The sequence below is a fragment of the Nycticebus coucang genome, chromosome 4 (assembly GCF_027406575.1).
Source record: "Nycticebus coucang isolate mNycCou1 chromosome 4, mNycCou1.pri, whole genome shotgun sequence".
Taxonomy (NCBI): domain Eukaryota; kingdom Metazoa; phylum Chordata; class Mammalia; order Primates; family Lorisidae; genus Nycticebus; species Nycticebus coucang.
Window position 1 is genome coordinate 29475204 of NC_069783.1, and position 144179 is coordinate 29619382.

Below are 144179 nucleotides of genomic sequence, written 5' to 3' on the forward strand. Positions count from 1 at the left end.
GACTTGAATCTACTCAGGCCCAGGCTTTAAGTGTTACTCATTTGATTAACATTCAAAGTCCTTAACTGGCTCCACAGGCCAGCCTTTTAATCAGAGTCACTGAGTTTCTGTCCCTGACATGCTCTAACTCCTTTTGTCTTTGTCTTTTGATCTCCTTCGCTTAGACTGCTTCTGCCTGAATAGAACCAATTCGTTGGAAGTTAAGAAACTTATCAAAGTTTTAAAGTGTAGCAAGCCACCTCTCACTCCTGGACAGTGCCAAAGATTGGGGCCACCCCTCAGCCATTTGCCAAATGCCTGGCTTTAACAGGGTGGTCAATGCCACAGCAGGAAAGATCTCAGGAGGTGAGCACCCTCTTGCTTTTATTGGTGGCAGAGAGGACAGGGATCTGTGACATTCAGAGATGGTAACTGTTATGGACTAAATGTTTGTCTCCATAAAATTCATATATTGAAATCCTACCCCCCAATGTGATGGCATTAGAAGGTGGCATTAGAAGTCGCCTTTGGGAGCTGACTAGGTCATAAGGGTAGAGCCCTTAGGAATGGGCTATGCCTTAGAAGAGCACTCTAGCCCCTCTCTTCCCTCTTTTTACCATGTCAGAACACAGCCTCTTATTAGCACAGGTGAGGACACTGAGGCCCTGAAAGAAGTGAATTTCATAAAGACCCCAGCTTCTGAGCCAAGGTTAAAAGTTAAAAGCCCAGCTGTCTTGCAACACTCTTTTATTTGCACCACTAAAAAAAAAAATCAGTAAGCAAATAAGGTATTCGTTTCCACAGTTCTCAGAAAAAAGGCAGGGTTACAGAAAGAATCATGCAACTTGCAAGTTCCAGTGAGCTTGGCGTTGACAACATTTCTTACATTTCTTACCATTCCCTTAGTGAGGTAGTTATTTGTGTTACAGTTACAGCCCAGCAAAAGCAGTGGCCCTGCTGCTCCTTCCAGGAGAAAGGACTCCCTGAGGCCGCCAGTCATCCAGCTGGTAGCACGGACACTAGCAGCCACTAGATTCATTCATTTGCTTTGGTTCTGACCTGCAGCAAGATGTTGAACAAAATAGTGGTGGTAAAGAGAAAGAGCCTGAGCTCTGGAATCAAATTGACTCAGGTTTTTCACAGTCTCTCACTGGCTTCTCCTTACATTGGGGAAGCTGCAATGATTCGGCACCTGGAAAGATCAAATGGCCTGGCCGGTGCTAGTAAGTACTTGGTACACAGTCAGGCCTCAGTGAACTCTGGCTTCACTTCCGCTTCCTTTTGGAAAAGGGGTCACCTGGTTTAAGGATCACTTTTGACCAGAGCCTCATTGAGAGTTAAAGTGCTACTAATTTGAGCTGTCTGAGCTTCTTCATGAATGCTCTGAAGCACTTCCCAGGCCCAACCATGACTTGCATGGAGGGATGGCCCTCCTGTAGTTCCCCAAATAAGTTGGGCAACACTGCTACCTGAGGTCAGGAAGAAAACCCCGTTGGGGTGTCAAGCTCTTTGTCTTACCTGCCCTCTGGGGCCAGTCTTGGAGGAAGAGAAAGAACCCTGGGGTGACAGTTGGGAAGGAGAGTTCCTCAGTTAGGAGACAAATTTAGGGCAAGGCTTAGATATGATAGATCTCTCCCCTGTGATATTTTAAATTCTAACATCAAGTAAAAATAGAATTTCCTGTTGATCTGATAAGAAATTCCTGTTTTTCCAGAGAGCAGGGCAGCCTATATTGGGGGCACAGGCAGTGGGGGTTACCAACTATTTCCGAGATGGATAGTTAAAGAAAGAAGGGGTCAGATGGGTCTCATTCACATGTATTTATTTTTAAAGTGTAAAGACAGCTCATACCAAGAAGAATCACAGGGTGTGATTAATAATTTCCCACATACATTGAAGGCCTCAGCTGGCTGGGGATGAGCTCTCTTTGCTGCACCCCAGAGCCTGGATTTTTTTTGTTGCCAGATGGAGTTTGGTTCAGAATTGCCAGGCCTGAGCTCTTGGTCCTCATACATCCTGCGTGGTGTGTGAGGAAAGCATTTTGCAGGGGCAGGCAGGTGCCAGGACCTAAATCTCATCCCAAATCCCCTGTCACTCCAACTTGTGCTCTGCTTTTAGGGTGACCCCAGAGTTGTGGGCTCAGCAGTGCCAGCCTGTGCTTGCTTCTGTGGGAGCAGCTCAAACAGAAGCCCCTTCCTTCTGTTCATAGCTCCCTGATTTCCATCTGGGGAATTCACCTCATCCCCTAGGGTACAGCCTAGTGGAATTGTCAGTCAAGGACTCTGCCCCCAAGTGGTCCATCAATCTGACCCTCTCCCAAGATTGTGAACTTTGAGTGGAGTGACACAAAGAGAAAAAAATGACTGTTTCTTACCAGTCAGCCCCTGGCCCCCCAGAGCCACAGACCCTGTCTGTCTCCTGCCTGATTATTCATTTCTCCTTCAGTTCTGTGAGCTTCTCATTCTCTTTAACACTTTCAAATAATGCACTGTGACTAACACAAAAGTCTGCTGATGGTGAGACACAAGCGTCACCTTGTGTGTCTTCTAACAGGGGAATAGCACAAAGGTGTGACCCTCAACTCTTGGAGAAGCAGGTCCCCCTACAACAGCTCCTACCACCTTTTGGAAACTCTGTGAGGCAGGCATGCACCTGTTGTGAGTTGAGGACGCTGACAGTCACAGGTCTACTCAACTGCTGGACAGCCTGGGAGCAGCAGACACTCCACTTCAGCGTCAGTCTGTCTCCTGATTCCCGCAGAGGGTCTCCTCCCGAGACCACACTGTCTCTAACAGGCCACTTGAGCTGAATTAGCTATTTGTCCAGGATGGAGGGATTCCAGTCTTTAGCCTCTTCTGACCATGAATGTCCATGGCTCACCAGTAACTAAAATTGGGACTCTAACTTCATAAATATATTTCAGAAAGTCTGGCTGCCACATCATTCAAGCAGAGGATACATAAAGACACTTAATTTGAAGTCATCATTAAAATGTCATCAAGACTGTACACACATGCGCATGCTGACTGTTCACAATAGCCAAAAGGTGAAGGCAGCCCAGACGCCCTTCGACAGATAAGTGATGAACAAAGGTGGTGCATCCGCACAGTGGAGTGTGATTCAGCAGTAAAAGGGAATGGAGGACTATTGTCTATTACAGGTGGGAATGAACCTCGAAAACATGCTGCTACGTGAGAGAAGCTGGACACAAAAGATCATGCATTTTATGAGTTCATTCATACGTAGTACTCGGAATAGAGAAATCTGAAGAGGCAGAAGGCAGAGTGGTGGTCAGCAGGGGCTGCAGGGCGGCGGGCTGGGGCGGAGGGTGGGGAAACTGCTTAACAAGTAGGGGTTTTGCTGTATGATAGAAACGTTTTGGACCTAGATAGAGGTGGTGGTTGCCCAACATTATGAAGGTACTAAATGCCACTGAATTGCTTGCTTTAATGGTTAATTTTAGATTAAGTGAATTTCACCCCCAGTAAGTCATATAATGCTGATAAATAATAAAGATGATCTAAACAAAAATATGAAAGCTGTCACCGGGGCCCCTCCCTTTATTTTTATTCCCGTTAGTCTCCCTGACCCTTTCTCTTCCACACTGAAGCACTCGAATCACCTGTCTGGAGGTTTCTTTCTCAGCAATGCTCAACGTCATCTCAGTGACGACAGGCGAAGGCTCAGCTTGGTGTTCAAGTTCTTCTGTACTGAAACTGCCAGGCACAGTTTCTCTGTACTGAAACAGCCAGGCACAGCCTCTGCTTTAGCCAGGCTCCTCTCTCACTATCGCTGGAGATGTGAGGCTTCAGGGGAGAAGTGATCTTCACCAACCACATCCTCTACGAAAGGGGATGAGGAGGAGGAAGGGGAGGAGAGTGGCGACGATGGCGATGTTATCAACGCTTACTCCCACTATTAACTGCTAATTCATCAAAGCCTCCCTTGCCCCAGTCCTTCTAGGACACCCTTCTAGGTGTTTCTCTCAGGGTGGGGAGGTTTTCCTGAGCTCCCTGCTGCGGCGGGCTGGGCTCTAGTGTTAACTCTATTCTGGTGACGACTTCTTCCACTTTTCCCTGGTATCAGGCACACTGCAGCATTCTCTCACCCTGCATTCCTACCAGTGATAACCTCGACCCCCTTTGCTCTGCACTTCCCCTTCACCTCTCTCCTAGTTGATATGCAGGGTTTATGTGGGTTTGGTATCTGTGTGACCCACTGAGGATGGACAATGCCACTGGAGCCAAGGTATCAGCACAGTCATCATGTGGGGGGAACCCACGCCAAGGATGGTGCTGTGAGCCTCAACAGACTTGGCAGGGAGGGGGGGCATCCTAAGAAGAAGATAAGACAAGATATCCCAAGAACAAGCATCTCTGACTTGAGGGCAAAGGTCCCAGCGGCGGGCTGACTTCCCCTCTCCCCCCACCCCTCCTCGTAGCTTAATTAGAGTAATAAGAGGGGCTGAATGGGAGAAAGTTGTTAAATATCAAATGGTGAAGGATTTGTCTGTTTGGGGTTTTGGCTAATTGGGTGATTGTTTTTCCTCCTGATCTCCATGCCTTTGTCAAACACACATGGTTGAGCTGGGCTCTAAACTGCCTCACCTGTGGTCAATGGGCATCATGGAATCAGTGTGAACAAAGATTCTGAGAACCAAGGCATTCCATTAATACCTTAGTTTGTGTATTTTAGTTAATACTTAAGATAATCACAGCTAGAGAGAACTATAACTGCCTCTGTATTAGACATGAGAAAATTGAGCTTCAGTGGTGTTGGGACTGAATTTTGAAGTCCCAAATTCTCCCTCCATCCTATCCTCATTTCTCCCCTCCTCTCCTTTCTCATCCATTCCTGGACACTTTTCTAAGAATCAGCTGCCTTAGACTAGCTCCCTGACGTTTGGGGTCTCTTATCTGAACTTCTAGGGCGCATACCAGCTCTGTTACTCACCTCAATCCTAATGTCATAATCTTCTAATATATTCTAATCTTCCAGCACGTTACAACTTGTTTCAAGTGTGCACATCCTGTGTCCTTAATGAAAGCGCTGATTCTTGGAAGGAGCTCAACTGCTCTGCTCCCCTTTCCCTGGTCCAGCCTAGCGAAATGCTGAACAAGCAAGAGGTTAACAGTGTCACCACCTGTCGTGGGATCTGCAAATTGAAAAGGTCCTTTAAGACCCAGAGCCCCTTATAGAAGAAACCCCTCAGTGATCAATCACATAAGCAAAAGAACAAAGATATGTATTTTCTCAGGTGAGTGCAAGATCTCTAGTTCTTTCTGTCCTTAAACAGCAATCTATATGATTTCTTATACGAGAGAAGAGAGTGAATTCCATTCCTTCCAGAGTTTGGGGGTCTCACAGTTCTAGAGTTGACAGTCACTGCTATTGTAACTCAATCATGGGACACACTGACACTGCTCTTAAAAAGTTGTACAGATTCAAAATCCCTTATTCTAAACTCTTGGGACCAGATGTGTTTTGGAAATCAGAATTGTTCATATTTTAGAAAGGTGATATGGATCATGTACAGTATATCATGGAACAACCCTGGCAGGCCCAGAGCAGCACCTCATTAATATTTATCCAGTAAAACACATGCATATTCATACTAACTGAGACAAATACAAGCTAAATATATCTGCATGCCACTTCAGGACAGGTCTTACCTCCAAATGAGTTTAGACACCAACTGTACAATTTTCAGAGTTCTTTTTGACTTAGGATTGTAGGAAATAGACTGTAGAGCTGTAATAGATATAATGATTATTGAGTGCTTATATTGTGTCTGACACTCTGCATAGAATCCACCAATGGCACTATGAGGTAGGTTTTCATTTTACTTCTATTTCACAGATAAGGAAACTAAGGCTTAAGGAGGTTAATGAACATTGAAGCAGGACTCTCTGGGTATTTACAGATGTCATCCCCTCCTCATCTCTGAAGTTTCCCCTGGGGCCATCTAGGATGGTGGACCCAAAAGTGGCAAGAGACTGACACCCATGGGACCTCTGTGCTACAGGACCAGGCAGATCACACCCCTGGGCATGGGGCGGCCAAGTCCTAGGTCTGGTAAGCAAGAGACAAGAGAAAATCAGCCACCTTCCTGAACTAATTGATGGTAGGTTCAAGGATCAACCTCACCCTTGAACATGAATGAGACAAGCTTGACACAGGCTCACGGTGGCCTTGACAGGCAGGTTATGGAGTCAAATCTAATAACTCACTGGGGAATGCTGGGCAAGCTTCCTTCCTCGCCAAGCTTCAGTTCCCTTTTCTGTAAAATCAGGTTGCACGATGCTTCTTCACAAGACTATTTAAAGATTCAGTGAAACAATTCATATAAACACAGTTCCTGACAGAGTGAGCCCTCGGTATTAGCTTTCAGAAAAAGCATGTCATGAATGAAAACAGGATAGTAAACAGAGATAACCCAAGCGGAACGGAATGGGAAGGCGGGTCCTTCTAAAAGCACTTTGTTTCCACAGCTTTTTGCTGCTCAGCCATACTAGACTGATGTCTTGGAGATCTGCTGTAAACAGAAGCAACACCATTAGGAGTGAAGGGCTGCTCACACTGGCAGGCCTGGAAGGTGGGAGTAGAGAGCCAGATGGCTGGAAGATGGGGGAAACTTAACACAGACCTTGGACTTGGTCTCAGGTCTCTGAGCAGCTCCCATACAAATAGGTCAATACTCCTGTCAGCTTATTCTCCCCCACACTCCCTGGGAAATGACCCCATGATTTTCCTGCCCTACTCCTGAAGGGATCTGAAGTACCATCCAGTTCTTACAGATAAGCGGTCTGCCTTTCCTCCACTAAAATCCCATCTGGGGCAGCCAAGATTTGCCTGAGGAGATGTTCACAGGACCACACTTCTTCACTGAAGTCTCCCACGGCCACCTCAAGCGTTAGCCCAAATTCCACATGACACTCAAGGAGACACGGTGGTGGTAAAGCCTTCCTTTGCTCCATAAACTCATGACCAGGCACAAGCACTAGCTACAGAGTAACAAAGAACAAAAGTTCCATGAAAACAGGGCATTGGATGGATTCACCATGGTGTCCCCAGGGAAGACACAAAATGCAAATAGTAAGTCCTTAGTAAATGTTTGTTGAGTGAATAAATGTAGGGCACACTCTTTCATTTTATTTTTTATTTTCCATATTTTTTATTTTATTTTTTAACTAAATCACAACTGTGTACATTAATGCATGTATGGGGTACAATGTGATGATTTTATATACAATTTGGAATGCTTACATCAAACTGGTTAACATCGCCTTCACCTCACTTAATTGTTGTGTTAAGACATTTATACTCTATTCTTAATAGATTTGACATGTACCCTTGCATTTATGCACAATAAGTGAGGTCCCACCAATTACCCTCCTTCCACCTGGCCTCCCCCTCTCCTCCCTTCACCCTCCTCTCCTTTCCTTCTTTCTGGGCTATAGTTGTGTTTTATCTTTTGTATGAAAGTGTGGGTGATTATATATTGGTTTCATAATAGTACTGAGTACATTGGATACTTTTTCTTCCACTCTTGAGGTATTTTACTAAGAAGAATATGTTCCAGCTCCACCCATGTAAACATAAAAGAGGTAAAGGCTCCATCTTGTTTTATGGCTGCATAATATTCCATAGTATACATATACTACAATTTGTTAATCCATTCGTGGGTCAATGGGCACTTGGGGTGTTTCCATGAGTTGGAAATTATGAATTGGGCTGCAATAAACATTCTGGTGCAAATATCTTTGTTGTAAAATGATTCTGGGTCATCTGGATATATACCTAGTAGAGAAATTGCTTTAGTTCCCTAAGTGTTCTCCAAACTTCTTTCCAAAAGGAACGTCCCACCAGCAGTGCAGAAGTGTTCCCTTCTCTCCACATCCACGCCAACATCTGTAGGTTTGGGATTTTGTGATGTGGGCTAATCTTATTGGAGTTAGATGATAGCCCAAAGTGGTTTTGGTTTGCATTCCTCTGATGATTAAAGATGATGAGCATTTTTCATGTGTCTGTAAGCCAAGTGCCTGTCTTCTTCAGAGAAGCTCTGTTCAAGTCTCTTGCCTACAATGAAATGGGATCACTTGTTTTTCTCTTATTAGTTTGAGTTCTATGCGTATTCTGGTTATCAAACCTTTGTCAGAAACATAACCAATATCTTCTGCCATTCGGAGGGTATCTGCTTGCATTACTTACTGTGTTCTTGGCTGTGCAGAAGATTTTCTATTTTACTAGATCCAAGTAATATATTTTTGGTGTTGCTTCAATTGCCAAGGGGGTCCTCCTCATAAAATATTCTCCCTGGCCAATTCCTTCAAGTGTTTTCCCTGCACTCTCTCCAAGTATCTTTATAGTTTCATGTCTTAAGTTTAATCTTTTATCCAGTGAGAATCAATTTTTGTTAATGGTGAAAGGTGGGGGTCCAGTTTCAGTCTTCTACAGGTCACCAGCCAGTTCACCCAGCACCATTTGTTAAATAAGGAATCTTTCCCCACAGTTTATATTTTTGATAGGTTTATCAAAGATCCAGTGATAGTAAGTGGCTGGGCACACTCTTTTAGACTTGGTGGTGTAGGGCTCAGCTTCCCCCAGGGTGTCCCTAGGCTCCTCCTAGCCAGCATGGAGCTCCTCTGACCTCTGAGTGCAACACCCCAACCCTGAGGCCAGAAAAGAAAAGGGAGCCAGAGGACTCTGCCCCTACCGGCTGGTTGCTGTCAGTCTGGGCTTGTCTGTCCCCAGCTTAAAGCTGACGGCATCTGCTCTTGCTCCACAGAGAGGCCTGCCACCTGCCATTAGGAGCCTTCCAGACCCAAACTTGGCTGCTCTGAGCAGCAACAAGTAAATCAGCAGGCAGTGAGGTCTGCTTTCTGTTCTTCTCACACCTGTCTGCCAACAGCAGGATTACTGGGTAAGAGAAGAACTTGGCTGTGTCCAGACTGGGAAGCACCCGACAAAACTATCCAGTGGGGAGGGAGGGGTCAGTCGTGTGCAAGCCAACCAGTGTCTAAGACTGACAGCGACCAGGTGGCATTTCTTTGGAGGTTGGGCTGTGGGTGGGGCTGGAAGGAAGGGCAGCTCCTGTGTGGAGTCAGTGCCACGGACTACTGACGCAGCCAGGAACACTGCTTACTTAGTGTCTGCTGGGTGCTCCTATCTGGCAGGGACCATGCTGGTATGTCTGCCTCTTAGTTCCCTCCTTTTTTTTTTTTTAAAGTAGAGTCTTGTTCTTTGCCCTGGTTGAGTGCAGTGGCTCAACACAGCTCACAGCAATCTCTAACTCCTGGGCTCAAGCGATCCTCTTGCTTCAGCCTCGTGAGTAGTTGAGACTACAGGTGCCCGCCACTACACTTGGCTACTTTTTCTATTTTTTCAGTAGAGACAGAGTCTTGCTCTTGCTCAGGCTGGTCTCAAACTCTTGGCCTTGAATCATCCTCCCACCTCAGCCTCCCAAAGTGCTAGGTTATAGGCGTGGGCCACCATGCCCCGCCTTAGTTCCCTCCTTAAGTGGCCCAGAGTTTCCCAGTTTCCTCAGGTGGAAGAAAGTGCAGCCATGCCCTCAAGAGATATTTGGGGGACCATTGCAGGGGAAAGTGACAATGCCCTAGATTCAAAGCCAGTGCATAAGCGAGGCTCTGCAGTGACTCCCCTCATCCTGGCCCAGCTCAGTGATCTGGTCCAGATGGCCTCCTGGATGTGGAGCACCAGGCCGGGAGAGCAGGAAGGAGAAGCCTCCAGATACACCAGGAAAGGCCAGGGTGTCATTTTCTCTCTCAGGACCCCTGTGTTCTTTCATAAAGAGAGACAACCTGGAATTCCTCCCCAGATGATTATCCAGAAAAAGGAAAAAAAATAACCACAGGGCCCCCAATGGCCCTGCTCTGTTTCAGGTTCCACAAACACCCAGGGATTAAAAATACTTGGAACCATGAAAGTGCACCTTGCTCACCAGAGCGTGGTACATGGGGTCCAGTGCTGAGACAGGCAAGGCAGCCCTCGGGGTGGGGTCACCTGCAGTGGAGCCTGGAAAGCCTCTACTCCACGGGTTTGGAATTTTGTCAGGGAGTGCTGGGAGCAGAGGTGTCCCTGGAACTTGGAAGGCCCTAGAAGAAAATTATGTACGAGGCTTGTTGATTCTACTTAGAATGAAATCCAATTAAGGCCTGTTGCTTTTTTCCTTATAACTAAGACACCTGATAGAGAAGCCTGTTGCTATCACTGTGGTACAGAGCTGTGTTTTCTTCTCAGATGGCTCTCTCACAACTCAAGCTGCCCGGCCCTTGTGCTCAGGGGCAGAAAGCAAAGTTTCAACCCTGTGGAACACAGCAGGGCTGTGGTCCAAGTTGTACTTCACTGCTGGGGAGCTGAGAGAGAGACAGACAGACAGACGGAGAGGCACAGGTAGGCAGCCCTGGGAGCAGGCAGGAAAAGGTGTGAGCCACAGGAGAGGCTGCAGCTGAATGTCACTGGAGCAGGGAGGACACCCTGCCCTTCTTCTGAGTGCAGAGTACTCTGAGTACGCAAGTCCTACTTAGGACAGTCCACTGTGCCCCAAATGTAGAAGTAAACAGTAAGTGCCAGTGGTTAAAGCTAATGCTTCTCCAGTCTTGAGTGGTGTGTTCAGAGTCTCACCTGTTCATTCCATGTCCCTCTTTAAGGTACTAAGTCCCCCATGTGTAGAACACATGGGTCTGGAGAGAGGAGGAGCTGGTGCTTACCAGCACATCAGTGACCTCCCCAGGGAGCGTGTGCTTTCCATCCCTGAAGCTCTGTGCTCTCTGTGTTTAGAGAACTTGCTCCCGAAAGGAGAAACCCTCCTGGGAGTCCTGGAAAGAGTCCTATTGATCTATAAGCTACAGCTGCCACCTGGCCGCCTTGGGTTCCTTGTACCAATGGGGCAGTAAACAAGAAGTGACTCACCCCCTGGCAGGTAACTGACCCTGATGGATGAGCAGCAGAGTGCTGCTACTCAGCCGGGCAGGGGGGCCACCTTTGGCACTGGGGAGTTCACTGGGTGTCCCTCAATACCTGCTCGATTCTGACAGTCAATGGACAATGAAGCCATCGTGGGGAGATGCCTCCTCCAGAACCTGTAAGAAGATATGGATCTGGGTGGCACAAATGTGGACCCTCGCAGATTCTGTGATAAGCTGCCCAGATGCCCCTTTGGGGCTGAAAGCCTTTTCCCCAGCTACTATCTGCAGCCGGGTGACTGTCCTCTTCAGAACCGGCTTGGCAGAAGAGAATCGCCTCACCTAGAGTCCTCCTCCCTTCTCAAGACAACTGGCATCCCACGACTTGTTGACACCAGGGTTTAAGAGCCTTGTACTCTTGCCACAACTCAGGATGGGCATGGGCAGCACCCTCCTGCTCCTCCTTTCCTAGGAGAGAACAGGAAGGGAGTGCAGCCTGGAAGCAAAGGGAAGACAGAGGAGCGGAGGGGAGCAGGCCCATGCGCCCCGGGTTTAAGTCAGTAAGTTCTCAGCTCACAGGGGAAGGGGCAGCTGTTTAAAATTGCTTTGGGGAAGGGACAGAGAGAGAAGGGAGTTTCCAGCATTCCTTGGTGTTTCCAAAGGGCCTTTTCCATTGCCATGGCTGGTACAAGCTCCCCCCAGACCAGGGGATCTAGCCACCATGGCTCAGAATCCCACTGCCCAGTGGGAAGACGCACTCACCCTCCTCTGGGGAGAGGTGAGGGGCTGGACTGGCATTGCACTTTCCCAGGTCCCTGGCCCAGCTGCCTTTGTGTTTCTCATGCACCCTGGCATTCTGGGTGTAAACCAGTGACAGAGCTGTTTTTCATGCATCTCGCCTTGGTAGGGTTGTGACCCAAATCTATGCACGGGCTCCACTGACTGCCAGCTGCTGATGGGATGACTTTCAAGCCAGCGAATGTCACATTGCTACACATACAGTTGCAGCCATGCAGCTACTGCTGGCAGGTGCAGGCAAGCAGCCCAGATGCCACTCTGCGTGTTCCAGGGCAGATGAGTTTCTGGATCAGGGGTGTTATCTGATGACAGCACAGAGACTTGAGTTGGTTAACCTAGATTCAGTTCTGACTCAGCGCCTCACCCAGCCAGTGCATGACTTGAGTGAGAGAATAATTTGGGAAATAGAATTAATGGGCACATCATGGAATCTCTGTGAATTAAAGCAGTTTATTAAAAACAAAAGTATCTGTGAGGGACGATGGCCTACAGTGTGGGATGACATGAAGGAAAAGAACACAGGGTCTGACTTGGTCTCAGCACTGCTGGTCACGACTGCTGCGACCTTGCACAGGTGCTGACACTTTCATTTTAATATAGACTTTTGTCTTAGAGCAGTTTAGGTTCACAGCAAAACTGAACAGAAAGTACACCGATTTCTCATGTACCACCCCACATCAACACCCCACACCAAAGTGGCACATGATTACAATGGATGGATCCACACACACACATCATCATCGCAAGAGTCACGGTTTATGTGAGGGTTCACTCTGGGTGTGAGCAAATGTGCAGGGACGTGTATCCCACGGAGTAGTTTCGCTGCCCTGAAAGTCCTCTGTGCTCCCCTTTCATCCTTTGCTTCCCCAGATCCCTGACACCCCCTGATCTTTCTACTATCCTCATAGTTTTGCCTTTCTCCAGAATTTCCAGCTGGACCCCCAACATGTAGATTTTCAGATCGGCCGCTTTCACTTAGAAATATACATTTAACATTCCTCCAAGTCTTTTCTTGGCTTACTAGCTCATCTCTTTTTAGTGCTGAATAATATTCCGTTGTCCGGATGAACCACAGCTTATTCATCCATCCACACGCTGAAAGGTGTCTCGGCTGCTCCCAAGCTTTGGCAATCACAAATCAAGCTGCCGTAAACATTCACGGGCTGGTTTTTGTGAGGACATGAGTCTTCAGGCCATTGGGGTAAATAAAAGGAGCATGATTACAGGATCATATTGACTTTTCTTTGCTTTATTTTCTTCACTGGGAAAGTGGAGATAGTAATAGTTTTCTGTAGGGTTATTGTGAATTTTTAGTAAGTTGATGCAGGGAAGTGTTCAGCACTGTGCCCAGCACACAGGCTGTACCCACTTAATGGAGGCCGTTATTGTCATCCTATTCGAGGGTAAGGACACCACCAATGTGGGGGACACAAATCTGAGTATTGGCTGAAGATATGACATGTGGGGATGTCATAGTCATGGGTCATTTATCCAGGCTCCAAGAAGGCCCAGGACCACAGGAAATGCTAGAAGACTGTCAGGGCAACACTGCCACCAATGAGGTAGAATGTGGTGTCTCCCCCTTTCCTGCAACCCCAAGTCCTACTGGTCTGAGCAGCCTGACAGGGGAAGGGAGGACAAACCCATTGTCCCCCACTTGACTCATCTGGAGCTAAGTCCTGCCCATAACCAGAAGCTCAGAGGTCAGGAAACAAAGCTTCTTTTTCTCTTCACTTACTTCCTGTGACTTCGTCATTGTCCCTAGAATTACCAGGTCAACAGGAGGCTTTCCTACCTTAGCGCTCTTTCTTCTCCTTCTTCTCCTCCTATTCTCTCTCTCTCTTTTTTTCTTTCTTTCTTTCTTTTTTTTTTGCTTCTCTGGAGACAAGGGATGCTTGGATCTAAGACTGAATATAAGTCTAAGGGGTGGCAACTGTGGCTCAGTGAGTAGGGTGCTGGCCCCAAATTATCAAGGGTAGCTGGTTCGAACCAGGCCCCGGCTAAACTGCAACAACAAGATAGCTGGGTGTTGTGGCAGGCGTCTGTAGTCCCAGCTACTCGGGAGGCTGAGGCAAGAGAATCGCCTCCAAGAGCTGGAGGTTGCTGTGAGCTGTGATGTCACAGCACTCTACCGAAGTGAAAGTGAAAAAAAAAGAATGAAAGTGAAAAAAAAAAGACAGGAAGAAAAAAAGAAAAGAAAAAGAAATGAATATAAGTGTAAGCTGGTGACATTCCTTTGGTGCTTCTTTGGAGAGGCTGAGTGAGGAATGGACCTGCATGAGCTGCATGGTGTGGATTTCAGAAAGTCACGCGTTCTTTTCTGCAGAAGGAACTGAACACACATTCTCTGAGCCTCCAGCAATGCTCCGTGTTATCTGGAAATAGTAGTGCTGGTTGTGTTTTTGTTGTTTCCATTTCCTCCTTCCTTCTTTAGGCTGCTATGGAATTATTAAATGGTCTGAGCTGAATCAGGCCTGAGCCTGCCCTCACTCAGCCACTGCGAGTGACTCCTTAGTTTGGCCGTCTGACGACCAGGTATCATTATCACCGCCAGGTGCGCTCTGCTTCCGTCCCCTTCTCGTCTATAAAAGCTGGTAGAGAAGCAAGAACTGCTTTGCCCTTTGCTCTTGGAGCAAGGCCTTTCTCTCAGGAAGCAAAGCCCTTATGAAACGGTGTTTCTACCTGCCATCCTAGAGCCTGGCGTAGGCCCCACTCCAGTGACCTTAGCAGAGTGCCCTCTGGAATGTCATCTCTTCAGGGAGGATATTGGACTGATGGCCTCTTTGATGTTTTCTAGACCCATTTTTAAAAAAAATACTTTTCCAAGTGACTGTAGCATTATCCAGGAAAAGTTTCTGTGATGACAGGAATCTTCACTGAAGGCTACCCTGTCCAATAATGGCAACCACTAGCTACATGTGGCCTTTGCACACTTGAAATGTGGCTAGTGCAGCAGAACAACATTTGTATTTTATTTCGTTTAACATTTTTTTTTTGTTTGTTTGGTTGAGACAGAGTCTCACTATGTGGCCCTCGGTACAGTGTTGTAGCATCACAGCTCACAGCAACCTCAAGCTCTTGGGCTTAAGTGATTCTTTTGCCTCAGCCTCCCAAGTAGCTGGGACTATAGGCACCTACTACAATGCCAAGCTATTTTTCTTTTTTGTAGTAGTCATTGTTGTTTAGCAGGCCCAGGCTGGGTTTGAACCTGCCAACCTCAGTGCATGTGGCTGGCACCGTAACCACTGTGCTACAGGCACTGAGCCTATTTCGTTTAATTTTCAAATTTCAGAATATTAGGGGGGTACAGACATTTTGGTTACAAAATTTGTTTCTGTACAGATTAAGTAAAAGTTATAAGTATGCCCTTCACTCAGAGTTTCCTTTAATTTTAATTAATTTAGATTTAAGTAGCCACAGGGGTTAGTGGCTACCATGTTAGACAACATAGGGCTAGGCTTTTGGATTCGGCCTCTTTAAAACTGTCTGTTCCACTGATTCTATATGAAAATTATATCTCAAATCCACCCATGTTTCTTCATTTCCACGGTTTCCTCCCCAGGCTGAGCCACCAACATCTCTTGTCAAGGAAATGACAATGTCCCCAGGCTGAGCCACCAACATCTATTGTCAAGGAAATGACAATGTTTCCTCCTTGGTTTCCCTCCTCCAACTTTATCCCCTCTGATCCTTTTGCTACAGTGCAGAGTGATCTACTTAAAATAAAACTGACCAAGTTACTCTTCTTAAAACCTTTCAACAAATTCCCCATTGTAATAAAATTGAAAACCCCTCAGAGGCTTACAAGCATGTGCACACTCCGAGCCCTGCGCCCTTAAGCATGTGCACACTCCGAGCCCTGCGCCCTTAAGCATGTGCACACTCCGAGCCCTGCGCCCTTAAGCACCTGCACACTCAGTCTTGTGCCCTTCAGGCCTTATCCTGCCTCAGTCTCCCCCTTGAACTCACTACATGAAGGTATCAAACCCTTCTTCAGTTCAGGTCCCTTGCTTAAACTTTCCACCTGCTCTAGAGCTGTGCTGCCCAATATGGCAGCCACTAGGTACATGTGGCTCTTTAAGTAAATATATATTTAAATTAACTGGAATTAAATCAAATCGAAAATGTAGTTCCTCGGTCACACTAGACACATTTTAAATGCCTGATGGTCACAGGTGATTGGTGGCTACCACATTGGACAGCACCACATAACATATTTTCATTGCCATAGCATGTTGTTTTGGACAGCATAGTTCTGGAATGTTCTCCCCACACCTGAGCTTGGATAACTCCTACCCTTCCTTCAAGTCTCACATCCTCACAGTAGGCTTTTCTGACCCTCCAGTCTAAATTAAGATTCCCTGCTTTCTTTCTGATAGAGCCTATAATTTTTCTTTTTAGTTCTTAAGTCTGTTTGCAAAGTTATATTTATACGTTATTTTTTAACGTTTGTGTTTTCTATTAGGATCTAGGACAGAATCTCTTGTTTACTTGTCAGTCCCCAGGCCTCGTGTCAGTGCCTGGCACTTAGTAGGAGCTCACTCAGGTTGGGTGAGTGGATGAAACAGTGAGTTCCTACAGCGGTGGATACGTGGCTGAGCTGCATTTACTTGCCTTGAGAATTACCAGGTAAGAGTGATGGCTCAGGGACCTTATAGTCCTGGAACGAAATGCTGTCTTCCACACATATTTTAGCCTGGTTGGTTTAGGTTTGGGAGCCACTTTCTCTTTGCACGTGAGAAAGGGCATCCTGTCACTCATGTCAGGAGTGGATGGGCTAACGCATGCCACACCTTGGCACACAATCAGTGGAGCTGTATGTGCATTCTGTCTGCTCTGTCACCTCTTCATGTCCTTCCATCCTTCTCCTGAGTCCCTCCTTCCATGCTGCCTCTCTGGCCCTGGCCTCTGAGTCTCTCATGGCTCAGGCCCATCCCCCTCTAAGAGGTCTTTATGATACAATTGAAGAACCAAACCAAACTTTCTCCCACATGGAGGGCTCGCCCCATGTTTGGGTGCTTCTTCAGTGTTCTCCCTGACTCTGGCTGTATAAATCAGAGACCCAGACAAGCTCCAGCTCTGAAAATACTCTGAGAATAACAGGTGCTCACAGCACCTGGCATGGAGTGGTCCCATTTTCCTTAGGCATTTGCCATCAATTTGTATCTGTGGACCAGCTAAATCAGCATCCCCTCCAGTGCTTGTTCAAAATATGGATTCCTAGACCCTACTCCAGACCCATTTACATCAGACTCTCTCCAGGAGTGTCCTGGAAACTTTATTTTCAATAACCAGCTCAGGTGATTCTGTTGCTATCATCAAGGCTTCTCAGGATGCAACATTTGGCACCATGGAGCCCTGGGAGAATTCTTCTGATGAGTCACTTACTGATCATCTCTTAATTTGAATGCAAGCACTTTTTACATCAAAAGATCATTTGCTAAATACCTACCTTGTGATTTATTAACTTTATGGGTATCATTTGTAATTCATAAACCCAACATTTACCAGAAGGGAAGGCACTTTCATGGTGGACATGTCTGCAGAAGTCACTGGAAGTCCACATTCACACTTAGACTCACTGTGATCAGAGGGCCATCACTGCTATCTTCAGTTGGCTATAATATTAAATTGCTGCTCTTCCTGGTTTTTTGTTTGTTTGTTTTTTGACAGAGTCTTACTCTGTTGCCCAGGCTAGTGTGCCATGGCCTCAGACTAGCTCACAGCAACCTCAAACTCCTGTGTTCTAGCAATCCTCCCACATCAGCCTCTCGAGGACTACAGGCACCCACTACAACACCCATTATTTGTTCTATTTTTAGTAGAGATGGTCTCTTGCTGTGCTCAGGCTGACCTCTAACTCCTGAGCTCAAGGGATGCTCCTGCCCTGGCCTCCCAGAGTGCTATGATTATAGGTGTGAGCCACCATACCCAGCCTCTTCTTGTCATCAAGAACTTCCGGTGGATTCATCGCTTCCGGTTAGGCTCTCTGTGGGTGGCATGGTGGCCCCTGCAGCTGTAAGGATGCAGATGCCCCAGCACAGACTGCAGCCTACACATTCCTAGTAACTAGACTTCAAGATTGCAGCTTGCAGTTCAAACATAAATAACCTCAAAGCTAAAGCAGATGTGCATATATAATGCCCCCAAATTTACTTTAGATTGATATTTTATCCCAGTAATCAGCTTTGTTTTCCCTGTGAAGGCATGAAAGGTGGAGGGGACACGGTGCCTGCTGGGACACCAAAGCAGCCTGGAGGTCGGCTCTGAGCATAGGTATGACCTCAGGAAAAAAATAAAAATCTTCCCGTCACTCTCTAGTCCAGCACCTTTGGTCAGAACTGCCCCTCCCTTAGGCCCCTGCCTAGCTGCCCCCTAGATTTCTCCCCATTGAACGCTGCCCTCAGATTCCACCCTGGAAAGGCACAGCCCAGCTGCACTGGGCTGAGGTTTCTCTGGCCCTCAGATCTAAGCAGTTGGTAGCATCTCCAGCCCCATCTTCTTTCCCTTCCCTTCAGGGCCCCTTGACTCGCCACCAGCCCACAGGGGAGTTCCATCAGCAGAGCAGCAGCCCAGTGCGGGCAGTAGGTCTCCCTGACCAGCTCCTCGCCACGCACAGGACAGCAGGGATGGGCCGTGCAGCCGAGGGACCCTTGTAAGTTGAGCCCTCCCTCATCCCGGGCAGCACGTGAACCCCGCACAGCCGCTCCTGTGTGCTTCTTCCTGTTTTCACTCTGCCCAAGCCCATTTATGTTGAGGTGCATAAAAACAATAAGATCTGCTGGTTTGGAAATAGGACATATTCAAGTTGGAAAAATATCGACAACTGTTTCCACATAGTGACCTATATGGCTCTTGGGTGCACCTCTGAATGAGTTTTGGTAACTCATTCCCCATCAACACACCAATGTTCCCATCGTCCCAGAAAGCTCTCTGATGCCCTTTCCCAGCCAATTCTCCCTCTCTGGAGGAAACCTCTTAGAAAGAGTTTCATTTTAAGGTATTTCCGTTTGTTTAGGCAGCTGGACAGAAGCAGGGAAGGAGCATGGAAGCAGGAGCCGGATGAAGTGAAAGCAGCACACTGTCACCATCCCTGCTGGAGCGGAGCAACAGCTTGCTCTGCCTCCCTTCATCCCTAATGAAGCAGCATGGCTTTTACTGCTTTCTTTCCTTTCTTTCTGAAGGAAATAACTTCCCAGGGAGGTTCCAGAAAGCTCCAGCCTGGGCCTGCCAGCCCCCACACATCCCTGGAGTTATTCTCCCAGAGCTTCGACGGCACTCAGCACCCCTCAACCAGCGCTCTGACGCCGCCTCCTCCAAGAAGCCTTCCTCTCAAGCACCGGCGCCTTTTCTTTGCATACCAAAATGGCCTAGCTGGAGCCCTCAGGTACAGAGAGACCAAGTTAACGAAGGTAGTCCACAGACACCTTCGAAGACACTAGGAAAGTGGCCTCTCACCCTGACAGCTGTCACTACCTCCAGATTCCCCTCTGCATTCCTGCTCAGGGTCTGAAGATATCCTGTTTAACATGTCCATAAAAACAACCCTTGTTATGTCATCTCTGCATTGTGTATGATAGCGAAACAACTTGGGAACGAGCCAAGCATCAACACTGGGGCATTCGTTAAATAAACTATGGTGTCACCCATACAATAGAAAATGACATGTCCATTAAAAATAACATTGAGGGAGAATATTAATAGACACAGAAAGCTGTCTGTTAAAGGCACTCACAGAACACCACCGTGTTGATAGTTGTTCTCGCTAAGCATCCGGATTACGGGTGATTATTAAATTCTTCTAACTTGCCAGTATTTTTTGCAAAGAGTACACAAATTAAATAACAGTTAATTGAAAGTGCTCAGCTCTACACTGTTAGGTCCCGAGGAACACAGCACACACAAGAAGTGTAGAATGTTACAACAGCAATCTCACTTGCAGAACTGAGGGGAGGCATTGAACTTCCTGCATGCCTTGAGGCAGGTGCCTCTGGGCACCTTACTGGTTCAGAAAGTCTAACTCTGACAAAGAGCTGGCCCATGTACGTCATCGTGTGAAGGAACGTGACTGGCTGGCTGTTCTCACTGCTCCGTACAAGTGGTTTCCCACCTCTGTGGTTTTGTCCTTTCTATTCCCTCTGCCTGAAGAACCCTCTGGCATGGTTCAGCAGACATAAAGTCTACCCATCCTTGACAAGCAGCATAGTAGCCCCTCAAAGATGCCCTGGATCTCATAAATATGTCACATTGCATAGCAAAAGGGACTTTGCAGATGTAGTTAAGGTTGCAGAGGAGCCTTAAATAGGAAGAGGAGCCAAGAATTTCCAGGTGGACCCAACTAATCACACGAGCTCTTAAAAAGCACAGAAATTTCTTCAGCTGGAATCAGAAGAAAAGTGACGTAAGTCAGATTGAAGCATGAGAGGGGTTTGATCTGCGTTGCTGGAGGGACCACACGGGGGAGGAGAATGAGCGTGAGGAGCGTGAGGAGGAGGAGGGGGCAACCCTAAGCTGACAGCTGGCAAGGAACCAGACTTAGCCAACAACCTCCACGAGTTTAGAAGTAGATTCATCCCCGGACCCCTAAACACAGCCCTACCCAAGGTTGATTTTGACCTTGTGAAACTCTAAGCAGAGGACCCAGTAGGGCCACACGAACCCCACACATTTGACCTACAGAACTGTGGGATAATAAATAGGCGTTATTTTAATCTTTTACACTTTGGTACTTCGTTACAGCAGCGATAGAAGACAATGCTCCATCCTTTGGTGCAAACACAAATGCCGCGTGTATGAAACCGCCTCTGCTTCCCTCCGTACGTGAGTGCTCCCTTGTCTGAATTCTCCAGGCTCTCTGCCTTGATTCTCTTCAGCCATCACTAAGGTCCACCTGGCCTTAGGGTTGTTTGTGCACATATTTCTCCTGCTAGGTAGACCGTGTGATACTCAGGGGACTATCAGAGGCTCGGTCACCTTTCTCTTCTTTTCAGGGCATAGCACAGCACCTCACATGTAGCCAGTGCTAAATTTTTGTTGAAAGAATGGGTCGCTGCCTGAATGGATGGCTATTGTTTTATAGAACAAATTGCTGTGGCAATTAGGAATTGAACTATGGCCCCTAGAAATGTTTTCAAATATAGATTGATGATGGATTCTGACAGTGCAAGAAAACCTATAGTGTACTAAAGTAGGATATCTGAGGTTGTTTAAATTCTTGGAATCTGACTGCTGAGGCAGTCATCCCTAAGATGCAAATGAATACACAAAATAAATAGGATTGCAAGTTGGGATCTAAAAGAGTTTAGAATATAACTTCTTAAAAGATTCAATTTCTGGGCATGGTTCATTCCTATAATCCTAGCACTCTGGAGGCCAAGGCAAAAAGATCAGTTGAGCTCAGAAATTCAAGACCAGCCTGAGCAAAAGCAAGACACCATCTCAAAAAAAAAAAAAAAACAGAAAAAATATTACCCAGGTGTTGTGACAAGTGCCTGTAGTCCCAGCTACTCGGGAGGCTGAGGTAGGAGGATCGCTTGAACCCAGGAATTTGAGGTTTCTGTGAACTAGGCTGAGGCCATGGCCTTCTAGCCTGGGCAACAAAGTAAGACTCTGTTTCAAAAAAATAACAAAAAATAAAAGATTCAACTTCTGGCAAAGTGAAGGTTTAAGGGAATAAACATTCTTCTCCTACTGCAAATGGATAGAAATGTTGTAGAAAATATAATATAATTTTTTTTTTTTTTGGCTGGGGCTAAGTTTGAACCCGCCACCTCTGGCGTATGGGACCGGCGCCCTTGAGCCACAGGCACCGCCCAAAAAAATATAATATAATTTTTAACAGCCTACTGAGCTTAAAAGAAAAACAGGGAAACTAAACTGTCAGGTTCCAGAAAAAAAGGGGAAACTCAAAATCAGAAAGTCAAGAGCAAGAACTGAATCGATGTCTCAGCACCCAGGGGGACCAGAACACAGGTCTTTGTGGCATGGCTGAGGAATTTAACACCTACAAGTAAGGGTGAGCTGTTCTCAGGATGATGGGGGCAGACGGCTAGTATCTTATATAAAATTAGTACCTATGGCATAATAGGGAACATGTATTTGGTCTTTATCACCAGTTCCTAACACAGAGCACCTAAATTCCTTGGAACTTTCTGGGTGATAAAATCACTTTTGTTCTAAGAAGGCAACTCTTGGTGGGCACCTAGTTAGCTTCAGAATGGGAACTAATTACCAGAAGGACTAAGCCTTGATCAGAAGCCTAGAACTTTCAGCATCATCCCACCCTCACAGAGAGGGCAGAGGAACTGAAGATTTTGTTCACAATTGATCTTGCCTGTGTGAGGAAACCTCCATAAAAAAAACACTAAGCAACAGAGTTTGGGGAGCTTCTGGGTTGGTGACCAAATCCATGCGTCAGGGGAGGGGTGCATCTCAACTCCCTGGAACAGAGCTCCTATACGTAGGACCCATCAGGCCTCAAACTCTTCATGTGGCTGTTCATTTACATCTTTCAAAATAAACAGGTAAATGTGAGTAAAGTGTATTCCTGAGTTCTGTGAGCTGTTCTGGCAAATTATTAAAGCTGAGGAAGGAGTCTTGGAAACCCCAATTTATAGTCAGTTAGTTGGAAGTACAGAAGGCCTGAGACTTTTGACTGCATCTGAAGTGCAGGCAGTCTTGTGGGACTGGGCCCCAAATCTTGGGTCTTCACCAACTCCAGGTAAAGTCAGAACTGAACTAAATTGTTGAACACTCTGAGATCCGGAGAATCAGAGAATCAATTGTTGGTGTTAGAAAACACCTCAGAGTTCCCAAGAAGAAGGGAAAGAAGGAACTCTACCTACTGGTCCACAGAAACAGCAAGGAAGAATTTTATCTACTCAGAGTTCTTAGAAGGAAAAGAAAAAAAAGTTTATGGGAAGAAAAACTCCACCCATGGGGTCTATATTTACCAAGCACACATGGCAGAAGCTAAGCTATAAACTGATGAAAAGGCGATACCGAGAAGACGTATCTGCTCTCCAGGGATAGCTCCCCAATCCAGGGAGCAAAAGTTCCCCACAGAAAATACTATATCCATGGAAGATAGGCTTAAAGTAAAAATTGCAAAGCATACGAAGAAATAACGCACATTGGCTGGCGTGCTGCCTCACACCTGTAATCCCAGCACTCTGGGAGGCTAAGGCCGGTGGATTGCCTGAGCTCACGAGTTCGAAACCAGCCTGAGTAAGAGCGAGACCCCATCTCTACAAATAGCCAGGCATTGTGACAGGCGCCTGTAGTCTCAGCTACTTGGGAGACTGAGATTAAGAGAATGGCTTGAGCCTAAGAGTTTGAGGTTGTTGTGAGCTGTGACGCCATGACACTCTACTGAGGATGACAAACGAACTCTGTCTCAAAAAAAAAAAAAAAAAAGAAAAAGAAACAACAAACATTGAAGGAGAGAATTAGTCTATGAGAACCTGTAAAATCTGGGAAAAGAAAAGAATTATGCATAAAATATAATGAGAACTTTTGTGTGTTCTTACTATATGTTAGGCACCATTTTCCAGACTTGAAAACAAGTTCTCAGATTGAAGAAACAGAATGAATTCCAAGAAAAGTAAATAAAAAGTTAACTCTTACCTAGACAATGGAATGCCTATTTTATAGAATATATACCTTAATAGAATAAAAGCAACTGAGTGAGAAGATATATCTGACAAAGAATGACAATTAAACTGACATCAGAGAAATATATTCCAAGGGCTGGGGGAATATATCTACCCAGATAGATCAAGATCAGCTAATTCAGTGTCCATCTAAATCATCATTTAGAGATGAGGGCAAAATAAAGACATTTTTATCAAAAAAAAAAAAGAGACAGTTTACTATACTTCAACTCTGGCTGAAAAACTGCTTCAGAACATGTTTCTAAAAGAAGGAAACTGAACCCAGAAGGAAGGAAGGAGCGGGATATAAAAGCAATAGTGAGAAAAACAAAGGTAAGTATAGAGTAAAATTTAATATTTGACTGCACAAGAATAAAAACTGCAATGGCTACTCATCAGGTTAAAATGAGAGGAAACTAAAATACTTGATTATAGAAACATAGCAGAAGAGGAGGAAAATCAAAGTTCATGCATTCTAAACTTCCCACACTGCTGACAGCATAGAAATATTAATTAAACATGGGCTTTGCTGAATCAAGTGTGTATGCTAAAAATTTAAATACAGTTAGAAGAAAAACACCAAAGGAGAAGATAGAAATACGTTAAAATATATCATTAATCACAATTAATGCAAACACGTCGTTTTGTCAGTATGTGTGTATGTTTAAATGCCCTGGCATTTATACTATTCATATATACTATTCATAAGAGACCAAACCCTACACACTAATCATATATACTATTTATAAGAGACCCAATTAAAACATTAAGTGGACAGTTGCAAATAAAGGAATGGAGAAGACACACTCAGAAATTTCAATCTGGGTATGTGCTGTTAGAGGAAAACCCTCATTCATTGCAGAAGGAAGTGTGTGTCCAACGCTGTTTACCACAGTGCTGTTTTTAACAATGGGAGATTGGAAACAGTATAAGCATCCAATAGCACAGGGATGAAAAAATAAACACTGGCATATACATACAGTGAAGCACTACATAACAGATACATGGCTCTCCCAGATCAGACAGACCAAGGTGGATAAACATTAAAAGCATAATGCTGAGTAGAGAAAACAAGTTGCAGGAGAGTATCATGATATAACACGGATGTAGGCTTTTTCCCAAAGGAAACTTTTCATTGAAGAATAATATTAACACAGACATAAAAATATACAAAACATAATGACTAGTTTGATGAATTTTTGAAAAGTGACACACCCTGGAAACCAGCACCCAGATAAATACATTGAATACATTGAAGCTCCAAGAAGCTCCCTTGCTCTCTCCTAGCACCACATCCCTCCAAAGATAACCACTTCTGCCCTGGCCAGGCATGGTGGCTCACGCCTATAATCCTAGCACTTTGGGAGACTGAGGGGGGAGGATCGCTTGAGGCCAGGTGCTCAAGAGCAGCCGGAGCAACACAGTGAGACCCCATCTCTACTAAAAATAGAAAAATCCATGGGGTAGGGTGGCAGGCTCCTGTAGTCCCAACTACTTGGGAGGCTGAGGCAAAAGGATCACTTTGGGCCCAGGAATTTGAAGTTGCTGGGAGCTGTGATGATACCATTGCACTTTAGCCTGGGTGATAGAGGGAGACTCCAGGCCTAAATAAATAAACACATACATATATATGCACACACATACATATATATACACATATAAATAAAACATGACTGATTGGTTATACACCAACCTCAAAATAGTTATTACCTCAAGGCAGAGAGGAAAATCTGGGAGTGGGAGGATAAAATGGAGAATACAACTATACTTGTAACATTAATTTTTTTTACATGGAAAAGAAATATGAGCAAACAAACATTTTTAGAACTGAGTGGGATATATGCACAGGATGTCTCCATATTGCCTCTGTTTGTTACCTGTTTGTAATCATTTGTTTTTTATTTACGAAAAAAAGTTCTTAAAGGAAAAATTAGCCTTTCCACAAGAAAGGATAAAACTTCACAGTGTCTCTGGTGAAACACAATTTGAAACACAATATTCAAAACAAGACTAACAGATCAGACATCCCACTATTGAGTATAATTATCCCAACACAGAGAAAGGGTTTAAGGAACGAGGGCACAAAATAAATATGTGATCAGGTGAGAAATTAAATACAGGGGTGTCCAACCTGTGGGCCATGGGCCACATGCTGATTTTGTGAGGACTTTCTTGCTCATCGGTGGTGTTGGATATTATGGAAAGTGTCCACAGACCTTTTCTTTTGCTCATCAGCTTTTTTTAGTGTTCGTGTATTTAATGTGTGGCCCAAGACAACTCTAAGCTGGGACAATGAGACTCTGTCCCCAAAGATATGTGTGTATATATATAAACATGACTGGGGAGAATCCAACATCCGACAGAGAAAAAGAAGGTTGGACAGAGAAAAAAAAAGGTTGGATGCCCCTGGTTAGAAGCAAATATAGGAAGGTTGAGTATCACCATTATAATTCTTTTTGCAAGGAAGGTAATTTACTATGCTGGAGTGGGTACCTCATGAGTGTCCATTTAGAAATAAGAATTTCTTGATATATTCTTGTACTAGGAGATTTATGTTATGTAGCGAGATTGTTATCACACATTTGCTTCACAGGTCTGATACTCTGATAACATAACGAGACAACAGAATCAGCAGAAAGGGTAAGTCAGGAAACTTGGGTGTTACTTCTGTCACTGCCGCCTCCAGAATCCTCAGTCGCCTCCCCTCTGCTGTCAAGGTGGTAGGCTAGATCCAGCTTTCTCAACCTCAGCGCCACTGATATTTTAGGCTGAATAATTCTTTGTTGCAAGGGGCTGCCCTGTGCATTGATGTTTAGTGGCCTGGACCCTACCTGCCTCATTCCAGGAGCTACCACCCCTCCCCTAATTGTCTAAAGACCATTTTAGACATTGGCAAATGTTCCCTAAGGAGCAAACCTACCCCCAGCGAAGGACCCAGACTGGGCTAGTCCCTGCAAGGATCGTTCTTTTCCAGCTCTAAAATGTTACGCTTCAGTTAATACCATTTGAGCAATCCATAGGATTGTCTCAGCACCCAGGTAAACATTAACATACGAAAAGCCAATAACAGCCAGGCAGACATGTGGGGTCACACACGTAGGTGTGGCTGCTCAGTCGCTCTCTCAAAAAAAGAGGCGCATTCAACAGAGTAGTAGGGGAAACTGATGATGCTTTAACCAGGGACCTTATTTATTGTGAGAATGGGGCAAGCCTCCACGGATAATGATTGAGATTCTGCAGAAATTTTAGGTTATCATCAAGATCAGACGAACATACACACTTGACCTCACTTCCCAATGTATTGGGAATTCCCATGCACATTACGTTACAGTAGAGTGGGGATCCCCAGACATGCAATAGCCAGAGGGCAGATTAAGGTGGTTCCCAAGAAGCAAAGCCTTAGGAGGGATTTGAATGCAGAGATTTGTGGGGAGAGCTCTCAGGACAAGGAGAATGGGGAGAAGGAGGGTAGAGCAGGTGAAGATTCTTGGCAAGAATACGGGTTCATCTGGAGTCTAGTTTCAGTCTCGCCCCTGAGGCACTGGGGAGGACTTGTGTAACCAGTGGAGGTGGTGGCTCCTTGAGGCACAAGTCCAGCCTTCTCTACAGGGGACAGTACAGTATCAGCTGTGAGCTGCCTCGATGTGGCTAAGAGTGCATAGGGTGTGCAAACTACCAGGAGAGGTTGCTTCTGATACAGCTCAGGACCATTCTCAGTCAGGGGTCCTCAAATGCGGCCTGCGGGCCACATGAGGCGGTGTGATTGTATTTGTTCTCGTTTTGTTTTTTTACTTCAAATTAAGATATGTGCAGTGTGCATAGGAATTTGTTCATAGTTTTTTTTTTAAACTATAGTCCGTCCCTCCAATGGTCTGAGGGACAGTGAACTGGCCCCCTGTTTAAAAAGTTTGAGGACCCCTGCAGTCTGTCAGCAGCCAACATTTATAGGAACTGGTAACTCCCAGCCTCAATAAAAGGATTTGATTTGCAACAGTGTCTACTACAAATACACAGTATAAACACATTTGGACATTAAATTTATAAAATCCTTGTGCATCGTCTAAGGAATCTTGGAACAGAAAAGAATTGACTTTTATGGAGGATCTAACAGGTGCCAGATGCTGTAAGGGTCTCATTTAACTTTACAGCACTGACAGTATTTCTTACTCTACTCCATTAATAGCTGAGGAAACTGAGGCTCAGGGAGTGATTAATTTGCCCAAGAGAGGAGAGTTTATTAAAATGCTGGAGCAGAGCAGAGTATTCATTGCAGCCCATGAACCTCGGCAGCACCTGGCCTCTAAGAAGCACCTGACCGGTCCACAGGAGGAAGGAGAAAACCTGACTTTGGGGCTTACGGACATGAATGCTGAGCTCTTCACAAGCCAATCTCCTCATCAGCTGAGGGCCATAAATTACCAAAGACTCCACAGTCACATCTCCCAAGAGCTGACACTCTTGGCCCCCAGGGGTGGAGATATGGGATGCAGGCTGTTGTCAGACTTGTTTGCAGGAGACCCCAGCTTAGAGCCACCAGCTACCGTGGGACCATTGCCACCAATATCCTCAGGGGCCTATGACATGCACAAGGTTCTTGCAAGAAGCCTTGGCCCATCCCCAGCAGGAAAAAGAACACTACTACTTGAGTTTTCCTGGACTGATGGCTCCCCAGAAAGATGAAGAAAGGGGCCAGGACCCAATGCATTCTGTTGTACATATATCCCCCAGCCTTGGAAAGGCTTGTCATTAATTGAGAATCAGGCCCTTCACCCAGGGTATGGAGGAAGGGGCCCCATTATCAGCAGCTCCACATCCTCCACCATCTGGAGCTGTCTCCTGCTCTGAAGTGGCCGTTCTGTTTCTCTGAGACTAGGAGTCTGCCTTGAGAGGCAGGTGCTTTCCTGCTGATGACAGCCAGGTACCCCCTTTTCCTTGGATTCTGAGACCACACCAGAGGAATGCCAACAAGAAAGAAGGTAGAGAGATGGGAGTGTGTGAATGGGGTGTGTGTGAGTAGGGTGTGTGATGCCAACAGAGGTATGTAATGTAAAAAAAATAGAGAGTCAGCACCACCCCATTGAAAGAGCTCCAACTTTGACATCTGGAGATTGATGTTTAAGTCACTTCTATGAAAAAGAAAATCCAAATGGAGATGGTTGTGTCCGAGGTGTCCAAAAGGAGCCAGGAGGTCAGGAGATGGACGCCTACTCACACACACACGCCCAGATGAGAACTGGCCTGTGGAACTGAGACAGGGTAACAGGAGCTGCATTCCATCTGAGCTGGTTATACTGCACCTGGAGAAACCAGTGTGAAGAAACAGCTACACCAATATGGATCGACCACCAGCCAGAAACATCCGAGGCTATATATCAGCCATTGTCAATAACAAAGTATCCTAAAACCTCCTAGCTATGTAAACTGACATAACACCTCTATGAGCCCCTGCTCCGTCTCACCCGGATGGAACACAATTTAGCTGCTTGCCGGATCTCTGTCTCCCAAATTATAGTTCCTAAGGACCCAATTAAAACCTCTCCTCTCTGTTTGCTGCTCCACAGTGCAGGTTTTATTTCTTATTAGTTGGACTCAGCTGTTCACTATGTACGAATAAGCTTCGCGCCAAGCACTGAGTTTTGTGCTTTATCTGCATTTTCTGATGCCGTCCTCCCCACAACCCCATGAAAGACCATCATTATCCCCATTCACAGACAAAGAATTAGAAATACAAAGATTTAAGTAATTTGCCCAAGATCACATCGCAGCTAAGTGGAGGACACAAGTTCGGAACACATCAGTCAATTTCAAAGCAATGGCTCTGATCTGCCCCATCACCTTTTCCCCTGAGCCACAGTTTCCTCTTTGTAAGATGAGTAAGATTGTAATACATACCTCATAGGTTTAGTTCAAGAGTTACGTGAAACATTGCAAGGGAGAACGCCTTGCAAATTGCTGTAAGAATGCCCATTGTTGTCATTATCAGACCAGATTAAGCAGCATAGGAAAGGAAAGAAAGGCTGCCTCCTTGTGCACTTTTGATAAAGGCTTGTGAAGATAGCTGGGTGAGGCTGACAAGATCTTTCCCCAATCTCATCAGTGCCACTTAGCCGTGAGGAGCTGAGAGGTGGCCCTCCTCCCCAGCCCAGTGTGCTGGGAAAACCACATTAGTGTGGGAAGCTGAGACATGATAATCAATCATTTGAATCATTTGTGCCCAAATATAATAATATTATGAGCTGTTCTTAGCTGGTTTAAGACCACAGCTGTCTGTGTACTGCCTGATTCCCATCACCCCACACCTCATGACATTCGAGACTCATTTGAGCATCTTCCCTCCTGGCTGAATTTTGAAAAGCTTATGTCTGATTTCCCTGCAGGCTTCCCCCTTTAAGCCTTGGTCAAAAGCCTGGAAATGGCAATAACTTTGCACTCCCCAAAGTGCTTTTTAACCCTGCTTACTCTTTCTGGCCTTGCAACCGCCCTGCAGGGTAGGTGTGATATTCCAAGTCTACCCTACCAATGGAAAGACTGAGGTCAGAGGAGCTAAGCGACTTGCCCAAGAGAGAAGAGGGAAGCTGAGGAGAGACAGAAGGGTCTGGCATCCATGTGTGTTATTCTCAGCTCCTAATACTAGGTGTGGGCTGTGCATCTGGGTGTCTCCCCCCTGGGGCAGTTGCTCAGTCTAGCCTTGTCGGGAAGCAAGAAAAGGTAATGCCTGGCGAGGACATCACCAGCCATGAGGACCCTCGAAATACAGTGCCTAGTGAGGGAAGAACACAGCATGTACATGGGCCTGTTCAACATTTGTTGACAGCTCCTAGATCAGGATGGCAGGCTGAATAGAAGAGCCCTGCTAGGATGTGATGGAGATGGCAAGGTGGGAGGAGAGGGCAGCAAGCCACATGCCACTCAGACCCTCAGAATGCTCTATGCCAGGGGTCCTCAAATTGCGGCCCACAGGCCATGTGAGGTGGTGTGATTGTATTTGTTCTCATTTTGTTTTTTTTTACTTCAAAATAAGATATGTGCGGTGTGCATATGTGCATTGTTCATAGTTTTTTTGTTTTTTTTTTTTTAACTATAGTCCGGCCTTCCAACCATCTGAGGGACAGTGAATTGGCCCCCTGTTTAAATAGTTTGAGGATGCCTGCTCTATGCTCTCAGGGCTGATGCAGGAACACATCAGGACAGTGGGAGCAGCCCACCTACCACCAATCATATGCCTTGCCCCTCAACACTCAGGAATGAATCACAGGAAAGGGACCCTGGGTCATGCTCTCGGGCAGCCACAGAGGCGTAGTAGAGAGCTCTGTTACTTTCCTCCCTGTGAAAAGTTTGCATGCAGTGAAGTGATTTATACTGGAACAGAAGAGGCAGGGCAAGGACATGTATTTCTCCTAGGTTGTTCTGGGCAAGCTGGCCCGAAGCTATTTTGATCCTGGGGCTGTTGAGGTTGTAGCGCCTCCTCCAGGCAGTCCCTCCAGTATAGCCACCTTGGTAACGTTGCCGCCCTGCCAATGCAAGAAATGCCACTCGCTCTCACCCCCTTCTTGCTGCCCCGTCTGATCCAGCCACTGCTTCCCTTGTGGTTTGAGTCTCTGAGTGGCCCACTCTAAAGTCCCCTCTCCAGCCTTGCAGGGGAGACCCCTCAAACACACTGTCTCTCCTCTTTGGCAGCGAGACCTCACAGCTTGCTATGATATCTTCAAAGAAAACCTCTCTGCCCAATCTCTCAAACTCTGTACTTCAATTCTTTATTTCCTTGAGGTGGGTGATGAGATAATGGTGCCAAAATCTGTTTCCAGCCACCCTCTCTGTAAGTCTTATGTAGATGGTTTAGGTGCAGCACCTCCCTTGGGAATGAGAGGATGTTCTGGAACTTAATGTTTTGTTCCCCATCTGTGGAACTGAGGAAAGAATCCCGTTTTGGCACCCTGTCACAGGAGCAGACATGCAGGCACATACAGGCACGGGAGCCCATGCCTCTCCTCACCACTGTGTTTACATCAAGCCCCAAGCACCCTCTCCCTCTCTTCTTCCCAACCAGTGTAACTACATTTCCATCCTATGCTCCAGCTCCCTTACCCAAAGCTTACATGAGAGAAAGCTCATTTGACAAAGTGGCATATGGTGTACTTTAGAAGGACTGAATGAGGAGCCAGGAGGCCTCATTGCAAGCCTGGCTCTGCCACTAAATGGCCGTGGGACCCTAGCAAAGTCAATGACTCTCTGCTGGCTTGTGTTTCTCATCTCTAAAACAAGGAGCCTGTGCTTGGTGGTCATCAGGGTCCCTCCAGTTCCAGGATGCCAAGTTGGTGCAGGGGACTGTACCAGGCCAGGGAGGTGCAGTTCAAGGGCAGAGGTGATGCTAGAATCCCTTTGGGAAGTGACACTTCCACTCCCATCAGTGGGCTGCTTGGTTCAGATGACCTTATTGTCATAGGATCTGTGTCCTGCCTTAGGGAAGTGTACTCCCCCACTGCAGCCTAGAGAACGAAAGGGCACCAGGGTGACCATGTGCCTCGCCAGTTTAAGGAAGCTGTGCATCATAAATATTCTTGTCCCAGGATCCAAAATAGGCAGTAAATGGACTTGTTTCTCCCTATTTAGCTAAAGATAAAAATATCTTCAGCTCAGGGATGTTCCCAGTCATAAATCAATCAGCTGGGACTATTTCCATCCTTATCCTTGCCCAGGGCTCCTCCTACAGCCTCCATCCTGTCCTCCTGTCCTGGCCTCCCACCACCTGGTTCTGGGAGAGGATGAGGCTTGCCAGCCACCACTATAGCAGCTTAGCAGCTTGGCCACGCAGACAGGGGAACCCCAGCCCTGCTCACAGGTGAATGGGTTGGCATTCTGATACCTCCACCTGCCTCCATGAGCCTCGCTGGCAGGTGTCCACTCTGACAGGCAGATTGACTTCCAATAGACAACAGGTTTCCCAATCTGCAAGGCCACGGGGCTGCCCACAGACTGTGCTGAATTCCTAGGCACAAACGTCTTTGAGTAAGCCCCTTGGCATGGGCCTGGGCAGGACTTCTCCTTTGTGTGGTCGCAATTAGAGTATCTATCTCATAAGGTCACTGGGAGGATTGAATGAGACTCTGCAGGGAAAGTATTAAATTTGGCTCATGGCAAGTTGCAAATGCTCCCAAAATAGGAATCACATATCCCCTGCTAGCCATTTATCTGAAACTCAGACTCCAATGGCTAGCACATTTTGGGGAAGCACCCTTGAGACATTTGTTGATTTAAAACCCTAAGGCAGCTTTGAATCCAGCTCTTGGAGAGGCCTTTGAGGACATCTGGTCTATGTAGAGATCTTAAATCAGTCTCCTAGTGACTAACCATAGACGTGGGGCTGCTGGGCCCATTGGGGGACATTGCCTCATGTTCTATCCTCTATTGCCCTCTGCAGGCTGAAGGCTATACTACAGGCAGTGTCGACTTGGGCAGCACCCAAAAGCCCAAGCACCCACAGAAGACACCTGCACTTTACAGATTGAGACAACAGTCCAAGAGGCAGCACCTCAGAATAACACCGTACTTTATAGTTCACAAAGCATATGCCTGGAAGGCAGAGTCATTGAATAGCCCTGAGAGGCCTCACTGATAACAAGTGACAAGCCTCAGGCCTTGCCCCAGAACATCCAGAAACATCATCTGAAATGGACCTGCATGGATCTCAGTGTAAATACTTGCTTGGTGCTTAAAGCTCTTCAGCTTTGACCAAGCTGAAAACAGCCAGGGTATCTGGAATACTATGAAGGTGGGAAATTTTTAAGGAAATGCCAGGGCGGGGGATGGTGGGGTGTTATGTGAGTGTTTAGTGTGTGTTTCCAAGAAATGAAGGGTGGCTGAGATTTGGAAGATACTAGCATTTGGTGTGATTATGGTGATTGATAAGTATCTTTCCCGTGCCAACCAGCTGACAGCTTATTAATGACATCAAGCACCATTTCTGCTGTATTATGTCCACTATCCTCCTTCTGGGGTCAGAGCCATGGGCTCTGTCTGGCAGAGGCTGGGTGTTTTACATGGTGAAGGCACATGGCCATGTCACATCATCCACCCAGCACCATGTAGGGATGAAATCACCTGTTAGAGCAACAAAAGGGGGTGTTTGTTTTTCTCCTGTTCTCTTTATCAACCACAGGAATCTGAGGGAATAGCATAGAATAGTAAGAAAGCCAACTCTTTGATCCCTTATATAACTGGAGTTTTCGGGTCATGTATTTATAGACTTTTAGAGAAAGAGAAGACCTTAGAGATTATTCCAGTCCAGCCCTTTCATTTCACGGTAAAATGAAGCACAGGAAGGAGAAACGGAAGTCCCAGATCACAGAGATGGTTAGACCCAGTCAGGATGAGAACCCAGGCTCCTTGATGCTCTTTCCTCTGACTGATCTTGATTCTGTTAGCACCATTTGTAGGTGGAGATTACTCTGGTTTCAAATGAACAAGATTTTCAAACCTAACCCTTTTTTTTTCTTCTGAAAATATACAAAGAGGGATCCAGCACACTGAAGGTGCTCAGTAACTGATCATAGTTGGATTTTTGCATTCTGGGGTATTCTTACTTTATGTAGCTTTTAAAAATTGGATCCAATTAACCTTGAATTTGTTCAATTCTCTATTCTCTCCAAGGACTTAGAAGTAGTTAGAGGTTTTAATTCACCCTAGACTTCACTGCAAAATTTGAGTATAGATATGAGCTTATGAGATAATGTTTATTGGTTTGAAGAAAAGGCTTTATGAGGAAGGCACACAGATTTAGAGTATCTTTGGTCTAAGCTTCTGTGGATTTGTGGGAATCTTCTTCGAGGGACAGGTATCAGCAGAACTTAAAGCTAGCTATGCAGGCTGTCCAGTGAGGGAGGATGCAGCATGAACTCATCCTAAACCTACTTCAAATACATGATTAAAATAGAAAGAAATGACCATAAACACATATTCAGCAGTTAGGCCTATCAGTTCTAAATTTGCTTATCATTATGCTTGCAAGTCATATTTTTGATCAAAATCTTCCAATGCATTCATTTTTCTTCCAAATGCCATCCTGGTGAATCATCAGAGCTTTGTCATCCTGCAACTTTCTCGATCCATGGAAGACCCAGCACAGCAGAAGAAGTCTCTGCTGGACACGTTCTCTTCAGACCCTCAGCGACCAGGGCTTGCAGTTTTCTTTTGTACCAGTGACACACTAGGAAGGAACGGCAGAGCTCTCATTGCCAAGGCCTTTTGATTGTGCCCCTCCCACCCTCTTGCACATGCCCCTCCCACCACTGTCAACCATCATTCCAGGACAAAACGCCACCCTGCAATCCCAGACGTGAGGATCACCCCAGGGCAGGGCCCCTGAACCTCCAGGTCTTTCACTGCTTGTTACTGAGTGTGTTCCATGGGCAGGCACCCTATTAGATTCTGGAGATACGGTAATGAACCATATAGAAGTGGTCCCATCTTACGTGGTACTCGTAGTCCTTAAAAAGCATGATTGGCTTATAGAATCAGCTGCTTATATGATTCCATGGCAGGGATTTTAAAGTCATTGGTGTGTTTTAACATAGGAAAAAGTTTTTGTTTTAGGTCTGGGACCTTACAGAGGTCTGGGACCTCACAAATAATTGAATACTCAAAGAACACAATAGTAAAATAATAATAATAATCCCATTAAAATGGACAAAGGGCATAAAGAGGCATTTCTCAAAAGAGAACATACAAATGGCCAACAGATACATGAAAAAAATGGTCAATACCACTAATCATCAGGACGTACAAATCAAAACCACAACATCATTTCACCACAGTTAGGATGGCTATTAAAAGGACAAAAAATAGCAGATGTTGGCAAAGATGTGGAGAAAAGGGAACTCATACACCATTGATGGGAGTGTCAATTAGTACAACCACTATGGGCAACAGTATGAAGACTTCTTAAAAAACTGAAATTAGAACTACCATGTCATCTAGCAATCCCTCTGCTGGGTATTTATCTAAAGGAAAAGAAATTGTATATCAAAGGGATACCTGTATTTAAATATTTATCACAGCACTATTCACAATAGCAAAGATACAGAATCACCATTAAGTGTCTATCACCAGGTGAGCAGATGAAGAAAATGTGTTGTGTGTGTGTGTGTGTGTGTGTGTATATATATATATATAGTGTGTGTATATAAATATAGTGTATATCTATATAGTGTGTGTATAGATATAGTATGTGTGTATACATATTCTGTGTAGGTATATATAGATATTCTATGTATAGATATATTCTGTTTTTGTGTGTGTGTGTATATATATATATATATATATATAATGGAATATTATGTAACCATAAAGAAGAACGAACTTATGTCATTTATAGTAACATGGATGGAATTGGAGGTCATTAAGTAAAATAATGACAAAAATTGCATGTTCTCTCTCACTCATATGTAGGATCTAAAAAACTAGATCTCATGGACATAGAGAACATAATGATAAGATACTAGAAGCTGAGAAGAGAGTGAGGATGGGAGCGGGGATAGAAGTTGTTTAATGGGTACAAACCTACAGTTAGAAGAAATAAGTTCTACACTTGATCTTAGCCAAAAGGCCGAGAAGTGATAGAAGAAATAAGTTCTAATGTTTGATAGCAGAATAGAGGGACTATATTTAGCAAGAGTATTTTATATATTTGAAAGTAACTAGAAGAGGGGACTTGAAATGATACTAACACATTGAAATGACAAACACTCAAGGTTTGTCAAGGTGATAGATACCCCAAATCCCCTGACTTGATCATTGCACGTTCTATGCATGTAACAAACACTCCCATGCACCCTATAAACATGTAAAATACTATGTATCAGTAAAAGAGAAAAAAAGAGTAAATAAATAGAGTTCTGCATCAGATTATTTGTGAGGTACTAACCTTGCCAAGTGTGTAAACCTCTTGGGAGCGACACAGCACTCCTGCTCTCAGGGAAATGGGGTTTGGGTAACTGTCAACATTGGGGGCCAGGGTGGGCTATGGGTATCCTCGCTGCCTGGGAGCTGCCCAGATGGTCTGTGTGGCTCTCACCCCACAGCTAAAACTATGGGTAGACCTGAGGGGGCCTGAATGGAGACTGGCATGCCTCCTTCAACCACAGTGCTGAGGTTAGGGATGGCAGACGTACTGCCTGGGGGCCTCCCATATCCTCCCTATGCCTAGAACTCATGGTCCCCACTTCACCTCTAAATCCAGAGACCTATCAGATTTCAAAGGAAGGAAGCCCAACCTGAGCACCAGGAGGAACCCAATCTTGGTTGCAAAGCAATTGGGGAGCCCTGTAAATGCAGTTGTGCCTCTCAGCACAACTCAGAGGCGGAGTTGGTTCTGAGATTCCAGCAGTGGGAGGAGCTGGAATCCTACAATAGCCTTCTTTTGTCAGGCATTGCCCACTAAAAATATCACATAGGTGCTTCCCAAAGTGATTCCAGTGACTATGGAATTCCTCTGCTACTTTCTGCTGCATATACCTTCAAGGTAGTAATTGATGACCACATAACATAATCATCTGGGTGCAAAGTCCTCCAGGACACCTGTGCGTCCCTGTGTCAGCATGGTACATGAATAAATGTGCTTGATCTATCTAAATGTTCCCTCTTTTCCCCTCTATCTGTGCCTTTAACAAAGAAAGATCCCCCAAATGCCTATGACCAACACCAAATATTAAGCTCTCCAGACTTTGATGCATCCCCCTTATCTAGATGGAAAATGATAGATCTGTGACGACTGTGCACCATGCATTCCTCCCGTCTCTAGGCCTATTTCCAAGCTGCAGCTTTAATGGCGTTTCTCATTCTTCTCCTGTAAGTGGGCACCTCACACTGCAGACTGAAGCCATTGACACAGGATGGCCCAGTTGACAGAGAGCCAACATCTGTCCTCTTTGCAGAACCTTCTCTGCAGTTTGCCAGCCTCCTCCCCCAACCTCCCCCAACTGAGTGGGTACAGGAAAGGCATCATACCAGGGTGGTGAACTTGTCCACACAGGCATTGCGGATCTTCTCCGGGGTGGCAGGGCTGTCTAGCTGGAAAAGTTCCTTGACATTATTATCTGTGTGCTGAGCTCGAGCCGCACGGATGGCATCCTTGATGGCAAAGAAGATGGAAGCAGCCAGAAAGAGGGGTGGCTCCCCGACAGCCTGAATGGACAGGGAACAGGGCAGGGGTCAGGCAACAGGCCCCAGTCTTCATGTCACCACACTGACCAAGCAGCAACCCCTGTACCAGCCAAGGATAGTGGTGTCAGGGAAGCCCCATTAGGGGGCCACACCACACACAGCAGGAAGACACATTTGAAATTAATAATCAGGGGCCGAGAATAATCAGGTAGTAAATGACTGTACCTCATAGGGCATATTTCTTTTAACCCTTGCCATAGGACTTTCTCTGGTGACACCACACAAATATAATGTTCCATTTAAAGTTATCATAGATAATTATATTTTATAGAGCACAAAATCTGATATCATCATAACCCTTTCCTCAGTCAATAGCCTAAGGAATAATCCACCTGTAATTCTGGCTCCAACATTTACAGGCACCATCATCATATTTACAGCATCTGCTGGAATGACAGGTGTAATGACAAATAAGAATTAAAACACTTTCTAGCAGAGGGTTGTTTTTCTCTCCCCTAAGCATCAAACAGACCACGTCTATCAGAATCACTAAGGATGATTGCATATCCCAGGGTCCTACCCCAGACCTAGCGATTCAAAACTTCTGGGGGTGGGCCCCATACAAGTGCATTTTTATCATAAGCCACAATGACTCCAATGCATGGTGAATTGTGAGAGCCAATGGCAAGGGTCAAAATGTGTCTCACACACACACAAAGTAAACCATGCAATGAGCAAAGGGGTGTTTCATTGGTTTCCAATCTTCCTTCTCTGACCTAGAACTACATGGATCAGAAAATCAATTTTCAATCATTTTTGCATACTTATTGGAGACAGAGAAAAAACAGAGGACAGTTATTCACAATCCTCCAGGCACATTGGTCTAGTCTTCAGGGTGGGCCTCAACAACAGAAGGATGTGAAAGGGTGTGCACAGAGTTGCGAGCCTCTGCTGTGAATGCACCGATCTCACGGGACCAGAGTGATGCTGAGTCTGTGCAGTCATCTCTGAGGATCAAGTACCAGGGATGCAGGCCTGAGATATGGGTGTGGGCCAGGATTTAACCTCCAGGATCTGGTTAAGGAATCCTAAGTCCACCCAAAGGAGCTGGCTTCAACCGCACTCAGGTCATGTCCTCAACCATCTACTGGTTCTCAGTCAGGACTGCCCTACTGCCTTCATCAAGGCTGTCAAACCTCTTCCCTTCTCAAGATGTACCACTTGCAGATCCACCAGGTGGGTGGCTGAGGCCCCCTCACCATGCCCTCATGGCCTCCCACAGGACAAATAAGATGGCAGCACAAACCTTGGATGCATAGATGGCCCTCTTGTTGGGGCAGTCACGGAGCAGGGACACCCTGAACTCCACAGGGATGCTGCCAAATGCAGGGATCTTGTAGGTGCTGGGGCCACGGGTGTGCAGGCTCCCTTCCGGGGAGTAGTGCAGCTCCTCCAGAGTGAAGAGCCCAAGACCCTGGACAAATGCCCCTTCCACCTGCAGGACAGACAGAAACCATGGGTACCCTGACTCCCTCCTCCCTGAGGACAGATGGCACTTGCCACAGTGAACACAAGGAAGCTAAAACAGCCAGCTACTATTCAGCTGGCTCCTGCCTCTGCCCCAGTATAACCTGTCTGGACTTGCTCCAGGCTTTGGCTCAGGCAGAGCAAAGACATTGACACTGAACGAAGTTCAGTTTTAGAGCTTGTCAGGGTCACACAGTGGTAGGCGTATTTTCCACTAAACCTGCAGCAGTGCAGTTGGAGATATTCTTCCCATGTCCCCACTGGGAAAATGGGGACTCAAAGCTGAGAAGCAAGCTCATAGGAGGAATTTCTTGGATAGCAGATTACTTGGGCCCTACCTCCAGCCTTTTGAATGCCAACCCCTGCCTATCCTCTGGGGAAAAGTGCCCCTGTGGTAGCTGGGCACCTGCCATGCTAGGTTGGCCCACATGTCTGCTCTCCCAGCCACCTGCTCAGAAGGGGGATAAGTGTGACCACCATAGTGGAATGAGGATTTGGGGAGAGAGTGGCTGCTAATCATCAGTGCCTGCCTTGACTCATTCCTCATAGTAGGGGCTGGTCAACCATAGGGGCTCCTCAGTGGTTGAGTTAAGTAATGACTACATTTCTGCATACTCAGTAATTGCTCATTTTTAAGTAGTGCTCAATACTTTAACTCTTGATTCCTCCCTCTGTCTTCTCCCATTTCACCTATTCTGCTCAACAACCCTATGTGTTCCTGAAGTGATTTTCCTTGGGCCATCCCTTTGCTCTTCCGGCCTGAGCCCTTGTCTTTTGCTCCCAGGGCCCTTCACCACCCCCTGAGTGGCAGCGTCTACTTTTTGGAGCACAGAGCTGCTCTGGGTGGAAGAGGGATGAGAACGGAGAAGGAACCTTCTGACCTGAGACCTCACTTCCTGGGCATCGATCCCAAACTCAGTCTCCATGCCACATTGTGCTTGCCCTCAGCCTGTGTGTCCAGTGTTTCTCCATTCACCATCTCATTCTCCGAGGGGTTGCGGCCTTTTTAAGTCAATCCATATTGATTTACTTTCTGCCTTGAATGCAAGGTGGGCTATCATTATTCTAAATCCCACTCTGGGGAGACTCCCTAGGTACCATGTTCTGATCTGCCTAAAGATAATGTTGGACAATGTGCTGCAGCTGGTGACCCTAGCAGGGGATGAGGCACATCGGCGGCCTATTTTGCCACCACCTTGGTCCCCTGGGAGACTTACCTGCCCGATATCAATGGCAGGATTCAGACTGGAGCCAACATCCATGACGATGTCTGTGCGGAGGTTCTAAAGTAGACACAAAATGGAAGCAGTTTCAGAAGGAAGGGATGCTTGCAATATGGCAGATGGTTTTGGTGACCCTCAGCCTGTAAGTGCAAGCATAAATAGTACTTCCCAAAGCAGAAAGCTCTGGGCTTGCTCAGGCATGAAATCTGAGTTCTTAGCAGCTAGGTAGGGGATGGGGAGCAGCAATGACCTCTTGGTAATCAGAAGTAACTACGCACATTCATGCGTGAGCAGTGAGGGCAGGTTGCCAGGGACCTGGGGCTTCAAACTCCAATCTGGATACATCATGTAAAGAAGAGTCAACAAACTATTGAGCCCTGGTTTTGTAGGACTTATAGGCTAATAATTATACTAGTAAATGACCAGAAAAACAAAAGGAAGAATATTCTATGACAAGTAAAATTTACACAAAATTCAAATTTCAATGTCCATAAATAACATGCTATTCTCTTCTCTCCCTTAGTACTAAAGGTTTGTGAATGTCTTACCTTATGATCCCCTGTTAGGCAGTCAATTTCTACTTCAGAGCAAGCCACCCCATAGCTGAAGTAGTGGAAGGGATTCCCAGAGTTTGTCTCAAAGCTGTAGCCAAGGTTAGGTGTCCTGGGAGAGCAAAGAGAAGATACTCCCCCTGTATTAATATGAACACATCTGCTTCCCCCTAACCCAATACATACAGATAGCTTGTCCTTCAAAATCTTTAAACCCTAAAAGTTTCTTTTTCATGTGGCTGTCCATGTGTTTGGAACAATTTGAACCTGTAACGAAACTAGACATTGCAGAGCATTTTGCCTCATCTCTCCCTTATTTTGTCAATATTCCTTCTATAATCATTCTGTACAGCCTCTACATGGTAGAAACAGAGGTGACAGGTTTGTCTGAGCTCACAAAGGACAGGAAAGTCACACTCCAAAGGATCTACTAAATTAGAAGCCAAAGTCTGCAGAACTGAAAGTTTTGCCTGTGGTGGCCCTCAGGCTGTTCACACAAATTCACCTGCTCACCAGGTGGCTCACCTTTCTCAAGGTGAATGTTAACAGGATCAGCTTCTCATACCAACCAGGATGTGATTTTAAGCAATCACTGCCCATCTGCTGGCCCCTTCAAAAGCTCAACAAGGGATTTGAGGGAAAATATTATTAATAGAAACAAATGCTCCCTTATACAGTTTTTGGCAATCCTGAGTACCTTCCCAATTTTGCACAAGTCATATATGTGTATGTATGTACTTGTGTGTGTGTACGCGTGTTCACCCACTCAGAGTTTATAGCACACTGTATCTATGTGATTCTATACATGACACAGAAATAACAAACTGATACCACCAGAATCTGCACAGAAACAAAACCAATACAAGACTGAGGGAAAAGACTTGTCCCAGGAGAAATTGACAACTTCTTGACCTCAGATTTCACCATGTTCTTCTGGGTTCACCTTTATAAAACCTAAGTTTTACAAACTCCAAAAATGTCATAGGAAATTGGGAGAAAAATCTTCATGAGTTTGTGTTTATGTAGGTTGAACACAGGCAGTCCCCGAGTTACAAACATCTAACTTATATACAGTTCACACTTATGAACAGAGGCTATTATACTAAGTCCCTGAGTTACAAATATCCAACTGACGTACTACTTTAACTTATGAGTGGAAGCTATTATAGGTGATAGTGCCTGTTCCAACTTGCATACAAATTTGACTTAAGAACAAACCTACAGAACCTATCTCACTTGTAACCCTGGTCTGCCTGTATTGTATAACCCAGGGGGCATCGGTAAAACATTTTTCTGCCTAATATATATAATGTGTTAACATTCACTCGTTTTATTTAGATATATAAAATCTGTTCTATATGTTATATTATTATATTATAATGTTATCATATATCATATGTATGTTCACATACTCATAAAAGACATTTTAAAGCAAACATTGAAATCTTTTCCAAATTTAGTGATCTGTGAAAGAAACTGTCCTAATAAAATGTCCCAGAGGTGGCCAAAACATTATGACTGACAGTAAATGTGACCACATCTTTTCACAGCTTCTAAGTCAGAAGGCCTGGTAGCTATTCACACTGCTATTGAATTTTAAAGTTTCAGAAGATATATGCCCTCTTCTAAAGTTCACTGTATGTTGGAAACAGACCACATGCTCTGAATCCTGCTCTCATTCCTTCAAGGGAAAGCCTCTATAAAGAAAACCAGTGCACAGGACAAAGAAGCACCATGGCTAACTCAGAACTCCAGACACCCTGGTTCTTGCAGAAGAACGCTGAGAGAGGAATGGAAGGTGGCTGACCCAGCACATCACAGACAAGGAAACAGGTTCAAAGGAAACCACTGACTTCCCCAAGTGAAATAGTGCACCTTGAGGCCAGAACCAGAGCCAGCGTGGCGCATAGTTCTATAATCCCACAGAGTTCAGACTACAGCATCTTTGGACTGAAATCAGTAGAAGTTCCCTGAAGAGATAAGACTTTCCCTGGAGCTGCTCTCTCCTGCCCTCTGATGGCAGGACTCAGTGAGGGAGGGGTCCTGGGGGTGAGGATGACAGCACACCAGAAGATGCCCTAGAACGTCATACTTACTTATAAAACCCAGTGGCAGACAGGCTCACTGCATTCACGTAGGCCTCTGTGACCTGAGGAAAGGAGATGGCCATCAGGAAGGGGCCCTGACCTGCCCCAGCTTGCATGAGCTTCTCCTCTGGAAGCCAGTCACTCATCACTGGGACTCCCACATCCACACCTAATCTCACTTGCTCACCCCGTTACCTGCACCAGGTCCTCACAACCTGGAACCTGGGGTACTATCCCAGCCTCTTACCTGGTCTTCCCACCTTGCATCATCTCTCTAACATACCACACTGACCATGTCTCTGCCCTACTCTAGCGCCTCCGATGACCCCCCCATTGCCTAGATAGAAAATGCCTGATGTTAAGGACCACAGCCTTCTCATTGGCCTTTTGCAGCCCACCATGGCCACCTCAGCCAAACTCTAGTGCTAACTCTCCCAACCCTCCCGTGTTCCCACACCTCTGCACCTTCAATCATGTTCCTTGCCTGCACCTGTCCAAATCCTTTCTCCCCTCAACAAGTATCTCCAACATGCCTGTCCACTTACCTCTTCTTGGGGATGACTCCCCACTCTGGCCATTACAAAAGCAACTTCATTGCACTCATTTGATACTTAACATATAGCTTGTGCCTTTATTTATACTTTGCTATCCATAATGCTATCCCTCTACCCTATCTCTTTAACTAGCTAATGGGATTTGGGGCGGGGAGGGGTTGTTCCCAACACTAGCATGACAATAAAGAGTCGAGGTGTGTTCTTCACTATGTACCACTTGCTACATCTGCCTCTCCACACACATCATCTTACTTAATATATTAGTATTCACTACCACCCAGTGAAAGCTGCACTATTATTATCCTCATTTTACAGATGAGAAAACTAAGGCTTAGAGAAAAAGATTTTGACCTAAGATCCACACTTGTCATATAATGTGTGTGTGCGCCTGTATACACATGGGTTTGTGTGTGTGTGTTGTGACTGTGGCTCACTTATCAGGGTTAGCAGCTTATAAAGACCACCGGACTACATGGCTGGTGGTTGAGAACAAAGCTCAGATCAACAGGTGAGACGTTAGAGAATTGATTTCAAGGTTGTTGTTGAAAATGTTTAAATTGCCTATCAAATCCTTCTGACAGCCCAAACCATCAACCCCAAACTACATCCACGTGGCTTTCACGCAAACAGTATCTGTGAGTATGGGAAGAGAAGGTCATGTGAGGCATGAGAAGAGAGGAGAGTCTGAGAGGAGAATGTATTTTGACCTGTGCTCTCTGAGTTGGCCACACACTGCACACTGGCTGTGTCACTGCCGGGCCCAGTTTCCCTCTCCAGCTCAGCTCAGGGGGATGAGCAAGCTGAGGTGGTCTCTGCTTGGTGGAGGAGCCGCGGCCTCCCACCTGAGGAGGCTTCCTTGTGGCTTCCCTCAGAACTTCTGACTCGCAGCCCTCTGATCCAGAAGTCAGAGGACTGGGCTCACTGTTAGCATGAGTGTTTGTTCTGTCCCTCCTGAGATCTCGGGAGTGACATAGGCTCTCTGGTGATGTCTTTACCCTGCCTTCTCAGAGATGGAGTCTCAGTGGACCCAGACTACAGGGCTAGCTGGAAGGATGGGCTGTTGGGAGCAGCTCTCTGAGAGGTGAGGGTTTGAAGAAAACCAGGCTCAGTGATGCTCCCAAACAAGTGGGGCATAGGACCAGGTCCAGGCGAGCCAAGATATCCCAGCAGGGCATGCTGAGCAGGGCGGCCGAATCCCCAATTCCCACAGGCTGTCAAAATCATGGATCAAAAAGTTCCTCAGATAACTTCCCTCACCTCTGAACGGCACAGAGAAAGGGACCCAGCAAGGCTGAGCATTTATTCATCCTGTGACGTCACACAGACCCCCTCATCTTCTCTTTGTCTGTTTCACTAGATCATTATCTCCTATGCTTGTTTTGGGCCAGAAAAGAAGCCCTGTTGTTGATTTTCCTCTCACATGCCAAAGAAAGCAGATCTGCTCAGACTCACCCAGTCTTCCCAGGAGCCACTGGGATTCTTTGTCTTGAAAGGTTCCAGCCTCTGCAGAATGGTCTGACAAGCGGCCTGAAGAAAGCACGCACCACACAGCAGATGCATCAATCCTCTGCCTTGTACAGCCCAGGAGAAACCCAAGAGCCCTGGCAAGGCCACCTCCATGCAATGTTGTGCCCAGAGTGCCAGTCAGACAGCCTTGTTGCTGCTCTCCAGAGTGTCTACGGTCCACGGTAGAAGCCACAAGGGCCATCCTGACCCTTGCTTGGAGAGCACTTTCTGACCCAGTTCTTCAGCTGACAGAGGGCAAAATGTTTGAGGGGCCCCTGGAGAAGTGCCTCCTTCCATTAAATTCTTTAATTGACTACATGCCCTGTGTGGGCCAGAAGCAAGTGCCCAATATGGCTGACTCCACTGGCAAATTTTAATTTTGGTCCATTGTCTTGGGGCCAGTTCCCACATTTTCCCAGAAGCCCCTGTTTTCCCTCAACACCCCTCCTCCATCTTATCCCTCCAGCCTTGCTTCTTTTTTCTTTCTTTCTTTTTTGAGCATGATGGCCTCAGCCTAACTCACAGCAACCTCCGACTCCTGGGCTCAAGCCATCCTCCTGTCTCAGTCTCCCAAATAGTTGGGACTATAGATGCTTGCCACCATGCCCAGCTAATTTTTCTATTTTTAGTAGAGAAGGGTGGGGTCTCCCTTTGCTCAGGCTGGTCTCAAACTCCTAAACTTAAGCAATCCGCCCACCTTAACCTCACAAAGTGCTAGGATTACAGGCATGAGCCACTGCGCCCAGCCATCCCTCCAGCTTTGACAGAGTGATGACAATACTTGAGACTCTCTTTTAGGCAAAGACACAGCCATAGCCAAAGAGCCTGAAAGGAAACCTTCCAGCTCCTATCCAGGGAGACTCTCCCAGCCCTAAAACCTGGGCTAGCCCCTGCTCTGCTGGCTTCCGCAGGCTCCTTACATAGACGGCCTGTCCATTGATGTCACTGCTGACGGATGCGGCCGTGGGAGAGGTGTTGGGCACAGTATTGGTGCTTGTCTCACTGATGTAAATCTTAGAGGTGGGGATTTTCAGAGCTTTACTGGCCACCTGCAAAAAAAGAAGCTATTACCTTCTAGAGAAGAGGTTATCATGGGGATTGGCTGCCTTCACACCAACACTGGAATTCGTGTTCACTCTTATAAGCAAGAAAATAATTTTATAAGCTCTAATCCTATTGATTCTGGAATGTTCTCACATCTGGCTGAATTCAAAGCAGCACTCAATGGAGTGATTTGGTTGGATAAAAAGTTCAGAAACCTAATGATGACAAACAGTGCCTTTAGAGCTAACTCTGGCTTTTCATAAAATCCAATTTAGCCAGTCCCATGAGCTGAGCAGATGTGATGACTCCAATCCAGCCCCATTATCCCAGGTCTACTGTGAGGACTCTCTCAGGGCATAAGAAACTAGCTACCTTTATACATACAACATGCCTGCCTTACACAGAGAGTTCCCCCTGACCAGTCCTTTTGGACATATGAGGAAACTGAGTGCCAAGCAGTGGGGAAGACGTGCCCAAGGTCACATGCATCTGTGTGGCATGGTCAGGCCAGATCCAAGGCCTGCTTCTGCACTAATGCATCCCGTTGCTCTGTTTCTCCCAGCACCCTCCCTCACAACAGACACCACAGTGCTGGCAAGGATGCCCACAGTCCCAGACTGCTCACCTGTACCATTTTGGTGTGTAGGCCTTGGCCCATCTCAGTGCCACCATGGGTCAGCAGCACAGAGCCGTCAGTGTACACATGAATCAGGGCTCCTGCCTAAGGACCAGACACAAGATTTAGTAAATCCTAACTTTGCTTAAGATTTGGGGCTGCAAGGTACGGAACCCAGGCAAAAGAAAACCAGCCGCAACATTCTGGATGTAAATCAGATTAAAAAATATGATGGTGTACATCTCATGATGTAATAATAGACCTTCGGAAGCATGGAAAATGTCTTCCTATCTTTCTCTCTATGTCGCCTATCCTCAGAGCAAAATAGATCACATATCTTTGTGCTCATTCTACAGAGTAAGAAAGAGGACAAAAAATGCAGAATAGCGCTCCTCAGTCCTGTGATCAGGAAGGGTGGGAACCAGAGATTGTTTCCAGATCTCTGAGTCTCACTGCCTGTGACATATTAGACAAATAGGAATATTCAAACACCACAAACAGGGGCAATAGGGCCCCATCCACTGGAAATAGACAAAATTATATAAGGCAATTACCTGATTCAGGAAAGGAAGTGTGAAGCTTATTCCAAACTTGACAGGAATTATGGACAATCCTCTCTTTTTCCAGCAATTCTCCCTAGAGAAAAAGGAACATTCTCATGGAATCTTCTCTGCCAGATTTATGTCAAATTGGAGATATTTTCTGTCAACATCTTCATATCAAATTGAAACAGGACATCCTTGGATTTGCCCATATATTCAAAACTGAGTTGTGCCCCAACAATGTAGACAAAGATGAGAAGGGTGGATATTTGGGTTAAGGGTCTTTCAGTACAGCTAGAGCAGAGGCCACTCTGGGTCAGAGTGCTCTGGTGAACTTAGACTGTCATCACTGCAGGGAGGCACTCTGGCTCTCTGATGACAATGACTCTTTATATGTCACATTTGGTTGTCTGATTAACTTCGTAAGGAAGACAGAGCCAACATAATTATGTACATTTTGCAGATAATTAAACTGAGGCCCAAGGAAATGGAGTGACTGCCAAGTCACATTTATAGATTAGTGCCAGCTGTGGTGTTCTTAGTCCTGGGCTAAGAACATGTGTAAAGATGAACCACAACTGATAGGCTATGACACAGAGTATAGGCTGCAAACTCACCTGCCCCAAGTTGAAGATCATTCTAAGATCTAAGATAGACTCTCACTGGATTAAAGATTTAAACTTAAGACATGAAACTATAAAAATACTAGAAGAGAGTGCAGGGAAAACCCTTGAAGAAATCGGTCTGGGTGAGTATTTTATGAGGAGAACCCCCCGGGCAATTGAAGCAGCTTCAAAAATACACTACTGGGACCTGATCAAACTAAAAAGCTTCTGCACAGCCAAGAACACAGTAAGCAAAGCAAGCAAACAGCCCTCAGAATGGGAGAAGATATTTGCAGGTTATGTCTCTGACAAAGGTTTAATTACCAGAATTCACAGAGAACTCAAATGTATAAGCAAGAAAAGAACAAGTGATCCCATCGCAGGCTGGGCAAGGGATTTGAAGAGAAACATCTCTGAAGAAGACAGGCGCATGGCCTACAGACATCTGAAAAAATGCTCATCATCTTTAATCATCAGATAAATGCAAATCAAAACTACTTTGAGATATCATCTAACTCCAGTAAGATTAGCCCATATCACAAAATCCCAAGACCAGAGATGTTGGCATGGATGTGGAGAAAAGGGAACACTTCTACACTGCTGGTGGGAATGCAAATTAATACATTCCATTTGGAAAGATGTTTGGAGAACACTTAGGGTTCTAAAAATAGATCTGCCATTCAATCCTATAATTCCTCTACTAGGCATATACCCAGAAGACCAAAAATCACATCATAACGAAGATATTTGTACCAGAATGTTTATTGCAGCCCAATTCATAATTGCTAAGTCATGGAAAAAGCCCAAGTGCCCATTGATCTACAAATGGATCAATAAACTGTGGTATATGTACACCATAGAATATTATGCAGCCTTAAAGAAAGATGGAAACTTTACCCTTTCATGTTTACATGGATGAAGCTGTATATTCTTCTTAGTAAAGTATCTCAAGAATGGAAGAAAAAGTATCCAATGTACCCGGCCCTACTATGAAACTAATTTATGGCTTTCATATGAAAGCTATAACCCAGTTATAACCTAAGAATATGGGGAAGGGAGAGAGGGAGGGGAGGGAGGGGGGAGGATGGGCGGAGGGAGGGTGATTGGTGGGATTACATCTGTGGTGCATCTTACAAGGGTACGTGTGAAATTTAGTAAATGTAGAATATAACTGTCTTAACACAATAACTAAGAAAATGCCAGGAAGGCTATGTTAGCCAGTGTGATGAAAATGTGTCAAACGGTCTATAAAACCAGTATATGGTGCCCCATGATCGCATTAATGTACCCAGCTATGATTTAATTTAAAAAGAGAGAGAGAGAGAAAACAAAGAGATTGCAGTGAGTTGGCCAACTCAGCAGCCTCAGAAGCTATTCATTAAATTATGAGCTGTAGAACATGTATCCCAAAAGAGCACTGGAACATCAGACTCCCCCTCCCAGCTCTTACCTGTTGAACTTGTCAACCTCACTCTTCCGAGCATGATACTGAGAGCTTGCTAGGCATTCATCCCAGCACCTGGGAATGGTGAATCCCTCAAGCTTCTGGTTGAAATGTGTCAGGTCCCCTTCTTTGTACATGTTCATCTTCCGTACCTTCCCCAGGAGAGACACACTGAGGCCTTTTCAGTGCAAGAGACTGGGAGGACACAGTCTAAAGCTAAGCCTCCAGTCCTGTCATCAGGACCTGCCCATCCTCCACCCCCATGGGAAAGGCCCAAGTTACAAAGCCACTCTCCCCACCCCAGAAAGTAGGGTAACCCACTCTGACTTGTGCTAGCAAATTCCCAGCTTACCTCCTCTGCAGGTAGCCCACAGGTCACAGCAACTTCGCCCATCCAGTTCTCAGCAATGAGCATCCCCTGTGGTGCCCCAAAGCCCCGGAAGGCTGTGTTGGAGGGAAGATTGGTCTTGCACAGGCGCCCAGTGCCCCGGATGTTGGGGATTTTATAGCAGTTGTCCATGTGGAATAGAGCTCGTTCCATTATCTGAAGCACAAGAAACCAAAACAGGAGAGAACTGTATGCTGATTTCATTAGCTCCTCAAATAAGAACCCCAGTGGCTGCATCCAGGTCTGCCCTTCTAGCTCCACTGCAGCTACTCTTCTTTGGCCCCAAGTTATCTCTTCCTAGGATATTATGATAGTCTCTTTGTTGCATCTTATCCACCTACTGATAACTTCATTCAGCTCCTCTGTGGGGAAGCCCTTCCCAGACCCTCTAGTTGTAACTAATCATTTACCTCTTTCAAAAAAGGTGATCTTATTAATTCATTGTAAATTAATTTTTAATCCCATTAGAGCTGTACTGCAAATGGTTTGAAGAGTCCAGTACTTCTCATGGTATGAAAAACAGCCTCCTTCACTTTCCTTCCTCCTACTCTCCAGAAGCAACAACTTACAACTCTCACAGCTTATTCTATATCAGCTATTTAATTAACTTCCACATCTCTAGATAACATGGCTACTTTTACTACACCTTAACTTTTTCAGCTTTAGACTTTTCTGTTGTCTTCTCACTATGGAAAAGGAGGGTTTAGTTCTTGCCTAGTCCTCTTTTCCCACATACACACCAGCTTTCTGTCTCCCAGTATAGCTGTATTTTAATCTAATCAATGGTCATCTTAATATTTTAACTCTGTAAATACTGCTCACAGCTGAACCATGTAGTTACACTCTGATTATTTCTCTTTCTTCGTAATTTTTTTTCACCCTAGAGTTAATAATTGCCTTTATGTTTTCATTTACTTCATTTCTACTCACTTATTACTAAGTCAACTTTTCCCCACTTCTAAAAATGTGCTCTCAATATATTCAAGCACATTAGATTTCCTATCCAGTTTCATCTTTTTGAAGAAATCATTCCTAGAGCCATCTGGCCTATTCCAATTTTAACTGTGCCCCACCAGGCCTGCTGTGCAGCTATAACCTTACATCCATCATAGGAATTTCCATCACCTCTCTCTCTATCGAAACCTCTGTTCTGAATACTTTGATGAATGAAGAGTTAAATCATGGTACTTACAAACCATGCAACATATAACTGAGTCACACTATTTGAATACTCCTCCAGAGAATTATTCTGAGTGAAAAAACTCAATCCCAAAGGTTCCATATTGTTTGACTTCATTTATCTAACATTCTCAAAAATCACAAAATTATAGAAATGCCAAATAGATTAGTGGTTGCCAAGGGTTATGGAAGGAGTAAGAAAAGCTTCTGGTATGTCAAATCATACTTCAATAAAAAAAAAAATTAAAAAAAGCAAAGGCAATTCAACTTATTTAAAATTAAAATATCACAGAAATGTATAACATAGAAAATGACAGTGTGTGCCTCTCAGTACCATTCCAATCACCATTAACAATTGATCACTGATAACAGTTTGGTGTATGTTCCTTGAGACTTTTCCCATGTCCATCACAGGTGTGATACAGAGGTATATGCATACATACACGTCATATATGTGTGTATAACACACATACACACAATGTCATCACACCATACATAAAGCTTTGTAACTGACTTTGCTAGCTTGGTGAAATACCTTGAACAAGAAGGATGGGTTAACCATTACCCAGTGAAGAAATACGATCTTGTCTGTACTTTCAAGAATAACCAAAAATGGGGAAGCTTAAGGTGGGGACAAGTTAGGAGCTATTGCAAAAGTTTAACAGGCAACACCCGGGAAGGCCTGTGCCTGTGTGTGAACAGGCTATAGGGCACACTCTTGACCCCCCAGGGATCCCTGGGTGCAGGGGCAGATGTGGGTGCTACTTACACTCTGAGAGAGATCCAGGGTGTTCCCCGCATTGCTGAAGTGATCCACCTCCAGAGCCACAACCTTCCCAGTCTTCATGAAGCCAACCTGATAAAAGGAGAAAATGTCTCAACAGTCCCCTTCCTCTGTGTCTCATCCTCCCCTCCCACTGATGCTACCTAGAGGAAACAGAAAGAGCAGGACTTCATACCCTGCAAACAAAAGCCACCAGAAGAGGTCACCAGAATGTAACAGGTGAAGAGCAGAGAAACTAACACTCCCCAGGGCTGCACCCTCAGCTCTCTGATCCTGGAATCACTTGTCCCACACTCCTCCCTCCTGTCCCCTGCTCCCAGTTCTAGGAGAGGGAGCAAGGAGGCCAAAAAGAGAAAGCTAATCATGGTAGAGCAGGGAGGGGAGGGCTGGGAAGACAAGCTAGGGAAGACACTACAGCATCCCTCATAGTTCCAGTCGACCCACAAGGAAAGGTACACTTTGCAGGAGCATAATGTGCTTGTACGTCCCTGACCTTATGCAACCACTAAAAACACTTTTTATGGCCATTTTATGAATGTGAAAACTGGGACCCCAAAAGATCAAGGTGATTTCTTCAGGCCCACAAGATTTTAGAATAAGAGAAATACAATGCCTTTCCGGGAGGGTAATCGTGAAATAAAGTCAGGATACATGAAAGGGGAGATGTTCAAGGCCAATTCCTGCAGAGAGGGAGCTCCCAGGTTTCTAGAGCTAGACCAAGGCCTGTAAGACTATACTGATGTGTATGGGGAAGGGCGGCAATTGTCACTCATAGAAATCCAGAAAAGGATTATGCCAGAGGGAAGTTTGGGCAGTGCCTAGTACATGGTCTGGTGGAACAGGTGCCCATCCTACCATCTTGGGCCTGTCCAGAACCCTGGGAAGTTTTAGCTTTCACTGTACATTACTAAGCAATCATTCTGATATCTATATAAGGCCTGTGACCATGTTAACTCAGGGCAAAGCAGAGCCATGAATTTACTCTAGGTCTGCTGACAAATCGTGTTTCTGAGCCTGACTGGGCAAGATCAGATTTGGATCCCAGCAAATTCACAGAATTCATGAATGCCACCCTTGGGAGTAGCCTGCGGGCCTCCCCCAACCACCCTTCTGTGTTGCTATTGGCCTGTTTGCATCTCCCTCCTTACTATGTCTTCTTTGAATTTTTCCAGATAGTCTTGCAAAAAAGTAAGGGTACAGCCCAGCATCCCCAGACCTTTGTCCTCAGATTTACTTACAAAATAGTACTGCCCACCCCAGCATGGCCCCAACGTCTAGAACCTTGTATCTGGCCAGGAAGGGATGTCTGCCGCCAGTGATCAGCATGTCCTCATTGCGATCCAGCATGCAGCGCACAGGGCGGCCTGTCCTGAGGGGGTCCCAAGAGCGTTAGAAACCTAGGAGCCTTCAAGAACACCCAGAGCCCTACGAGTTTCAGGGAGGAAAACAGCAGGGAAGCTGCCTTTTCCCCCTGGAACACTGAGCAGGCCTGGAATGGGCTGCTTGGCTTTCTAGGCACTGTGGTGGGCAAGGTGGGGAATACAGGATGTGAGGTGTGTCCTCGCCCTGGGAGATCAGATGTGAACATGGGCATGGGAACACAAAGAAGCAGGCGAAGTTACCCTCACCCTATGTCCAAGGGTTTTGAAAAGAGAGGGCTGTGAGAATTCAAAGCAGGGGAAAACTATTTCCAACAGGAGGAAATCCAGAAAATCATCCTGGCAGAGGCAGCCCCATTCTTTTTCCCAGAGCCAGCTGGAAGAAGCAGGCTTTGGAACTCACTTGTGTGCAGCCAGGGCCACTGCCGTGGACAACACAGTGCTCCGGGTCTCCTTCCCGCCAAAGCCTCCTCCCATTCTCTTCACTCGGACCAAAATCCTGTTTGCTGGAATCCCCAACATACTTGCAACAAAGCTCTGTGGGCAAAAGACAAAACATTCCCTGGACTTATTTCAGGCCTGCCCCAGAGCTTCTCTGACATACATGGGCATAGTTACTACTGTGAATTCTGAAATTCCTTGATTCAAAATCCCAGTGCAGCCCTACAACTAGTGGTGCTGTGGTCCAGCACTCATTGGTCACTGCAGACTGATTCAGACATTGTTTCTAACCCCAGGGGTGAACAGCCGGTGGACGGGATACTTTTAGGAACTCATTCCACCTGGTCAGGGACTAGTGGGTCATGAAGGTAGGACAAGCCACCAAAAATCCTAGCAACCACTGTCACATTACAGGTAGTAAGAAGTGGTGAATATTTAACTGGTGCAGATAATTTAGTGGTCCCCGTGACTATCACTTAGCCCAACACCTTTGTTTTACAGATGAGAAACCTGAGGCAGGATATGACTTGACCAAGCCATGTGGCACTAGAATGATAATAGCCAACACTTACTAGCCTCTAATTCAAGTATTAAAACTCATCTAATCTTTGCAACTACCTTACTAGGACCCATTTTAAATAGACAAGGAAACTGAGCCCACGAAAGGTTGTAGAACAAGCTCAGTGACACTGCTGGTTTATGAGAGTCTGGTGCCAGGACCATTACACTTAGGTGCCCTTCTGGACCAGCCCAGAACTCCCTCTTTCCATTTGCCACACTGCCTTCTTGGTCAATGAGGAGGTCCCGGTTATCTCCCCAGCCCTTTGAACTGACCCACAGGACACCTACCTGGGTCTTCATGGTGTTCTGTGTAGACACAAAGAGCTCCATCTCCCCACCCTCATTTTTTGGTACAGCAATGGTGCAGTTAGTCTCCATGTAGAAATGTTCTTGGCCACCGATGTACAACTCTCCTGAGGAAGCAATGAGATCCCTCACAGTCAGCCTGATGCTACAAAAGGGTCGAGTTTGCTGAGGGGGTATACTTTGTCAAGTGTCCTGGGAGGAACCAACCAATCACAGTTAACCTCTGGGTTCCCCAATTGTGGTGGAAAAGCACCCCAAAGTCTTGGGAGCTGAGAGCTCTCTCACCCCTCCACAACAAAGGAACCAGATGACACTGAAATGCATCAGGTCCAAAGTGCTTTTCCCATTGCAACTAGCAAAAATCAAGGATTTACAAACTACCATTGTAAAAACTAAAGAAGGAATTAATAATGTGATTTTAAAAGCTGAAAATGAGAGAATTTCCCACAGCTGAAGCTATCAGGCCTGTTGCAGAGTTGGCTACTTAGTGACTTGGCAACGTGCATCAGCCAACGTCAAAAACAATCCCCAAATGGGCTAATCAGCAGCCTTGTCCTGAGTGAGAGTTATGACCCTAATTCCACAGTGCCAGAGACAGAGGGGGAGGGAGAGCCAGGGGAGAGGGCTGGCTGAGGATGGGTCAGGACTGCCCTCAGGAATGTGAGGAGGGGGAGGAGTCTGGGTGGTTACAGGCTTGGCAGACCCAAGGCCAGCCAGGCATCCCTGACCATTGTCTCCCCCAGACAGTCTTCCAAATTAGAGTGCACTACAATCTCTCTAGAATCACTTAGATCCAGCTTAGAGAAAGGAGAGTGAAGATTAAGATGAATGAAGCTCTTTCCCACCCGATTGTCTACTACTTTGTCACCAAGATTGAAGAGCATCTTCCGTTAGGAAATTTTAAAAAATCACTTCCCTGTTTCAAGACTCAATATATATCTCTTGAATTTAATTCACAGACCAGTCCCACCCTGTTCTCATTGATGCATGGTGCAGCTGTACCTGAAACAACATTATCTGCTTCAGAAAAACCCTTCTTGAGGTTTCCCTTTTCAATCTTCAGCTCAGATCCATAGAAAGAGTTGTTCTTTATAGCATCCTGAGGAGCACAGAGAAGCTTCAGTCACTTGGCTTTAGCAGGGAAGAAGATGGTTTCTGATCGGAGAAAGAGGCTGTCTGATTTATTGCCTCTCTCTTCCCATATGTAAATCTCTATACTCTTCATAGACAGACTTAAATTAAGCTCAGTTGTACCCCTGGGAATCATATTCCTCCATTTCCTCAGCTCCAAATGAACAACCCCGGATCTTAAGGAAAAGCAAAGAATCCCTCAAGGAAGTAATTAGAGCTGAAATTTGGGGTAGGAGGAACTCAGTTTGGCTGACAGAGGTCTGAGCCTAAGATCATTAGGAAGGTCTCATCAGACCAGAAATCCCACAGCTGGAAGGGATTTTAAAGCCCTCTAGTCAATCCCTACCAGCTGTTCTAATCTCCTATAGAGGATCCTAATAAATGTGAATCAGGGGACAGGGAGCTGGGTCCTCTGCACAGGTCGTCCATACTCACCTCGATTGTGATAATGGCTGGAAGGTCTTCGTAAGTGATTTTCACCCCGAGAGCAGCTCTTTGTGCATGTTCTGGGGTGTCAGCAACCACAGCACCAATGATGTGCCCAACACAAGTAACCTAGGAGCAGAGGCAGATGTTACAGAACCTAAACAAGCTCCTCATGAAGCAGATTATTTCCTGATTGTTCAAAAAGTCAAAGGAAATCACTGCCTTCCTAATTGATGCACATTTTAGGAATGTGCTCCAGCCTATTTGTTTCTTTATCCTACCAACTGGAGATGATATGCCTTTTTGTAAATGCTTAGAATCAGTAGAACTAGAACAGGACTTAGAAATCACTGGGGTCAGGATGGCAAGTAGATTCCATCTCAAGGGCCAATTCTGATTATTTAGTTCTGGCAGCTACTGAGAAGGGACACCGGATGGAATATTGTGATTGATTATTGATGTCTGCTATGAACACAATGGGAGCTACAGCACCAAGCCAAGGGTGTGCATCAATTTAGATCTTCTTCAGCACCCTTGGTCTACATATGAAGAGATGGAGATGCAAATGGCTAGGTTATGGTCAGCTAGTTACGAAATCAGGACTAACTCCTAGGCCTTGACTCCCACTTTTATTTTCTTTCTACCACATCACACTATTTTATGTTCCATTTATGCCAAAATCTTTACAAAGGGCTGTGATCATGTCTCATATTCCATGTAGGTGTTCAAAGGCAGTAGCTCCTGAATGCTGGTTCTTAGACTAGATGACTCTAGAGAGGGATTTTTTAAGTATATAATAATAACTGCTTTTTTCCTTTAATAATTTAGTTACAGAAAAGCTTAAGAGATCTCCTCCAGGGATAATTTTCATCCAACATCCCCCTTATTAACATTAAAAATTCTTAGCCAACTAATCACTTTAGAATATGAAGTTTCTGATGATAGGAACAGACACTCAGCATGCGTGTCTCTTATCACTATCTTTTGAGGCCCCAATTAAGTTACTGACTGAGTTAGTACAGAGGTAGTGGAACCTGGCTGACGCTCAGTAACAATGATGAGAACAGTGCTTTTAGAGGTTCTTGATATCTGTAAAGCAATTTGTTCTTCTACAAAAGCTGTCCTTGTGGAGTCCTTGTATACCGTATTTGTACTTTATGTTCTTTCTTTTACATCAATGATAAGGTGAATTTACCCTTTGGAAACACCTACCCACATCTAATTTTCTGTATTGGAAAATTTCTGTTTGATCTATATTGGAATTATAAAATGACTAAGAATTATTCTGAGTGAAGCACACAGATTTTTGTAGCTCTATCTCAAATGTTTGAAACATTTTGTTATTGTTGTAGGATTTCGGATAGTAGAAATCAACAGATAAGCTTTTGTATAAGTTCATATAAGTGAATTATCAATATACACAGTGACAGCATTCCAATTTCCTTTCTGGTTAGTTTAATTTATTCTTTTTTTTTTTAATAAAGGATCTTAATGCTGTGTCTTAAGAACCCAACTGTTAATTCAAACACAATCACCAGCCTTCTTTTATTGCTGCTTTGGTGTGGAGTTATCCTACTATGTGAAATCAGCAGCCATTAATTAAATAGACAGGTGACATCTTCTCTTTACAGATTTTCCTGAATTCATAAAGAAATCCAAAGCAAAACTCACCAATTAGATGATGGTTATGATACATGCAAATGTATAATCTTTCAAGATTAGGGATTTGGAGTAATGAGCACAAATTAAAACTTCATTCAATCCTGGTTCTACTTCATAAAAAAAAAAAAACAATCCAAGACCTACCTTGTCCTTTGCAAAGATGGTTTCATCACTAGCAATTCCAGTTAGGTTACTCCCAGGAATATCATCAGCTGAGAGGAAGCAAACAAACCCTGGCACCTTCTTAGCTTCTGAAGTATCTATGGAGCTGCAAGAGTGAGAGGGGTTAGGGGTCAGGCTGTTAAGCTGAAGGGACCCATCACCTGGGCAGATAATCCTGTGCTCATTTTAATGGGCTTTCCTCCATCTTCATGCCACCTTTCTCTACTTTCTTTTTTATCAGATTCTAGTTTAATTCTATTCTATTCTGCAAATGTTGATTAAATGCTTACCATGTGCAGGGTACTATGTTGAATTCCACTGGAGGCATAAGATGAATAAACTAGGCCAGGCCCCCATGGACCTTACACTATGCCCTGTCTGGTCTATAAGTACAAGGGAGCCAAATCATGGTGAGCAACGGTAACTTTGGAGAGCTGCAGCTCAAACCCACATCCCAGCTAACACTCATCCAGAATCAGTGCATCAGGGCCCTCGCTGTGCCTCTGATACAATGGCTGTGAACAACTTCACACAGCCCAATTGCCCTCCCCATGTTAATGGTGCTATCCCTGCACAATACGGCATCCCAGGTGTAATTAGGCAATGTGGCCCTCAGAGGGAGAATGCCTGGAGAATTTATCAATGAAAACAGTCTAAACCAGGTACTGATCACTCCAGCCTGTGCCCCCCACAGGGAAATAGGGCAGCGACACCTCAAGGAAAGGTATGGAAACTTCCCTAAGTACCAATCATCTTCAAACAGTTAATCCTCACAAGAGCCCTTAAAGTAATTATCATTAGCCCTATTTCACATTTGGGGAAACTCAAGCTCAGGGAAGTTTGGTAGCTTATCCAAAGTCACTCCCCCAGAAAACAGTGTGACTTGGATTAGAACTGAGGTTACACTAGGAAGGTGCTGAAGTCAGAGCAGCTCTGCTCACCATGCTCCCTTCAGAGTGCGTACAGCCCGGGAAAGTCTGGTTTTTGCTGCTGTCCCCACCCCACTCTCCTCCATCCATTCACACCTTGCTTGGATGGAGGCAGTTTCGGTGTAGACAGTGTGGGCTATGGTACTGTCAACAGGGGTTCAAGACAAGGACAAAAGCAAAAGAACAAACCCCACAATTGACAACCCCATCAAATTTTACACTTTTTTCGGGGACCCAGAAAAGTTTACTGATCTGTCAGATTTTACCTGTGTCCTGTTCACGGTTCCAAGAACCCACCTCTAAGCTAGGAGCAGCAACGGAGAAAAAACCAATGGCAAGGAGACCTGATCCCTAGGGCACGTGGTGGCAGGAGCTGGGAGGGTTTTTCCCAGCTGGTCTGCTCAGCAGGCTGTGTGGCTAATGCAGCTCACACCTGCTGGGCTGAACACCCGGAAGCCATACAACACAGCTGCCCTTGCTGCTGGGCTTCAAACGCCAGCTCTGCCACCTATCAGCTGTGTGGCCTGAAGCAGGAAACGTACCCTGATTGTGCCTCAGTTTCCTCATCTGAAACAGGGAGAGAATAATAGATAGGAACTGCCTGGGAGGTGGTTGTGAGGAACAAATAAGCCAATATATTGTAAAACGCCTTCAACCGGATTACGGCAGATACTGCCATGTCAGCGTTAGGCGTCATTATTATAAAAATGGCAGTTCTTCCTGTTTGAGCTCTCAGAATTCAATAACCGCGTGCAAGTAATTATTCACTGCGAGGTGATTGGTAAACACTGTTGTTAATCCCCACAAAACCCCCTATTACAGTTGGGAAAACAGGCCAAGGTCACAGGTGCTAAGCTCTGGAGCCAGGATTCAATCCAGGTCTGTCAGACTATAGGGCCGTGTTTTTCCTGTTAGTGCTAAGTCAAGTTCTCCTGAGATTTGGCCTTTCGGTTTAGCCCAATATCCGGAAGGCAAACCGAACCTGGGCCTGTCCAGAGCCTCTCAGCAGCGCCAGTGTAAGCTCTCTCTGCTCAGCACTCGAGGCTTTCCCGATGTGGCCCTGCCTCCCACTCACCCTCTCAGCAGCAGACCCCCTCCAGGTGCCACTAACCCTAACCCTGCCTGCTGCTCCCCACACTGTATTTTAGAGATGATTCCCTGTTTCTAGACTGGGGCAGTGCCTGGCAGGGTGCTTCCCAGCACCCACCTCCGAGAGGGCCACCAGCTCCTCCACAGCAGCGACACTCACTTGATCTTAGCATGAGCCCGGGTGCTAGTGACCAGCCGGAGAGACAGCTCATTCTCATAGCGAGGGATGTCATCACAGTACACAGCCTCACCGGAGGCCTGCATGTCTGCGGCCAGGTGGCGCAGGGGCCGGCCCACCATGTCCTCCTCAGACTGATCCTTGGGCACCTCCTGGAACAAGACGGTCACTTGTTAGGCTGAGCTGCTAAGTCACTGTCCCTCTACAGGCCCAAAGCAAACTGGGTAGAGCTTCGGGCTAGATGGTAAAACAAACATGACAAGTGGAAAAGAGGAAGCAGAAGGGCATGGGGCAAAAGGAACAGGAAGACATGTGAGTAATGGATAAGGATGGTCATGGGTCATCTTATAAAGAACAGAAAAACTGGACCTAAATGTCCATTAATTGGTAATTGGGTAAATAAATTACGCCACATCCATATAATGGAATAATACGCAACCATTAAAACAAATAAAATACACTTTTGAAGAATTCTAATTAGAAAAAAAGAATGTTCATATTAAGTATAAAAACAGGCCAGGTACAGTGGCTCATGCCTATAATCCTAGCACTCTGGGAGCCCAAGGTGGAAAGATCACTTGACTTTTAGAGTCTGAGACCAGCCTGAGCAAAAGTGAGACCCCATTGCTACTAAAAAATAGAAACATCAGCCAGGTTTAGTGGCATGTGCCTGTAGTCACAGCTACTTAGAAAACTAAGGCAGGAGGATCACTTGAGCCCAAGAGGTTGCCGTAAGCTATGATCATGCCATTACACTCTAGCCTAGGCAACAAAGTGAGACTCTCTGTCAAAATAAATTAATTAATTGATTAAATGTCCTACTTTTACATTTAAAACATTTAAGTGTAAAAGTAGGACATGAAATGTGGTATGTGTATAATCAAATTATATAGAAAAAGATAACATATGTTATAAATATAGTATATTTATATATATGTCCACATATGCATAAGAAAAGCAGAAAGAGGAAAAATATATAACAATAATTTTCTCTTGGAGGTGGGATTTGGATGACTTTTATTTTCTTTATATTTTCTGTATTTTTTCAAAATGTTTTAAAATGCATTAATTTTATAATAAAGTCCTATTTTCATTTGCTTTTCAAAATAATAAAAACAATAGCTCCTATGTTTTGAGTGCTTACTATATGCCAAGTATTATCTAAGCAATTTACTTTTATTAACACATTTAACCCTCAAAACCATTCTACGAAACAGGTACCACCATTATCCCCCTTTACAAGTAGGTATAATTAACTTGCCCAGGGGCACAGAGAAGGTAAATGACTTTTTCAAAATTATAGGGTCATGAAAGAGCAGTTTGTTTACAAATCCAAGCAGTCAGGCCCCAGAGTTCACGTTTTGGACCACTATACTGTAAGGCAGAGGTCAGTAAATTGTGACCTGTGAGCCAACTCTGACCTACTGCCTGTTTTTGTAAATAAAATAGGACACTCATTCATTCATGTACTGCCTATGGCATTTTTGTGCTGTAATGAAAGGGTTGAGAAGTTGAAGTAGAAGCTATCTGGCCCTCAAAATCTAAAATGCTTATAGGAAAAGTTTGCTGATCCCTTTACACAATGACTTCTCAAAAGTTGCAGTTGATAAAAAGGTTTTTATTTCTTTCAGCATGCTCAAAAAGACTTCTGGCTTTGCATATTAGCCCACAGAGGGGCTAGAAAAGATAAAATGGAAAAGAAAAATTCTTTAAGGAACAGGAGCAGATGAGAGTCTAATCCTAAGAGAAAATTTAGTCAAACAAAGGGAAAATATCGACATTAACATCAATATTATTCCTATTTTCTTCACTGGAAGAAAATTTTGAAGATTTTCATATCTATGCACAAGAGTAAGGAGGTTTATGCACCTACACTAAAATTCAAGTTGGTTGTTTGGCAATGGTCAACCACTGATCACCTGATGTGGCCTGATGTTAGTCACACACAGCATCTGTACTCACTTGGAATAGCTGTACGTTGGTTGGGGGGTCTTTCTGAAAGAGTACAGTGGCACTGGCAAAGGTGGGGTCCAATTGACCACATATCTGTGGAGGCAAGATAGTAACAGAAGTGACTATGACTATATTTCAATCATCAATCCCTTCTTGGTTGTCCCCAACTGAGAGAAGTGACAGCTGATCCCTTCATTCCACATGTTATAACCCTTTGAGTACTGGCTAGATCTCGTAACATCCAAACATGGGCTCCGAGAGCTTCATATTGGGTAACCGGCTCAGCTTCATTGCTAGTCACCCCGCACCTGCACACCCAATGGTCTCTCCTTTCTCCCACACCAAACTCCTGCCTGCCTGCAGGCTGCTCTCTATGCTGGGGGTATGCCTCTCCCTGGCCTTCCTGGAAAAGCCTTCCTTACCCTCCTCAATTCCAGGGGGGGTGTTTAATGAGATAGAATATGTTCACACTACAATCTCAGCAAAAGCAAGGGGGATATAAAACTTTCTATGTGGTGTGATCCCAAATCTGCTTAGAAAGTGATACATCCAAACAGGAAGATGACAGATCTATTAATAAGTGGGTGGGAGGAGGGAAAAAACAGAAAGAGAGAGAGAGATGGATCAGACAACGTAACAGACAAATGGACAAATAAATGTAGGAAAAAGATCACAGGAATTAACCAAAATATTATCAGTGATTTTTCTCTGGGATCTGAGAGTTAAGACTAATTCTGGGTTTTCTTTATACAATCCTATATTTTCTTAAATTTTCCATAATAAGTGCTTATTACTTTTATAATTAGAAAAAAATAAGTATTAATAATGCTTATGGGCGGTGCCTGTGGCTCAGTCAGTAAGGCACCGGCCCCATATACCGAGGGTGGCAGGTTCGAACCCAGCCCCGGCCAAACTGCAACCAAAAAAAAAAAAAATAGCCAGGCGTTGTGGCGGGTGCCTGTAGTCCCAGCTACTCGGGAGGCTGAGGCAAGAGAATCGCTTAAGCCCTGGAGTTGGAGGTTGCTGTGAGCTGGGTGAGGCCACGGCACTCTACCGAGGGCCATAAAGTGAGACTCTGTCTCTACAAAAAAAAAAATAAAAAAATAATGCTTTTATGAGAGGACTTTAGTTCTGCTGTCTCCACGTCTGTGAAGTTTTCTTTCGTTTGCGCTTCCGTCACACTCCACCTCCGCAGTTGTCTGACTAGGACAGCCTTACTGGTCATGTTCTCCCCACACCACACTGCCCCCGTCCCTAGTGAAAGATTAGTGCATGCTGGTGAACAAGCCTCAACCAGGAGCCTCTCCTGAGCGCAAGTCCTGTGCATCCCTCAGCCCCCTGAGCTGCGCGCCTCACCGATGTTCCCAGTCCACCCCACCTTCTCACCACACTCCACATTTCCCTTCTAACCTACAACCACAGTAGGATCAATTCTACTTCTAGAATGCTCATCTAGTTTGCACGCCCCTTTTGCAGCTTTCACAGCTGAAACACAGAGTCGTGTCAAGTTCTCACTGTGAGGTAGCAACACACCCACATCCCCGACACCCAGCCCAGCACTCTGCCTCTCAGCCCACTGGTGGGCTCCCATCCCTGTGGTTCCTGGGTGGTGTCCCTGGTTTCTGCTCTTCTGCCCTCAGATGTCCAGAGAAGAGGAGCAAGTTTACCTCCCAGACCAGATTTTCAAGTCCTTAGACAGATATTCTGCAGAGAACCTGTGCCCTGCCATGCCCCGCACTCACGTTTTCTGAGTTCTCTTTGCCCAGCTTCTTAAGAACTGTCAGGTAGAACTTGAAAAAGAAGCTGAGGGTGAGGGTGCGCCGGAAATCCACCATGCCGCCAGGAGCGTCGGGGGACAGGTGCAGCTCCTCCGCCAGGCCTGCACACACTTCCTGCAGCAGCTCCTCTGCCCAGAGCCTGCCAGAGAGCAGAGCGTGGGCATGTGCTCCCACCCAGCCCTCCAAGTCCCTTCGTGTGGGGCTATGTGACCAAGCCTCAGAGTTGTACAAACCTAAGTTCAAAATTTGGCTCAGATACTTAGAAAACTTTAGACAATTACCTAACCTACTTGAGCCTCAATTTCCTTATCTTTAAAATTGTTTTTTTATTTTTAGTTTTTGTTTGTTTGTTTTGTTTTTGAGACAGAGTGTCACTATGTGGCCCTTGGTAGAGTGCTGTGGCATCACAGTTCACAGCAACCCAAACTCTTGGGCTTAAGTGATTCTCTTGCCTCAGCCTCCCAAGTAGCTGGGACTACAGGCACCCACAACAATGCCTGGCTATTTTTTGCTGCAGTTGTCATTGTTATCTAGCTGGTCCAGGTTGGGTTCAAACCCACCAGCCTGGGTGTATGTGGCCAGAGCCCTACCCACTGAGCTACGGGTGTTGAGCCCTTATCTTTAAAATTAGATATGATTAAAAAAAAAAAACAGAAAAATATAAATCTATAGCAGCAGTTTTTAACCTGTAGGTCACGACCCCTTGGGGGGGGGTGACCCCTTTGGGGGTCTCCTGCATATCAGATATTTACATTATGGTTCATAATAGCAGCAAAATTACAGCTATGAAGTAGCAGCGAAAATAATTTTATGGTTGGGGGTCACCACCACATGAAGAACTGTATTAAAGGGTCGCGACATTAGGAAGGCTGAGAACCACTGATCTATAGAGTCCTTACAAAGCACTAGGCAATACCTAGGTGCTTTATATAAATCACCACTTTTAATTTAAATTAAAAAGTGCAATAGGGAAAATTGTTATACCATTTGTCATGGGGAAAGCGAGTAACTTGACTTATGTTACCAATTTGGTAAATTGGTAACAGAAACTGGAACTGGAGCAGAAACTGGAACAAAGTTCCAAACCCCAAGTTAAGCTTTGCCCATCCTATAGATCCTATGTGGTTATTTTAAGGATTATATAGGATAATATCAGTGAAGTGCTTGGTATAATTGCTGTTGTATAATAGCCCAGTAATAGTATTAGTACTAGTGGTAGCGATAGTAATAGTAGCAGTAGTTAGTAGTGAAAGGGGCGGCCTTGCTGAAATAACAGAAAAATGTCTAACCCCACAATTCCTTAGTAACAGCTAAGGATCAGTCCTCTGAGTTCTCTGGCTAACAGGGGCCCCACAGGAGTTCTGTTTTGTACAACTTCTGAAAAGAGCTGGGCAGATGGAAAAGAGATGTAAATCTCTCTTTTAAATTTGCTTTTGAGAATCTGCTTTTTATAGAGTGCCTAAGTGAAGAGCAGGGGCATGAGCTGCAGGCCTCAGCCCTGTCCCGAGGACGGAGTCACATCTCCACGATAAGACCCGTCTCCAAGGACAGGCAGGGGACCCGACTCCCGGACATCCTACCACAGCCCCTGTTACTGGCCAGCAGGTGCAGCAGTTTCAGGGTCCCTTCTTAATTTGGCTGCAGCCTTAAATCTTCACCCCTTTACAACTTCTAAATAAAAAGCCAGAGTACCTGATTTTCTCTGCCAATGATATCTCCCTCTCTGTCATCGTGTAGGCCCTTCCTCCATCTGGAAGCCGTAAAATAAACTTCTCTCTTTTCTAATTTTTGTCAGGAGAAATCCTTCTCTCTTTTTTTTTTTTTGTAGAGACAGAGTCTCACTTTATGGCCCTCGGTAGAGTGCCATGGCCTCGCACAGCTCACAGCAACCTCCAACTCCTGGGCTTAAGCGATTCTCTTGCCTCAGCCTCCGAGTAGCTGGGACTACAGGCGCCTGCCACAACGCCCGGCTATTTTTTTGGTTGCAGTTTGGCCGGGGCCGGGTTTGAACCCGCCACCCTCAGTATATGGGGCCGGCACCTTACCGACTGAGCCACAGGCGCTGCCCAGGAGAAATCCTTCTCAAAACCTGTGTCCACTAACTCATACCCTAACAAGCACCAGCAGTAGTAGCATCAATACTACTAGTAATAATACTTACAGTGGCAGCAGCAGTAATACTTGCAGTAGTGGTCCTGCTAACAATATGAATACTAGTAGTAGAAAGTAATAGTAGCAGAATAAAAAGCAGTAATAATATTAGCAACAATAACAGCAATCCTGCCAACAGTAATAGAAGCAGCAGCAGCAGCAATAAATACTAGTAGTAACAGCAGCAGCAGCACTAGTAGCAACAGGAACAGTAATAACAGCAGTAGGACTCGTCATGGCAGTGATAGCAGCGGTGGTGATAGTGGCAGTGACGGTAACAATAGTAATAGCAGTAAGAGCAGCGGTGATAACTGTAGTAGACGCCGCTGCAGGAATAGTAGGGAGAGTGCCAATGACAGCTGCACACAGCAGTAGCGACAATGGTAAAGGCGCAGCAGGGGCGACGCTACGAGCAGGGGTGCTGGAAGTAGCACAGTGGTAATAGTGGTGACAGCAGTTGTAGTAACAGTAGAAGCAGCTGTCATAGCAGCTGTTGCAGCCAGAGTAAGGCCACCTGGAGTCACGGCAGCGGCAGCAGCAGCTTCATTCTGCCGGCCTCCTTACTTGCACAGCTGCTTCCGGGTGGTCTTCAATGCTGAGATGGTTCTGTCGGCCATTCCGCCAAAGCAAAGAGCCAGCTCCTCGACCTCTGTGGTTCCTGGCTTGAATAAAACTCTCATGCCACAGGTCACCTTGGCAATGTCATCTTCTCTCCGGGAGGCCTGCTTGAAAGCTGAGAAAAACTCACCCTAAAAAAAAAAAAAAACAGAAATATGCCTGTTTTTCTCCTTGTTTTGCGAGGACTACGAATGGCAAACCAGCAAAACAGGGGTATGAGGTGAGGTGAGGTGAGGTGAGGTGAGGTGACAGCGCTCTCATAAATCAGGGGGACAGCTCACCCCAGGAACCAAAGACAAGCACAACAAATACATTTTTAGGATGAGGTCCGGAGAACATTCCAAGGAGCTGGAGTTCTCTTGTTCTCCACCAAACAAGCAGCAGGGAGGAGGAGGGGAGCCTTCACATAGACTCCTCAGAGCCCCCTTTCCTCACCCCCCAGCCCGGTGTCAGCACCCACCCAGCTTCTCTGGGGGCTGTGCTGAACCCTCTGTTGGCATGACGGCCCCTCAGGCAGCGACTGTGAGCTGCCCAGGGCTGTTGGCAAACACAGCTTCAGCTTTCTCTAACTGGTCCCTGCCTCCAGGGCCATGCGTGAACTGAGAGAAAGTTCCACACTGAAACAGTTGCTGCCTTTGTGATTTGAACACACTTTCCCCCTGGGCCCAGGCCAGGATCTGTCTTTGGAGACAGAAGGAGAGTGTGAGTTATTTCCAGGTAAGACCATATGGCTTCAAGCCCTTTCTACGTCAGCTTCCTCTTGAGGTTTCAAAATGCCCTGTCATGGCAAATTCTAAGCAATAGGGAAGGCAGGGAAGGAACAGGAAAGGAGCTCAAATGGGGAAAGCACGATGAGCCCCTCTCCAGGCCACAGCCACAGGATTTTCCATGAAGAAGTCATGGAAAGCCCCTCAGATGCGTGCTGTCACACATGCCCCCAGGACACTGAGTTCGTGGCTCCAGCCGTTCACCCCAGGATGGGGCCGTCCACAGCAGCATTTTCACGGGGATGCCAAGAACTATCTGACAACATCCTTTCTTGAGAAAGCTTCCTAATTCTGGATATTAAAATCTCCTTTTTCTTATGTAATCAAGCTTTTCTATTAATGACCATAGTAGCACTGTGCCTGTTTCCTCCACTTTTCCCCACTCATAATTTAAAGAAAAAAAAAAAATTACTGAACTGTGAAATTCAAAACTCTGGGAATCACTGCTCAAAATGGTCTATAAGGACAAGCTGGAAAATCATTAGCGAACCACCTCAGGGATGTAATTGCTCTAATTTAATTAGCATTCTCATTACAAGGGCAAAATTAGCAAGGGCAAAACAGCCCAAGGACACTTGCTGAAGCACTGGCTGCAGGCTGCCCTTCACACACTCCTGGCCAGCTGCTCCTGAGCCTCTCACAGATCACCTGTCTGAGAGGCCCATCGTGGAATGTGTCTTGAGTTGGTAGCTGCTGAAAGTGGAGAGAATCATACCAGGTCAAGACAACACAGGCCCCCCGGGAACAAGATTAAGGTAGCCAAAGGTGACCAGACCCACCCCTGCAGGACAGAAGGGCTGCTTGTGAAGCGGGAATCTGTCTGCACCAGCACCTTGTACAGCCCAAGGTCAGCGCATAAACATCTCATTCATACCAGCTTCTCTACTTAGCTCGCAAACCCTACCCTCGTCACCACCCCTCTGACATGGGGCAGGCACAGTTGACGGCTGGATGTGTTTTTGCAAGTGTGTCCTTTTCACTGGCTTTCAGATATCTGCCAGGAATCTTAAGAAATATTTATTTTTAGTTCTCGCAATAACCAGCACTGTAGGTGACATGTGCCCATTGTACCAGTGAGGAAGTTGGTATACAGGTGAAATGACTCATTCAGAACCACACATCCAGCTGTCTGCTTTTACAAACCATGTCCTGGGCACCCCTACCCTGCAACTTCTCATCGTCCAAAGAGGAAGATGGTTGGTTCAGTACAGGCAAACTTCAGAGAGAACAACATTCATGTTGACATTGATGTTGGTCCTGAGACAGACTCTGGTTTCTTTTTTGGTGGCTGGCATTAGGACTAATTTGGGCTGACCCGGGACCCACTCCCAACATCTCACCTCCCTGCTGTAGGGGATCTCTATGGAGAGAAGTATCTCCTCTGGGCCCAGCAGGGTCTTTCTGTAGCCAGGGAAGAAGGTGTAGTCCATGGGAACAGTTCTCCTGGTGTCTGTACAGAGATGAGATGAAGAGGGATCAACGTGAGTGGGAGGCGGGGACCACATCAGAAGCAAAGGGCAACCCACCAAGGGGGATTTTTCAACTGCCAGAGGGAGTTCCTGGCACAATTGGGACCAAGTTCTCCAACATAATTCTTTTTTTTTTTTTTTTTGTAGAGACAGAGTCTCACTTTATGGCTCTCGGTAGAGTGCCGTGGCCTCACACAGCTCACAGCAACCTCCAACTCCTGGGCTTAAGCGATTCTCTTGCCTCAGCCTCCCGAGTAGCTGGGACTACAGGCGCCCGCCACAACGCCCGGCTATTTTTTTTTGGTTGCAGTTTGGCCGGGGCCGGGTTTGAACCCGCCACCCTCGGTATATGGGGCTGGCGCCCTATGGACTGAGCCACAGGCGCCGCCCTCCAACATAATTCTTAAGCAGTGGTGCACTGGTGAATATTTAACAGCCCACTCTTTGTGCCTGGCCTCCTCCAGACTTTGTCTGCTGCACCCTTTCCTGTGCTGATTGTGTTTTGTGTATACAAAAACACATGTGCTGAATCCTCCTAACAAATATCAGACCTAGGGTGGTCTTTGAGACCCTCTGACCAGGCAGAAATGCAGGGTAGCACACAATTGCACAGCATTTCCACCGGACAGCACAGGTAAATAACCTGAAGAGCAAAATGAAGTAAAATAATTAGGAAGTGACAGATTTGGAGGATTTGCTGTCTTTGTTTTGATTATAACTTATTTCAGGTGAATGTATATACATTAAATTTTAATAATGGCCATGTTTAACTAACGGTGCACAGAATTCCTGGAAAATCCAACAAGGAGCTATGGTGAGGCACTACGTTTCAGCCCCAGCACACGGCTATGTAAGGCAGGTGCCTGGGCAGCACTTCCATTGTGAATTCTTTCCAAAGAAAAGGTCTAGCTCTCCTCGCCCCCAGCCTGGATGCATTCTCCTGCAGCTTCCCTAGATTCAAACTTTAGTATAGAGAGGTCACTGAACCCTGGGCTCTGTTTCTCCAGAAAACGACCTATTGAGGGAGATTTCTCTCCTCCATGTCCTTTTCCGGACTTCTGCTTCAGGAAGCTCACCTTTGGACATGAGAGTCAGCTTGGCCCTGCTGGCCATGAACACGGGGTTGAGGTCAGAGATGGGGCTGGCAGTGATGATGTTCCCTCCAAGGGACTAGGACAAGCAGAGAGAGTGCCGTGAGAGCCCAGCCCAGGAAACCCTTGCTCATGCCACTGGCTCCTGAGCACAAGCAGGTGACACCTGCTGCAAGGAGGGACCAGGGACCTGCATCCGCTGCAGACACAAGACAAGCAGTGAGAGCCCAGCCCAGGAAACCCTTGTTCATGCCACTGGCTCCTGAGCACAAGCAGGTGACACCTGCTGCAAGGAGGGACCAGGGACCTGCATCCGCTGCAGACACAAGACCAGCACAGTAAGAACTTGGGCATTCAGAAAAATGCACAAAACTCGGGATCAGAACACCTGAGATTGCGTTTCAATCCTGAAATATAAGCCCTTTTATATTTGTTTGCTTGATTTTGCCAGACATTTTTTCTGAAAGGATTGAGGTGATTTACCACAAAGGCCACATAGAGTTAGTAAAATAGAAATGGAAGAGAAAGATCAAGGATCAAGGAAAAAGAGGAGGAAGTTGAACAACTTGCCCTATTTGGACCTGAATTTCCCAGCAATTCCTCCCCCCCCCCCCGCCCCATATATATAAGACGAATCAGATGCAGGGTTTTTATTATTAGAAAACAGAAAGAAAATCAGTTGCATAATGAAAACAAAATTCTTCCCGGAAGGAGATTTTGGCAGAACTAGGAAACTCGGGAGAGCTTTCTGACTTTGTGTCTCCTTATCTATAATGACAAGTGGTTTATACTTGGGGTGGGGTAGGGGAATAGGAGTAGGCTGTTTTCTTTAATTTTTTAAAAAATTAAAAATAGAAGGAATAGCTTTTCCCCCGACAGCATAAACTATGTGTGAACACCAGCATTTGTAAACTGGGAACCTAGGGGCTAGTCTGAAAGCCGACTGTGAATAGTCAACAGAAGAATCCTCCCTCCTCTCAGGGGGACTCTGCCTCTGGTTCTCCCTTATTCTGCATGGAAATCCCCTTTAAAAGTTTCCCTGCATCCTAACATATATCTTATTCACCTACTGATAGGCTCAGCCCAGTTCAGAAGAGGAAGGCAGAAAGCTGAATCTCTCCAACCTTGGGGGTGAAGATTGAGTTAGGGTGTTTCTCAGAGAGGCCCACTGCCCACTTTCATCAGAAGCACCTGAGGAGCTTGTCAAAAACCTGGTCCCTGGGCTGTATCCCAGACCCAAACTCAGAGTCTCTGAGGGCAGGGCCCAGGACCCTGCATTTTCAATGGACACCACCCATACCCTTCCCCGGGAAATCTAAGCACTGACATGTAAGGCCCTCCCAGGACTGCAGCAAGTGAAATTCTACAGTAGAGGCCAGACAGGCCATGCTGCCTTCCTTCTATGCAAGGCCCCATCTCCTAAGAACTGCTCGCCTCTGAACAGGGACTCACCGCCACAGATTTGACCTGCTTCCCAGCAAACCAGCGCAGCTGCTCCAAGACTCCTCTGAACACCTCTGTTTTTTGGTAAGGAAGCTTGGCAACCGCATCCACTAGGGTCTTTTCCACAAGGCTCAGAGGGCAAGCAGCCCCAAAGGAAATGCCTGGGAACATACAATCAGAATAACATCACTCCCTGCTACAGCTCAGAAAATGCTTTCATATACAGTTCCTATAAAGCTTTACAGCAACCCAGGCAAGTCTGAACCAGGACCCACATATTTATATGGATGAGGCAATTAGAGCCCAGAGAGGTTAAATGGCTTAACTAAAGTCACACAGCTAATAAATGAGCCAGTACTCACACCCAGGCCTCTTGATCCTGCAACCAATGCTTTTCCCTCTAAAGCAGTGATTCTCAACTCAACAAAATCAGGATTTCTGGGGATGAAGTCTTGGTATTTTTTTAAAAAGCCCCTAAGCACAACTCCTTACCTCTCCCCTACCATCAGTGATTCTAATGTATAGCCAGTATTAACGACAATTCTTGAAGATCTCACAGCCTCATGCCCGCTGACACCCTGCCCTGGAAGCTTTGTGGGAGAAAGACAATGAATGGAGCCCCCTTACCAGCCCCCACTTTTTCCAGGGAGTGAAGAGGGCAGCAGAAGACACCCAGGACCAACAGAGAGCTGCCGTGGCACCTGCCATCCCCTCTTGTGATCCACCGTCAGCATCACAGCCCCTCTGTGAGCTTGAGCCAACCTCCCTTACCCTCGGGTCCATGCTGCACTGAGTTCAGCTCGGGGATCCAGGCTGGGCAGACCATCAGAGGAAACAGCATGTTCTTAAACTTCATCTCGATGCCTTGAGAGAAACGAGAAGCCAGAAGCTATAGGCCCATTAGTGTATCACCAGGGCAGGCCTCAGCAATTTTATACACCAGACATGACATGGTCACAACGTAACATGCTCTGGGCGTGTCTTGGGGTTAGGAAAACACAATGGACAAGGTGTGGGATTAGGTGCAGACTGTGGACTGTGAACCCTAAAATTATTAGTATGTCTTTCTCTCCCTCTCAAAAAAAGAAACCCATCTGAATTCAAATGAAATGAGTTTGAATTCACTCTAACATATGAATGAGGGTGTTTATGTAAGTGAATGGGTATGCACATAAGAATATTAGAAAACAGGGAGTCAAGGTATGTCAGGAACTATTCTAAGCTCCTGACCTATTTCAACCCATTTAAATCTCATGACAACCCTACGAGGTCCTATGATGTATTTCTGCTTATAGGTGAAGAAAGTGACCCCCGGAGAGATTGGGTTTCTTGCCCAAATCACACAGCTAAGAAGAGGCCAATTTTAGCACTCGCAGTATTGTTAGGGTTGGAGTATAATAGTACTAAAAATATGAAAATCTAATGCTAAATCAAAAAAGGAAAATGAGAGAGAGGACTTCAAATCTGTTCTCCGGTCCCTAGCATCTGTCTGAGTTCTCATGGCTTTGCCAGGCCACACGTGTGTCCAGTCTCTGTGTCATCAAGTTAGGAACCTTTGCTAAACAGATGCACACCTATTCCTTAGACACAGTGGGCTCAGCATGCACCTCTCCCAGCCCTGCCAACAGGATCTATATGGGAGATGTTAAAAAGAAATGCTGTTCACCCCTTCCCCCCCCCCAAGGGAGCTGTTCAGGATTTTGAAGGAGGGGGCAGGCTTCAAGGAGTCTGGCTTGTTGGAATATCAGCTCCTAGGATGAAGAACATGGATTAAAGAGAAAGTCCTGACTTGATTAGGTTTTCTTTCTGCACTGGCTAGAGGTTCTCGCCCTGTTGGGCTGTGTGTGTAAGGGAGAAGGAAAGGGGGCAGATAGAAGGGTTGAAGAGATTCTTCCTAGCTGTGGGCTTGCACAACCTTTGTGAATTCCTTTCCCTTGGAATACAGCTGGGCTCTGGATGTTCTATGACTCATGGCAGGAAACATGTCAAGTGTCAAAGGTTCTCTTAAGATTCTCACAGCCACCTTAGACCAGGGCACCCCTGCACTGCATGGGCCATGACTCCTGTTAAGCGGAGGCCACAAAAATCACATCACTTGAGGCATGTCTCAGCCCACCTGCCAGCCTCCATTGTGTTGCCAAACTGCAGCCTTTCTGTTCACAAGGACAAGGCCGGCTTTCAGTTCCATCAGCAATGACCTGAGCCAGGCCCTCCTCTCTGTGGCTGTGGGTCCAACCAGAACCCAGGGCTTTGGCGCTCCTACATGAACCAAAGCCAGGAGTCTCCTACAAGCTGAACTTGACTGCTTAAAAGCATGTCATGCCCCACCCCCCCCCCAACCAGAGGTTCTCTAAGAGAAACCTCAGCTGTGCCACTTAGATCCTCACTAGGCTTGGGGCCCAGTAAAGTGGAAACAGGCTAAGCCAGGTTAAGAAATGGCTGGAGATTAGCAGAGGTCTGAGCAGCTCTCCCATCTGTCCCTGTCCCTTGAAGTACTGGGCTGAGAGCACCATGTTTTGAATCCCTCAGACTGCAAATACTGTAGGCCTCACACCCCAGCTGGTAGCACCTACAGGAGAGATGGTCATGGTCACAGGCAACACAAACACTCATGCCCAGAAATTTCCTCTCCTTCACCCCCCCGGAAGAGGGCAGGCAAAAGCACGACATCTATGGAAGCCCGAGTTTCTAACAGAGCCTAGCCTGGGCACGTTGCTTACTTTCCTTCCCCTTCCCTGGGCCACCCAGCCTTACCAATCTCCGTGTTCCCCACCACCAGCTTGACATTGGGGTGCTGAGCTTTGAGGTCCAGCAGCTCCTTGAGGGTGGAGGCCTGTATCCATGTCACACGCTCCCCTTCAAAGCGTAGCTGCTTCCGAGGGGTGTCTTTCAGCCTCTGGAAAATGTAATGTTCTTATTACACTGTCTCCTTCTTCCTATGCCATTCCCCCAATAAATTGCTTTCATCCACAATCAACTCTTTAATTGTTTATGTAATATTGATTTCAGAATGAAGATACAGGCAGTCCCTGGGTTACAAACAAGATAGATTTATTTTGTAGGTTTGTTCTTAAGTTGAATTTGTATGTAAGTTGGAACAGGTACTTTTATCTATTGCCCAAAATAGCCTCCGTTTGTAAGTGTGAGTGGAACATCCATCAGATGTTTGTAGGGTGGGACCGCCTATATAAGTCAGGGGAGAAGAGGGAACTAATACCACATGTAATAAGTTCTGGCCGGGCACAGTGGCTCACGCCTGTAATCCTAGCACTTTGGGAGGTTGAGGCAGGTGGATCTCCTGAGCACAGGAGTTCTAGACTAGCCTGAGCAAGAGTGAGAACCCCCCATATCTAAAAAATAACCAGGCACTGTTGGCAGGTGCCTATAGTCCCAGCTACTTTGGAAGCTCAGGCAAGAAGATGGCTCGAACTTAAGAGTTTGAGGTTGCTGTGATCTGTGACACACAGGCACTCAACCCAGGGAGACTAATGAGACTGTCTCAAAAAAAAAAAAGTGTTCTAAAGCAGAACCTCCTTTGCAGCTAATAAATGCACACTTGGTCTTTATAAGACCTCCATGAAGGAGGCATGTGAGCCTCATTTTTCAAGGTAAAAGAGGCACCTGAGGATCAAGGAGGTTATAGGACCTGCTAAAGGTCACCTGCGGGGAGGGGAACTAACCTGGCAGACAGCCCAGGTTCCTGCAGTGGCCCACACTGACGCCAGGGGGCGCAGTGGACAAGGTGCGAGAAGAAGGGAGGAAGGAAGGGGCCTCAGAGGGACGTGTATGGGTTCTGGCCTCAGCGCATGTGGGTGATTCTGGGCTGGAAAAGAAACCCCCCAAATCAAGCCAATATGTTTTCAGGGTTTCATAGTGCAGACAGAAGTGTCAGTGACCTGCTGCAAAGCAGTTCCTCTGGCCTGTTGAACCTACTAGGCAGTCGTCATGAGCTCAACACCCCAATAAATATGCACTGGAAAAAGTCTGGGAGTGGCTCAATTCTTTCCTTGCAATAATTGTTGGTATGAAGGTGAGAAAGTGGGTGTAGAGGGGGAGCCTTAAAACAGAGCTAAAAGTTGCAGGTCAAGCTCTTTGAATACAGCTCTATTTTTTGTTGTTTTTTAAACTAGATGGACAGCTTATAGAGAGCAGAGTAGGTTGCTTGGGCCAGGGGTACACTTTAGACATAGCCAGGAGGTCAACAGATTGTTGACCCACCACATGCTACTGCTATTGCTACAGGCTGTGCCCAGAGTCCCAGTCCCTATCATCACAGGACCTGGGGAAGGACTGTGACACATGTGAGAAGTGCAGAGGCTTTGAGGGTAGGTAATAGACTTGACCTAGCAGGGGCGTCAGCAAGAGGAAGGGAAATGCAGGCTGAAACCTAATGACCAAGGAAGACACAAAGTTCCCAGAGGGGATGGAGCTAGAGCAGTCTCCAGGCTCTCACGGTGCAGACTGGCTGGGCCTCTTCCCGAGACATCACTTACCAGCAACTCTGGGGGAAAGATGGGCTCTTGGGTGGAATCCAGGGGCATGAACTCCTCTGGTTTGAACAAAGATGGTGAGAGACTGACCTGTGGGGAAAGAGAACAGGCAGGTGATATGGTGTCTTTGTCTTTCAAATGCCCCATAGGACTGATCTAGCTCTTTCTCCAAGCAAGCTCATTTCCAGCCCCAGCAGGCTGGCGCAGGGGCAGGCAGCTCTTCGGAAGCAGGAACAGGAGGTCTTGTCAGAGCACCCAGGGCTAATGTGTGCCTTCACATCTTCATCCTCTGACCCTCACCAATGCTCGCCATTGTTTCCTCTTCCAGCCCCCATTGCTGGGGGCACAGAGAATTTACTGACTGCTCTGCATCGGAGAGTGGCCCTGAGACTTCAGGAGGAGAAGGACCCACTTACCACCTGGTCTTTCTTCGAGTTCATACAGCAGTTTGGATTGTTCCCATCTCCACCGCAGCATCCACCATCCTAGAGAGATGATGAACATTCACACAAGGGTATTTACCAAGAGTGCTCCCAGAAGCTAGGAACCTAGATTATTAGTATGTAGCAAACTCCAGCATGAAGAGGAGGAGCAGAGGCCCTGCCCCACCCCGCATGTATCGTTGCAGAGTTGCGGCTTTTGCTATGTTCTCTCCTGTTTGCCTAACATAGATTAAACAACTCACAGATAAACAAATAGAGCAAGGAGGAAATTGAATTTTGGGAAAATGATTCCATTAAAACTAGCTTCTGCTTTATCCAAACCCATCCTTACACCCATTTTCCTTCTTCAGCTCTGCTTCCTCAGGAAGCCCATCTGAGATAAATTCCCATGGGTTCTCTCAGGATTAAAGAGGCTCTATTTCCAGATCAGCCAGGAGCTGGGGCTTGGCTAAGTATCTCCCTGCCTGGGCATCTCCCAGCCTGGGCTCGCTGTGGGGCCTTTGCCATGGATGTGCATAACCAGCACTGGGCCCAGCAATGTGTCAGCCAGTGTGCCCAAAGACTTCCCTGCTACTTATTGGGCACTTCTTCCCAGACAGCTACCTACTTTCACCCCTTATAGTGGCCCTGATCTGGAGGAAGTGTATAGGTACCATCACCCATCGCCTTTGAGAAAGGACTTGCTAGAGACCTCGCAGGATACCAACAGCAGCACACAAATACAAGTCCAGAACCACTGCGTCCCAGAATGGAGGCACCATGGAACAGGGAAGGGGTGGTATGTTCACTTGCTGTTCTGCCCCAGGAAGGCAGAAGTTGTGGCTCAGGGCTTCAGGAGATACTCCAGAATGGTGGAGTTATGTTAAGAGGAAAAGTGGGGAAAGCTCACAGGCCTAGCCTCAGGCACTTATCTTAGGGCAGCTGCTTTCCCAAAAGCAACAGGGAGCAGCTCTTCTGCCCATGAGCCATGGGAGACACCATACCCTGCTGGCATTTTCTGAAGAAGCACCGTGGAGGCTGGAGGTGCGGCCTTTGAGAACGGGTAATCACAGTCAGGCACTGCAGAAGGAGAGAACCACCCCCCTGGCCTTGACCCCTGCACATTCACAGCGTGGCCACTAGATGCCAGACCTGCTCTCGTCCACCCTGGGTCTTCCCTCTGCCACCTTGCACTTCCCCTCTATGCTTAGAAAGGAAGGAAGACAGGTTCCTGAGCGCCTCCTCCATCTTCCCTCTTCAAGAAAGAGCAATGCAGGGGAATCCCCAGGCCCTGTGTGTGGAGAGAGGCACCTGTATACGGTAAGTCCTCCACCTCCCTCACCCAGCCCTCTGGAGGACATTACTACTTAGATCTTTGTCCTCCATAACTCATTGATACGTTTATGATATGAATTATTGTGATGGACAATAATGTATCACTGCCCTCAAGGTCTACTGAGGTTGGATAAGACTGGATTTTCCCATTGCTACTTTCCTGAGATTTCTACTTCACTAAGTAGCCTTCTGGGCTTGTTACCATTTTTTTTTTTTTTTTTAATAAACGTTTTTCATTTTTAGAGCAGTTTTAGGCTAATAGCAAAATTGAGCGGGAGGTACAGAGAATTCCCAAATATCCTCTGTCCTCACACATGCTCAGCCTCCCTCACTATCAACACCCATCTGCACCAGAATGGTAAATTTGTAACAAGTGCTAGGCCTGCACTAACATATCATTATCACCCAAAGTCCATAATTTACACTAGGGTTCATTCTTGGAATTGTCTATTCCATGAGTTTTGACAAAGTATGATGACATACATCCACTATTGTAGTATCTTACAGAATAGAGTTATAACTGCCCTAAAAATCCTCCATGCTCTGCCTGTTCATCTCTCCCTTTCCCCAATCCCTGGCAACCACTAACCTTTTTACTGCCTCCACAGTCTGCCTTCCCTAGAATGACATATAGTTGGTATCTTACAATATGTAGCCTTTTCAGATTGGCTTCTTTTGTTTACTAATATGTAATTAAGGCTTCTCTGTGTCTTTTCACAGCTTGATACTTTATTTCTTTTTAGCAATAAATAGCATTCCATTGTCTGGGATGTTCTGCAGCTTATTTGTCTATTCACCTACTAAAGGACTTCTTGGTTGCTTCCAAATTCAGGCAATCATGAATAAAGCTGCTATACACATTCCTGCACAGGTTTTCGTGTAGAAATAAGTTTGCAATTCATTTGGGTAACTACAAAGGAGTGTGATTGCTGGGCTGAATGGCAAATGTATGTTTAGTTTTGTAAGAAACTGCCAAACTGTCTTCCAAAGTGGTGGTGCGTTTTGCATACCCACCAGCAAAGGATGAGAGTTCCGGTTGCACCACATCCTCACCAGCATTTGGTGGTGTTAGTGTTTTGGGTTTGGCTAGTTTAATAGGTGTGCGGTGGTATTTCATTGTAGTTTTAATTTCTAATTGTCTAAGGTCGAACTCTTATATGCTTACTGGACATCCATATATCTTCTTTGATGAGGTGCCTGTTCATTATATTATCCATTATGTAATTGAGTTGTTCATTTGCTTATTGTCAAGTATGTTTTGTTTTTGTGGGTTTTTTTTTTCTTTTTTGTGTGTGTGCATTGTTTGTTTTGTTTTTTGAGACAAAGTCTCACTTTATCGCCCTTGGTAGAGTGCCGTGGTGTCATAGCTCACAACAACTTCAAACTCTTAGGCTCAGCCTCCCAAGCAGCTGAGACTATCGGTGCTCACCAACAATGACCAGCTATTTTTGGAGACAGGATCTCACTCTGTTGGACCAATTAAGACTAAGAAAAATTAAACAAATGCCCAAGTCTTTGTTTTACCTTTACTTGTTCTCTGATTTTCCTTTCTTTGTGTAGATCTGAGTTTCTAAACTACATCATCATTGTCCTTCTCTTTGAAGGACTTCTTTTAATACTTTTCACAGGAGAAGTCTACTGGCAACAAAACCAAATTTTTGTTTGTATGAGAAAGTCTTATTTCTCCTTCACTTTTAATGGATACTTTTGTAGGTTACATAATTTTTTAAGTTGGTGGGTGTTTTTTCCTCTTGATACTTTAAATATTTTGTTATATCTTCTTGTTTGCATGTTTTCTAGGAGACGTTAAATCTAATTCTTATCTTTTTCCTCTAGGTAAGATGTTTTTTCCTCTGGCTTCTTTCAAGACATTTTTCTTTACGTTTGACTTTCTGAAGTTTGGATATGCTATGTGTCTTGGTGTCGTTTGGGCCTTTTGTTTCTTGGTTGGTTGGTTGGTTTAGTTTGTTTGTTTGTAAGGGGCTTTTGGTATTTATCCTACTTCCAAATTCCGGCCATATCAAGCCCTGGTCCTGCTGTTTGCTCAATCTCTTCGAATTGTGTTTCCTTTTGAGTACGCCTTGTCATTTCTTGTTGAAAAGTGAACCTGATGTACTCGAGAAAAGGATCTGCTATAAATAGGCCTTTGGTTAATGTATTGATAAGACGTAGGAGAGGAGAAGTATCAGTGTCCTAGGATTGGGTCCCAGTCTCTTGGTGAGGCTGTGCCCCTGGACTGTCAATTTACAAGAACTTCTTGGGGTTTATTTTCTCCTCAGGTGGATAAAATGGTGGGAAGGGGCTGAGCTGTGTATTTCCCGTCCCCGTGTGGAAAACTAGAGGAAACTGGAGTGTGGTATTTCCCTTTCCCAAGGTAGGCTAGGCTCTCATATAACCTCAAAGGTTAGGCTCTGGTAAAATAGATTCTCCTGAGCGCAGAACTCGTAAAGAAGAACAGGGTGCTCTGGCATATTTCAAAATGATTCCTTTTTCCCTCTCACTACTGGAAACTCAAGGGGATTTTTCTCCAACATTACTCCAAATCAACAGAGCTCTAACAGGTAGAACTCTTAGAGGTAAAACTCACCAAAGTATACGGCCCCCTCCCTGTATGACTGAGTCCCAGGGGAATTTGTAAGCACATTGTTCTTCCAGCAATTTGTTAATTGTTGTTTAGCTTTTCCCACCCTGGTAAAGATTCCTACAGAGATTTCTGCTCTGATACATGGTGAATCTCTGTATCTGCCTGCCTGTGTCTTAAATTGTGAGGGCAATGATTTGTTCTGAGACTTCACATCTGACGGATCTAAAAAGAGTTGCTGGTTTTCAGTTTGTTCAACTTCTTACCTGAGGTTAGCACAAAGCAAAGACTTCTCCAAGCTCCTTACAAGCCACGGCAGAATCTGCACATCTTGCTTGTGCCTGTTCCATGGTTTCATTCTCTTCCTTGCTGCCAGATGGACACTGTCAACTCCTGCTGTGAGCTGGGTGCCCACCTCTAGCTGGCCTTCCTCACTTTTGTCTAGTGGGAGCTGTAGTCAGGAAAACTGGATGCCCAAGTTTGTCAGAGCCATGTGTAAAATTGGAGTGAAAAGACTCTGAATAAAGCTCTTGAGGGCCTCCAACAAGTAACCCGTATGAGCTCCTGATCACCTTCTATGCCGCAGGTGTTTTGGCTGCTCTGAGCTCTGAGCCTTTCTGCTCTCTGCTCCTGGACAGCTAACCAAGGTGGGTGTGCTGCACCACAGAAGAGGAGCCGTTTCAGTTTCCAAGGAAGAGTGTGATTTTCAGCTACACTCAAAGCCCTTCTCTTTTGAGAAACTAGGAAGACTGATTAAGTTGTATCTTTTGAAACAGGCTCCTCTGAAGTAAATAGAGGCTGCATCAACAATTCCAGGTTCTCAGGAGACCCTGAGCAATTTATGAAGATTCTATAGTGGCTAATGTATAAATAATAATTTGTATTTGCCATTCATTGAATATATGAGATGTGCCAGGCATTATTCTAAAAGTTTTACAGGAAGTACCTGATTTTCACAAACACAGTGAGCTAGATATTAATCATCATTCCAGAAACAAGGAAACTTGCCCAAGGTCTTGCATCAATTAAGGGATGGCATAAGATTTGAACCCAACTCTGCCAACTGAATTTGTGCTTTTGATCATTTTCATTTAATTCCACACCCCTCCTAATGCTTCACTGGCAGCAGCATTAACCAGGGTGTGGTGTTTTCCATCTTTATAAAGCCCTATCTGCCCTGCCTCCATCCCCGCCTACCCCTTCTTGAGTTGTCTGGACACAGTACTCCCTAGTGTGCTGTGCCAGCCCTAAAGGTGCGTGAAAAGGACAGGAGTCACCCCATGGACCCAGGATCAAATTGAGATGAGATGGTTTTGATTAGAGTCAGGATTAACTTGACCCATCTGAGGAACAATGTAAAATTCAGGGAAATGCAGCCAAGTGAAGAGAGGCCAGCCCTCTGTCCTCCTTGCCAGATGGTGGGAGTGTGTGTGTGTGTGTGCGCGCGCACTCATGTCTGTGTTTGTGTAATCAATGCCCACAGTGGCTTCTCACTTAGAGTCATAAGAACACTACAGGGGTTCACAAACTGTCTGGAGATCTAATTATTAGTTTCCTAAGCCCAGCAGAGCGCCAAGTGCTGAACGCAGGCAGGAGACGGATGGAGGCGGGGCATGAGTGCTAAGATGGGCTGGTTTGTTATTAAACCTACATTCAGCACCTGTGCCTTGGGCTGAGGCTGTCAGTCTCCAGGGGAAAGCTGCCAAGCCCAAAAGCTTGTGTGACTCCTCCTAAGTAACAACAGCCAGGTCTGTTCCCCCCGCCATATATCCCCAGCAGGGAGACTTGCTAACTGGACATCTTAGCTTTCTTCTTTGTAATCAAAGGCCCTTGGCATCCCTCACAACTATGATTTCTGAGTGTTACTGTTTTAAGAGTTGGGACAATGCTGTCCTGGGGCCCCACTTACCCTGGCAAAGGTCCGGAAGCCCTGGAGGATGGGCCTGTAGCCCGTGCAGCGGCAGAGATTTCCTGTGGGCCAAGGAGAAAGCTGCCGTGTTAGTGCAGGCCCCAGGGGTGGGAGGGCCTGTGACTTCACCCCCAGCTCATTTGGGTGCTCTTGTTACCACTTGTCTTTGTATATTCTCTTCCCACTCCTCATATTCCTGACTGATTTCCTCCTCAGCCACCTTCTAAGGTGAGTCATGTGCCCTGCTAAGTTTCCCATAATGGCTGGTCAGCGAGCTCACCAAACTGCATTATCAACTCTCTTCCTCTCACTGTGAACTCCTGGAGAGTTGAGACGGTGACTTTCATGCCTGTGTTCCCTGTACCTTCTATGTAGTGGCTGACATGGGATAGGACTCAAAATAGCTGGTAGGATAAATGATGGACTGAAATGGTGAATAGATGAGGATCCTTCCCAATTCAGTTCAGAGAAATAGACATGTGGTACTGGCTCCTGGGCCCATTGACAGAAGGCACAGTGGAAAGCCAGTCCCTGCCTAGGACTCAGAATCCCTGCGCCTGCCTCATATGTGGTTTCTACCCTGCAGAAGCCTCTCCTGGTGAAAGCTAACAGGATGGGAAGCTAGCCTCTGTGGAGTTTCCCAAATGACGTCCTCCCATGCCAGCTGCCCAGGCCAGCCCCACCCCAATGCTGCAAGAAGGCAGAAAGATTCCTCAGGAAGAGGAATACAATGGCAGGGGATCCCAGAGGGTCTCCATACCAACCAAGTGTTCCCCAAATTCAGAGAGGCTAACTCTTTAAGAGATCTTAGTTACCACGTTGGGGTGGTCTCCCCCAAAGGGCAGTCCCCCACACTCATAGTCCATTTCTGGCTTTCACCTTGGCCCTGCTCTGACTGCTGCAGTGCCCCCTCAGCCATTCCACCTCCTGGGCTGTGCCTGAAAGCCCATACCTTGGAAGGCATTCTCAATCTCCTCAATGGTGGGGTCGGGCTGGTTCCGGAGTAGTGTGTACATGCTCATGACGATGCCAGGGGTGCAGAACCCACACTGGGAGCCATGGCTTTTGGCAATTCTCTCCTGAAAGGGAGAGATGACACAGACATTGGTATCAGCAGAACTCCTCCTGGGTTCCTAGCAGAACTCAACTGAAGCCAGCTCATGTTGAGAGAGCAGGGGCTAGCAATCACTGCACAAAGTCAAGTCTCAATGCCACTGCTTACCAACTCTGAGCTGTAAAGACCTTGTCTTTACTTCCCTCTAGAGGTGTGATAAGAATTAATGAGATGATTCATGTAAACCTCTTAACATTGCACCTGCATATGGTAGGCAGTCAGCCAATGCTAGCTGTAAGTGGGAAGGTCTCTTCAATGAATAGTGACCGTCAGAACTAGAAGGCAGCTTCTTACCCTTCATCACCTTTATTCAACAGAGGAGGCAACAGGCCCAGAGAACTGAGAAGCATTACTCAAGGTCACGCATGGCAGATGGAAGAGCTGTGTTGTGTTCCTTTAACTAAACTATCCTGCACTCCAATTCAACCAGCATTGATGAAGAGCCAACTGAATGCATTTTATTCCAAACTGGAGTATCATGGTATTCCTGTATTCTTAAGTGAAGGCAACCTTGGAAGCTCAGGAAAGATAGAAGAATTGGGAAATGTGGGAATTGACTTTACCACATACATTGAATGTTGCAGAATTTTCATTCAAAGCTAAAAGATTTTTAGAAGGAGTTTCTCCTCATCTACATTACTTTTTTTTTTTTTATCTCTTGAGAGTTTCTCTTGGTATTTATGTTAAGTAAAATTGCTAGAAAATTGTATCCCCGGTGTCTAGCACACAGGGCTATCCCTTGATATTCTGGAGGACTGGTTCCAGGACTCCCTGCACACACCAACAGCCCCTTCTATAAAATGGTAAGGAATTTACATATAACCTTCCCAATCCCCCCACATACTTTAAATCATCTCTAGATTACATATAATACCTAAAACAATGTAAATGCATGTAAATAGTTATCCTGTCTTGTTTAGGGAATAATGGCAAATGTCTGCAAATGTTTAGTACAGATGCTTTAAAAATATTTTTTTTCAGTCCACAGTTGATTGATTCCATGGATATAGAACCCACAGATACAGAGAATGGAAGGCATATTTATTCCTTTTATATAAATATTTAATGAAAACCTGCCACATGGTAAAGGCAGGGGGGACAGAGCAGCGATGAGGAAAGATGAGGTCTCTGATCTCACGAAGCCCACATTCCAGTAGGGGAAGCACAAAAACAAACACGTGAACAGGAGAGTTCTAGATGGAGGTCAGTGCTATGCAAAGAATTTGTACGGGGTGACATACTCTGCTACTTAGAAAGGGCAGAAAAGGCTGTTCTGAGAAGCAGGTTTGGATTAGGAAAGAGTGTATTCCTGGCAGAGGGAGCAGCAAACACACAGCTCTCAGGACAGACAGGGCTGAAGAAGACCAGGGTGAGCACGGAGGGCAGCAAATGGAGAAGTGGGCTGGGTGTAAGCAGCCTCCACATCCCACAGTGCTTCAGAAGCCTGGGTGTGGACCTGGAAGTTTATTCTGGGTGTGATGAGAAGCCAGTGGGGGCTATTGCACATGAGCAGATGGTGACTCGATGACTCACACCAAGTAGCAATAGTGCCAACTGAGAGAAAAAGAAGGTTCAACTGCTTGTTTTGGATATATTGGGTGTGGCATATTAGAGAAAGAATCAAAAATGACATCCAGATTTTTGCTTCGAGCAATTGGGTGAATGATGTTGCCATTGACTCACATGGAGAGAGGCCGGGAAGGAAGACATTAGGGGCAAAGTAGAGTCATGTTAAGTTTGAGATTAGACAGCTGTGTTGTAATGTCAAGTAGGCTATTAGAAGTATAAGTCTGACTTCTAAGGAGAGGTTGGAGCTGCAGACACAGATGTGAGTACTATGTGCACGTAGACAGTATTAAATTCAACTGGGGAGAGCGTAAGGATGGAGAGGAAAGGGCCTAGACCAGATCCCAGGGCCCTGCAGCAATTAGACATTAAGCCTAAGAGGAGCCAGCACAGGATGCTGATGTGAAGACAGGAGGAAAAGTAGGAACACGAAGTGTCACAAAATCCAAGAAAACAAAAATAAATAGACAAGAAGTGGAACAGCTTAATTGGAGCTGAAATAAGGGCCTTAGGAATAAGAATCTAGTCCACTAGCTAGGGAGGGGTTAGTCTAATTACACAGATATGGTCCCTGTGTTTAAATTATTCACTCTTTCTTTCATCTATTTGTTCCAAAGAAAATAACAGGCTCTAAATAACCCTCTCACATCTCCTGCAGGTTGGACAAGTTTAGTATTATCCCCTTGTCCTGCCTAAGACACAAAGCTGTAAAGGTGAAGCAATGCCACCTCCAGCCGTCTCTGACCTCAAAGGACTGACCCCAGATGCCAAGGAACAGGCCAGCTCACTCGCTAGGAGGCCTTGGCTCCATGATGTCCTGAAAGGTGCCCAGAAGGCAAGATCTCCCAAACAATCTCTTCTTGAATAGTCCAGGGAGGATTAGGGCCTCCTTTAGCATCTTCAGTGATCATAATCCCCCAAAGAGCCCCAGTTTCCTCAAACAAAATGCATTCAGAACAATGGCCTTGCCTTCCTACAGTGCTCTGCTCCCGTCCGTTTCAATTTAGCCCAAGAGCATCCTGATTCCTTCCTCAAAACCCTCAGATTCCTGCTGCCCAGTCTCCTCCAGAGGTGCTCTGATACCATCAGGAAGAAAGCATTGGGAAGGCAGTCATAAATCTCTATTGTCTTATTTAGCACTTGCTAACCTCCAGTTAAGGAAGTGGAGACCTGGAAGTCCACATTTTTATAATGTGCGGGTGGGAGGTAAAGGGTACAACTGGAATTGCCTTCCCAAGGGGCAGGGAGTGGGAGGGTTTTTAAACAAGGGGCCCAGAGAACTGAGAATCTGCTGTCTGAGAAGGCTGAGGGGTGCCTGAACACACTAGGGAGCAAGATGAGGAAGCCCCATTGCTCTTGCCCCTCCCAGTTCTGGTGCAAGCTGGACTTCCCTGGTCACCAGATTCAGTTGACCTCTCGGGTCACTCAAGATTATGCAATGTCACACCTGCCTGGATTGCAGGAGGGAGCTTTGGGCATAGGTGCCTCCTTTTCTTTCCTCTCAGTACCCGAAGGAGATGGGGTGGTGGCCAGGGCACAATGCCTCCTTAGCTCAGGCAGTGAAACACCACCCAACAACTCAAAGCAAGTCTACAGTCTTGGCACGAACCTCCCTGCAGGATGAACGGACCGACCTCAAGAGCAGGGCTCCGTGTCCTCTGTTACCTGCACAGGGTGCAGCCTCGTCTTGGTGCTCCCTATTCCTTCCACAGTCGTCACGGCAACATGGTGCAAGGAGCAGATGGGGGCCAGGCAGGCATTGACGGAAAAGTGGCTAGAATCCCACATTAAGGTCACTCTGTTGGAACAGACCTGAGTGCAGAGCCTGGGACTTTGTGAGGTTTTAAATTCTATTCTTGTCTCTTCTCCTGGTGCCCTTACCTCTTCACTCAAGACTCTGGGCAAAGGACAAAGGAAGCTCTTCCCCCAGGTGAGGCTGAGCCCTTACAGAGTCCTGTGGGGTCAGACACGAGTGCACCCTCCTCTGAACTGGAGTGAGGGAGCCAGGGTCACTTTCGACTGCCTTTTTCTCAGCTCAAACCTGGAGGTTGAGTCAAAAGAAAGTTTCTGGCAGGTGACAGCCTTGAAGCATGCTCCTGCCTCTGGAGGGCCTTTCCTTAGTCTCAGTGCCAGAACTTCAGTCACTTTGCATCCCTGCATTCACCCACCTCCACTTGTCCCAGTCCTCTGTGGGGGAACGGACAGGAAACCCCCGGTCAACCAGAGGCTGAGGACCCGCTTTCCATCACTCACCCATGTATACAATCAGCATCAATCATTGAGCACCAACCATGCCAGGCACTCTGCTGAGGGCTGAGAGACTAAAAGTGATAAGAAGAAATCTCTGCCCTTCAACAGCTTGCAGTCAATCTGGAAAAATGGAAGCTGGTATGAAGTCTGCAGTTTAAATCTTGTTAAATTAAAACAGAGACCAGGCCTGAAAAAATCCCTGCGTAGACAAATACAGTTAGGCCTCATCAGCAACTTCAACATGGCTTGATTTGAAAACACAGGCAAAACTTGTGTTTTTCTTTTTATAAATGCTTATATTAAAGAAAAGCAGAACTTTATCTCAACCAATAAGTAGTCAACAAATTTATTATTAGAACTAGGGACTTTTCAATGGGAGGAACCAAATAGGGCAAGTGTATAACTGTAACTGGTCACTTTGCTTTTTTTCCTGTTTCCTTCCTGCACAAGTGTTCCCTTGCACATTCCTAGTGGAGCTCCTAAACTACTTCTGGTGTGGAACAAACCAACTCATGAATCGTTGCTCACTTAAATAAATTATTTTTTTTAAATTGTTATGTCTCAGTTTACCTTTTTGTCAATGGCTTGTGGTAAGTGCCTTGGGAAGGCTGTGCACAGGGCACCATGGAACCAGCATAAACAAAGGGACCTAACACAATCTTGGAAGGCTTCCTGGAGGAGGTGATATTTAGTTCAATCCTAAAGAGCTAATGAGAGTTATCCAGGTAGAGAAGTCCTAGAAGAAAGCACATTCAAAACTTGGGAGACAGCTTATGCAAAAACCAAAAAATGCTGGGCATGGGGCATTGGTAATTCACACTTGTTTCTGCTGGAATGGAGCTCCGGACTCTCCATGAGAAAGTAAACTGGAGAAAAAAACCAGAGCATGTTGTGAAGGGCTTTGCCTGATAGCAAAGAGATCAGATTTTTTTTCTTTCTTTCTTTTTTTCTCTTTTTCTTTTTACAGTTTTTGACCAGGGCCAGGTTTGAACCCACCACTTCCAGTATATGGGGCCAGCACTCTACTCCTTTGAGCCACAGGTGCCACCCGAGATCAGATTTTTTCTTGGGAGGTAACGGAGAACTGTTGAAGGATTTTATGGGATGTAACGTGAGCCTGGATATTAGAAAGGTCATTTTTAGTAATTCAGAGTCTGGTCAATATGCTTAAGCTAGAAAGATGCTTGCTAAGGACATCAGTCTGCAATTTTTCTGTCCATAAGCAGATCCTGCTTAAAAACACAGGGACTCAGACACATGTGCACATGCATACACGACCACACACTCATGCGCTCTCACAAGCTGACCCTGTGTCACAGTCCTCACATGGGCAATCGGCCAGCAGGCAAAGGATACACGATCTTGTTCTCGAGATGATCATACTTAGAGATCATCACCGTGCAAGCCCCACAGCCGCCTTCTCCACAGCCAAGCTTGGTCCCACTCAGCCCCACTGGGCAGGCAATAGTTAAGGACTATGAACTCAGGGTTACTGGGAAATATCAGGGCAGATAGTCCACAGGAGTAGAGCCATCATTTCCACACACAGGCTCAGGCCCTACAACCCAGGGAGGCAGCAAATCCACAGGCCTCCCCCATTGAGAGGGGCTGCACTACACCCCAGGAAGGCAGCGAAGGAATCAGAGTCCCATGGACAGCATCCAGGTAGTATCATCCAGCACATGAGGTCTAGGGCTCAGAAGTCCTGGAGACTTCTCTTGGTATCCGGGTCCCCTAGGTCTGGCCTCACTGGGCAGATCAACCAAGCACCTCACAGACCAGTCACATGGGGCAGCCCTCATTACCCCAGCTGAGGGAAGCCTCTGGGGCCAGAATGAGACATTGGTCTGTTCTGGGACCTACTGAGTGGTGGATTTTCACTCTGAACCTTTTAGGTTGATAAAATTCCAGAAACCAAAATTAGGACTAGACAAGGGGCTTTTGAATATGTAGTTATGTCCTGTGAGCCAAGTTACTCTCGTCACTAGTTGTGATATATGCAGTCATCAGCAGTTCAGACAACTCTGGGGACACATGAAGACAAAGGTGGCAGCCCAACATACACCATGGTCTTCTTTTGGCCTAGAGGCCTTTCCCCAGGGCAAAAGTCAAGGCAGGGGCTCTTCTCTGACACCTAAAACTCCCACACATTGATTCTGAGCACAAACAGCAATGAAATGCCAGGACTTCATATTTTCATGCTGACTTTCAGTTTCAAATTTCAGTTGAGATTGACCCCTGACCAGCCAATTGCTATGATAAGGAATTTCCGAGGCATCTGGGAGCCTTCAAAACTAAAATCTGAACGATGAGAAAACAAAAATTAGTTTTGCTATTAGAAAACCAAAATTGGTCTCAATAATCTCTGACCACCAGCCTCTCTTCTCACACCTCCCAGATAGATGGGCTGAACACGGGATTCCATGCAATCCCCAAGCCTATCAGTGACTTCTTCACTGCAAAAAAAAGAAAAAGCCACCAGCTTAATCTGCTATGAACCTCCAGACCTGCCCACTCTAGGTCAAAAGTCCAGAGCAAAATACACCAAAGCTACCCACTACACTATTGAGCAAACCAGAGGGAAGGCCAAGAATTCCAGGCTGGCTTCTGTGGGTACTGAAATAAACACTTGTCATTTTCAAATACACTAGTGGAAACAGCCCCCAGACATCCTTCTGGGAGCAAGTGGTGGTGGATGACAGAGGTCAGAGTAAGCAAGTTTACATTGTGGGGTGAAAGGGTAAGAGCATGGCCCTAAGCTTTGGTGCAGCTCTGCCATTATTATCCCAGAACACACTAGCGAAAGGCAGGCGACCTAATGTTTCCAGGCTTCACTTCCTCCTCTGTCAAAAGACAGAGTGTTACATTTCCATGGGACTGTTGTGGTGACTGAGGTGAGCTACAAAAATCGCTTTCAACCCTGCCTGTATATACTAAGTGCCCATTAAATGTTAGCCCCTGTTATCACATTGTTGCTTTTGTTTCAATATCTCGAAATACTTTCATACTCAGAAAGAACAGAAGGTACAGGATTCTTACAGAAGCCCTGACCACACTGAGCCGAGAGCAGCATCCCAGGACTCTAGAGTCTCCTGCTCTGAGGCCTCTGATGTCTGTATTTCCATAAAAGATTGTGCCTTGGGCATCCCTTTCCCAGTAGACATCCCTTCCCTTGTTTACCTCCACCTAAGCAGAGCTGGAAACATTCCCCAGGACATCCATTTATGTATTAAGCAAATGTGACTAAGGGAAGGAACCACTCCCTAGGGAGAACAACCATGCAGCTCACCAGGGCCTTTCGATAGGCCTAGATTGAAATGTTGACCTTACTAGAGTCTTAGCTGGGAGAGAACTCAAGACATCTTGAACAACCAGTCCACAGCTGAGAAGTGCAGATCTAGGGAGTTCAAATGACTACCCAAGGGCACCTAGCTGCTGTGTGACACAGCCGTCCCTAAAATGCGAGTGTGCTGACCCCTGATCCAGTGCTCTTTCCTCCACAGTGACTGCCCTGCCACTCACTGGGAAATCAGTCCCGGTTGCCCCTCTTTCCCTCATCCCCTCTCTGAAGTCAGGATACACTTTCTTCTCAGGTAGGTCAAAAGGGTTGTTTCTGGATCTGCATTTTTCTCCACCACCTATGAAAAAAAACGAAAAGAAAAGAAAAATTTATTGTAGCTGCACTTAGCCATCCTTCTGCAGTTAATGTCTCCCTTCAATGTCTCATCATCCAAATTTGTAGAGTTAATGGAATGTGTGCTAAATAGATCACAAAATTAAGGTTTTTTTTTTTGTTTTTTTTTGGCAATTCCATAAGAATGAACATATAAAGTCAGACAATTAAATTCATGAGCTCGTCCTAGAAAAAGTGCTACATATCTCCTTGCTGACTATCCCTGGAGTCACCCTTCAGGTACCCCTTTGGAAAGCTATCCACTGATACCAGCACCTAGTCCACCCTTCAAAGCAATTTTGGAACTGTTTTTCTGAAATGGCCCTCAGAGCTATCGTCACATGAGGTCTAACAATTAAGTTTGTGAACTCATCCCAGAAAAAGTGCTTTAAAGGATGGAGACTATACACAGGCATTGGTGCATAGCTCCCAAGGGGAGTACTTGGAAGGTGACCATAGTGATATTCAGCCATGAGGTACTTTTCGTAGGATGAGTTCATAAACTTAATTGTCAAACCTGGAGTAAACCACAAACCAGACCCTTAAATTCTTTTTTTTTTTTTTCTGTAGAGACAGAGTCTCACTGTACCGCTCTCGGGTAGAGTGCCGTGGCGTCACACGGCTCACAGCAACCTCTAACTCTTGGGCTTACGCGATTCTCTTGCCTCAGCCTCCCGAGCAGCTGGGACTACAGGCGCCCGCCACAATGCCCGGCTATTTTTTTGTTGCAGTTTGGCCGGGGCCAGGTTTGAACCCACCACCCTCGGCATATGGGGCCGGGGCCCTACTCACTGAGCCACAGGCGCCGCCCCAGACCCTTAAATTCTAAAATCCTACCTTAGTGCTTAGCTCTGAACCCACACTGGACACTCAGGTGCACACTTGCCATACTGGACTGACCCAGGCAAAACCCTTTTCAAATCAAACATGTCATCCTGATGGTTCACACCTGGGAGCTTGCCAGGGACACCTGAGAGCATAGCAGTCAGCTCTCTGGCTTTGCCTCCTGAAAGTGACACTCTGTGTGTGTCATATGCTCATCATAGAGTGCTCATCATAGAGTGCTGTGTGTGATGGGCTATCATAGCAACAACATTAACACATGTCAGAAATGAAGGAACTACCTCCAAACCCCCATCAGTAGGTTCAGGAGGGTAGAAAAGATTGTCTAGGGCAGGCACCATGGCTTACTCCTATAATCCTAGCACTTTGGGAGGCTGAGGTTAGAGGATTGCTTGAGCCCAGGAGTTGACGACCAGCCTGAGCAAAAGCAAGACCCTGTCTCTACTAAAATATAAATAACTTAGCTAGGTGTTTATGGCACCTGTTGTCTCAGCTACTCAGGAACTTGATGCAGGAGGATCACTTGAGCCCAGGAGTTGGAGGTTGCAGTAAGTGATGATGACACCACTGCTTTTTTTCCCTCCTTACTTTCTAGATCAGTGCAATGGGATCAAAAATTCCTTCTGACGCCCCCGTGGGACACATTCTTTCAAACTGGGAGAAGTATGATCCAGATACTTTGAAGAAAAAACGTTTAATCTTTTTCTGCCCAACCAGCTGGCCACAGTACAAGCTGAATAATGGAGAATGGTGACCACCACCTGGGACTCTAAATCACCCCACTATTTGACAATTAGGCCTTTTTTGCAAAAGGGAAGGAAAATGGGCTGAAATCTTTGGTGGTGCAAGGGATGTTCCAGCTTACGTAAGATGATGGTATTAAGAGATCTTCCTCAAGTTCTCACTTGTTCTAAGCTGCCCCCATACCAGGGAGACCTGAAGGTGAACCTAACAGGGGACGTGGTGCTGTCTCTACTTCTACCAGGGGGAAAGGTGGCTCAGCTCCTACCCTTGGTAGAGGAGTTGGGGAGTCAAGATAAACCCTGGTCTATAAGCCTTTTCATTTATCAGGATTAAAGCAAATAAAATAGGATCTGAGGAGTTACACCGATCACCCTGATAAGTATATAGAGAGATTTCATCATTTGTGTCTGGTCTATGACTTGGCTTGGAAAGATGTACATGTTTTTCTAAGCCAGACTTTAAAAGGTTTTGACAAATCCAGAGGGTTAACAGAGACACAAAAGTTTGCCATCAAATTACACCTTTCAGATCCTAGTTATTTAGTGGGTCAAACAGCACTACCTATGACTGACCCACAGGAATAAAATAGATCCTCAGAAGATAGGAAGGAGAGAGAACATTTTCTAGTATGTGTCCAGGCTGGACTCAAGGCCCAGCCGAGAGGTGGTTAATTATTCCAAGGTCTCTGCCATAACCTAGGGGCCTTAGGAAGACCCCATAGCCTTCCTGGATCAGCTCCAAGAGGCAATAGAGAAGTTCACCACTCTCAACCTTTAGTCCTATAAGGGACAAGTAATATGAAAAGATAAGTTATTGGTTCAAGTAGCACTAGATATTAGGAGAAAGCTCCAGAAGCTTGTCCAGGACCCTACCACCTCTCTGGATGATATGGTGACTGCTGCTAATTCTGTTTTGAGACTGAAGTCGAGTCTCATGCTTGGGAGAAGGAATGAAGGAAGGAGGCTAGGCATCCCGATTAATGGCAGTGTTGGCGCCCCATTCAGAACAACAGCTAGAGTGCCCAACAAAGGAAGGGAACTTCAGTGCTGCATCTGACAAAAGAAAGGGCACTGGGCTGAGAACTGCCCCAACACGGACAAGGTCCCTTGTCATCGATACCGTCAAACAGGGCGTGGGGCTGCACTCTGTCCTATGGGGTCATCTCAGGAGGGGAGCAACAATGAAAGAGCCCACTCCTGTCAGCTAGCAGATAACGACCACTGGACTAGAGCCAACGTTAACTCTCCTGGTGGCAGGTTCCAGGGAAACCTTTTTGGCTCCATCATTCTTGAGTGAATCTGTGGAAGGACCAGAGTGAAACTTGTCCAGCCACTGCACTAGAGACAAATATTTGTGTATTCCCTTGGAGGATCTCAATACCTGTTCAAGTGGACTTCTGTGGCTCCTTCTGGTAAATAGTGTAAATTATTTACCCATGGGTGAGACACATTTTGCCTTGGGAAGCCAAACCACATATACTTGAAAGCTTAATCAAATCTGCTGGTTATGCTTGTCCACTAAGTCACAGGGCATTAGCTGACCGATGATGTGGGAAACTTGGGGAAATCTCTCTCTTACTCTTGAACAACATGTCACCATCCCACATATTTGGGACACCCACACTCACACTCAGATGGTTACAAAAACTCAATAGATTCAGGCTTTTCCCAAGTCTTTACAACCCATTCCCTCCAGGACCATATTTCTTTACCTTAGTAACGTGGCCCAGGACACTTTTCTCATTTGTATTACTCATACTTATGGACAGGCCCCTGATGTGGGGACCTGGCTTATTTCTCAAAGCATATGTGATTTTGTCATTCCCCAACCACCCATGAGAAACACTAGTCAGAGCCTTGATTTTTGTAAACATTGGCTCACTTGTCAGGACCCTGACTTTGCTTATCTCAATTTTAAAAAAAAACTTGAGTAAATTTCCCCACCCTTTACTGCTTCAGACTGCCCTTCCTCTGCTTACAAGTCAGTTTTGTTGGGGATGTTCACAACAGGAAATTAATTCCTTGGTGGGACCAATTAAAGAAACATCCTGCCCCACCCTTTGGCGCACAACCACAGCAGCCTTGCACTAGGAGCAGGGCCTTCTAACCTCTGAAGTGATTAATTCTTCATTTGCTCACCCTTTATTTGAACCCTTACTTGGAGCCACTTTAGCTGCCCAGGGAGATGAATGGCACAGCACAAAATTTCAGGGAAGAGGACTTCATGTCATCCATAAATTAGCTCCTATCCTGCTAGCCAAAATCAAGTTCACCACCCAACTTCCTCCAGAGTGGGAGATATATTGGGTGTGCGGCACCTGAGCATACTGGGTGCTACCCTCTTACTAGAGAGGCTATGGGTCCCGGGATCTAGTATATCCAGATATTCAAATGGCCCAGGATTCATCCATCTTTTTTTTTTTTAATTAATTAATTTATTTTTATTGTTGGGGATTCATTGAGGGTACAATAAGTCAGGTTACATTGATTACAATTGTTAGGCAAAGTCCCTCTTGCAATCATGTCTTGCCCCCATAAAGTGTGACACACAACAGATTCATCCATCTTGTCTTCCTCATTGCTTGGCTGGGGCTGTTTCCCTTGGTTTCCCTTTTTGCCTTTACGGAAATAGCAGCCACTGCCAGTTACAGGAGGTATATCCCTGGGCCTACAGCAGTTTTTGGCTGTGCAGGCAGCACAAGCCCTGGTGAAAACTTGCCATACACCTGCTCTCTTACAGGAGTGGTTGGGTTCACTGCTAGGGGTCACCTTACAAAGTAGGAGGGCCCTCGATTTTCCAACTGCAGCAGAAGGGGGTACTTGCTTGTTTTTGAAAGAAAAATGTGACTTTTTTCTTCACAATTCTGGAGAAGTTGAGGATAACATCAGTGCCATTCTAGAGTCTGCCCTCAACTTCTAGGTGTGAGGGGAGACCTCTAGGCTCAGGTGGATGTCTGGTGATTCTCTTGGTCACTCTTCTACTTTGTAACCTAAGAATTCTAATATTAGGGTTGATCCTTATAAATTTCCTAACTAAATTTATTTCATCTCATCCTGAAATTCATAAGGATCCATCAAGCTACAAATGGTCCCAGTGCTTACCTCCTCTTCACATCTACAATAATCTGCCCAGGTCATATACTGAAGCCCCCTGGAGGAACCCCTAGAGAACTTACACATGCTCACTTTAAAAAGGAATTGCTGCCCCCACTCAGCAGGAAGCAGCCAGATCAGTTAATGCACCTACCCAACAATTTGGGCCTCTAGAATAGAGAGTGGGAAATGTTAGGTAGATAGGCTCTCTGGCTCTTCTAGGAACAAAGGTTCCCTGCTTTGGTGCTGTCTCAAGTAATTGCTTCCCCTGGGAGCAGGATAGAGCAGGCACTTCTTTTGGTGTTGCCCTACCCTCAATCCTATCTGAGTAATTGCTACACCAGAGGAAGGATAGAATGTGTTATCAATCTGAGAATTCTCCTTCCACCTCGAGGTGGGCTTTGGAAGAGGGAGCTCATACATGCAGATGGAACTGAGGATGCCTATTGATCATTTGGTAACATTCTACACCTTCTGAGAGCCCTCTCCCTAACCAATAAAAGGAAACAACCCAAGAGAGTCAGGGAGTAAGGAGTGGGTCTGTCACTTTCTCTCTTTCTCCCTGCTCCTAGAGACAGACTCGTTCCATTTTATAATAAAGAGAGACTTATATGAGATGGTTTCCTGCCTGAGGTCACTCCATCTTATTGGGCCGGCTCGTGATTTTTCCCTTTTAAGGAGCCAGAGAACCAGGGTAATAGAACCAAGAGGCTGGCCTTGACACTTTGATGTATCTTGTCATTCTTCAGCCAAAAAAGAGCACACCAAGAACCAAGGGCAGATGGCCACCTTGACAGGCCCACTACAGACCATCCATGAGACAGTGGGAGCTGGTTTGGAGGTGTTTAACTCATTCCCCAAAAGGCCGACTAGATGGGTGATGGGACCTCCAATAGACAGCCTGTGTGGAGACTGAAGGGGAACTGGCCTGAGAAAAGTGTGTCACTCACATCATGGGATGTCCAATCAAATGTTCCTGTGGTGGCCCCTGAAGGTCCTTAAAAGCCATCACAAGAGGGTCAGCTCTAAACACCTGAAAGGCCCAGAACACCAGCTCATCTTACAATAGCACCAATTACATGAGAGCTTCTTTGCTACCCTCACCACACTGAACTGAACTGAGATTGTGTTTGGCAACTTAAAAATAACCATCAGATTTTGTTTTTTACCAATAATAATCAAAAAGTTAATAAAATTACCAGAATTTTCCCTTTGAATAAAGTCTAAAAGAAAGTGGCAGATAAAATTAATTTTCTGATATGATTACACCTTATGAGTCCAGCTTGTTCAATATCCTGGTTATAAATCACAGAAGAAATCATAAATGCACAAGATAATAATCCTTACCACCTTTCACATAGATGGCAGTAAGCGCCTCCCAGCTCACTGTCTTACCCCACATTGTTCCTTCTTTCTGGGCTGTGATTCTGCTCCTATCATATCAGTTCCCTGCTCAGTACCTTCAATGACCTCCTACATATTTAAGGTAGCATCCAAGCTCCTTGGTCTGTCTTTCAAGGCCTTTTTCAATATGGCTTGATTTTCAGCCCTTCTCCCTCCTAATTCTCTGCCAAACTGGTCATCTTATTGCATGGGAAATACACCATCTATCTTCCCATTCCTCCACCTTTGACTGTGCCATCTCTCTTCTACCTGCATCGTGACTTATCTGAAGACCTCAAACACTTCCCGAATAAAGGCTTTCCACATCACCCCAGCCACAAGCAGTCCTTGAATTCCTGCAGAGAATGGCCACACCATTCTGGTGGTGTAGCTTCAGGGCTTGCCACAGCATACTCCACAGAGCGCTCTCTCAGCAAGCTCCCCATGGGTATTCCAAGGGAAAAACACTTTGTGAGAAAGTGGGTTTAGGAAATGTGTTAAGCAGATTGCTCTGGTAAAACCTGATCATTAAAAGAAATAATGGCCACAGCAGGTTATAACCAATTAAATGAAATGAAAATCTATAGGTCCAAACTAATAATTAACCAATAAGGAAACAAATAAATGGGACATGAGAAAAAAGCTTCTCCTGATGGAAAAATGCCAACTAATGAATACGATCGGCCACCTCATAATAATTGGCACAGTAATTGCTCCAGTTATGAACCATCAGTGTATGCACAAACTAGTTAAGTGAAAGTTTGGTGAACAAGACATTGTATCGTCTCAAAGTATCTTCTTACAGATTACATATTAATTATAAAGGTAAAAAGAGTTCTCTTACAGTAAAGGAAGCTAGTGGATACTCCTTTAGCCGAGAGATCAAAGTTCACATCCTGCGCCTCCTGCATGCACTGAGAGAAACACATCACTATGATATTCCTGCCAGGAATTTAGGCTCTGTCTAATTGTAAGAAAGCCTGAGATGGACTCAAAATGAGAAACATTTTCTCCAGAAACACGAGTGACACGAAAGACTCAGGAAAGCAGACGAGCTGTTCCAGGTCGCTGGAGACTGAGGAGACGTGAGCACTAACTACAGGGCATGATCCTCAATTCCAGGTGGGGGTGGGATATAAATGCCACTATTGGGGAAATTGGAATAATTTTGCATGAAGTCTGTACATAGTAGTATTATATCAAAGCCCAATTTTCTGATTTTTATAAATAGACTGTGGTTCTGTAAGAATATCTGTAATCTTAGGATAAAAATAAATCTGAAGCGTACCCTAAAATGGTTCAGAATGAAAATTTTGATACTACACATTTATTTATATTAATTGAATACACGAATATATAGAACTATTTATGTACTTATAATACAAAGAATTGTGTATTCTATGTGTGTGTGTGTGTGTGTGTGTGTGTGTGTCCCCAGAGAGATAAAGCAAATGCTGCAAAATGTTACACGTAATAGTTGGCAGATGAGTGAGTAAAATGTGCTTACTACTATGTATTTTGTTGTATTCTTCTTGAAACTTTTCTGTAATTTTAAAATAAAAAGTTTATAAAAAAATATTTCTTTAGTATAGAATCCCTCAGAACTTTTAATATTCATCCATTTGTTCCCTCCACATTAATTGGCCACCTAAGATGTACCAATCATTGTGATAAGTGGTTTAAGAATATCCAAGAAGAGTACCACATTGGGTTAATTTTCTGTGAGGTACATCTTGGAATACATTTCTTTGTCTGATCATAATTCACTTTGCCAACTAGTCCCTGGGCTCCAGAACAGCAACCGTCTGACATATCTCATAGTCTTAGGCCTTGAAAGGAGCTTGTTAAATATTGACTACTGAGTAAAGGAGGGAGAGAGGAAGTGAAAGTCACTATAAGGTTCTGTGAAGCTGACACTTGGTCCTTGTGGCGATCACTCCCAGACACCCTCAGCTACACCCTACCTGCCAAATCCTCCCAGATTCCAGTACCCCAATCTCCACTAAAGAGAGTAACTACTCCAAAATGCTACGATGTTGCCCTCCTGAAGGACCATCACTTGTAAGTATTATAAAATTCTGGGCAGCTCTTTGCCTTTGACTCTGACTCTAGAACAGAAGAAGATGCGAAAACAATAGTCGCCCAGGCCCATCCCACCACAGAAGGCCCTGAAGCTATTTGATTGTTTGCATCTAACAACCTCTGCAGGATCCCAGCTAGTGGAGACAGTGTCCTGGACAGTAATAAAAACAAAAGAAAGTAGGAGGTTCACATTTCATAATGAGTCACCAAGCTCTGACAGCATCTTTGGTAACTTCATTGCACAATATCCTATAACAAAAGGACATCTTGGGAATAGAAGTGGGAAACAAACTTACTCATAGCTGCCATTATTTGCCCATGAATTCCTTTGCTTGGCCTTGTTTTTATAGCACTGCTTTCACAACATCACTCCTTACATTGTCTCTCCACCTTTCTGGTAGTTTCTCAAGAGGACATATCTTTATAAATTAAAGACATGGCTATTCAGCATGGAAACTGGCATTAGTGGAAGCTTCCAGAGATAATAGGGTTTGATGTGATAATACCATGTAAAGATTTAAAATTACTTTCCCAAAGTGAAAATAAAATACTAGGGAAAACAAATTTCACTAAGACAGATTGGCCTTGAAATACTCCTTTCTGGATCCAGTGCATAATAGGTCCTAAAAAAAAGCAAGCCCTTATACTTTCACAGGGTGGATTTATGGCTTAATAAATAACAAACCCTTAGAGTAAGATATGGCTTTGGATGTCACTGAATTCAGCTGCTTACATACTGTAAAAATTACTTATAAAAATTCCAGAGAAGATGTCTTTGCGTAAGAAGCCCTTCTTGAAAGCCAGTTCAACAACTCCATATTAAGTCTCCACAATGAAATTGCAAAATGCTAAGAAGTTGTTTGAAATCTTGGGTGCAGAAGTCTTAATATCACCAACTTGGGAGTCTTGCCCCATCCCTTGGTTTGGTGCCAAAGCCAACTCTGAGAAGGAAGCGGCCTAGAGAGACAACTCTGAACTCAGAAGAACATGGTTGACTCCATTTCTCGGTGCCTCCCACTGGCACCACCCAAACTGAATGCATCAGTCTCTGGAGCACTGGTTTGAAAAGCTTAGGAAATTCCCTGGTCGGTCACCCAATTACACCCTGACAATTTAAGTCCTAGGAATCCTGCAAAGTACATTTTAATTCTGGAAAATTATCTCAAAAGTCCCTTAGTTTCTCAACTCAGTGCAAAAGTGCCAATAGAGCAAGATAAAAAGAAATTGCACATTCATCACACACAGTCCACGGGGCCAGTTACAATGTGCAGCTACGCTAGTCTTTGACTCATTCCCAGGCAGGAATCTGAGTGGGTCTGAGCACCTCGACAATGGTGTGGGGAAGGTGAATGGAGACTGAAGACACTGCAATGGGCTTGTCTGCCTTTCCCTGCACCTGCATTCACATTGGTAAAGATTCTCACCCTTGGCACCCCGAGGACTGGTTCAGTGCCACCTTCCCTAGATCCCTGTACACCAGTGCAGTCCATCTAAGTGAGTAAGAGATTTGCAACACTTGTATGTAGAACTAACACGGGAGAGGAGGTGAACGTGCCCTTTATGAAAAAAGTTGCGAAGGTTTGCCACAAGGTGTCAGTGTATGTCCCCGCATGGTGAATCAGGACTGGGTGTTACACCTGTGTATATATACACAATAAACAAGAATCCCTTTTCAGTGCTGGAGGTACAATTTGTTTAATGACATGTAGAGAGTTCTAATTTGTTTCATGCATTTTTTTTTTTTTGCAAATTTGACTCCACAAAACATTGACTTTGGGGGTATTGCGCATATACATAAAAACATTGAAACTTCCTCAATAAATGAAGAGGGTTTTTTTTTTCCCCCCACATCTACATTTGTGAAAGATATAATTTCTTGAGATCTCAGCTCTTTGGGCAACTGCTTGTATAGTGATGACCCACAGCAGTTGTTGATCAATCTTGTCAAAAGACTTAGGTTGCCTGTCATAGTATTTCAGATGATAGAAGTTTATAAACCTGAGTGCACAATTACCAAGCACTGTGATATGCTTTTATACATTTGGCTTTTTTAAATTTAATTTAATTTTATCATTATTATTATTTTTTTTTTTTTGCAGTTTTTGGCCGGGGCTGGGCTTGAACCCTCCACCTCTGGCATATGGGACAGCGCCCTACTCCTTTGAGCTACAGGTGCCGCCCATACATTTGGCTTTTTTACCTATTTTTTTCACAAACATGGGTCAGCTGCTCATAGCTATTATAATTACAGTAGTATATCTGAGTGTTTATGTTTACAAAACATCTGTTTATTTTTGCTTATTTTATTGTATAAAGTAGCCTATAAAGTGCTCTGTTGTATGTGTGTATGTTTCTCAGATCAATATGCTTTAAAATCTAAATCTAAAATCGTTTAAAGAATAAAGAAAAACAGAATCCAGGGCTATGTACCTCTTATGCCCTGATAAATGTATTAGTAAGAAAGCAAGTTCCTATCCACCTCTCAGTATTAGGATATATTTGATGAAACACAGAAATAGAGGTGTAGTGGATGACTGCCAGTCTCCCCTAGAACTCTGTCCCCTGCTCTCGTTCTGGGTTAGTGTTTCTGCTACTGCAGAGGGTGACAGTGAGCTCACAGATGCTTCTCTTCTTGCCTCCCTCCCCTCACTCCTTTACCCCTTGAGAATCTTGCCTATGCTCTAGCCCTGAGAAGGTCTTCTTCCCTAAGTTTACCAAAATGCAGCAACACCTTTGAAGGGAGAGAAAAAGAAGAGAACAAGTTAAAAGGGAGCAGGAAAAAGAAACAGGCATGTCTCTTCCACAGGATACATATCCCCACTCAGCAGCAGGGACTCAAGCCAGACGTTTGCTTACTCTTGCTTACCTTTCTGCCATTCACAAAGAAAACCAGCTCGTCAGTTGTCATCGTCCCTGGTTGGGGGTCCCTGAACTCCGGGTATCTCATTCATAAGAGACACTGGCAATTGCTGTTCACCGCTCTGCAACCTGAAAGTTATGCCTCCCAGTAAAGTGAAATTAAGTCAGCCAATGGGAGGGAAGCAGCTTAGAGCTTCCGGGTACAGAGAGTTCTTGGCAAAAGTTACTGGTTTACATAATCAAGGAAACCACAAACGATCATACACAGCAAATCACACTCTCCACACTGGTGTCAAAGAGCACAAGGAAAATACCTCCAGATGTTGGTATGTCTGGTGCCATGTTGCAGAGTGGCCCCGAGTCTTGGGCACTGCACTCACAGAACCTGCCTCATCTCCTACTTGCTGGAAGACCCAAAGGGGGAATGACTATTGTCAGAGTTATTGCTAAGAGAGCTGATTCACAGCCTCCGCGCCCACACTTGTCATCCTGTCATTCAGATTTACAGCAGCACAGACTCAGCACATCCATGCAAGGCCCTTTCTCTCCTGGTGAAGGATAGAAGTCACAGGACATGTAGCCCACTGAACCTGCCTCGAATCCTGGCATTTGACCTCAGCCTGTTACTTACCATCTTCAGAACTCAATTGTTTCCATCTTTTAAAGGGGCATAGTGTGACATAAATGATATTTTAGAAGTGCTTTGTAACTCTGAAAAGAACCAAAATATCACTGTTGAAAAAGTTTTCTCAACAACACAACTATAATCCTGATAGCAATCCATTTTTGATTTTTTCTTTTCTTTTTTTTTTCAGAAAAATGTAACTGACGAGTTGCCAGATTGACTCATGAAAGTATTTCAAAATACCATGTAATTATAAACTGTTTTTCAAGTTTTCATATTACTTTTGACGTTGCTAGTTTTCAAGTTTTTATATTACATCTTAATTGATGTATGTTTTAGGATTCAAAGTTTTTATTCAAAAACAGCTCCCTCCCAACCCTTTAGAGAAGCACACACAATCCCAGCAATCACTGGGATCTTTTTCAGCACAGTAATGACCCCCACTCAGCCAATCTCCCTGCAGTAGGGCACCTCCCATATACTCCTGGCAAACTACCTGGAGGGAAAAAGGGAGTGTTAGGCAGATGTGCTTGGTAGAGCAACAGCTTAGAGAAACGAGGACTGCCAGGAGAACCACATAGTCAACACAGTGCCCCTCTCCCACCACAGTATTAATTTAACCAGGAGATGAAATGTCATTTGTAAAGCAAATAATCATCCCATTTTGCCCTGGACCATCCTGGTTTTAGCACTGAACCCCTAGCAAAAGCCTCAGAGATCTTGGTAAATCCCTTGGAAGAGTGGAAAGTGGGATGGTTGGTAACTATAAAGCAGTGATTTTTTTGTCTGGGGGGTGATTTCCCCACCCCAGGGGCCTCTTGGTAATGCCTGGTAATATGTCTTATTGTCAAAACTGGAGAGAGAAGCTACTGGCACATAGTGGATGGAGGCTACAGTTGCTAGCAAACCTCCTAAGGAGCATAGGCAGTCCCCACAACATTATCCAGCCCATAGCATCGATAGAACCACAGTTAAGAAATCCTCCTCTAAAAGAAGGAAGAAGCTGGGAGAGGGATAGGGGCTGAGTTTTCTAATAAGTCAGTTCTCCCTGACCCTGACAGCTCTGTTATTGAGAGGCTTTTCCTCTACACATACCCACTGATCCACCTAGCTTAAGAAGCCCTACTCATCAAGCCTGGGCAATCCCTAAACAATGACCCAGGGAACTCTCAAGGAAAAGGCAAGTGCTGACAAAAGTGCTGAGGCTTTAGAATTAGGTAGCCTGTCTTGAATATTAACTCCACCCCTTCTATGTGATTGTGGCCTCAATATTCTCATTTACAAAATGGAGTATCAACTTTGCAAGAACCAACTCTTATGAGAATGAAATGAGACATAGGTCAGCAAATGATAAGTGTTTTCTTTTTATGTAGGGTGTACATTAATGCAATCATGGGGTACAATGTGCTGGTTTTATATACAATTTGAAATATTTTTATCAAACTGGTTAACATAGCCTTCATGGCATTTTCTTAGTTATTCTGTTTAGACATTTATATTCTACATCTAGTAAATTTCACATGTACCCTTGTAAGATGCACCATAGGTGTGGTCCCACCAATTACTCTCCCTCCACCCATCCTCCGCTCTCCCCTCTCCTCCCTCTCTCCTTTCCCCTTCTTCTTGGCCTATAATTGGGTTATAACTTTCATAAGAGGACTGAGTACATTGAATACATTTTCTTCCATTCTTGAGATACTTTGCTAAGAAGAAAATGTTCCAGCTCCATCCATGTAAACATGAAAGAGGTAAAGTCTCCATCTTTCTTTAAGGCTGCACAATATTCCATAGTGTATATATACCTGAATTTATTAATCCATTCATGGCTCGATGGGCACTTGGGCTTCTTCCATGACTTAGCAATTATGAATTGGGCTGCAATAACCATTCTGGTACAAATATCTTTGTTATAATGTGATTTTTTTGATCTTCTGGATAGATACCTAGTAAAAGAACTGTAGGATCGAATGGCAAATCTATTTTTAGATCCCTAAGTGTTCTCCAAACATCTTTCCAAAAGGAACGTATTAGTTTGCATTCCTACCAACAGTGTAGAAGTATTCCCTTTTCTCCACATTCACACCAACATCTCTGGTTTGGGGATGTTGTGAGTGGGCTAATCTTACTGGAGTTAGATGATATTTCAAAGGAGTTCTGATTTGCATTTCTCTGATGATTAAGGATGATAAGCATTTTTTCATATGTCTATAGGCTGTGTGCCTGCCTTCTTCAGAGAAGTTTCTCTTCAAGTCCCTTGCCCACCCTGAGATGGGATCACTTGTTCTTTTCTTGCTAATATGTTTGAGTTCTCTGTGGATTCTGGTTATTAAACCTTTATTGGAGACATAACCTGCAAATATCTCCTCCCATTCTGAGGGCTATCATCTTTCTTAACTTACTGTGTGCGTGGCTGTGGAGAAGCTTTCTAGTTTGATCAGGTCCCAGTAATGTATTTTTGGTGTTGCTTCAATTACCCAGCAGGTCCTCCTCATAAAATATTCACCCAGGCCAATTTCTTCAAGTGTTTTCCCTGCACTTTCTTCTAGTATTTTTATAGTTTCATGTCTTAAGTTTAAATCTTTAATCGAGTGAGAGTCTATCTTAGTTAATGATGAAAGATGTGGGTCCAGTTTCAGTCTTCTACAGGTTGTCAGCCAGTTCACCCAGCACCATTTGTTAAATAGGGAATCTTTTCCCCACTGAATGTTTTTAATTGCCTTGTCAAAGATCAAATAACAGTAAGTAGCTGGGTTCATCTCTTGGTTCTCTATTTTGTTCCAGACATCTACCTGTCTGTTTTTGTGCCAGTACCATGCTGTTTTGATCACTATCGATGTATAGTATAGTCTGAGGTCTGGTAGCGTAATTTCTCCTGCTTCGTTTTTATTTCTGAGTAATGTCTTGGCTATTCAAGGTTTTTTTCTGATTTCATATAAAACGAAGTATTATTTTTTTGAGATCTTTAAAGTATGATTAAAGTGAGCTTTAATAGGGATTGCATTAAAATTGTATATTGCTTTGGGTAGTATGGACATTTTAACAATGTTGATTTTTCCCAACCATGAGCGTGGTATGGTTTTCCATTTGTTAACATCTTCAGCTATTTCATTTCTTAGATTTCATAGTTCTCTTTATAGAGATTTTTCACATCCTTTGTTAGGTAAACTCCCAAATATTTCATCTTCTTTGGCACTCCCGTGAACAGAATAGAGTCCTTGACTGTTTTTCAGCATGACTATTGTTGTTATATATAAAGGCTACTGATTTATGAGTGTAGATTTTATAACCTGAGATGTTGCTGTATTCCTTGATCACTTTAAAGAGTTTTGTCATAGAATTTCTGGTGTTTTCCAGATATATCATCATATCATCTGCGAAGAGTGAAAGTTTGATCTCCTCTGATCCTATGTGGATACACTTTATCACTTTTTCTTCCATTACAATATTAAAAAGCAGTGGAGACAATGGGCAACCTTGCCTGGTTCCTGATCTAAGTGGAAATGATTTCAATTTAACTCCGTTCAATACAATATTCGCTGTGGGTTTGCTGTAGATGGCCTCTATCAGTTTAAGAAATGTCCCTTCTGTACCCATTTTTTTTTCTTTTTCTTTTTTTTTTTTTTTGTAGAGACAGTCTCACTGTACTGCCCTCGGGTAGAGTGCCGTGGCATCACACGGCTCATAGCAACCTCTAACTCTTGGGCTTACGCAATTCTCTTGCCTCAGCCTTCTGAGCAGCTGGGACTGCAGGCGCCTGCCACAATGCCTGGCTATTTTTTTGTTGCAGTTTGGCCGGGGCTGGGTTTGAACCCACCACCCTCAGCATATGGGGCCAGCACCCTACTCACTGAGCCACAGGCGCCGCCCTACCCATTTTCTTAACTGTTCTTATCATGAAAGGATGCTGGATATTATCAAAAGCTTTTTCTGCAGCAATTGAGAGAATCATATAGTCTTTGTTTTTTATTTTGTTTATGTGCTGAATTATATTTATAGATTTACATCTATTGAACCAGCCTTGAGACCCTGGGATAAAACCCACTTGGTCATGGTATATAATTTGTTTAATGTGTTGCTGGATTCTGTTTGTTAGGATCTTGTTGAATATTTTTGCATCAATATTCATTAGTGATATTGGTCTATAATTTTCTTTTCTTGTTGGGTCTTTTCCTGGTTTGGGGATCAAGGTGATGTTTGCTTCATAGAATGTGTTGGGTAGTATTCCTTCTTTTTCTATATTTTGAAAAAGGTTGAGTAATATAGGTACTAGTTCCTCTTTAAAGGTTTGGTAGAATTCTGATGTGAAGCCATCTGGTCCTGTGCTTTTCTTTTTAGGGAGATTTTGTATGCTTGATACTATGTCAGAACTTGATATAGGCCTGTCAACATTTCCACTTAATTCTGGCTAAGTCTAGGAAGGTGGAGTGCTTCCAAGTATTGGTCTATTTCCATCAGATTTTCATATTTCTAAAAATAGAGTTTCTTGTAATATTCATTAAGGATTTTTTTAATTTCTGAGGAGTCTGTTGTTATTTTGTCTTTACCATTTCTGATTGATGAAATCAGAGATTTTACTCTTTTTTTCCTGGTTAGGTTAGCCAAAGGTTTATCTATTTTATTGACCTTTTCAAAAAACCAACTTTTTGATTGATTGATCTCTTATATTATCCTTTTGTTTTCAATTTCATTTATTTCTGCTCTAATTTTGGTTATTTCCTCTCTTCTGCTGGATTTGGGATTGGAACGTTCTTCCTTTTCCAGTTGTCTGAGGTGTCCCATTAAGTTGTTAACTTTGTCTCTTTCCATTCTCTTGAGGAAGGCTTGCAGTGCTATAAATTTTCCTCTTAGGATTGCCTTTGCAGTATCCCAGAGGTTCTGATAATTCATGTCTTCATTATCATTTTGTTCTAAAAATTTGGTAATTTCCTTCTTAATCTCCTCTATGACCCAGCTATCATTCAGCATAAGGTTATTTAGTTTCCATGTTTTTGTATGAGTATGGAGATTCCTGTTATTGAGTTCAACTTTTATTCCATGATGGTCCACAAAGATGCAAGGAATAATTTCTATTCTTTTAAATTTGCTGATTTTAGACTTGTGACCTAAGATGTGATCAATTTTGGAGTATGTTCCATGGACTGATGAGGAGAAAGTGTATTCAGTTTTCTTGGGATGAAAAGTTCTGTAGATGTCTGTTAAATCCAATTGTTGAATGGTTAAGTTTAAGTCTAAAGTTCTTTGCTTAGCTTCTTAACTGGAAGATCTATCCTACACTGCCAAAGGAGTGTTAAAATTTCTGACTATTATGGTGCAGGAGGAAATCAAGTTGCTCATGCCTGTTAGAGTCTCTTATAAATTGAGGTGCATTCTGGGTGGGTGCATAAATGTTAAAAATTGAAATCTCATCATGTTGAGTGTTACCCTTAACAAATACGAAGTGACCATCCTTATCTTTCCTTTCTTTCATTGGTTTAAAGCCTATTGTATCTGCGAATAAAATTGCAACACCTGCTTTTTTCTCATTTCCATTTGCCTAAAATATAAGATGACCACCCCTTCCCCCCAAGTCTATATTTATCTTTTAAGATAAGATGAGATTCTTGTATGCAGCAGATATCTGGCCTGAGTTTTTGTATCAAGTCAGCCAACTTGTGCCTCTTTAGAGGACAATTTAAGCCATTCACGTTAATTGTAAATATTGATAAGCCTGCTAGAATTTTGGGTATCGAGTTTTTTGAAAATCCAGTGGACATTTTTAATCCTTCACCACTGTGGAAGTTGGAATTTGATCAAAAGTTTCTGAGTGAGTTTACTTTTGTGGTGGAGGATTGCGCTGGTCATTATGGAGGATAGGTCTGAGAATACCCTGGAGAGCTGGTTTAGTTATGGCAAATGTTTTCAACATGTGAATGTCATTAAAGTATTTAATTTCTCCATTATAAATGAAACTCAGTTTCACAGGATATGGGTTCCTGGGTTGAAAGTTATTTTGTTTTGGGAGATTAAAAGTCAATGATCACCCTCTTCTGGCTAGACAAGTTTCAGGAGAGAGATATGCAGTCATTCTAATATTCTTCCCCTTGTAAGTTATAGTTTTCTTACGTCTGGCTGCTTGCAGAATTTTCTCCTTCATTTTAACTTTAGTGAAGTTAATTATAATGTGTCTAGGAGATCTTTTACTCAGGTTGAGTCATGCTGGAGTTCTGAAACTGTCTGCTATCTGAATTTCAGAATCCCTTGGCATGTCTGGGAAGTTCTCCTTCATTATCTCATGAAGTAGGGCATCTGTGCCTTTCAAAGCCACCTCATTGCCTTCAGGGATTCCCTTAAGGCAAGTATTAGTCTTCTTCAAATTATCCCAGAGCTCTCTGAGAGAATGATCTGTTTTTGCTCTCCACTTCTTTTCCTCTTTGAGCATTTGGGAGCATTCAAAAGCTTTGTCTTCTGTGTCATAAATCCTTTCTTCTGCTTGATCCATTCTGTTACTGAGAGATTCTACTGTATTTCTCAGATATTCGAGGGCTGCATGTTCTTGTCTCAAAGTGTCGAAATCTTTGGTGATTTTGTCTTCAAATTCATTGAATTATTGAGACAACTTTTGAAATGCTCCTTGAATTTCTAATTCCAAGTTTACCTCCATTCTATTAATCTTATTTGCAATCCAAATTCTGAATTCAATTTCTGACATCTGAGCCATTTGTTTATGAATGGGATCTTCAGTTGTATCCGCCATGTCATTCCTTGGGGGAGTCGATCTGCTCTGGTTATTTGTTCAGAGCTTTCCCACTGATTCCGCCCCATGATTATTTTAAACTATTTGGCTGGATGAGTAGATAAGGTGAAGTTGGGTTGGGAGCTCCTAGAGTAGGGATTAACCAGCCCTTTGGCCAAGAACTGGAAATGGTGTTTGTACCTTTTCCCCTAGAGCTTTGTAAAGGACACATATGGTGCTACGGCCTGAGACACTGGGGACCTACTTGGTGTGGTGGAGCTAATTGGCTCTGTCTTGTTTTCAGCTGGTCTCTGTCCTACCCTAGTGAATCAGTTACTCTGAGTTGAAGTGTCAGCTGTGGAGAAATACCAGCAATTAAATCACCCCACCCTCCATGGGCAAGAACTGGAAAAGGAAAATCAAACCTTCCCACAACCACACACCCAGGGTACCACTTTGGATAGTCCTTGGGTGATTGGCCCAGTTCAAGAGGTCCTAATCAATTGCCCAGCACTGGTCTCAGATGGGAGAGTTCAAAAGGTCTCTGGCAACTAGATAGCAGGGGTCTGCTGGCAGCTCGAGTATGACTCACTCTGGTGCTCCATGAGGTCAGAAGGACCCACCCAGCAAATGAATTAGTCTGGGAAGGTTGATGCCTCCTTCCCCATCTTGCACCTCTGTCACACCCAGTCACTGGTAACTCCATAGGGCTGTGACCCAGTTCCCTCCAATATGCAGATGCTCCAGGGGTTTGCACCTGCCTGAGTCACAGGGAGATCTATGTCTCCTCGGCCAGGCCACTGCTCTCTGCCACTATCTGGCAGGGGGATCTGAGGCCTGACAACTTCGAGTGCTTAACGGAAGCTGAGGTGGTTCGCTCAGTTCCTGCCCACCCCTGATTGATGTTTATATTTCAAAATATACCCTTATATTTTGGCAGAATTAGTTTCTGTGCCAGATATATTCCCCTGCAGACCAGGTGCTGTTTGAGTTCACAGAAACTGCAACTTAGCACTGGTCTGTGACACTACCCAGAGCTGGCGTGTCTGTCTCCATTGCTCTCTGTGTTCTGTTTGAATTTTTTAATATAAGTTTTAGGTGTATGGTTTACAAATATTTTCTCTCATTCTGGTTTTTTTTTTTTTTTTTTTTGGCCGGGGCTGGGTTTGAACCCGCCACCTCCGGCATATGGGACCAGCGCTCTACTCCTTGAGCCACAGGCGCCGCCCTTATTTTCTCTCATTCTATAGGTTGTCTCTTCACTCCCTTGGTGGTTTCCTATTCCACACGGAAACTTTTTAGTTCAATGCAATCCCATATGCCTATTTTTGCTTTTGTTATACGTGTTTTGGAGTGTAGCTTTAGGTTGCTTATTTGAGATCTTTTTTCTTTTTTGATGTAGGCTTTTATTGCTATAAACTTCCCTCCTGGAAATGCATTTGCTTCATCCTATAAGGTTTTAGTATGTTGTATTTCCCTTTTCATTTACCTCAAGATATTTTTGAATTTCTATTTTAATTTCTTCATTGACCTTTTGGTTGTTTAGGGGCATGTTACTTAATTTCTATGTATTTATAAATTTTCTGAAATTGTCCATTATTGACTTCCAGTTTCATACTATTGTGGTAGGAAAAGCTACTTGAATTATTTCAATTTTCCTTAATTTGTTAAGACTTGCTTTGGGATCTAATATGTGATCCATCCTAGAGAATGTTCTGCATACAATTGAGAGAATGTATAGTCTTCTGTTCCTTTGGATAGAATGTCCTGTATATGTATGTTAGATCCATTTGGTCTAAAGTATAGTTCAAGTCCAAGGTTTTCTTATTGATTTTCTGTCTAGTACTGAAAGTGTGGTCTTGACATGCCTTACTATTATTGCATTGCAGTTTATCTTCTTTCTTTAATACTTCAGAATATTAGGGGGTACACATATTTTGTTTACATATTTTGTTTTTTGCACAAATTAAGTCAAGATTCTAAGCATGCCTCCTGCCCAGACCATGTTCACTTAAGTGCTGATCAATCAGTTCCAACCTAGTATCGAGAATATGTGTTTGTTTCTCCATTCCTGTTATGTGTCACTTAGAAGAATTGTCTCCAGTTCTTTTACATCCATGAATATTCATTTATATATCTCGATGTCCTAATGTTGGGTTCATGTATATTTACAATTGTTATATCCTCTTGATTCCTCTTGATGAACTGACTTCTGTGTCACTACATAATAATCTTTTTTGTCTCATTTTACAGTTATTTTTACTAAAAGTTTATTTTATCTAATATAATATAACTACCCTTGCTGTCTTTTGATTTTCATTTGTATGGAATGTCTTTTTCCATCTCTCTACTTGCAGTCTATATGTGTCTTTAAATGCAAGGTGAGTCTCTTGTTGATAGCATATAGAGAATTTATTCCAGTTACATTGAGGGTAGTTACTAGTAGATAGGTGAGGACTTACTGTTGACATTTTTTTTTTCTGCTAAGAAATCTGCTACTAGCTTTATTGAAACATCTTTGCATGTTGTTTGCTTCCTTTCTCTTGCTACTTTCCAGATCATCTTTGTTTTTGATGGTTTGATTATGTTTTTATACAGTCTCGTTTAAGTTGAACCTGATTGGAGAATTTTGACCTTTCTGTACCGTGTATTATATCTTTTTCCATATTTGGAAGGTTTTCTGCAATTATTTCTTTAAATAAGCTCTCTTATCCCCTTTGTCTCTCTCTTATCCTTCTTGAACAAAATCCTGTGACTTAAAATTTTGCTCTTTTGATGCTCTTCTGTAAGTCTCAATCCTTTATTATTTCTTTTCTTTTTTTCTCCTCTGGCTATATATTTTTAAACAGTCTTTCTTCAAGTTCACAGATTCTTCACTTTGCTTGATCAACTTTGCTTTTGATGCTTTCTATTGCAATTTAAAATTTCATTTATTTTATTTTCAGCTCCACAACTTGTTTCTTTTTCTTTATAATTTCGATCTCTTTGTTAAATTTCTCGTTTTGGTTGTGTATTATTTGCCTGATACCTTTGAATTATTTCTTTGCATTTTCTTGAAGTTTGCTGAGCTTTCTTAAAACAATTTTTAAAATTTCTTTGTCAGGCAGCTGTATCTCTATTTCTTTGGAGTCAGCTACTGAGAGATTATTGTTCTCTTTTGGTGGTGTTATATCTCATTGGTTTTACATGTTTCTTGCTGCCTTATATTGATGTCTGAGGACTTGAAGAAGTAGGGACTTATTCCATTCTGTGCACACTAGCTTTGTCTTGGAAAGTTCTTCACCAGTCAGTCCATCTAGAGATTCTGGGCAGGCTGTCTATCATGGTACATTGGTGGGCTCTCTGCTGGAGTCCTCAGGCAGGCTGGCCTAACCTGAATCAGCAGTCAGTGGGCTTGGGGCCAGGATCCACTGGAGTGGGCCTATTGATAGAATCCAAGGAGTGGACCTGGAGTCTGAGTCAGGGAGGGCAAGCTTACAGCCTGTTTCTACAGGGGCCATCCTAAAACTTGCGTCTCCTATGGCTGACCTGATATGGGAGTGGGCCTTAAACTTTAATCTTATCAAAGGGATGACAAGGTGCTAGGATGGAACCTGAGGCTGGGGGATCCTACCTGGCACCAGGGTAGGATCCCACAGCCCTGAGTAGCATCTTGGAGTCAGGACAAGGGGCATGCCTGGCACTGGATTGTACCCAGTGTTGAGTCCAAGGAACATTCCAGAGCACACTTCTCTCTCCTTCTCCCAGGTGAAGGATATCTCTCTTCACACAGTGCTGCCTGGGGTTAGGGAACAGGTAACACAGACAAGGTAAAACTGTTTTCCCTACTCTCTTCAATGCATCTTTTCTTATTTTGTTATAATATCTCACCTGATTCTCTTACCTCTTGTGAAGGCATTTTTTGCAGAGAAAGTTGTTCAAATTGGTGTTTCTATGGGAGGATGAGTGCTAGAAAGTCCTGTTCTGCCACCTTCCTGATATCAGTACCCCCTCCATGACTTTTCAAACTAGTATAAATTAGAGGAAAGCAATCTAAAATGAGGGACTTTTCCAAACTGAAGGCCTCATGCATATGCTTTTGACATTGAGATAAATTCTGAAATTTGGGCTGAATGAATGAAATTTCATGGTCTGAGAATAAGCCAACTATAACTTATATTGTATTACATTAACTTACCTTATTTTTCTAAGAGATGTCTTGGCTTATAATATGCAGTGCATTGGTATGTGAGATCCCAAAATCCATAGAAAAGCCAGATAAGCCTTGAGGGTTCCTGGACACAGATATCTTCCTTCTAGGAGCTACACCTTCAGGAAATCACAAAAGATACAAAGAAAAAAATGCTACCAAGAGCCATGCCTTTGTTTCTGAAAGAGTACAACCATCAGAGCCAACCATTTCCTGGAGGAAGACCCAGTTCAGGAAAGAGTTTGGAGTGTTCCTTGAAGGCCTGATCAGAGCCAAGCCAACATCTATGGAGCCTTTACTCTTCTGAGTTCATGCTTTGGCTTCATGTACCCTAGATGAGTCTCCAGCTCCTTTAGAAATCTCACTATCAGCCTTTAACCTGCCTCTGCATTAGCTACCCTCTGATCTATTTACTCCCTTATTTATTTATTTATCTATCTATTTATTTATTTTTTGGAGCTAGAGTCTCACTCTGTCACCCAGGCTAGCTCACAGCAACATCAAACCCTTGGGTTCAAGTAATCCTCCTGCCTCAGCCTACTAAGTAGCTGGGACTAAAGGTGTCCACTATGACGTCTAGCTAATTATTTCTATTTTTACTAAAGACACAGGTCTCACTCTTGCTCAGTCTGGTCTTGAACTCCTAAGCTCAAGTAATCCTCATTCCTCAGCTCTCTAGAGTGCTAGGAGTGTGAGTCACCATGCCCAGCCTCCCTCCTTCTCTTTACAACCAGATATACATTCTTCACTATAACTTAAGGGCATCCCCTGTTCATTTCCTTCACTTACAATAAAATTTACTTGAAAAGAAAAAAAAGTAACTTTTTTCAATATATTTCATTGTTCAGGCTTTTTAAAATAAGACTTGTTTCACTTCTGCATATGCTTTGCTCTGGAGTAAAGATTTTGCTGTATTCTCAGAGCATCACAGCCCAATGCTGAAGTTCTCCTTTGTTCTCCCAGAAATATATATTATTAACTAGTCCTAAAAACAGTTCTTGACACCTGCATAGCATTTCTTTCACATATCTTAATTTAATTTGATCCTTATAAAAGCCTGGTGATGTGAGCAAGGGAGTTGCAGTTAGGGTTTGTTTTAGTGAAAGCAGGTCTCAGAAAAGATTTCTCCTGACAAAAAGTAGGCTAGAAAAAAGAAAATATTATTTCACTTCTTCCAGATGAGAAAATGGTGAAGAGAGGGAAATAGTGTTAGAAGACAGACAGGTACTCAAGCTTTTTATTTAGAGGGTGAAGAAGGTTTATGGCTGTAGCCAAAATAACAGGCTATGAAACTGCTGCATCTGCATCTTCCCCCTTCTTAGCAGCAGGTTGATAACAGAAGTGGTGGCAGGATGTCAAAGTCAGAGAGTTGGCTCCCCTGCCTTTCTTTGGAAATAGGCTCCATCACCCCAAAGGTGACTGTGCCCTATAGAGAAAGCTGAGGCCTGAAGCATGCGCCCCTGCTGTTCACTCAGGAACTAGTTAGGCTGTAAAAAAACAGATTTGAGAAAGATATTTTTTAAAAGAGAACAATTTACATTTCCTTTCCTTCTGGGTTTTTTTTTTTTTGAGACAGAGTCTCATTTGTCACCCTTGGTAGAGTGCTGTAGCATCATAGCTCACAGCAATCTCAAACTCTTGGGTTCAAGCAACCCTCTTGCCTCAACCTCTTGAGTAGCTGGGACCATAGATGCCTGCCACATCACCTGGCTATTTTTAGAAATGGGGTCTTGCTCTGGCTCAAGCTGGTCTCAAACTCCTGAGCTCAAGCAATCTACCCACCTCAGCCTCCCAGAATGCTAGGATTACAGGCACCTGGCCCCATGTTCTTTTTTTTTTTTTTTTTTTTTTTTTTGTAGAGACAGAGTCTCACTTTATGGCCCTCGGTAGAGTGCCATGGCCTCACACAGCTCACAGCAACCTCCAACTCCTGGGCTTAAGTGATTCTCTTGCCTCAGCCTCCCGAGTAGCTGGGACTACAGGCGCCCGCCACAACGCCCGGCTATTTTTTGGTTGCAGTTTGGCCAGGGCCGGGTTTGAACCCGCCACCCTCGGTATATGGGGCCGGCGCCTTACTGACTGAGCCACAGGTGCCGCCCGGCCCCATGTTCTTTTAAGATGTGAAAATCAGAACTCCTGAAGGGTGCCTGTTAGCAAGAGAATGGATAGGATTGATCTTTAACTGTTACTAGGAAATTGAGAGATTACTTATTTTCCTTTTGTTCTTTTGCAAGTCCCCTCTTGCAATTACTATTTTCCTCTCTTTTCAGACAAAAAACAATGAGAGTCAGAGAGATTGACTTGGCAAGTGTTCATGGCAAGCAAGTGCCAATTTTTACGTCTATCACCTACTCTCTGGCAGAGAGATTATCTCTTTGATGGTTCTTCACTAATAAAACCAGGATTGTTAGCACAGCACCAATGGCCCTTCTCTGTCCAGCTGAAATCCAGCCTTCTAGTTAATGAAGTGTCTTTTTCTCATGTCTGGATCGTGAGCCTCTGAGATGAGGAACAGAACTGTTTTTACTACTATCATTGGTGCCTACCATAGGACGAGATGTATAAGAAATATCAATAAATGCTTGTTGAATTAAGTCCTCAATGCATGGGATGAATTGTGTTTTCAGAAATACTAAACACAGAACTTTCTTCCATTACCAGTTCCTTTCTAACTAATCTTCTGTTAGGTAAACAGCTAATATTCCTCAGCACAGAGGCCACATTACTCTACTGCTATTGAAGAAATCAGTTCTTGGTTTCCTACACACATCTGGTCAGTAGATTCTCTTGAGATTATTTGAAAAATGGACATAGCCTAGGTCTTCACTACAGACACACAAAAGCTCAAGGAATATAAAAGGCCCAGGTGCAACTTCAAAACCACTTTAATCTGTCTGCATCATTTGCCTATTTTTTTAGTCGTATCTTTTGCACTTAATAAATTCTGCAACCCCAGGGTCATTTATGGAAATGACAATGTGGGCTTGGTGCCTAGCTGAGCTGCTCTCATACAGTTCAGGAAGGAGAATCCTTTCTTCTTCAATACTCAAAGGATCAACTCACATGTGTTCTGTGGACAATTTAGCCCAATGTGTAACCATTGGGAAAAATTATTTGCACAACTGTTTGCACTCTTAATCCACTCCTCTGATTTATTTTCCTTATTATCATCTGAAATACTATACAGTGTACTCATTTATATGTTTGTCTTCCTGCGCCCAATAGAATGTAAGTGTGATAAGGGTGTCTCCCTGCCCACCAAATATTCCTGTCCTCCTCTAATGAAGACCTTCTGATAGGAAACCACTGCTCAGCCAGGAGCTCCCTCTCCCAAATCCCTTTATAGTGATGAAACTAAATGATTGAATTCTGCTATAATGTGCACAATATCCAGGCTCCTGTTCTTTCCCTTACACTGTCTAATGGCTGACGTCAATGCCCAAGCTGACATTGGAAGGTGCACATTGAAGACGGCAGAGCTTCCAATCAGTTCAAGTCCTTACTGAATACAATGAGCCTCATACTTTTCTTCCCCAATCTTGTTGCTTATTTGGCTTTACAGGAACAAGAAATCAATTTCTATTGTGCTCTTCCATGAGATTTCTAGATATGACTGTTATTAAACATTCTCTAAAACAAATTCTATTAGGGCTGGGATATTGGTTTGTTTTGTTAATGCAAAACACTGACTGACCAGGCTGTCAATATTTATTCAAAAATATTTGTTGAGGGTGGCACCTGTGGTTCAGTGAGTGGGTGCCAGCCCCATATACTGAGGGTAACAGTTTGAACCCAGCCCCGGCCAAACTGCAACAAAAAAAATAGCCGGGCATTGTGGCAGGCACCTGTAGTTCCAGCTACTCGGGAGGCTGAGGCAAGAGAATCGCTTAAGCCCAAGAGTTTGAGGTTGCTGTTAGCTGTGACGCCACGGCACTCTACTCAGGGTGACAGCTTTAGACTCTGTCACAAAAAAAAAAAATTTTGTTGAATAAAAAATGAATGAATGATAGCAATAACAGGATCAGGCTTTCATCAGAGGCAGGGGAGCATGGCTTAGATGTCTGGCTTGGCTGGCATGCCAAAGTCTGTAAATGGTGTTATGCAGGATCACGGGCTCCTGAGAAAAACTTTGGTCTCATCCCCGTCTACATCCTTAAGTGTGCCCATCCCCACACTGTGTTTTAAGGATAGGCTTCAGAGCAGCTTCTACACTAGGTAATATTCACACATCCATTTATTTATCAAATTTAATGACCCACTTCCATGTATCAGACACTGTGCTGGGTATGGATTAACTCTAGGGTCAGAGAGGCTTAAAGGCCTTATTGCACCTTATAGATAATCCATGATCCTCGGAGCCAATATTGCAAAAACTGAGTCCAGAGCTTTTTACAGGCTCTCCTAAGCTTCAGCACTTCCTACAATAAGGATGTAGAATGCAGGCTTATATACTGACATATTTAAAATAGCTACCAAATGAAAACTTGAGAGCTTCCTTCAGATCTCCTGTGGCTCACTCCTAGTTTTATTATAACCTCTGAGGAGTCAATTCAGGTTGCAAAGGGCTATGGGAAGATCACCTGCTGTTACTATTCTAAATTTGTCCTTGTCTTTGTTCTGGAATGCTCCACAGGAACTTAGTATTGCCAATGCTATTATTTTCTTTGTTTTTCTTTTAAAAAAGAATGGCGCCTGTGACTCAAGGAGCAGGGCGCCAGTCCCATATGCCGGAGGTGGTAGGTTCAAACCCAGCCCCAGCCAAAAACCACACACACAAAAAAAGAACGCCTTTACTCTTACAAACAAAACTCCATTAAACATCCTGAAGGAGTATACAGCCCCCAAGGGGGTATGGTACCCAAAGCAATCCAAAAAGGACTCAGCTGGCCACCTCAGACCTGTCCTCTGGAGTAAGCTCAGTTTTTCTAAAATTCCAGGGAAGGAAACAGAAACTGGACTGACCTTCCCTACTGTGTAAGGTCTTTTCAGCCTGGCTGATGTTGTCCTCTGATGACTGGACCTTTCCTTCCATCCTTGGTCACACTTTTGAAAGAAGTCTGCTCCTCTCTCCAGACCCTTGAAGGTCAGTTGATGCTTGGCATCTGTGGATTAATATTTGAGATTTTTGCTATTCGTGACTAATTCCAAAAGTTCATAACATAATGTATACCAGTTTTTGAAACATGGGTTTTATCTGATAAGCTACAATGATACAGTCAGCACAACAAGCAATTCTCATAGAGATTTCATGGGGATTATTTGTATCGTCACCTTTATTTCAGTGTATTTTATGATGACTGGGCAAATTAAGATATTCACATCTCTTTACTGATCTAGCAAGTAATTTTAAGCTCCGTTAGGAGAACATACTGTTCCTGTTTTCAATATTGCCACAGGAGGTCTCTGGTCCCCGGGTTAGCCTTCTGGTCAAGGCACAGTCACCTTCATAGGGAGAGACATTTTGAAGAGATCTAAGGTTTGTGAAATCGCTAATATATGCCAGGTCCTAGGCTAGGCATTCTGTGTGGATCCCATTTATGTTTCAAAAAATCCTGACAAGATAGATATAATTCCTTGTTTTATAGATAAGATGCTGGCTGGGCTCAGAGAGGTTAAGTCAGTCACAGGAAGTCACATCACTGGTAAGGACAAATCAAGATTTGAACCCAAGCCCCCATGACTCTAGAATTCTGACTGCATTAGAGGACAAGGCTAGGCTTTCCTAGCTAGACACCACCCAGAACAGTCATTTCACACTTTATAGGCCTAAGGGGCAGAGGGAGGACCATCTCATTGGTACAGCCTCACTAACACAGAATTGGTAGCAGTGGTGAGAAAGTTTGGCTCGAAGAGACTCTGGATACAGAGGGTAGAGATCAAACAGTGTGCAGTGTGGCTCAGCAGGTTCTCAGGCTTTTAGGCTTGTCTTTAAAGAACACATGGGGATGGTCTGTTTCTCTGTTTTTACTCTAAAGTTTTCACTATAAAGTGGAAGATGGAAATCACCCGATGAACAGAAATCTGGTGTCTGACTATAAGAATCAGGAAATTCTGTGAAGCCAATCTAAATTATAGGGTGTGGAAAAGTTATAGGGAAAGAGAAGAACCAGCTGGTGGAAAGTGAATATAATCTTAGCTCTCACCCATCTGATAGTTTGGGCCCCTGGGGGCCTAAGTGGACGCCTCAGGTCCCAGGTTCAGGCTGCCAGAAGGAGCCTTCCCCAGGACACCAGGCCCAGGCCCAGGTTCTAACAGAGAAGGGAGAGGGAGCGGCACTCTCGTGGGGTCTGTCCCATACTGGGATCCGGTCCTCATTCTCCCAGGAGGACTAAAGGCTTCTGGAAGTCAGCTTGGAAGCCTCCTGGACCATGGAGGGAGTGTGAACCTTCCACAGGTGACTCCTGCAGGCCCCGGCAGAGGTGTTGATGGACACAGCACAAAAGCAGAGGACAAGAAAGACAGAAGACCCACAAGAGGGGATAACAGGGTGGGCCCAAAGGATGGGGACCTAGAAGGGCCATCACAGTTACCTCAGGGACCTCTTGGTCAAGTTCCCAATCCCTGTTATTTTTGGGTGTCTTCTGTCTCTAGCTGAGTAGCCAAACCAGAACAGTTAATAGTCTTTGTGACCTGGCAGCTACAATTTTCTTGATCACTATCAGTATTCTCACTGAACTGCACTTCTCCTATTCATCATGTTTATCTTATCATCAGCATTATTCTGAGAACCTCATGTGGAAGTAGGAACTGGGTAATAAGAATGCAGGTTCTGGCTGCCTTCTGAGCATGTCACATGTCATAACCACATGGGGGGTGCCAGCGAAGCAGCAGCTCAAGTGAAATGCAGGATGTACCTCACCCAGGGGCTAAGTGGGAGTGCTTCAGTGGTGGGTCTATGAGCAAAGAGTATGAGCCTGTTCAGGAAAAAATTAAAAGATGACAATGATATCAAATATCTTTTTCCTAAGCAAAATCTCCCCAGCTTCCTTATGCCTTTGCCATGAACAGACAGAGGCCCCATTTAACGGTCTAGAGATTTTAGAATGAAACATGAGGCTATGAGGAAGCCATGGAAAGGATTCTAGTCCAGGAGAAGAGACACTCAGGTGACAGCCGAGGATCTGCCCCTCTCTGTGTCACTTTAAGGAGGCCCCCTTTCCCAGCTCTGACATTTATGGGAATTATGGCATGAGAGATAATGCTTGGGCCTTCCACCACCACCACCCCCTTAGTGGCTAAGTCTCAGCCATTTCTGAGCAAGTTGTGAATCCAGGTTACAGAACACTCCCACTATAACTGGAATGCTCAGGAAAGGAGTATAATATGGAAGTAAGAACTCCAGTCTGTTTTGTTCTTGACATTTTTGTATAACTGTTTGGACCAGGATTTCCTAATATAGAATATCCTTGAGTAATCCTCTCTTTGGTAAGCCTCTGGAATTTTCTTAATATTCTATTGGCACAACAAAATAAGTTGTTATCGTGAGACTCTTGGCCACCAAAGGGTAGAGTGTTTTCTGTGAAAGATCCACTGGGGAAGGGAGGTAACAAGATGTCTTCTTGCTGACAAGATCTGATGCTTCTACAAACTCTCCCCATTGACTCTGAAATTGGGCTCAAGTATGGGGTGGTTCTGCTTTGCAGAACCCCAAAACAGGCCCAAGCATTATCTCATGCCATAATTCCTATAATTCTCCATAGAACCAACTCCTCAAAGGTTCTACAGAGGGTCATACTCAGGCCCACCTGTGGTTATGCCTCTCCCCACTAGATGAGATGTTCATTGGCCCAAAGAAAGTGATCACTGAAAGACTATGTCATTTCCCTTTTACAGTGTGCTCACATACCAAGGTCCCTGCCTAAAGACCCACCTCAATTCCAAGACCCAGCCTGGCCATTTCTCTTGCTCTGTCACCCCATAGGCGACCTCTGCTCCTGGTATATCCACCCCATGGCTCCTGCTACATGCATTTTTAGGTCCCCCGAGGTGACTCCTTCGGCAGTGGGCACAGCTTGGATATGTGGACTGTGATATCCACTTGGGCTCACAAGAAGACTGTCACAGAGTGGAGTAGAGCTTGGGATGGAAGTCAGAGTGGGGAGGCTGGGGAACAGGGTTGCCTGGAGAGTCTGAAATTATCAGTTAAAATCTGATCTTCAAGGTGATTATGAAGGTACACTTGTAAAGTGAGGAGCATGGAACATTTTGATTTAACATTTTCTTAAGTTAGTTTACAACTATTAAATATGTAAACATCTAACATATAGGCCTCTACTTGTACCCCTTGACCCAGGCTCTGCAAATGTAGGAATGAATGTGAAAAGTGTTGCTCTTCCAACACTTTGTGTGTGTGTGTGTGTTTATATGCATGCATATGTGTGTGTGTGTGTACACATATAAAAAATTAGGGAGGAGGAAAGTAGGTGGGCAGTTGCAAAGACACACAGATTTAGGGAAAAATATCTCCTACAACTCAAAACAGTGCAAACAAAAAGACTCAAAGGGTAGCAAGAAGGACTTACAGTGTCCTACACAAACCACCTGGCCTCAGTGCTCAGACCGGTACCATCTGGACCCACCTGAACCAAGCCCACCTTCTAGCTTCATTTCCAGCTACCTCACCCATACAAACTATCTTTGCCCACCATTAACTACTCGGCTCTCCAAACCTGCCACTAATTTTATACCTCAATGCCTTTGCCCCAGTTATTCTCTCAGCCTAGAACTCTCTTCCCCCACTTCTTCCCCTTCCTGAAATTCTTTGCAACTCAACTTAAATGCAACCAGCTCCTCAAAGCCCATGGCCTCTGATTCTCATATGCAATCATATCCAGGAAAACTCATTCCTTCATCTATTTCCACTCTATTTTATACCCACCTCTACTATGTTACATAACACAGACAGCTGATTGTACTTATCTGTGTGTCCACAGCAGTGCCCAGTAATGGTCAGTAAATATTGCTCCATGACCTCTGCTCACGTGTGAAGGGCTGTTCAGGGACAGGCATTGATTTTCCTCACACAGCTCACCTACAGCCGTTTTACTGTCACTCAGAAGACAAAGTCATCTTAATTTTGTGCTTATTCTCATTGTTATTCTTCTCCTTTTCCCTTCCTCTGCACCATTGTCATTATGCACTGTGGTTTGTACAGTCTTACAGTTCATATATACATATATATACAAGGTGTCCATGAAGTTCGAATGCAACTTAAAATAGCTGTAAATTTTAAGTTGCACGCAAACTTTAGGGACGCCCTCTGTATATCAATTCATGGGAGTCTTATAAACATATATTGTAAGCCCAATTTTCATCTGGAAAAAATAGGTTCTACGAGTGAGCCAGCAGCAGAGCTGGAACTTGAACCCCAGTGTATAATGCCAGAGTGATTCAGTGCTCATTACCCTCTACTAGAACCCTGAGATTAAGACTGGAGCACCCACATGGTTCTCAAGACATGCAGAGCCTGGGAACCTACCAGCACAGAGATGCAGTCAGCATTGAATTTGGGCCAGTAAGAAAGAGTTAGGGAGGAAACTTTTGATTTTTTAAAACAAAACAAAACAAAACCTCAAAAACAAACAAAATCCAGGGACAGAGAAGTGAGCTCTCCTTAAATAAACTCTGGATAAGCTGGTTTAAGAGAAGTAAGAATTTCCAGAAAATGGCTGGTCACATGGGAGTTACTCATGGTTTGGACATCTGTCTTGGGCAATGATTACTGGAAACTGTCACAAGGAACATCTAAGGAGGATGGAAAGAATGCTTGCTAAAGAAGGAAAGTAATCCAGAAATGGACGAGTTGGAGGTATAAAGAAGGGGCAAGAAAGAGACAGTATAAAAACTGGTCTGGGCAGTCAATGGCTCAACAAAGACAACCCCAGGCAGGGAGAGGGTGAGACAGGCACAACTGCCCACCTCTGTGGCCTTGTGGTCTCAGGTGGTGCAATGCCAGCTTAACCCACAGCATGCAAGGTGAGTTGGTGCTGGCAGGCAGAGATCACTGAGCATGGGACAGACCACTCCACCAAAAGCCTGGGTAGTACAACAATCTCTTCTCTGCCAGGAGAAGCTGCCCTGCTTAATATTGGTTTGGAGTGTCCCTTTCCCCTTTCAGAACTCCCCCTAGGTTCCCTCTCCACCCCCTCAGAAAGTAAAAGCACCACACTTGAGTGCTTTTCTGCTTGAGCATGGGGTAAGGAAGCTGTTACTCACTTTTACATGTTTAGGAAGCAGCATGGTGCTGTATGAGCATCTGTAGAATGGGGTAAGGAATACACTAATGCCCAGCTTATGTCAGTAAAGGCCAATTTTCCAGAATCTAAAACTAAGGCATGAGAATCAGATATTAACTCCAAGAATCAGTAATTAGCATGACTTGAATTAAAGACCAATCTTTGCATGCATAGCACCTGCGGTCTTGCTCATAGAGGGCTGGAGATCACTTTCCTACCAGCATCACTGAAGAGAAATACATTATTGAGGAAGAGGGTAGGAAGATACTGTTTCTGTACAAAATTTAACAGAACTCAGATATGCCATTAAAATTTCCACCAGGAGCTTCCTCAAGGTGAAAGCTCTGCAGGCCCTGAAATGCCCAGCAGAACCACCAGCTGACAGTCAGTCACCCTTAAGATCTGGGACATGGGCTTGAGAGCAGACATAGCAGCAGGCAGAAGCAGCAAGCGGGAGCAGCGGGCGGCACAGTCTGAGATGTGGGCGCCTGTGGCTGCCCCAGCATGTTCTCCTAATTATGGTGTGCTTTCCAACTTAGAAGCCAAGTTGGTGCTGGGAATGTCCTGGGGACAGAGGCCCTGCAGCAGGCCTTTCCTGTTCTGGAGCACTCGGCTGTGTTCAGAGGAGCCTCCTGAGAGGCTGGTCTTGGGCTAATGGCTCCAGCTCAGCTCTGAGCATTCCCTGTTCCCAGCATCAGCCCAAGGCTTGGATTTGCCAACATAGTTCATACCAGAGTAACCAGCAGGAGTTGGCAAAAGAAGATTTTGCCATTTTTGATTCTCCTTGCCCCTTGGGGATCTTCTGTCACATTTGGAAGAACTGATTTTTGTCACAAAGGAACTGTTTCCTGGAAACTGAAAAATACCCTTTAATACAAGGCCAGTAGGAAGAACTTTCATAGAAAAAGATCTTAGAAATGAGATTCAGGGAAAGGAATATGAGAACTTACTAGGGGTATGTGGATCATCAGTAACATACAATGGTGGGGGTTGCATAGAATTCAATATTGGTAAATCTCAAGTTCTCAATTCACTGGCTCTTCACCTGTGGGCAAGATGCTTACACTCACTGACCTACATCCCCAGGTGGAAAATAGAGATAGTAATATTTTTCTTATCTGCATGATGGTAAAATTGTTAATTGCCAGAAATAGAGCTGATATTCAAGAAATGTTCTTGAAGCAGAAGTTGGTGCTAGGAATATTTTATACTGTATTCTAGGACACTCCCAAGAACATCCTGGATATATGCCTCTAGCAATAAATCAGTGATGATCACTGGGCACTTCTAGGGAATCCCACACTGAGAAGCAGCAGTGGCAGGCCAGGAGAGCAGGAGCTCCTGCAAGGCCTGTCTTGGGCCAAACTGTGGAAGTAAATACAGAGTGCTTCTTCACACTTGTGGGACAGTCCCAGCAGAGATTGGACTAAATGGTGCCAGATATTCTGGGACTCGGGACCCTTAAATATCATGGCCTATCCAAGGAAACACTTCCTTTCCCAAAGGCCAGCAGTAAGGATTTGGGTTAGAGAGTCATAAATGTCTTTCTTTCTACTAAGTCATAAATGTCTAATCTGCTTTACATTTTGCTCCTGATTCTTTGCTGCCTCACAACTTTTGGGCTCTGTGGCTCTGACTTCTCAAGCCTGGAGAGACTTAACCAAGCTAAACCCATCGGGAAGTGATACACATTACTTCTCTTAATGGCAGAACCAGTCAGATATAGCTTCAGAGATGTGAGTCCATCTGTCTATCAGCTTAGGTTTGGTCAAACAGTGGGAATGATCAAACCCCAAATCTCAAAAGTTTACCGAAACAGTGATTTCTTCTTTGCTCAGGTGACATACAACCTGTAGGTCATCTAGAGCCCTGGGATCCAGGCTGGAGGAGCAGTCCCTACGTAGGTCATTGTCGTCTCACTATAGATCGAAAAGAAAGTCTGTGGACCAATGCAGTGGCTATGTTGCTCTGCTCAGAAGTGGTGTACTTCACTTCCACTCTTAGTCCAAAGTGAGTCACTGACCAAATCTGATATAACAGAAGTACATGTCACAGGACCATGACTGACAGCCAAGTTTGGGAGGTATAATAATCTTATCATATGGAGAGATGAGAACAACAACTTAATTGAGAACAACTACTTTAACCTAACACAGTAGATTTATTATATTAAAATATAATCCTACCTATAATTCAAAGTAATATAGGGGATGAGATATTAGTGAATATTAGTAATATCTACTCTTAGCAGCATTTAAACACAGAGAGCTATAAAATAGAACTTTGTGGAAGTAGATGATACCTCCTCAGTGGAGAGAACTAAGTGTTGTTACACACAAAAACTGACAACTGATCTAGGCCTAAAGCTAGAGAACTTATCATCTACATTATACTCATTCATAAATAATTATTGAGTATCAATCTACTGTGGGCCAGAAATGGTGTCCACAGATAAACAAAGGTGAACAAAATGGGCCTGTTCTCTACTTTCATGGAGTTTAAATATCTCTAGAGAAAGATAACATTAAACCAATTAACAGACAAATAAATACATATTTACAAATTGGACTACATGTTACAGTGGAAAAGACGGGTCTCTCAGAACTCAGTCAGAGGTAGAATAACAGAGTGAAGGCCACTTTGAGGAAGTGACATTGGCATGAGTGCTGATTTATGGAACATGGAAAGTATGTTCCAGGGAGAGTGAAGGTTGTATAAACTTCTTGATATAGAAAAGATCTTGGTATATCCAAGATGTAAATAGGAACAGGGAATTCACTGTACTGAGTGAATGGAAAAACAATTCAAAGGGAGGTTGGGTTTCTGTGGGCTACCCAAGTTAGAAATATAGAATAAGTCATGGACCTGGCTTATTGTACCCTCAATGAATCCCCAACAATAAAAAAAAAAAAAAAGAATAAGTCATGGATTACAGATAACCATGTAAGGATCATAGCATACAAGGTCTGACAATTAAGTTCACGAACTCATCCTAGAAAAAATGCTACATACCTCATTGTTGAATATCACAATGGTCACCTTCAAAGTACTACCCATGGGAAACTATACACTGATGCCAGTGCCTAGTCCACCATTCAATCCAATTTGGGAACTCTATTTCTGGAATAGCTGTTAAAGCTGTTGTCATATTAAGCAGTTTTCTTATTACCCTTGGTGTCCTGAATGTCATCAAAATGTCTTCCTTTCAATATTTTCCTTACCTTCACATAAAGAAAAAAGTCACTGAGGGCCAGATCAATTGAGTAGGGGGGATGTTCTGATAGTTATTTGTTTATTGGCTAAAAACTGCCCAACAGATAGTGCTGTGAGAGCTGGTACATTGTCATGATACAAAAGGCATGAGTTATTGGCCAAGATTTTCAGTTAAGATTTTCCTATTTCTCTAGTGATGTTTACTTGGTCTGCTATTCTTCCAACAATCAGCTGATGACTTAGATACACTATTCTATAACAATACATTTGTTAGTCCTGCTCCTTATTGGCATCCCTGACCTCTCTTCATCACTGATACTTTCTCTCCCCTGGGAAAAACATGTAATTCATTTGTACGCTGCTGTTTTCTTCATGGCTCTATCCCCATAAACTTGGACTAACATGTCCCTGATTTCACTTACACTCCTGCCAAGTTTAACAAGCAACTTATAAATGTTTGTTCATTGTTCTAATTCAAGCTTCGACAGTCTCATGACGGCACACAAAAGCACATAACAATAATAATGAATGGCATTCAGCAAGACACCACCACATACCCACACCAACACAACTGTGAGACACTGATATACTAAGGTTATGAAACCTTGCCGAGCCTTTTGTACAGTGCTTCCAAGAGCTGTTTGTACAGTACTAATGTAAGTGCATGGTGGCAAGTTTTTGAATTTAATTTTCAGACTTTATATATTAATATCAAAAGTCATGGGAATGCATGGAATGAGGATTTAAAGGGAAAAGGGAAGAGAGCCATAGGCTCTTGCTCCCTGAGCAAGTCCCGTAGTAGTGTTTGGGTGGGCTATTAGTGGAAAGGGTGGTGGCAAAGAGTTTGAGAAGACCAGAAATCCAGGAGAAAACCTGAGGACTCTGGTGTCACGGAAGTCAAGAGAAGAAGCACGTTTCAAGAAAGAAGAAGTAGTTAACAGCCTAGAATACCATGGAAAAGTCTAGGAAGATGGGGACAGAGAAATTACCCTCAGTATTGGCAGCATGATGAACCCTTAGTAAGAGCCATTGCTAGGGTGTGCAGAGAGCAGAAGACAAAAATGAATACATTGGAGAATGAATAAGAGGTAAAGACATGACTGTGGATGATCTTGCAAGAAGAACAGCTAAGGGAAGCAGAAAATTGGGGCAATCGCTGGAAGATATTGGGATAAGGTGAGCATACTAATACTTGAATATTTATTGGATGAATCCAATAGAGAGTGAAGATGGAACTGCTAACAGTGGAACAAACCCCCTGGTCGGCAAAAAGTGGTGAGATCAGAGCACAAACGAGGCTCTGCAGAGGAAAAGAAGGACATCTCTTCTCAAAAACAGAGGAGAAGGAAGAAAACTGGGTGGTGATACCACCAGGTGTTTGGATTTGGTTGTGGGGAGAAACGGGTAGAATTTCTGTATTGGACATTGGGGGTTGGAAGAGGGAGATGTCTGTGAGTTTTGTTTTTAATTAGTATAAAGCAAGATCATCAGCTGAGAGGAATACAGGGTAGAATGAGAGCAGCTAGAAAATCAAAGAGTGTACAAATATTCTTTTAGGAGAGTCAAAGAATTGGCTTGTCTCACAGTGTAGCAACTGTCAGTACCAACCCCCTATTAGAGGCTGGAAATCATGAGCCTACTGTAAGATTGGTTATCACAGGAAAGACAAGTTGCATCATTCTACCCACTGGTGGGACTTTTGCTCAGGAAGATTCAACTGCACAGAAAGCACAGAAAAAGCAGTGTCTAGCTTTTTGCAGATTGAGTTGCAACAGGCACATGTGATACAAGGAAAGAGGAGAGACAGGATAGACAGGAAAGAGGATACCTGCAGGGGAAGGATAATTAATTATAGGCCATGGACTTCAACTTGGTAAGAGGAAAGTGAAGGCAGAGACAGAAAAATTGTTGAGGCCATGACAGGGGAGAGCTTCATGAGGTCAAGGAGGATATGGTCAGAAAATAGAATGTTTGGATTTGTGATTTGTGAATTGGTGTGATCACAATGATTATGAAAGAAATAGCATTCTTTCTTTTAAATTTATGTACCATTAGATGAACAAATTTCAAGCGTACAGTTCAATGATTTTTGACAAAAATATATGGTCTTTTTTTTAACCACACTATTTCTATCATTCTGGGAAGTTCTTTAATGCCTCTTTCCAATCGATGCCCTCTTCTTACCACCAACAGTGAAACACAGTGTTCTGATTTCTATCACCGTAAATTACTTTCGGCTGCTTTAGAACTTCATGTAAATGGAATTATACAGTATGTATTCTTCTGTGTTAGTTTCTTTTACTCAGCATGTTTTTGAGATTCATGTATGCTGTTATGCACTTCAGTTATTCATTCTTTTTTTTATTGCTGAATGGTACTACGTTGTAAGAATACATCACAAATTATTTATTCTTTCCTCTATTATGCTGGGTAATAGAATAGATGTGTATTTAACCTCAGAAGAAACTCCTTTAAGGCGGTCATAACATTTTCTACTCCCACTGACAATGTACAAGAATTTCAGCTATTCTACATCCTGTCCAATATTTGTTTTTGCTGATCTCTTTCATTTTAACCATTTGAGTAGGTGGAAAGATGTGTCTTGGTGGGGTTTTTACACTTCTTTGATGACTAATAATTGTGAACATGTTTTCATATGCTTGTTAGCCATTTATATATCTTCTTTTGTACAAAATCTTTTAAATTGAAGTTTTATCTTTGCATCATAGAGTTGTACAAATTATGTATATGTTCTGAATTCAAACACCTACATCTTCAGTATCTTTTTGCATTGCATTAATGTATACAGCTATGATTTAATAAAAAAATGGTGTCTCTTTGATGAGAAGTTTTTAATTTTGTTTCAATACAACTTACCAATTTTACAGTTAATGAATTTTGCCTACTGAAGCAGTTTTGCCTACACCAAGATAAACATATCCATGTTTCCTTATAGAAGCTTTATAGTTTTAGCTTTTATGTTTTGGTATCCAAACTATATCAAATTAATTTTCGCTTGTGAAATGAACCATGACTGAAATACAGACATACACACACACACACACACACACACACACACACAGAGTAACCTAATCATTTCAGCACCATTTGTTAAAATGACTTTTATAATTTGCACATCCCATTGAATTCCTTCACCAACTTTTCAAAAGCCAGTTGACCTTACATGTGTAGGGATATATTTCTAAACTCTATTCTATTCTATTTGTCTATTTGTCATTCCTTTTTCTTTGGTCTGTTTTTCATTTTTGACACAGAGTCTCACTATGTTGCCCTGGATAGAGTGCTGTGGCATCACAGCTCACAGCGACCTCCAACTCTTGGGCTTAAGTGATTCTTTTGCCTCAGCCTCCTAAGTAGCTGGGACTACAGGCTCCTGCCACAATGGTTGGCTATTTTTTTGTTGGTGTTGTCATTGTTGTTTAGCAGACCCAGGCTGAGTTCAAACCCACCCTGCCCCAGTGTATGAGGCTGACACTCTAACCACTGATCTATGGGCACCAAGCCCTACTTCTTATTTTTATGCCCATATCACATCATATTAATTACTGTACTTCTGTAAGTCTTGAAGTTAGAAGCAAGATCCTCCAACTTTGCTCCAAGATTGTTTCAGCTATTCAAGATCTTTTGAATTTTTATATAAATGTTAAAATAAGCTTATAGATTTCATCAAAAAATGTCTACTGGGGAGGTGGAGCATGATGGCGGACAGGACAGACGTGTAGCCCACCTCTCCCAAGTCATCAGGTGAGAGGAAAGGGCCTCTGGACCTTCTCCGTGTGTGGATTATTGGTGTGGACGGAGAGCTGGAGATGCTCAGTGAATTGGCGGATTGCTATATATGAGGGGTAATTTAAAACCACAGACTCTGTTGTAGAGATTCTTCCCTCCTTGGCCTTGCTGGCCAGCAGGACCCACCCTTACGGAGGACAGCAGCTTGCAAATGCTGACAAAACCCAATTGACAAATATTTATTCCTGAACTGAGGGAGGCATCCGAAAGGAGAGCCACTCAAAACCATGGAGAGCTTGGCAGCCTGATGGAAAATTGAAGGGAAGGGATCCTGCCCAGGAAACAGACATTTTGAACTATCCAAAAGGGCGGACGCCTTCCCCCAGACCTGAATAAACCGGAGCATTCCTGGTGAAGAATGTTGGAGGGGGTTGGCAGTTCAGGCTGCACAGCGAACTGGTGGGTCCTGATCCAAAAGGGAAACTCTGAACCATAAAACTCAGAATAAGGTCCCTGAGCGCTCCAGCTGCAGGAACCGGCTACAGCCACGGGACACTGCGGACCCAGCAGCACCCTCCCCCACAGCCAATTGCAGTTGCCAGTTTGCAGGAGAACCTGGGAGCAGAGTGGAAAGATTTGAGAGGCGTGGACTCCTGCACTGAGTGGGAAGGTCAGTCGCAAGTGCTGTTCTGGAGCAGAACAGCCGAGGTTACGCAATACTTAGGTGACAAATTTTTACAGAAACTTCAAAATGGTGATCGGCCATGGAAGGTGGTTACCGTGGTAACAGTATAAACTGTGAATCAGGTATAAGCCTGGAAACCACTCACAGCGACACCTGGTGTCCAGAAAGTATATTGCAGTATGAATATATTCCTACGAAAGTTGATCCCTATATCATACATATAGATGTATATTTCTACATACAAGAATAATATTTTTGTGGTTGGTGTCTTTTTTCTTTTCTCTTTTTCTTTCTTTTGTTCTGTTTTTTCCTCACCATTTTCTTGGAGGAGATTTTGTGAATTTTTTATTATTACTTTTTATATAGATATATTTTTTATTTCTATTTTTTTCTATTTTTAATTTCTCCTTTCTTCTCTTTTAACTTTTCTATGAACACCACTTTTTTCTTTTTTTCAATTATTTTATGATTATCACTATTTTTATTGCAGTTGCTTTTATGTTGCTGTTGTGGGTGTTGTCTGTATGTCTATGTGTCTCCATCTGTTTCTGTATCTATGGGCTCGTGTGTCTGGTAGCCTTTGTATCTGTTTATTTTCTCATTTGCTCTCAATGAGCTTGGTGTTATGACCTGCAACTCTGAGCTCCCAGCACTCCCCTCCACTCTCACTCTAAGGCCTGGAGGCCTGCCCCCTAGGAGTCTAGATTCTTGGGTGATTTCTCGAGAGGTGTAGACAGGACCTGGACAGCAGCTTGACAGTGCTTATTCTGCAGCACAGGAGTGAGGAGATGACAGTTGGCTAAGAGGGAATCACGCCAGAGCAGCGGTGCCCCGAGGTGCAGAGCAGCAGCCGTCTTTAGCAATAACAAGGCCCACTCCCAGATATCTTGTAGCCACTCCTCCTGTCTCCCTGGGCAACCAGATGAGGCTGGGCATCTTCTCAGATGGCAACTACCACAAAACAGACCTGGGACTGAAACACAGGCCCCGTGAGTAAAGGGTTTGCCTGAGGCGGTACTGGCCTGGGTGGAACACAGGGACTAGAAAACGCAGGCGCAGAGCCAGGAAACTCCCAGGGTGGGGCTGATCCAGAGGACCACTTTACTGAGCCTAACATGCACCTGGTCCTCAGGGGATCATCAGCCTATAGACAAAGGAGACCAAGAGGCTGCAGCTGACAACTAATCGTGATGCAAATACAAATCTGCAGGAGTAAAAACAGGGCCTGAGGCACAGGATCTGGGAACTCAAATCAGCCTCTCCTCTGCAGAGGAATTTAGCAGGGTCAGAAACAAACTCCCACAGGGTTGTTCTGTTCAGCCAGTAACATAAACTAAGGGTGGGGCTGGAACTGAGTGAACACCCCCCAGCCTTCATCAAGTGCCCGAGGTTGACAGACCTCACCACCCTCTGCTGGATAGAGGCAGAGAACAGCAACCTGGACAAGCAGATACAGACTTCCCTGTGATTTCGGCAGGTGCAAACCTCTGGAGTATCTGCTCACTACAGACAACTGACTGGGTCACAGCCCTGCGGGGGTAGCAGCGACTGGGTGTGACAGAGCTGCAAGGTGGGGAAGGAGGCATCAACCTTCCCAAATGGATCTATTTGCTGGGTGGCTCCTCCTGACTCCATGCAGCACTGGAGCAAGCCATGTCAGAGTAGTCACCAGCCCCTGTGATCCAGTTCCCAGAGACCTCCTAAACACTCCCACCCGAGACAGGTGCTGACTGAGACAATTGATTTGGACCTTTTGAACTGAGCCAATCATCTGAAGGCTATTCAGGTGGTGCCCTGGGTGTGTGGTTGTAGGAAGGTTAGACTTCCCTTTTCCAATTGTTGCCTGTGGTGGGCGGGGTGACTTAATTGCTGGTATTTCCCCACAGCTGAGACTTCAATCCAGAGTAACTGTTTCACTAGGGTTGAACAGAAAACAGCCGAAAGCAAGACAGAAACAGCCCCACCACACCAAACAAGGCCCCAGTTTCTCAGTCCACAGCACTGTAAGGGTCCTCGACAAAGCTCCAGGGGAAAAATCAAAGGGAGTAAAACAATCATGGGGTGGAATCAGCAGGAAAACTCTGGTAACATGAATAACCAGAATAGGTCAAACCCCCCCCCAAAGAAAGATATGGCAGATAATTGAAGATCCCATTCATAAACAACTGGCTGAGATGTCAGAGATCAAATTCAGAATTTGGATGCAAACAAGATTAATAAAGTGGAGGAAAATTTGGAATTAGAACTTCGAGCAGCAATCCAAAAGTCGGAATTAGGAATTCAAGGAGAAATTCAAAAGTTGGCTCAAGAATTTAACGAATTTAAAGACAAAACCACCAAAGACTTAGACACACTGAAGCAAGAATTTGCAGCACTCAAAGATCTGAAAAATACAGTAGAATCCTTCAGTAACAGAGTGGAGCAAGCAGAAGAAAAGATTTATGATATTGAAGACAAAGCCTTTGAATGCTCCCAAACTCTCAAAAAGGAAGAGAAACAGAGAGCAAAAATGGATCATTCTCTCAGAGAGCTCTGGGATAATTCGAACAAGGCTAATATCCCCCTCATTGGAATCCCTGAAAGTGATGAAGTGGCCTCTCAAGGCAAAGAGGCCCTTCTCCATGAAATTATGAAAGCGAATTTTCCAGACATGCCAAGAGATTCTGAAATTCTGATAGCAGACAGTTTCAGAACCCCAGCAAGACTCAATCCGAATAAGACATCCCCCAGGCATATCATAATTAACTTCCCTAAAGTTAATATGAAGGAGAAAATTCTGAAAGCAGACAGATATAAGAAATCCATTACCAACAAAGGGAAGAATATTAGAATGACTGCAGATCTCTCTGCTGAAACTTTTCAAACCAGAAGAGGGTGGTTATCGACCTTTAATCTCCCAAAGCAAAATAACTTTCAACCCCGCATCCTATATTCAGCTAAACTGAGTTTCATTTATGATGGAGATAATTAATTTAAATGTCAATTAATTTAAATCATTAAAATAATTTAATGACATTCATATGTTGAAGAAATTTGCCATAACCAAACCAGCTCTTCAGGATATTCTCAGACCTATCCTTCATAATGACCAACACAATCCTCTACCACAAAAGTAAGTTCACTCAGAAACTTTTGATCAAACTCCAACCTCCACAGTAGCAAAAAGATTAAAAATGTCCATTGGACTTTCGAAAAACTCGATACCCAAGATCTTACAAGACTTATCAATATTCTCCATTAATGTGAACGGCTTAAACTGTCCTCTAAAGAGGCACAGGTTAGCCGACTGGATATAAAAACTCAGGCCAGATATTTGCTGCATACAAGAGTCACATCTTACCTTAAAAGAGAAATATAGACTCAGGGTGAAAGAATGGTCATCCATATTTCAGGCAAATGGTAATCAGAAAAAAGCAGGTGTTGCAATTCTATTTGCAGATACAATAGGCTTTAAACCAAAAAAAGTAAGGAAGGATAAGAATGGTCACTTCATATTTGTTAAGGGTAATACTCAATATAAGGAGATTTCAATTATTAATTTTTATGCACCAAACCAGAATGCACCTCAATTTATAAGAGAAACTCTAACAGACATGAGCAACTTGATTTCCTCCAGCTTCATAATACGCAAAGATTTCAACACTTCTTTCACACTGTTGGAAAGATACTCCAATAAGAAGTTGAGCAAAGAAATTTTAGATTTAAACCTAACCATTCAACATTTGGATTTAGCAGACATCTACAGAACATTTCATCCCAACAAAACTGAATACACATACTTCTCATCAGCCCACGGAACATACTCCAAAATCGATCACATCTTAGGTCACAAGTCTAACCTCAGTAAATTTAAAGGTATAAAAATTATTCCTTGCATCTTCTCGGACCACCATGGAATAAATGTTGAGCTCAGTAACAACAGGAATCTGCATACTCATAGAAAAACATGGAAGTTAAATAACCTTATACTGAATGATAGCTGAGTCAGAGATGAGATCAAGAAGGAAATTCCCAAATTCTTGGAACAAAACAACAATGAAGACATGAATTATCAGAACCTCTGGGATACCTCAAAGGCAGTACTAAGAGGGAAATTTATAGCACTGCAAGCCTTCCTCAAGAGAACAGAAAGAGAGGAAGTTAACAACTTAATGGGACATCTCAAGCAACTGGAAAAGGAAGAACATTCCAACCCCAAATACAGTAGAAGAAAAGAAATAACCAAAATCAGAGCAGAATTAAATGAAATCAAAAACAAAAGAATTATACAACAGATCAATAAATCAAAAAGTTGGTTTTTTTAAAAGGTCAATAAAATAGATAAACCTTTGGCCAACCTAATCAGGAAAAAAAAAAAAGAGTAAAATCTCTAATCTTCACCAATCAGAAACGACAAAGACAAAATAACAACAGACTCCTCAGAAATTCAAAAAATCCTTAATGATTTCAGAAATGTGAAATCCTTACTGATTTCAGAAATATGAAAATCTAAATGAAATTGACCAATACTTGGAAGCACGCCACCTTCCAAGACTTAGCCAGAATCAAGAGGAAATGTTGAACAGGCCCATATCAAGTTCTGAAATACATCAACCATACTAAACCTCCCTAAAAAGAAAAGCCCGGGACCAGATGGTTTCACATCAGAATTCTACCAAACCTTTAAAGCGGAATTAGTACCTATATTACTCAACCTGTTCCAAAAGGTAGAAAAAGAAGGAAGACTACCCAACACGTTCTATGAAGCAAACATCACTCTGATCCCCAAACCAGGAAAACCCCAACAAGAAAAGAAAATTATAGACCAATATCACTAATGAATATAGATGCAAAAATATTCAACAAGATCCTAACAAACAGAATCCAGCAACACATCAAACAAATTATACATCATGACCAAGTCAGTTTTATCCCAGGCTCTCAAGTCTGGTTCAATAGATGTAAATCTATAAATATAATTCAGCACATAAACAAATTAAAAAACAAAGACCATATGATTCTCTCAATCGATGCAGAAACAACTTTTGATAATATCCAGCATCCCTTCATGATCAGAACACTTAAGAAGATTGGGATAGAGGGACATTTCTTAAACTGATAGAGGCCATCTACGGCAAACCCACAGCCAACATCATATTGAATGGAGTTAAATTGAAATCATTTCCACTCAGATCAGGAACCAGACAAGGCTGCCCATTGTCTCCACTGCTCTTTAACATTGTAATGGAAGTTTTAGCCGTTGCAATTAGGGAAGAAAAGGCGATCAAGGGTATCCATATAGGGTCAGAAGAGATCAAACTGTCACTCTTCGCAAATTATATTATTGTATATCTGGAAAACACCAGAGATTCTACTACAAAACTCTTAGAAGTGATCAAGGAATACAGCAGCATCTCAGGTTACAAAATCAACATTCATAAATCGGTAGCCTTTATATATACCAACAACAATCAAGTTGAAAAATCAGTTAAGGACTCTATTCCATTCACAGTAGTGCCAAAGAAGATGAAATATTTGGGAGTTTATCTAACAAAAGACGTGAAAGATCTCTATAAAGAGAACTATGAAACTCTAAGAAAGAAAAGAAATAGCTGAAAATGTTAACAAATGGAAAAACATACCATGCTCATGGCTGGGAAGAATCAACATTGTTAAAATGTCCATACTACCCAAAGCAATATATAATTTTAACGCAATCCCTATTAAAGCTCTACTGTCATACTTTAAAGATCTTGAAAAAATAATACTTCATTTTATATGGAATCAGAAAAAACCTCGAATAGCCAAGACATTACTTAGAAATAAAAAAAAAAAAGCAGGAGGAATCACACTACCAGACCTCAGAGTATACTACAAATCAATAGTGATCAAAACAGCATGGTACTGCCACAAAAACAGAGAAGTAGATGTCTGGAACAGAATAGAGAACCAAGAGATGAACCCAGCTACTTACCGTTATTTGATCTTTGACAAGGCAATTAAAAACATTCAGTGGGGAAAAGATTCCCTATTTAACAAATGGTGCTGGGTGAACTGGCTGGCAACCTGTAGAAGACTGAAACTGAACCCGCACCTTTCACCATTAACTAAGATAGATTCTCACTGGATTAAAGATTTAAACTTAAGACATGAAACTATAAAAATACTAGAAGAGAGTGCAGGGAAAACCTTTGAAGAAATCGGTCTGGGTGAGTATTTTATGAGGAGGACTCCCGGGGCAATTGAAGCAGCTCCAAAAATACACTACTGGGACCTGATCAAACTAAAAAGCTTCTGCACAGCCAAGAACACAGTAAGTAAAGCAAGCAAACAGCCCTCAGAATGGGAGAAGATATTTGCAGGTTATGTCTCCGACAAAGGTTTAATTACCAGAATCCACAGAGAACTCAAATGTATAAGCAAGAAAAGAACAAGTGATCCCATCACAGGCTGGCAAGGGATTTGAAGAGAAACTTCTCTGAAGAAGACAGGTGCGCAGCCTACAGACATATGAAAAAATGCTCATCATCTTTAATCATCAGAGAAATGCAAATCGAAACTACTTTGAGATATCATCTAACTCCAGTAAGATTAGCCTATATCACAAAATCCCAAGACCAGAGATGTTGGTGCAGATGTGGAGAAAAGGGAACACTTCTACACTGCTGGTGGGAATGCAAATTAATACATTCCTTTTGGAAAGATGTTGGGAGAACACTTAGAGATCTAAAAATAGATCTGCCATTCAATCCTGTAATCCCTCTACTGGGCATATACCCAGAAGACCAAAAATCACATCATAACAAAGATATTTGTACCAGAATGTTTATTGCAGCCCTATTCATAATTGCTAAATCATGGAAAAAGCCCAAGTGCCCATTGATCCACGAATGGATTAATAAATTGTGGTATATGTACACCATGGAATATTATGCAGCCTTAAAGAAAGATGGAGACTTTACCTCTTTCATGTTTACCTGGATGGAGCTGGAACATATTCTTCTTAGTAAAGTATCTCATGGATGGAAGAAAAAGTATCCAATGTACTCAGCCCTACTATGAAACTAATTTATGGCTTTCACATAAAAGCTATAACCCAGATACAACCTAAGAATAGGGGGAAGGGGGAAAGGGAGGGGAGGTACTGGGGAGGTGGGCAGAGGGAGGGTGATTGATGGGATTACACCTGTGGTGCATCTTACAAGGGTATATGTGAAACTTAGTAAATGTGGAATGTGAATGTCTTAGCACAATAACTAAGAAAATGCCAGGAAGGCTATGTTAACCAGTGTGATGAAAATGTGTCAAACAGTCTATGAAACTAGTGTATGGTGCCCCATGATCACATTAATGTACACTGCTATGATTTAATAATAAAAAAATGTCTACTGGGGTTTTGTTCAAGATTATATTTTTGTAGACTATTTTGGGGAGACATCTTAACAATGTCGAGGTTTCTAAATCATGGACATGGTATATCTAATCAGTTACTTAAAGAAATTTATCTCCACAATGCTATGTAATATTCAAGGTAGAGAACTTGAACATTTCTGGTTAAATTAAGTATTTATATTTTTTATATTATCATAAGCGATATTGCTTTAAAATTTTCATTTTCCAGTGTTTCATTGCTAATACTTAGAAATAAATTGATTTTTATATTTTGATTTTGTACCTTATGACATCAGTAAATTCATTTATTCTACTTGTCCAATAATGAAGAGTTTTCATTATTCATCTTCAGTATTTATGCCTTTTATTTCCTTTTGTACTTTTCCACCTTATTACAATAGTTAGGATATCCAGAATAATGTTGAATTGAAGTGGTGAGAGTAGACATCTTTGCCTTGTTCTTGCTCATAGAGAAAAGAGAGTTATTTTTTATCCTTGCCTTATTTCTCCTCCTAAACAGTAAGAGCCTCCAGAGTAGGAATTACAGCTTATTCATAGTTGTATTCTCCACCATTACTATGTAGAAAAGAGTCTGAAATTTCAGAAGCATTTAGTAAATATTTGTCGACATATTAAATGAGCTGAAGATGATAGAAATGCCCTGGAGCTTCTGTTTTGATTCATGGACACATTTGATGCGGATCTATTTTATAATGAAGTGGCAACTCATAAATAGGCAGCCACTGAGAAAATAATTTTTTAAGTTAATAGTTTTAGATCCTGAGTTTTATATAAATATCATGTTAGAATGTCATGCTATGAGGGGGAAAGTGGCCATTTTGACCAGGATGCCAAGTAAGACACCCACATATTCTAAGCACACAAAGAACTGTTCAAAACAGCCATAGCACTCAGGTTCACCAACCACCAGTCCCAAGTATGCAAAACTATTAAGTTGGCCAAATGGAATAAAAAACTGGAAAATTAGGATTTGTAAGAGAATAGATTCATCCATCTGATTCATCTACAAAGTACCATTACTTATCAATCAGAGAGGGGTTTTTTCGTTTTGTTTTGTTTATTTGCTTTGAGACAGAGTCTCACTCTGTCGCCTAGAGTTTGTGGCGTCATAGCTCACATCAACCTCAAACTCTTGGGCTGAAGCAATCCTCTTGCCTCAGCCTCCTGCGTAGCTGGGACTACAGGTCCCACCAAACTCGGCTAATTTTTCTATTTTTAGTAGAGACAAGGTCTCTCTCATGCTCAGGCTGATCTTGAACTCAGGCTTTCCACCTGCTTCAGCCTCCCAGAGTGCTAGGATTATAGGTGTGAGCCACCAAACCAGGCCAATCAGAGTGTTATTAAAGCTTGATCATCTGGTTCGGCAGCAACTCTTGATTCAAAGTTTTAGAATCAAGTTATTAAGACAGTTTGTCAAACATTGTGCTAAGAGCTCCAAATGTTTTACATCATCTTATCCACTGACACTTGGAGATAATCATTGCATCCATTTTATAGATGAGTAGATTGAGATTAAATGACTGTCTCAAACTGTGCAATTCCTACATGCTAGGAACAAGACCAAACAAGACCTCCATCTAAGGCACTGGTTCTCAACCTTCCTGATGCCGCGACCCTTTAATACAGTTCCTATGGGTTGCGACCCACAGGTTGAGAACTGCTGATCTAAAGGCATGCAAACTTAACCACAAAGCTATGCCCCCAAATTCCATGCCTTGGTGAAGGGAGAGTCCTGGTCAACCTTTTCCATCACTTGGACTTGGACTGACTATCTAACCTGTGAGATCAGGGACCCTATCTGTGTATCTCCCTTCTAACCCAAGGTCTAGAATAGTGCCTCCTGCTAAACAGGTGCTTGACCAAATTTCAAACGTAAATGACATACACTACCAGTTAATCCTAACCATAACTAATATTTTTCTGTTTCACATCTCAATAACTGATCTCAATAACATCTCAATAACTGAAATTTTTGTAATTAAAATCTTCCACTCTGATGCTGAAGTCAGACATTTCTCCTGTTAATTCTCAGTACCTTATCAATTTTTGCTTTATGTTTTTAGAACTCTATTGAGACATCTTCTAGGGATTTAAACTTTTTTTTTATTAAATCATACCTGTGTACATTAATGTGATCATGGGCCACCATACACTGGTTTTATATACCATTTGACACTAGGTAGCACAGCCTTCCTGGCATTTTCTTAGTTATTGTGTTAAGACATTTATATTCTACATTTACTAAGTTTCACATGTACCCTTGTAAGATGCACCATAGGTGTAATCCCACCAATCACCCTCCCTCCGTCCATTCTCCCCCTTCTTCCCTTCCCTCTCCCCCTTCCCCATATTCTTAGGTTATAACTGGGTTATAGCTTTCTTATGAAAGCCATAAATTAGTTTCATAGTAGGGCCGAGTACATTGGATACTTTTTCTTCCATTCTTGAGATACTTTACTAATAAGAATATGTTCCAGCTCCATCCATGTAAACATGAAAGAGGTAAAGTCTCCATCTTTCTTTAAGGCTGCATAATATTCCATGGTGTACATATACCACAATTTATTAATCCATTCGTGGATCAATGGGCACTTGGGCTTTTTCTATGACTTAGCAATTATGAATTGGGCTGCAATAAACATTCCGGCACAAATATCTTTGTTATGATGTGATTTTTGGTCTTCTGGGTATATACCTAGTAGAGGAATTACAGGATTGAATGGCAGTCTATTTTTAGATCTCTAAGTGTCCTCCAAACATCTTTCCAAAAGGAATGTATTCCATTTGCATTCCCACCAGCAGTGTAGAAGTGTTTCCTTTTCTCCACATCCACGCCAACATCTCTGGTCTTGGGATTTTGTGATATGGGCTAATCTTACTGGAGTTAGATGATATCTCAAGGGATTTAAACTTTTTAAATATTATGTAGAGGCCTCTCTGATCCTGAAGATGATTTTTGTCTTAACATCATCATTTCAATTTTTTCTGAAATTCGTATCTTGTTGCCAGCTTTTTTTTGTTTAGGATTTTGTTGTTATTGTTGTTGTTAAGAAAAGTCTCTTGAATCAAGTTCATTCAGTTCTGAAAAATGGTGGTATTTGGGGAACTTTTGGAGAAATAATGACTGCACAAATTTCCGAGGAAATCCCAATTTAAAAAATTTGTTTACCAACTCAAAAAAGTAAACCAGCCACTTCAAAGTAAACCAGCAGAGCATTGTCATCACCCAGTAACGCTGTAAGTTTCACCACTTGCACCAAACAGTTCTACAGGGTAGTTTCAGCACTCCTCTTTTAAAGAATTTATTTTACACCTACTATACCATACATCATGTTTTAAACACTGATGTATAACTCCCAATAAGATAAAGCAATGACAAAAAAGTGTAGCTTATTAGAAACAAGATACACTATCACTTAATGTCTTCAAACATTCTTGCACTTCATAATTTGACAAAGCATTCCTAAGACAATCTGCAGACTAGTTTAACAGACAAATAACACCTTTCAGCAGACATAACTGTCCAAATTGTTTATCGGGTATGAATTTTACAAACATTACTTATATTAGCAGTGGAGCTGGAGAGTGGTACATGGTGGAACTTATGGCCCTTTCTGAGGCCACGGCTCTTCCAGCCTACAAATGTCAGCCCACGCACCTCCCTGTGCTTGTGAACTGGTCTGGTGATCCACGGGGTGTCAGGATTTCTTCTGATAGCGTTATAGAATGGATCAGTGAGGATAACCTCAAAACATTTGTACATGGAATTTTCACCAACCCAGTAAGAATCCAGGACTCTTAGAGCCCCACAGGGGCACCCAGCCAGAAAATTACTCTTTTATCTTAAAAAGAGATTTTTTTTTTTAACTGACAGCACACATGAATCCTATATATGACATAACCTTGCTTAGCCTTGTATCCCTGTCTGCCACTTTATGTGGGCAGGTGAGGCAGGAGCCCTGGGGAGTACAGAGAACAGCTGGTCCAGCGGGCAGCAGACCCTCAGAAGAAAGCACATTCTATCAGACTGCTTCTTCCTCCACAGCTCCAGAATGTACTTGTATGCACCCATCTTGGCCACCTGATGGCTGCCCCCAGACAGAAAGGAAAGAGCCTTTCTCTCCTTGTTTAGGATTTTTGTGTCTTATTTTATCCTATCCTTTTTACTTTTAACTTTCCCAGTTAAAAGGCACGTTGGGTATGTCTTTCTTAAAAGCACATGGTGGAATTTTGTGTTACTGTTTTTAAATCCATTTTACGTTTTAACTAGCATGTTTAACTCATTTACATTTTATTGGTTATTAAAATAGTTGGACTTGTTTCTACCATTGAATTTTGCACTTTTTTCTAGCATTAATTTTTCTCTTTTCATACTCAATCTGTGGCGCGTTTGGTTAGGAAGTTTTACTCTTTATTTCAATTATTTTATTAGTTGTCCTTGAATGTTAGTTATCATTTACAGGTATTTTTAAAACTTTGCTTTATTTCATTTGAATGTTCTGAAACAGCTGACATTTTAGAACTTCTACCTTTTATAGGAATAATGTCAAAAACTGAACTGTTAAGTGTTTTGTCAACTATAAACACTGCATGCCAATTGCAAAGGCTTATAAAATAGGAAATATCTAGACCTCGAGATATTCATGGTAAGGAGAGAAATGTTGACTTTCCAAGGAAAAAGAAAATTACTCTTTTATCTTAAAAAGTGATTTTTTTATTTGAAACTGACAGAAACTTTTGTAATTTAATCCAAGCTCCCTGTTTTCACAAAGTGAAAATAATTTACCCAAAAGGTTGATTTGTGAGTATGAGATACACTGGGAGAGAATTTCTTTTTCTTTTTTTTGCAATTATTTAAGGTTGAAGATACAGGGAAAAACTGTAAGGCATGAAATAATAACTGCGAGAATAAGACTATTTCTTTTTGTTGTTGTTGCTTTTCTTTTTTTTTTTTTTTTTGGAGACAGACTCTCAAGCTGTTGCCCTGTGTACAGTGCTGTGACATCACAGCTCACAGCAACCTCAAACTCTTGGGCTTAAGTGATTCTCTTGCTTCAGACTCCCAAGTAGCTGGGACTAAGGCACCCACCACAATACTCGGCTATTTTTTGGTTGTAGTTGCCATTGTTGTTTTAGCTGGCCCAGGCCAGGTTCAAATCTGCCAGCCTCTGTATGTGGCCAGCACCCTACCCACTGAGCTATGGGTGCCACCCCAATAAGACTATTTCTTACTAAGCTCCTCTACCCAAGCAGGATGAAAAGACCCCTTATATTAGGTACTGTGAAGGGAAACCACAGATAAGAAAAACCAGTTATTTGACAGTTACTGTCATTGGTTGATTTTTATTCCCAAGTGACATGCCTGTAAGCCAGGTAGCTACCACTGGGATGACAGTAGTACCTCCATGATCGGCAAAATCTAAACGAGTCTTGAAGTAGGTAGACAGAAGACCTTTCAACTCATAGAGAACTTTTTATCTATGGTCTCTTTATTAATATAATAAATCATAATAAATTAATTGCTAAGCCCAAAGTTCACTAGGTATATCTATAACGAATCAAGCTTTCAAAGTCCATAAAGAGGCCAGGTACCGTAGCTCATGCCTGCAATCCTAGCACTCTGGGAGGTGGAAGCAGGTGGAAAGCCTGAGTTCAAGACCAGCCTGAGCATGAGAGAGACCCTGTTTCTACTAAAAATAGAAGAACTAGTTGGGTGTTGTGGCAGGCATCTGTAGTCGCAGCTGCTCTGGAGGCTGAGCCCAGGAGTTTGAGGTTGCTGTGAGGTATGACACGATGGCACTCTACCTAGGGTGACAGAGTCAGACTCTGACTCAAAAAAAAGTCCACGAAGAGAACCACCCATTACTTTCTGGACGTATCTACTATATAGATTGATTTAAAATGGTGTTTTCCAAATGTATTTTGCAGAATATTAGTTCTA

The 144179-nt window shown here is 44.0% G+C and overlaps 1 protein-coding gene across 1 annotated transcript; it reads right to left on the minus strand.

Annotated features, from left to right (window-relative positions):
- Positions 1-34064: 34064 nt before the first annotated feature.
- Positions 34065-101599, minus strand: XDH (xanthine dehydrogenase). Its single transcript, XM_053587318.1, has 36 exons — positions 101445-101599; positions 90342-90399; positions 88118-88214; positions 86177-86285; positions 82784-82910; positions 81832-81893; positions 76001-76069; positions 75588-75674; positions 73849-73990; positions 71866-71958; positions 71104-71255; positions 69637-69730; positions 68432-68541; positions 66271-66455; positions 63520-63694; positions 61787-61870; positions 59807-59976; positions 57611-57734; positions 55814-55933; positions 55250-55346; positions 54230-54354; positions 53343-53476; positions 52842-52929; positions 51546-51632; positions 49562-49753; positions 49216-49361; positions 47173-47254; positions 46628-46723; positions 45879-46007; positions 44905-44979; positions 42908-42960; positions 40809-40923; positions 40255-40320; positions 38817-39005; positions 37355-37531; positions 34065-34556 (listed from the first exon to the last, which is right to left on the minus strand). The coding sequence occupies exons 1-36, from the start codon at positions 101523-101525 to the stop codon at positions 34506-34508; spliced, it is 4041 nt and encodes a 1346-aa protein (XP_053443293.1). The 5' UTR covers positions 101526-101599; the 3' UTR covers positions 34065-34505.
- Between the last annotated feature and the right edge of the window lie 42580 nt (positions 101600-144179).

Coding starts and splice junctions, on each gene's coding strand:
- XDH (XM_053587318.1), bottom strand. CDS start 101,525: ATGAGATACCCGGAGTTCAGGGACCCCCAACCAGGGACGATGACAACT. Junction 71,959..73,848: donor GGTGGGGAACACGGAGATTG/GTAAGGCTGGGT, acceptor GTTTCTCTCAAG/GCATCGAGATGAAGTTTAAG. Junction 53,477..54,229: donor AGAACACCATGAAGACCCAG/GTAGGTGTCCTG, acceptor TTTTGCCCACAG/AGCTTTGTTGCAAGTATGTT.